At 38.7% G+C, this 144179-nt stretch overlaps 1 protein-coding gene across 1 annotated transcript; it reads right to left on the bottom strand.

The window, feature by feature from the left end:
- Positions 1–54010: 54010 nt before the first annotated feature.
- Positions 54011–131517, bottom strand: LOC149218748 (receptor kinase-like protein Xa21). Its single transcript, XM_089386624.1, has 3 exons — positions 131336–131517; positions 54540–54832; positions 54011–54438 (listed from the first exon to the last, which is right to left on the bottom strand). The coding sequence occupies exons 1-3, from the start codon at positions 131515–131517 to the stop codon at positions 54011–54013; spliced, it is 903 nt and encodes a 300-aa protein (XP_089242750.1).
- Positions 131518–144179: the final 12662 nt, after the last annotated feature.

The raw sequence follows: 144179 nt of genomic DNA, 5'->3' as shown, positions 1-144179 counted from the left end.
ATTCAAGAGGAAGAGGAAGATATTTCAGAGATAGGGGGGCAGACACCCTAAAAAAAAAGGCAGATTTTCACTGCAAGCTACCATGGGACAAAATTGAGCAGTAAAGAAACCAACAGAAAGGCAAAACTGATGATACAGACAAAGGTAAAGCACCTGAATCCGCTCACTATATTGTGGCACAATGTAATATTGGAGTAAATGAAGAATTATTTAATGCTTCACTTGCTTCCTAGAAAAATGATTGGTTGCTTGATTCAGGAGCAACCTGCCACATGACTCATAGAAAATATTTTTTTGAAGATTTCACTGACAATGTTGATGGAGCAGTATACTTTGTAGATCAATCAAAAATCAAGCCATCAGGGCTTGGCACAATCAGGCTTAAACTGCCTAGTCTTCCAGACTTTCTTCTTAATCATGTTCTGTATCTCCCACAGCTCAAGAGAAACTTGTTGTCCTTGGTCCACATCCGCCAGCAAGGTCACTCCATTCATATGTTTGATGGCAAGCTTGAGGTAAGAAAAGCATCTGATCACTCACTTGTCATGAGGGAAATAGAAGAAGAAAGGCTTCTCAAACTACAAGGAACATCTGCTCATGCACAAAATTTCTCATACAATTCTCATCATGAAGAAGGTACACTTCCATCAAGTTTATTATGGCATGCTAGAATTGTACATTTGAACTATGACAGTCTCCGCTTATTGAAGAAAAATGGTGTTGCTGGTTTGCATACAATTCCTAGAAAACTTAAGCAATGTGATGCTTGCATTCTAGGAAAGCATAGCAAACAGTCTTTTCATGATTCACATTCAAGAGCACATAGGAAACTTGAACTCGTTCATTCAGATTTATGTGGCCCAATGCTTGTTCCTTCTGCAAATGGAAATAAATATATCATGATGTTTATTAATGACTACACCAGAATGTGCTGGGTTTATTTATTGAAGAACAAATCTGATGCTTTTCAAACATTCAAGAATTTTCATAAATGGATTGAAAATGATGCACAATCTCATATTGGGTCTATTCGCACTGATAATGGAAAAGAATACACATCAAATGAATTTGAAAATTGTCTTCGCCAACATGGGATCCAACATCAAACAACTGTGCCTTATAATCCCCAACAGAATGGTGTAGCTGAAAGAATGAATAGGACAATCTTAAATATGGTACGATCCATGCTCTTCTTCAAGAATGTAAAGATAATGTTTTGGGCTGATGTTGTTCTATGTGTTGCACATATAAAGAATAGATGTCCATCTAATTCTATTAAAAACAAGACTCCTTATGAAATGTGGTATGGACATGTTCCTTCGGTAAAGCATCTCAGGGTCTTTGGTTCCACCTATTATGCTTTGATACAAAAGGTACATAGAAACAAACTTGGTGCTAGAAGTCATAAATGTATCTTCCTGGGGTACTCAAACACCTCCAAAGCATACCGCCTCTATGATGAAGTAAATAAGAAGTTTGTTGTATCTAGAGATGTAATTTTTCTTAAATCATCCAAAACTAACAATGTTGTTGAGCGACAACTTGATCACTTGGATAGATTCGCAAAAGCAAAATCATTTCAAGAATTTGATAATCAGATTCCACATCTTGAAGGGGGGATTCCTATACTAGATCAACATGTGGAATCTTCTTCTGAAGAACACTCTCCCCCGCATGAAACTCCAACAACGGATGATGCTTTAAGTGATGTAAATGATAGAATTGGGAGACTCAATCTTGATTCAGTCCCAACTCAATCAATGGAGCAGCCTAGACCATCTCAGAAAGGTCCCCCAAAGTGGCTGACAAAGACACTTGAAAGCGTTCATCTTGATGAAGTTGGAAAGACAGGAACCAGAAATTCAAACCGGCGAAATGGAGGTGATGTAGATGACTCTAATTCACCTGTTGATATGGATGTTTCTTATGATTGTGAATTGAACTTGTCTACAGATTTTGAACCAACTTCCTTCAAAGAAGTTGCTTCTCATGATGAATGGAAAGAAGCGATGCAAAAGGAGTATGATGCCCTCATAAAGAACGACACTTGGAAGCTGGTTGATCCTCCATTTGGAACCAAACCAATTGGCTGCAAGTGGGTCTACAATAACAAGTATAAAGCTGATGGCTCACTTGACAAGCACAGAGCTAGGCTTGTGGCAAAAGGTTTTGCACAGAAGGAAGGGGTCGATTATGAGGAGACTTTTTCCCCCACAGCAAAATGGGCTACCATCCAGACACTCTTTGCACTAGCATCTCAGAACGGTTGGAAAGTCTATCAAATGGATGTAAAAACTTCCTTCTTGAATGGAGATCTAAAAGAGAATGTTTTTATGTCCCAGCCTGAAGGATTTGCTGTGAAAGGACATGAAAATAAAGTATGCAAACTTGTGAAGTCCTTGTATGGCCTCAAACAAGCACCGCGAGCCTAGTATGAAAAACTAACTGAGCATCTTCTGAAACTCAATTTCAATCATTTTGATCTTGATGATGCAACTTTATTTGTCAAGAAAGTTGGCAAAACAGTTGTATATCTTGTGGTATATGTAGATGATCTTTTAATGATAGGGAAAAATGAAAGCTACATTGCATCCATAAATAAGGAATTGGGGAAAAGTTTTGAAATGACTGATTTGGGCTATGTTCATTACTATCATGGCATTGAAGTAACCCAACATCCAAAGTCCATATTTCTTTCTCAAAAGAAATACATTGGAGATTTGTTGAACAGGTTTGGCATGACAGAGTGCAATCCTCTTACTACTCCAATGGAACAAAACTTAAAGCTCACATCTATTGAAGGAAAGGAATTTGAGGATGCAACAAAGTATAGACAGCTTGTAGGAAGTCTCAACTACCTAACTACTACCAGACCAGACATTTCATTTGCTGTTGGAATCCTCTCCAGGTTTATGCAAAAGCCTTGTGAGGGACATTGGTCTGCTGCAAAAAGAGTTCTAAAGTACTTGAAGGGAACTCAAGACTTTGGAATCAAGTACACACAGGTGGATGACTTCAGCTTGATCGGATACTCTGATTTAGACTTCGATGGAGACAAAGAAACTGTGGTATCTACTTCAGGATATGATATGAGTCTTGGATCAGGAGCTGTCTCCTGGAGATCACGCAAACAATCAGTTCTAGAAGATTCCACAACAGAAGCAGAATACGTGGCAGTAGCTGAAGCAACAAAAGAAATTGTGTGGCTCAGGAAAATTCCTGAAGATTTGCAGGTAAAACAAGTACAATCAACTCCACTCATGATTGACAATACCTCTGCAATAAAGTTGGCCAAGAACCCAAAGTTCCATGATCGAATGAAGCACATCAATACTAAATATCATCTGATTCGACATCATGTTGAGGTCAAAACAATCCATCTCCGTCATTGTTCCACAAATGAGCAAATTGCAGACATCTTCACCAAAGCGCTTGGAAGGGAAAAGCTTGAATGATTCAGAATGATGCTTGGACTCACCAACATCCCTTCAGATTAAGGGGGGGAATGTTGACACCTAATCTTCATGATTGGGTGAATTTATGTAAATAATTAAATTAGGAATGTGAATAGTCATCGGGAGATGAACTGAACAGTCACTCCCTATTGTATATAACAAAGACCTACCTAATGGAATAATACATGAATCAGTTTTTTGTTTTGTGGAGTTACTACCTGGCCTGACAGAATCTCTCACCCAAACTTAGTCAATTTTTTTCTGTAATTGAGCCCCTATTTCCTTGCGCAATTCCTCAGAAATTAGGCCCGTATTATTTATAAATTTCTCCAAGCTGGATTCGCAATTCCCAAGGTTGATCATCTCACTGCATGCAACATTTGTACACTCAAGACTAGTATACAAATGATGTTATACTGGCTTGGAATCTCCACCACAACTAGGCAACTCAAATTATCTACATGCACTAGCTATTTTGGGTTGATTAATCAGTTAACTAGATGATCATTGAGTTTGACTAATGTCCTAATGCAAAACTAACCTTCCACTAGTTATTGAAACAGTTGGAACTAGTTTAACTGAAGACAAATTGATATAAATAACTTTGATTGCTACAAATTAGCAATCACACATTCTTCATTGAACTCTAAATCCTCTAACTCAAATTTACTGAGAGAAATAGGTGACACAAGCCATGTCACATAAGTTAACTACATCCAATTTATCTATTGATGTGGAAATTCGAATTTTCTCAATTTTATCAATGCAAAATCAAAATGATAATTTCTCGCTATTTTTTTAACACCCCTCTTAGCAATAAAGGGGTTATTAACCACCCCTATCCTACACCTTGGGAAATCGAACTTCTCTCTTGACAAGGCCTTTATCAAAATGTTATCATCTTGTTCTTCTATTAGAATGTACTAAATCAACATTATTCGCCTTTGCACATACTTTCGTAAATGGTGATACCAAAGATCTATATGCTTAGATTGATCGTGAAAAATAGGATTCTTAGAGAGCTTGATGCAAATCTGATTATCACAGTAGATCATAGTTGGTGTTGAAATGTGGCAACAAGAATATTCCAATTTAATTTGTCCTTGAATTAAATTGTGAATTAAAATCAAATTTAGTCTTAACAGCTACTTGGAAATAACTAATTAAGTTATTTCGACTTAATTAGTTGGAGAAATTCAAGTTAGAAGTCTTTCTGAAGTCATGCAAGAGTTATCCCTTAAATTAAGGAGATAAGATTGAGTTATATTTGAGTTGTAATTAGTTAGCTCGGTTTACTGAGTTAAGTCCAGTTAAATTAGTTCCAAACTGTTTGAGGAACTAATGCTGAGTTAACAGTTAGTTGATGCATGAATGAACTCAACTACTGTACTCCAGTTAACTGAATATTCCCTCATCAGAAACTCATGCATGTCTATTCTGAGAAAGACCAAGTTAAGTTAAATGTCAAGGACAATGTACTCTTAGTTGCATTTTTTTTCTTATAAAGAAAACTCATGCATGCAGAAGGAATCATTCCTTGAGAATTGAGCAGTTTTGACAGTGTGTGAGATCAGGTGATCATCCATTGGGTAGAAGAGGTTTTCCACTTGATTGAAGGAGAATCATCCCAGAGGAACAATGCAAGGAAATACGAGCTTGGAGGGCAGAGAGGAAGGCTTGTGAGAAGCTTTGATTGCCTGTGAGAATCTGTGAGGATTGTACTGAGAGCTGGCTAGTTGTGAGATCTAAGGCTTTGTATAATCTCTATGTATTTCCACCTTGTATGATAATACAAATAGTGGGGTTTTTATCTGAGGTTTTCCCCAAAGTATTTTCATGTGTATTGTGTGATTCATTCTTCTTCTTCCGGTTATATTGTTCATCTCGATCTTTAAGCTTCCACAAAAATATAGTAGAAGTAGGTTATAGTATTCTGCTTTGATTTATATTGCATTATCTGGTTAACCTACATAGAAGAATTTTCTACATGTTATTAGAGACAAGTTTATCAGAGTTGTGAACAATATATTGAGAAGAGAATTTTAAGTTTGAAGTTTGGGGTTGCAGGCGCAAATTGAATTCATATCATACTTCAAGGTTGGCCAATGGCGTTCTATGGTTTGAGACTTGAGTATGCCTTGGAAGGTAGCTCGAATTACATAGCATGGAAAGATCCAATTGAGGCTATATTAGAAGACAATGGCTTGAAGGATTTCATTGATCAAGAAATCCTAAAGCCAGCGTCAAATAATGCACAAGAGTTGGCTAAGTGGAAGAAGTGTGTCACGAAGGTGAGACAGATCATCCTTGAGGGAGTTCGAGACCATATTGTCTCGAGTCTCCATGGGAAGGATACTCCATATTCAATGTGGAAGACATTGAAGGACCTCTACCAGAACAGTAGCGACCAGAGGAAATTGGCGCTCAAGGATAAACTTCGAAGAATCGAGATGGAGAAGGGCGATACTATTTCCACATATCTGAACAAGCTCACTACCTGCAGAGATGAGCTTAGAAGTGTGGGAATAACTATTGTCGATGATGATATGGTTAGCCTCACTCTCCTTGGCCTTCCAAAGAGTTGGAATAGCTACCAAGACTCTGTGAATGGAAGGGAGAAATTGCCAAATTGGGAACGACTATGGTCGGATCTCATGTAGGAGGAGATCAGGAGGAACACACGAGATGGTTCTTCATCCAAGAATGATGATGAAGAAAATCTGGCCTTAGCGAGTAAGGAAAGGAAAGGGAAGGGGAAGGCTTCCCATTCCAAATTGAATTCTTCTTAAGGAGGGAAGAAGGGTGACAGGTCTAAAGTGAGATGCTTTAATTGTCACGAGATGGGACATTATGCGACTAATTGCCCATCGAAGAAGTCCAAGAAGGGATCCTTGAAAGGATCGGAAGGTAAGGCATTAGCCTCTCAGTTTGAAATGGACTTTACCTTCATCACATGCGTGGTGTTATCGACGATGTGTTGTGTCTGGTATCTTGACAGTGGAGCCTCATTCCACATGACCGGTTATAAAAAGTTATCCAGTGCCTTGGAGGAGAAAGACCTTAAGATGCGCATAGAGATGGGTGACGACGGAAGGTATAGTGTTTCAGGAATGGGCCAGTTTCTTATCAGAGGGAGCATGGAGCTCATATCACCTTGACAGATGTGATGTATGTGCTTGGACTGAAGAAGAACTTGGTATCGGTTGCGATGTTGGAGGACAAAGGCTACAATGTTGTCTTCAGTAAAGGAAAGGTGTTCCTAAGACACATAGCCATGGGTCGGACCAAGAGGATAGGGATTCGGGTGAAGAATCTCTATAAACTAGAGGTAGATGATTGTGCAGCATTGAGTATGAAAGCAGAATTGGTGCAAAACCAAGACATTGGCAAGTTGTGGCACAGGCGGTTAGGCCATTTTCATCATGGGGCTTTGAAGATAATGCAACATATATCTACAGGACTTCCCAAAGGTAAACTTGAGAAATTTGACACATGCAAAGGTTGCACCTTGGGAAAGTACACCAAGTCTTCCTTTCATGATCGAGGCAATCAAGCAAAGGCTATCTTAGAGCAAGTTCATACTGATGTGTGTGGACTATTCTCGATGACATCCACAGTGAAGCAAAGGTATTATGTGATTTTCATTAATGATTTTTCTTGTAAATGTTGGATTTATTTCATGCACAAGAAGGTCCAAACCTTCACAAAATTTTGTGAGTTCAAAGCTTTGGTCGAGAAAGATTAAAGGAAGAAGATCAAGGCCTTGAGAAGTGACAACGGTGGATAATATGTCTCTCAAGAGTTTAATTACTTCTATGCAACGGAAGGAATTAAACGAGAGTTGAGGGCACCTCATAACTCACAGAAAAATGGGTTGGTCGAGAGGAAGAATAGAATTATTCTAGGGGCAACATGGGCAATGCTACATGACCAATGCCTACCACCTCACTTGTGGGTTGAGGCATGCAACACAGTGGTCTATTTGCAGAATAGAAGCCCGCATCGCATACTTGGGATGAAGACACCAGAGGAAGCTTTCTCCAGTAAGAGACCAGACGTGGGTCACTTCAGGATATTTGGCTCATCGGTATATTGTCTTGGGACAAAGGATTCATGGAAGAAGCTTGAGCCGAAAATAGAGTTGGGGATACTTGTGGGGTACACTGATAAACCTCACAACTATCGGGTGTACTTGCCTACCAGTTGGAGGACAGTGGTTCGTAGAGATCTCAAGTTTGATGAGCAGAAGGACATGCGAGTTTCCCTTGAGAGGGAGCTCCAACTACAAGTTGTGGAGGAATTGATGGTTCCTAAGGAGGAGGAGCCTCAGACTGATGTGGAGCAGCCACATGCAGAGGTTCTAGGAGTGGAGACATCCACTCAAGCAGAGTCTTCCAAAGATGGAAGGAAGTGCACAAGAGAAGCTGACAGATTGTTGAAGGATGCGAGAGAGAATGTGGGAGAACCATCTTCTCAACACAGACAGAGGAGGTCACTTGAGAGGTACACTGGATACATGGCCCTTGCTGGGGAATGTGTTGATACCGAGCCATCTTCCTTTGAGGAAGCAGTGAAGCAGCCAATTTGGGTTGATGCTATGGTGGAGGAGTATGACTCCATAGTTCATAACACTGTTTTGGACGTGGTTCCGAGACCGGAGAACAAGTCAGTTGTGAGTTTCCATTGGCTTTACAAGGTAAAGCAAGCTACTAATGATGGGAAGGTCATGTTGCTGCAGTATATTTCAACAGAGGAGCAAGATGTTGACATTTTGACAAAGGCATTGTCAAAATGTAAATTTGAGTTCCATAGAGATAGGATTAGGGTGGTAGATAATCCATTTCTTGTTGAGATGGAGTGTTGAAATGTGGCAACAAGAATATTCCAATTTAATTTTTCCTTGAAATAAATTGTGAATTAAAATCGAATTTAGTCTTAACAGCTACTTGGAAATAATTAATTAAGTTATTTTGACTTAATTAGTTGGAGAAATTCAAGTTAGAAGTCTTTCTGAAGTCATGTAAGAGTTATCCCTTAAATTAAGGAGATAAGATTCAGTTATATTTGAGTTGTAATTAGTTAACTTAGTTTACTGAGTTAAGTCTACCTAAATTAGTTCCAAACTATTTGAGGAACTAATGCTGAGCTAACAGTTAGTTGATGCATGCATGCACTCAACTAGTGTACTCCAGTTAACTGAAGATTCCCTCATTAGAAACTCATACATGTCTATTCTGAGAAAGACCCAGTTAAGCTAAATGTTAGGGACATTGTACTACCAGTTGCATGTGTTTTCTTATAAAGAAAACTCATGCATGTGGAAGGAAACATTCCTTGAGGATTGAGCAGTGCTGACAGTGTGTGAGATCAGGTGATCATCCACTTGGTAGAAGAGGTTTTCCACTTGGTTGAAGGAGAATCATCCCAGAGGAACAATGCAAGGAAATAAGAGCTTGGAGAGAAGAGAGGAAGGCTTATGAGAATCTTTGATTGCATGTGAGCATCTGTGAGGATTGTACTGAGAGCTAGCTAGTTGTGAGAGCTAAGGCTTTGAATAATCTCTAAGTATTTTCACCTTCTATGATAATACAGATAGTTGGGTTTTTAGCTAAGGCTTTCCCCAAACTATTTTCATGTGTATTGTGTGATTGATTCTTCTTCTTCTGGTTATATTGTTCTGCTCAATCTTTAAGCTTCCACAAATTGATACTAGAAGTAGGTTATAGTATTCTGCTTTGATTTATATTGCATTATCGGGTTAATCTACATAACATATTTTTCTACAGTTGGATCCATCATCTGACCAAACAATCCAACAAGTATCTTTCTCATCTAGATCACCTCACATGTTTCTTGACTTGCAGCCATGCATTCAGATTTTGCTGAGCTGAGCACCACAGATATTTGCTTCATGTTGTACTAGGAAACTACTATGGACGCAACACTGAAAATTCCACCTAATGTACTCTTTCGATTTGATGGACTTCCCACCCAATCTGCATCTGTGAAACAACACAACTACACTCCATTTGTCCATCTGTACCATAGTCCAAACTGGGTAGTGCCTCTAAGGTACAATAAAACATGCTTAAGTTCCCTCCAAAATAATTTGGTTGGCCTAACCATATCTTGGCTCTTTTGGTTGACTGCATAACACATATTTGGTAGTGTGTTCACAAGGTACATCTGTGAACCCACTAGCCACCAATAAATGGTAGCAACGTTGAACTGAATCTGGGTTCCCAATCCTACGAAGAGAGCCTTCCAAAATGTAGACGTGAATTTTATATCTTTATCTAATATAACTACTTTACGACTACCATGCAATTGGAACACTACTTTCATAAAGATATCAACAATTTGAAGAGTCTTGTAGGTAGATTGTACCAGTATAAAATGAGTTGTTTTGCTGAGTTTGTCTACAACCACCATGATTTAATCATTGTGCCTCTTGGATCTAGGTATTCCTATTATAAAATCAAGTGTAATGACTACCCATTTCCACTTAGATATAGGTAATGGATGGAAAAGGACAATGAGGTCTTGGCATTCAACTTTGACTTGCTGACACTCTAAACATCTCGTTAAATATTCTGCAATATCTCTTCACATTCTTGGCTATAAATAATATTTTTTTATTGCTAAAAATAGTTTTCAGTATACGGGATAGGAAATATAAGGACTCTTATGAAATTCATCTAGAATCAGTTGTCTAACTAAAATCTAGTTGGAGACATATATTTTCCCCTTAAAATTCAACAAATGATCCTTATTTGTGTTATATTCAGTTTGTTTTCCTGGGTTGTTGGTCTAATAGGCTTCCTGCCATAAAAAAATATATTCTGGATCTTTTTGGGTAGCTTATTTAATTTTCTCCTGAAATTTAAACTCTATTTTATTATAATGAAGTTCATATACACAATGTAATCTCCTGCTTAGTGCATCTGCAACACAATTTTCCTTTCCCTTCAGTTGTTTAATGTCAAATTTAAATTCACTAAGAAAGGCATTCCACCTCACTTGATGGGCATTCAAATTAGGTTGTTTGAAATAACTCATTAGGCTATTATGGTCTGTCATTAGTAAAAATATTTTTCCTTAAAGGTAGTGTCTCCAAACATTCAATGCATGGACCACAACAGTGAATTCCAAGTCATATGCAAAATATATCTTCTCATGTTCCTTCAAATTTCATGACTCGTACGCTATCACTTTCCCATCCTATGTTAGTGTTGCCCCTTCCACTTCTTGACAAGCATCTGTGTAGACCAAAAATTCCTTGTTTCGGTTAGAAATCTTTAACACAGGGGCAGTGGCTAATAATTATTTTAATTTCTCGAAACTTTACTGACACTCGTTGGTCCACTTAAAATCTCTCCCTCTCTTTTGCAAGGATCTTATGGGGTAAGGAATTCAAGAGAATCCCTCAATGAAATGATGGTACTACCTCACCAAACACATGAAAGATTGTATATCTGCTACATTTCTAGGTACAGGCCGTTCCATAATAGTTCTGACCTTTTTAAAATAAAAAACTATACCTTAAACTGAGATGACATGTCCCAGATATTGGATTTTATTTTTATAAAAATCAAATTTTCTAAACTTAGCATAAAATTGACGCTCCCATAATACTTGCAGTGCTATACGCGAGTTCTCCTTCTGTTCCTCTAAAGTTATGGAATAAATTAGAAGGTCATCTATAAATATCAAGAAAATTTTATCCAGAAAAGAATGGAAAATAATGTGCATTAAACTCATGAATGTCATTTTTGTGTTGTTCATTCTAAAAGGTAGGACCACAAACTCGTAATGACCATAATGGGTTCTAAATGTTGTCCTACAAATGTCCTCCTCCTTTACCCAAAATTGATGGTATCTCGACCATAAATCGATCTTATTGAAAATCGTCGCACCTTTGACCTGATAAAATAGATCATCAATTCGAGGCAACTGGTAGTTATTTTTTACAGTTATCTTGTTAAGCTACTTATAATCAATTCAAAGTCTCGGGGTGCCATCCTTTTTCCTTACAAATAGCATCGGAGCTCCCCAGGGTGACACACTTGGATAAATGTATCCTTTGTTGAGCAGTTCCTCTAATTGCATCTTGAGATCAGTTAACTCGAGTACACTCATGCAGTATGGAGCCTTGGACATTGGTGTTTCTCTAGGAACTAGCTCAATTGTAAAGTCAGCATCCCATTTTGGGGGTAGTCTTGGTATATCCTCTGGGAACACATCAACAAATTCTTGGATTATTGGTATTTTCTCTAAGGTGGCGGTCTTATCCTTAGTATTGAATACCGAACCTGAACAACATATATCATAAAACCTTTCCTAATACATTTACCTAATTGAGAGGCAGTAATGGGATGCAACCTTACTCGATTTTTAACCCCTTGGATTTCTTGCATGGAACCATTTTCAACATGGTAACTAATGGAATTTTCCTTACAATTCACTAAAGACCAATGCCCTTCTAACTAGTTCATTCCAATTAACATGTCATAAGATTCTAATGGCAATATATTCAAACTGGCCTTAATTTTTTGACTCCCTATCTCAATAGAGAAATTTATTACCTTAGCATTCACTCTTCTCTTGTCTCCAGTAGATAATTTTACCAACTAGGGGTTCTTAAATTTATGAACTTGCAAATGAATTTTTTCCACTACAATGGGGCCAACATAACTTAAACTTGCTACCAAATCTACTAAAATAGACATCGTCGGATAAAAAACTTACCTTCCATCTCTATTATGGTAGGCTGATAATCTGCTTGATGATCCTCTAACGCGGCATTGATCCTTGGCATACTTCTCGCCACTTCATCAACTGTAGAATCTTCTTGTACATTAGCAGTTTTCTCAGGCCTAGCATGATGGAGTAATTTTTATAATAATGAGGCTCACCACAACCCTAACACTACAAAGGGGGTTTCTGTGATTGACTAGGTTCCATCTTGCTTGATACTTCTATTTCTTTGGATTCATTATGCCATTTAGTTATAGGTTGGTTCCTCCTAAACTATTTATTTGGCTGACTTTTTTGTGCATTCTTAAAATTTGCAATTTTTTTGTTTCTGGTATTTTGGTAATTCTTCTGCCCTTTTTTCTGCGACCATACTTTACCCCCATCCCCTTTTTGTCTCATCTATTGATAGAAAATTTAAGCCTTCCAAATTGCTTCGTCCATGGTCTTGGGGTTATCAAATTCTATCCTCTTATTCATGTATGTAGACAAGCTACTAATAAAGCGTTCAACTTTGGCTCTTTCCTCCCAAATATATGGAACGTATCTCAACAGGGACATAAATTTGGTCACAAATTCGTCCATAGTTAGTTGTCCCAATTTCAAGTTGTGAAACTCCTTTCTGTTTTCGTCATAAAATCTTTTTGTCAAATATTTGTTTTTCAAATGCTTATAAAACTATTCCCACGTCACCTCTTGCTCCTCTATCCCTTGCCCTATCTTTACCTCCTCCCACCATAGGGTAGCTTTCCCTTGAAGCTGGTAAATGGCCAACTTGGATTTAATATTATTATCATACTCATATATTTTGAAATATTTATTTATGTTAATAATCCAAGATTCTGTAACTTCCTCCACTTCACCATCGAATGTTGGGGGTTTGATTTTATTAAATTCACCTTGCAATTCATTTTTGTGCTTCTTCTCCTAGCTGCACCCACATTTCAGGGTTTGCTTCTGTAATGAGTATGGGACCATATTCCACAGATGGCCTTATCAGAGGTAAGCCCCCAATTTCCCTCATATTTATTTCTCACTACTTCAAAACAATACACTTGTTATCACTACCACTGCCCATATAGGCCACAGTGTTGAAATCAGGCTCTGATACTACCTGCAACACTCTCTTGTTCTATATCTAAAAAAAATGACTTTCTTACAAAGATAAACTTACTAGAACATTCAAAAGAGGGACTCCTTGAGACATAACACATACAAACATATTCTATTCAAACACAAACATATAACTCAACAATCAACTATAGGTTTTTTAAATGATTTGAACAAACATATCACATAATTTCTACCTAGTATTCCATTAAATGGTTTGATATTTTGTCTGTCGAGGCACGAGCTCTTTATGAAATTACATTACTTGTTGTTAAGTCGATCTATTTGAAATTCAATAATATGTATGGTTAACCATGTCCCTTGGTGTCGGGTGGGCACCAACTGTCTAGATGTGCATTCACCAAAGATGACTATCCTGAGAATTCCATGGGACACACCTCGAATAGGCCACACCGTTGATCAAGGTAGGGTTTCAATCTACAACCATGCTTCAATGGGGAAGGATAAGGAAAACTAATGAAATTACTCTTGGTTTATGTTAGCCATTTGCATGGATGGTGAGTTGAGGGCTCTGCCGTAACCTTAGCAGGTTCACCCTCATCCTCCAGTAGAGGCCACAACACTTCCAGACTTTTACCATACTTTTATGAAGTGTCCAATTTTGTAGGATTGCAAGGGACTATAATGTTATCTTCTTCAGAATTTTCCTATATTATTTCTATCTTGTAAACATGGAACCCCAATTCATTCACTTTCTTCATGACAATTTAAGGGTGTTGAGAAGGGATTTGAAGTCTCACTGCTCACAAGTACGTAAGAACTATTTTTTATAAGCTTTTTATTTCAATTCTATGGTAGCCAACCAATGTTTTTGTAGTTCCTTTGCAGTTATCTTTGTTTGCAGGCTTTGGCATATGTAATATACCTTATGCGCCGATAGGTGTCTCTTCCAGGGTTTGCAAATGTAAAAGGGTTTTGGGCTTAACATCCCGACAGAGGAGTTTTTCTTATAGGTGCCTAAATCATCTTCGCTCCTTCTAGAATGTGTTTACTAAAGTTGTACTGGTGGCTTGTTATTTGAACCCTCTATTGAATATGGCAATTAATTTTATAGTTATTGACCCAATTTCTTGGGGTTATTCATACAATTTAACTAGGGTTTTACTGTGTAAATGTTATTCTTATTTCATACGAGATTGTTTGACTCCTGCTACACTCAGAATCCCAAAGAACTTTGGTTCAATTGTGGTTGCGTTTTCCCTGTTTCCCAGGGTTGTGATCTAAACAATCCTTTATGCTTCATTTGTTATGCGCACTTTGATCCTTAAGATTATAAGAGAATTTCAAGTTTTATACTTTGGAGCTCAGTTCTCGATATGTCTCACCATTGGTAAACCGTATTCTTAATTCTAGTTTTCTTTCAATTTTGCTACAGATATTAGTCACGATTATTGTGTATATTATATGTAATAGTTCTAAGCTTTGTTTTAATTTTTTCAATGAAATTTAGTTCTTGTTGTGCATAGCGTAAATGTGGATTTTATCTTGGCAATGAAATTGAGGGTTTTTTTATTTATCTTGGCTGTCGACCCCACTTCAGGATTGTTCTCGGGTGGTCGGTTGAGTCTAGCCTAGCCTGTGACTAACCTGAATGGCAACCCTTAGCCTCTGTTCTGATACTATTCTACTTTCATACTGATCTAGGTGGCTCCAGAAAGACTCAGTGATCAAAGAAGGCTCAAGAAAGGCTAAAAAATCAAAGTTCTTGGATTGCCATAAAACTAGGGTGAGATCAAATATTTCATCAAAATATTTCCAACGATGCAAACAAGACCTCAATCTGACAACATATGTGAAAGTTATGGCCAATCAAAGTTTTGGTCAACTAGGTCTCTTGGCTAAAGCTACCAGAGCACCAACTAAATTTGGAGCCTGATGAAATCTAGCGGAGCCACTAAATTTGGTGGAAATTAATGAGGAAACAATTTGGAACTTTATAGTGATGGTTTCTGGTAGCCGAAACTAGTGAAATTGTCACCTACTTCAAAAAACCAGTGACCCCAAAAATCTAGTCGGAATTTTTTAACTAATTTGTTTTTATTAAAATGAAAAAATATTAAAAGAAGGGGCGTGGCAGGCCAGCACCCCCGCCACCCCACAACGCATATCTATATGCCCAATGACCTACAACCATACCAAAATGGCAGTGACATATGTGATGGAACCAACAGGCACCGAACCCGCCCAGCCAACTTGGCCAGCTACTGAATGGGTGACCCCTAAAATTAACCATGCCACCATATAAAATAGAAACCAAAAATTAAATTAGTGTGGATAGGTATTGAACCCAAAACCCACGAAACCAATCTTAAACCACAAACCAACGAGCCAGTTGGACCAGTTGTTGTAAAGTTTTCCATAGTTTTTATATACATCAATTTTTTTCATTCGAGTGGAGTGCCAAATAGAACAAAACTAGGAGCACAAAGGTCAAATAGAACCCCACCCGGAGGCAGAATATTTTGGATAATATTCTTTCATGTAGGGTGTTTAGTCAATTTAGTATCCTAAATCGTTTGCATTAATTATCAATCTGAGGTTTGTGGACTTATGAAGTGTGATGATATGTGCTTAGTTAACTTTTCTCTTACTTTGTTGTTTTGTATTTTTATGTTTGTTTTGGGGGTTTCTGTTCTCTAGTGTCTAATGATATACAGTATATGAGAAATTTACAAGGATCTAATGAGTTTTCAAGGAAAGGATAGGTTCCTAAGTTAGTCTAAACTCCTAAAGAAATGGACCAAGAATCATTTTTGACTAGTTAAGGCCTAATAAAAAAAACAGAGTATCTAGCTTATCTATCATTTAGTCTTAATCTACCTTTTAGTCCTAATCTACCAATTAGTCCTAATCTACCATTTAGTTCTAATCTACCAATTAGTCCTAATCTACCATTTAGTTCTAATCCATGGGTCTAATTCTTAAAACCAAAAGTAATACTAATGTAGAGGGAAATTCAATAATTGCATTCATTAGCCATTCAACCATTCAATTTTGGAACATGATAGAATCAATCTCCTTGAAATGATCTTTTGGAATGTCAAGTGATTCAACTAAGTAATGACCTAAAAACATAAAGGAAAAGATGACAGTTTGTAAAACTAACAATATGCTAAGTAAACTCAATCACTGCATGCATTAGATATTCAATCAATTAAGTTAGAATTGTCATAATTTCAAAATGGTTATAAGAACATCTATTAATACAACTCATTGACAGTGCTATGCTAAAATGAGTAATAAAAAACAGTAAGAAGCTAAAACAATTGTGTATTCTCGTGTATTCATTGTTCATTCAGTTATTTCTCATATAATATCTCAGAAGAATAAGACTTTCACAACTTGATTTTTACCCTTACACTATTGGTTACGAAACTGAAATGAAACAAAACTAGAGAAAATGGACTTGCAGAAAACAGAGTAGTAGAAATTAAAATGAAAACAACAAGTAAAAACCTCCTTCAGTGCAGGGGCCCTCTGCAACTGATGTGGTTGGATAACAGCTAACTAAAGATGCACTTTTAAACCACCATTGACAAAACAGAGTTTGTATTATCAACAAAATGAATTTTGAACAGAGTCTTGTAACAAAAAGCTTGTAATCCTTCCTTAACTTCTAACTGCTTCTCGATCTCATTTAACTGATATTTATAGAAAAACAACATAATTGTTTAAGAGAAAATCTTGTTACAGGTGGCTTAATCTGAATCTTATCATGACTGTTTATAGAAATACATGCTACAAATGGCTTAGTTTGAATTGTAATGAGACTGTTTAGTATTTTGAATAGCTACAAGTGGCCTGATATGCACTAACTCTTCAACTCCTTATTAACTACAAGTGGATTACTCCGCATTAACTTCTTCAATAGAACCGTTAGACTCTGATCAACTAAAAAATATCAAGAGTCCTACTGCTACTAGATAATGTTTTTGAGTCCATCTTTGACCAAGACTTTAGGCATGCTTTCTGTCGATCTGGATCGAGGGAGTAGGATAGAATCCATGTAGAGATGATTCTGGAGATGCCCATGTGGCCCAATTCTTCATTTGACACATGTAACTTTCCAAACCATGAGAGTAGCTACGGAACTCACAGCTAGCTGTAGAATAGGTTGCGTTCTATAGCTAGTTTGCAAAAATCTATTAAAATAGCTAGAACATGAAATTATAATATGGTGATCATTTTAATGCTTTCCTATGACAAAATCTAGCATTTATCATTGATTGGATCTGTAATTTTGTGAGAAATTGAGAGAAAAAGGTGAGAAAAAATGTCAAGGGGAAGGTAATTCTAAGGTTCCACATACCCCCACTGCAAAATCATTGCATGTCGTGATGCAATTTTCCAAAAATATTAATTTTCTTCTCTAATGCATTTTCTCAGACACTTCTGTTATTACATCCAATTTTCTTCTTTTGCTCTTCTTTGAAGTGAATTCCATTCTGGGATTCCTCATAAGAAGCCTGTATCTAAGGTTGATGATTGTTCTGTTCATACTTATATTCTTCCTCTTCAACTTCCTATTTTTCTTATACCACAGTCCTAGATGCAGAATGGTATTATCACGAATAGCCTTGTCCAATTTACTTTTTTCCCTCAAGGTTTCATTTTATTTCTTGATATGTCTGTTCAATATCTCTAACTCATAGATTTCCTGTTTGAGAGAGTCAATTAGAGGTCCTTATGTATTGACAGAGGGTTCTGGATTGATAGAGGATTCTGGATTCATTGCATCACTTTTCTTCTCCATTGATTCTATATAATCATATATTTGTTGTTGTACTAGGTCTACGCCTAGAGATCCTCTACTTGGGCTACCTTCAAAATGATGGTCCAGATATTTTTGAGGACTATGTGCAGAAGAGATGTTAACATGAGAAATTTTTGGGGTTTCCTCTTCTAATTTTATGAACTCTGTCCCTTTTGATGGTGTTTTCTTTACTAACCCTCAGAGTCTAGAGCTTATTCTAGGTTGTGGATGACTTACACTCTTTTTTTCTGTGATCTTTTTCTCTTTTCTTGCCTTTCCTCTTTCTTTGATTTGTTTCCTAATTCCTGTCAGTTCTTCAGATATTAATTTTTCATCATCTTTTTCTGATGAACACTCAGGTTTGTCTTCAATGACTATACCAATCTTCTTTCTTCTGCTTTTTCTAACATTATCTTCTTTGGGTGACTCTGGTGCTTCTTGAAAATGATTTCTAATGAGGAAATCCTCCCAGGTATCTCCTATGCCTTTTAAATGAAACTCAATCAGTATCTTTATCAACCCATGATGGTACATGGTTGTGTCTATGAATTCTATTTTCTTCTGCACATTGGAGGCCATCCTTCTTAAACTATTTAGTAGGAAGAAAGGAAAATTGATTTCTCCATTTTCTAGGAAATTCATTAATAAACATATATGATAGACATACATGCACCCAAATCTCTCCTCACAGATGATAAATTTCTGTAATATCGAAAGCATGCTTCTCTATTTACTTTTAAGAGCTAAAATAGGAATCTGTTTTGTAAAAACAGAGACATCCATACCCAAGTTCTTGAGGATTACTTTCCATGATTCACTGTGGAATTCCTTGTTTTTGAACCATCCTTCACCATGTCTTGGAAGTTCTATAGCCTTTGTTATGAAGGATTTTGTTACTGCAAACTTAATGTCTCCAATTTCTACTTTTGTACCATCAAAAGATGTAGCAAAAGATTTTGTGATCTCTTTATGAAAACCATCAAATTTTTCAATGAAGTTGAGCCATCGAGCCTTCTGCAACATTTCCTTGAGTTGTGGGTATCCTTCCATATATTTTTCTCCTACTGGCTCTGACCTGAAAATGAGTCCCATGTCTTCTGTTTCGCAAAATTTATTAACCTTCAAAATTACTCTCTTGGTCTATGAAATGGATTGACTGCGGGCATGGTAAAAAAGAACTATGGGTTTGCATGGAATAAGTAGATGGTGAGGGTTTGGAGAGACGTGGACAAATATGTCACGTCATGGTAATGACCGTTAAAAACAATGAGGGATTTTAATTATGGACCGTTACGTGATGGAGAACGGATGGTGTGGCGGATATGTAGTATGATAGAGATGGGAATCAAATCAAATGATGATTTGTCATGGAGGCATATGAATTCCCATATTATACATATTCTATGTTCTAACCTTGCTATTTTAAAATAATTTTTTGCACTTTTACCTCTTGGAACTTAACCTTCTTGTTTGTTGTTTTTTTTTTTTTATGTTGATCTGCAGATCCCCTTCTTAGCATATCAGTCTTCAAACAAAAATATTCTTCAATTCCCTGCAATCAACATTTATTTGGAACAGAGCTGCGAAATGGAGTTATGGCTGCAGAATCAAACTGGCTGTGGAATGGAGTTAGCTACAGAACATAACAAAGATAAAATATGGCTATGGAACATGGATGTGAAATAAAATGAAAATGGAGTGTAATGAAAGGAAAATGGAATATAACAGTGAAATGGAATGAAATTGAAGTGAGATGAAATGAATTTGCAGATTAGGCACTGCAAATGAATGTAGCTTTATGTCACTACTTATTATAGAAAGAGAAATAGGAAATATAGGATGTCAGAAATCTCTGATTTTCACCCTGTATTTCCTGTATAAGTAAGCCAATGAACAATTGGTTTTCAAACTTATATATATATATATATATATATATATATATATATTATATATATATATATATATATATATATATAGATATATATATATATATATATATATATATACAAGAAAACTAAGTTAGTGGAGAAGAATTCTTCTTCTTCACCAACTTCACCTCAGTGTTATCTTGGAAAATTCTGACAAAAATCCTCCCTTGTAATTGGCTTATGATATATCTTTAATAGATGACCATTTACAAGAAGAGGTACCTTATTCTTATCTATTGTCCTCATTCTCACTACTCCATTGTTAAAGACTTCTTCAATCTCATATGGCCCAAGGCAATGAGTCTGAAACTTCCCTTGAAAATATTTGAATTTTGAATAGAATAAAAGTACCCAATCTCCTACCTGAAACTTCTTCTCCTTGATATACTTATCATGCCATTTATGTAGAAATTTAACCTGTAGAACAAACTGATATATGCAATGTCCTAAAGCATAATACTTGTTCTACTTCTACAAAACATTAAGCGGAAGCATAATCGAATTCATGAGCAACATCAAGTAGAAACATGCATAACTGATGAAGAGAAATAATCACACATAACACAATATATATCCAGGGGAAAGCACCAGCATAAAACCCCAACCATGTATTATCAATCAAGTGGAAATCCTCTTCACAATACAAAAAGAATTAGCTCTCAAGCTATTCAGTTCTCAATGAACTATGAAGATATGAAGATATGTCTCATGAACCAACCAAGCCCTGTATATAAAGACTTTACCTATGGTCCAATCCCCATTTCCTTGTGTAGTTTGCTTAGGCGATAATAGCAAAAGCATATGCAATTAATTCCAAACATACCAAGTTAACCTATGGTCCAATTACGCAATCTTTGAGGACACTAGTTCCTCAATCATGCAAAAACTGCTTACTAGAAATAGTCAAGCATCTGATAGTACACTGTCCCACATCTGATCTCAATTGGGTCTTTGACAGAACTGACATGCAACAGTTATCCATGAGTGAATTCTTAGTTATCTAAAATAATAGTTGTCACATGCATGCAAGCATTAACAAACTATATTTTATTATTTTAACAACTTGTTAAAATAATCTAACTGGACTTGACTAGTTAGAACTAAGTCGACTGATTCTCTCATTATAGAACTCATACTTATTCCCTCAATCAGTGGAGGAAATTAAGGATAAATTCCTCAATCAGTGGGACAACTCATGTGCATGCTCACAAAGACTTCAAAATCGAATTTCCTTAACTAATTAACTCAACTGAATTAATTAATTGATATTTCCAGCTGCTGTTAAGACCAAAATTAATTTTACTTCCTATTGATAGACTAGGGACTGCTATAAATAGGAAGGGACCTAGAAATACTATTTTTAGAACTTTCTATTTTTAGCAGTTTCACATCTCACCCAATGTGGCCAATGACCTCACTGGCCAAACTGTTATTTTTAGGCATGCTATTTTTAGCACATTCTAAATTTAACATTTCTTGTTGCACACTTTTCAACACTCCCTCTCAACAAGAAAGGCTTTCTCTCGAACCCGATCCTGTAACTCTAGAATGTTCTGCATGCAACACAACTACCCGGTCCACTTGCTCCAACAACACTTGGAACAAAAACACTCCCAACTGACCACTCTGTTGGGCTAGGAACATACTCTGATGTTGAAGCTCTACCTGTTGCTGACAAGTGCTCCCTCTCTGACATTTGCGCTACTGCAACATCTCCATGCATCTCGCACCATTGCACACCTCTCTGTGCCACCTAACACTGTGCAAAACACTTGTGCCTCTCACATTGCTGCAGCCTGCATGCTCTGCACTACCCTAGGATTCCCTGCACTGTAGCTCTCTCTGTCGCTCCATCCACATCTGTCTCTATCCAATCAGTCAGTTCCTGCTACTCCACATCAGGGCTCCCGTAGCAAGGTCTCATCCAAGAGGTTGGGTACCTCAAGGATCCTACCCCTCATCCTTGGGACGATCACTCTATATTGCCACACCTCCTACCTATATGTATGGCTACATGTGATCCCTCTGCCCACCTGTCTTGAAGTTTCCCCCTACTCGAGGTCTCTGCATGAGTAGATGTCTCTACTCGATCTACACTCAGCTTCCTCTATTGTGGCTACTCCACAACCTCATGAAGTTGTTGCACCAATCGTGGCTCCTCCACAATCGTTTGAGACTCCTTCTGGCACTGCATGTTGAGAGGTAATATACCCTCCCTCTCAACCACCAAGTCTCCATCAGTTTCCTTGCTGCTCAAGGCTTTGGATGCATCTTGAACCTCAAGAGCATATAGGTTCTTGACCTGTGAACCAATCTGCTTCACATGTCTGGTGATGATGTGTCTAAGGAAAACCTTTCCCTTACTGAAGACTACATCATAGCCTCTGCCTTCTAGCATCGCGATCGACACCAAGTTTCTCTTTAGTCTTGGTACATACTTGACATCAGTCAAGGTAAGGCGAGATCCATTCTCCCTCTAAAAAATAAATATGCCTACACTTGAGACACTAGAATTATCATCATTACCCATCGCTATGAGTATCTGGAGATCTTTCTCCTCCAAAGTACTACACAAACTCTTGTCGTCGATCATGTGGAAAGAAGCTTCACTGTCAAGAAACCAACCACTTCCCACCATGGATGAAACCATGCATGCGAAGAGTGTGAAATCCAACTCAAACTGTGAAGCAAGTGCCTCACCTTCAGATCCTTCCCCGGATCCCTTCCTGGTTTTCCTCCGTGGACAATTTGCAGCATAATTTCCCACCTCATGACAACAAAAGCATTACACTTTCTATTTTTCAACCTTCTTCCCATCATTGGTAGAACTGGATTTGGAAAGAGAAACCTTCTCCTTCCCCTTCTTCGCCTTACTCGCTAAATCACAGTTCTCTCATCATGCATGGATGAAGAACTGTCTCTGGTGCTCCGTCTGATCTCCTCCTACATCAAATCTAACCATAGTTGTTCCCAATCTGGCAGTTTCTCCCTTCCATTCACCGAGTCCTAGTAGCTATGCCAGCTCTTAGGAAGGCCAAGGAGTGCTAGACTCACCATATCCTCATCCAGTGTCACGAGCCCTACACTTGCAAGCTCATCCCTGCATGTGATGAGATTGGTCAGATACATAGAGATCGTCTCATCCCTTTCACACTTGATCTTTCGAAGTTTGTCCTTCAGTGCCAGCTTCCTCTGATCACTACTATTCTGATATAAATCTTTCAATGTTTTCCACATTGCATGTGGAGTCTCCTTCCCATGGAGGCTCGAGATAATGTGATCTCACACTCCCTCCAAGAGAATTCTCCTAGCTCTAGCCACACACTTCCTCCATTCCACCTGCCCAGTCTTGTCAGTAGGCTTATGTTATGAAACCAGCTCAAGAAAAGATAGAAAATATAGATCAACGCCTTAGAATTCAGCCTCTTCGAGGGGGAAACCTCCTTTACATTACATAAATGAACAATTCTTGGATGATTCAAATGACAAAACCTCCTTTCTATATATAGGAGTCTAAGGAGTCACAATATAATCCAGCCGACCTAAAAATAATAATATAAAGCCACAAAAATAACAATAGAGGGATTCTATGGGGCACAGTGATAACAATATGGGGGCAATAGGGGCACAACAATATTAATAAGGGTTATAACTACAATAGTAATGGGGTAATCACTAGTATTATAGGGACCCAACATGCCCCTCTCCTTCAAAAAAGTGTTGTCCTCAATGCTTGAGTAGTTCTGGATACTTCTGCATAAAATTCTCATCCTCCCATGTGGAATCTTCAGCGGATAAGTTCTTCCACTTGATAAGATACTCTGAAATTGATCGATTTCGTAGCTGTCGAGTTCTTGTTTCTGTGACTGCTTTCGGTTCCAATATAATTTTTCCTTCCTCGTCAAGTTCTGGCAATATTGTTTGAACTGGGAGCTTGTCGCCTATAACCTTCTTTAAACATGAAACATGGAAAACTGGGTGCAATCGAGAAGCTGCAGGAAGCTCCAATTTGTATGCCATAGTACCAATCTTTTGCAACACCTTGTACGGACCATAATACTTTGGTGATAATTTATTATCCTTCTTAGCTTGCTTGAGGGACATTTGCTTATATGGTTGTAGCCGTAGGAATACCCAATCACCTACATCAAAACTTCTTTCACTGCGATGTTGATCTGCCTGTTGTTTCATTCTATTCTGTGCCAACACGAGGTTATCCTTTAAGAGTTGGAGGACTTGTTGTTGATGTTCGATGTGATGTTCCACTGCCTGAACCTTAGAATTTTCTCTTAAATATGATGTGATGGATGGTGGTTGATACCCATAAAGTGCCATAAATGGGGTCATTTTTGTTGTGTATGGAAGGAAGTGTTATACCACCATTCAGCCAGAGGCAACCATTTGACCCATTGTGTCTGTTTATCAGATACAAAGCAACGAATATATCCTTCCAAACATTTGTTTACTATCTCAGTTTGCCCATCAGATTGAGGATGATAAGATGAGCTATGAGCTAACTGAGTACCAAGACAAGAAAATAATTCTGTCCAAAAATTTCCAGTGAAAATGGGATCTCTGTCACTTACAATAATCTTTGGGTTTCCATGTAGCTTTTGAATTGTTTCCATAAATGCAGTAGAAACTGTACTGGCTTTAAATGGATGTGATAATGCACAAAAGTGTGCATACTTGGTAAGTCTGTCAACTACCACCATGATGACACTCTTTCCCTCAGACTTGGGTAAACCTGTGATAAAATCCATTGAAACCTCCTCCCAACGTTGGCTTGGAATGGATAAAGGTTGTAATAGACCCGGTGTCTTAATTGTTTCAACTTTATTTTGTTGGCAAACCAAACATTCCGCCACAAACTTTTGAATATCTGATTTAAGGCCATCCCAAAAAAATTCCTTCTTAACCCTGTGGTAAGTTTTTAAAAATCCTGAGTGCCCTCCTAAGGGAGAAGTGTGCAATTCCATAAGAATCTTTTGTTTTAGCTGGGAATTCTTACAGAGGTATAAGCGATCTTTGTACCATAACGAATCATTTTGCCAGCTAAATGTATCAGACGTACTGGAATCTTGTTGTAACTTTCGAATAAGTGCCCACACTTCTTCGTCATTCTTCCATTCCTCCCTTGCTTCGTTTATCCAATCTGGTTGGATAATAGAAATGGCGCACAACAATGCTTCCACATCCTCATCCTTTCTTGAGAGTGCATCTGCCACCACATTTTGCTTCCCTTTTTTGTAGATGATTTCAAAGTCATAACCCAACATCTTTGTGACCCACTTTTGTTGCTCTTCAGAGGATAATCTTTGTTCTAAAAAGTATTTAAGGCTATCATGATCCGTTTTTACCTTGAAGTGTCTTCCCATTAGGTAGGGTCGCCATTTCTTAAGTGCATGGAGTATTGCCAACATTTCCTTCTCATAAATAGCTTTGCTTAAAAACTTTCCCTTGATTGGACGACTTTCAAAAGCAATGGGTCTTTCATCTTGCATTAGAACAACACCAATTCCATTTCCTGAAGCATCACATTCCACAATAAAGGTTTTTGTGAAGTCCGGTGTAGCTAAGACCGGTGCTTGGCACATTGCCTCTTTAAGATGTTCAAAGGCCTTTGTTGCTTCCGGAGTCCATGAAAATGCATCTTTCTTCAATAATGTTGTTAGAGGTGCTGCTATTCTCCCATAATTCTTAACAAACTTGCGATAATACCCTGTCAACCCGAGAAATCCTCGCAGATGCTTTATGGATGTGGGGATTTTCCATTCCTTAATGGCTTTAATTTTGCTAGGGTCTACCTTAACTCCTTCATGAGATACAATATGACCCAGATATTCCACCTCCTGGACTCCAAAGAAACATTTGGATCTTTTTGCATATAATTGTTTCTCCTCCAATAGTTGTAGCACCCTGTCAACATGTTCAACATGATCCTTCCAAGACTTGTTGTAGATTAGTATATCATCAAAAAATACTAACACAAATTTTCTAAGGAATGGTTTGAAAATTGAATTCATCAAACCTTGAAATGTTGAAGGTGCATTGGTAAGGCCAAAAGGCATGACCAAAAATTCATAATGACCCTCATGAGTTCTAAATGTTGTTTTCGAAATGTCTTCAATCTTCATTCTGATTTGATGATATCCTGAACGAAGATCCAACTTGGTGAAGTAAATTGATCCATGCAATTCATCCAGTAATTCATCAATGACAGGAATGGGGAACTTATCTTTAATAGTGAGCTTGTTGAGCTCCCTATAATCTGGACACATGCGCCATGATCCATCCTTCTTGTGCACCAATACTACTGGAGCAGAGAAAGAACTTTGACTCGGTTGAATTATACCAGCCTCTAGCATTTCTGCAACCATACGTTCAATTTCACTTTTTTGGACATAGGGATATCTGTACGGCCTGATGTTTGGAGGAACACTTCCTGGAATCAGATGAATAGCATGATCATGATCACGAATAGGTGGGAGACCTTTGGGAGTCTCAAATACCTTGGAATGATTGTCCAAGACTTTTTGGAGATCTGGAGAAATAGATGATTCCAATGTGGAAACATCTAGCGAACATAATTGTGCAATTACACCTCTTTGTTCCTTTTTTAGAAGCTTTGTCATACCATTAGAGCTGATTATCTTTCCTGGTTTCCCTGCAATACCCCTTAATTCAACTTCCTTTCCTTCCACAGAAAATTTCATGAAAAGTTCTTGAAAATTAAAAGCTATTGTACCCAAGGATTGTAGCCATTGGACTCCTAGTACAACATCAGCACCTCCCATTGGAATGGAAAGCATTGGGCTAGTCAATACATATTCTCCCATGGATAGCTTGATATTATGGCACTTTCCGAGCAATTTATTGTTCCTCCATTTGCAATCATCACTTGACACTCTGGTGCTGGATATAGGAAGCAATTCAATTCTTTTGCTACCTTACAATGAATAAAATTGTGGGTACTTCCTGAATCAATCAACACTATTACCTTTTTCTTCTTGATTTGTCCTTCTATCTTGATGGTTTGAGGAGTGGTAATTCCCGCCAATGCATTACAAGATATGGTCGGATTTATTTGTTCTTCATCTAGGCTTTGTTCCTGGAGTATATCCTCTTCTTTTGACCTTTCTTGCTCCTTTTCTTCTTCCTCTTCACAATCTATGTAGAATAATTTCTTCTCAGCACACTTATGACCTTTAGTGTATTTGCTATCACAACTGTAACAAAGCCCTTTTGCTCTTTTTTCTTCCAATTGTTGTGGTGTCAACCTTATAGGTTGTGGAAGACTAGGGGCAACAACACTTCCATCTTTATAGTTGTGAGTGGTATGCTTCCTGGTTGCCATAATTTTGCTTTCCATTTTTCTTGCTAACCTGAATGCCTTCTCTAATGAATCAGGTTCCCAAAGGCGAACATCATGTTGGATATTATCCTTTAAAGACCCTATGAACACATCAATCCTATGCTCCTCTGGAATATCTTTTACCCTTATGTTCAATTTTTGGAACTCCTCAATGTGCTCCATTATTGAACCCTTTTGTTTGAGACTTATCAATTGGCTAAAAAAAGTGTTGCTTTTTGTATCCTCATAATGTGCTATCAATTCTTCCGTAAAAATTGCCCAAGTGATAAATTGTTTACGAGAGCAAAGCCATTGATACCATACAAACTGATTTGGTTCCAAATATAAAGTTGCCATACGTACCTTTTGTGTGTTTTGCACATTATTGAGATCGAAAAATTGCTCCATCTGTAATATCCATGTTGCGGGATCCTTGCCATCAAACTTCCTCATATCGATTTTTGGAATATGGTGGGTCTTTGATCCAACATTAGAGTCTATGGAATCATGATTAACATTTCTTTTGTTCTCATCATGAGTTTCCTTTACTACCCTTTCACCATTAGTGACCCTTTCTTGTAGCAACTTATTCATATTTATCTTCAATTCTTCCATGTCTGTCTTCAAATCTATCTTCAAATCATCCATCTTAGCTTGCACGTCATTCATCTTAGATTCCACGCCATTTATCTTAGATTCCATGCCATTTATCTTAGCTTCTGTTATCTTTTGTGAGCGTGACATTTGTTGCACTTGTTCTTGTAATTTTGATATATCATGTAGCATTTCTTCCTCTTCTTCATGAGTCATGCTAGAGCTTTCAGGTTCCTTACTAGGTGTTTGCATTTTCTTTCCTCGGGGCATCAATTACCGATAATAATGCTTTACTATGCCCTTTGAATTCCTTCAAAACAAGCTTACACAAAAATTTAAAAAAAACCTACACACCTTTTTTCACTTTGTAGAAGCCTGATATTGAATCTGATGTATCTCTGTAAATTCAGATCCTTCAGTTCTAAAATTTCGACCTGTAGTAGCCTTCTGTGTCCTCTTTCCAATGCCACAAGTCTGACCCAAATTGGATTCTCCAAGGAAGAGTTATACGAAATCTCCCACAGTGACTTGATTATAGACTAGTTCAGTAGAGCGAACTTGTACGACGTGCCACGAGTCACTGTTTCGAGATTTGGACCTGAAAAATGCATAAAAGAAACTACAGTCTGTCCTCTTTTTGTACCTTCTTACAAAATTTCAATCCGATCCCCAGAGCGAAAGTTATGACGATTTTCCCTAGGTCACCGTTTCGAATGTAATTCAGGAGTCCGCAAAAAGACCAACTTCCTCAGATCATATCTCCGCAAATATAGCGCGAAAAGCTCTGAAATTTGGAAACGAGGTTCAGCACGATTTCTTCTCAAGTGGGTTGTTTTTTAAACTTCTAAAACGTCACAGAAATAAAGTTATAGCGAAAATGCCATGATGACCTGTTTGGAGCAGCGAAACCCTAGAATCCAAAGCTCTGATACCAAATGTTATGAAACCAGCTCAAGAAAAGATAGAAAAGATAGATCAACGCCTTAGAATTCAGCCTCTTCGAGGGGGCAACCTCCTTTACATTACATAAATGAACAATTCTTGGATGATTCAAATGACAAAACCTCCTTTCTATATATAGGAGTCTAAGGAGTCACTATATAATCCAGCCGACCTAGCAATAATAATATAAAGCCACAAAAATAACAATAGAGGGATTCTATGGGGCACAGTGATAACAATATGGGGGCAATAGGGGCACAACAATATTAATAAGGGGTATAACTACAATAGTAATGGGGTAATCACTAGTATTATAGGGACCCAACAGCTTAGGAATTTCATGATCAATGAAATCCTTAAGGCCATTATCTTCCAAAACTGCCTCCATGCGATCCTTCCAAGCTATATAGTTTGAGCTGCCATCAAGGGCATACTCAAGCCTCAAACCATAGAACGCCATCGATGAAATAGATGTGGTAAGAACTTGAGATCTATATCCCGAATAATAAACTTCGAATTTCTCCTGCTAGTATATTGCTCTTGCTTAATCACCTGTGCTCCGATACCATGTAGGAATTCACTTGTAGAACAAACCGATATATGCAATGTCCTAAAGCATATTACTTGTTCTACTTCTACAAAACATTAAGCGGAAGCATAATCGAATTCATGAGAAACATCAAGTAGAAACATGCATAACTGATCAAGAGAAATAATCACACATCACAAGATATATCCAAGGGAAAGCACCAGCATAAAACCCCAATCATGTATTATCAATCAAGTGGAAACCCACTTCACAATACAAAAAGAATTAGCTCTCAAGCTATTCAGTTCTCAATGAACTATGAAGATATGTCTCATGAACCAACCAAGCCCTGTATATAAAGGCTTTACCTATGGTCCAATCTCTATTTCCTTACGCAGTTTTCTTAGGAAATAATAGCAAAAGCATATGCAATTAATTCCAAACTTACCAAGTTAACCTATGGTCCAACTATGCAATCTTTGAGGACACTAGTTCCTCAATCATGCAAAAACTACTTACTAGAAATAGTCAAGCATCTAATAATACACTGTGCCACATCTAATCTCAACTGGGTCTCTCATAGAACTGACATGCAACAATTATCCATGAGTGAATTCTTAGTTATCTAAAATAATAGTTGTCACATGCATGCAAGCATTAATAAACTATATTTTATTATTTTAACAACTTGTTAAAATAATCTAACTGGACTTGACTAGTTAGAACTAAGTCAACTAATTCTCTCATTATAGAACTCATACTTATTCCCTCAATTAGTGGAGGAAATTAAGGATAAATTCCTCAATTAGTGGGACAACTCATGTGCATGCTCACAAAGACTTCAAATTCGAATTTCCTTAACTAATTAACTCAACTGAATTAATTAATTAATATTTCCAACTGTTGTTAAGACCAAAATTAATTTTACTTCCTATAGATAGACTAGGGACTGCTATAAATAGGAAGGGACCCAGAAATGCTATTTTTAGAACTTTCTATTTTTAGCAGTTTCACCTCTCACCCAATGTGGCCAATGACCTCACTAGCCAAACTACTATTTTTAGACATGCTATTTTTAGCAGGTCTATTTTTAGCACATTCTAAATTTAACATTTCTTTTTGCACATTTTTCAACAATTTAGCCCTTTGTTGTTGGACCAAATTGGTTCTTTGAACTACATCTTGCCTAATTTCATCAAGCTCATTGAGTTGCTCCAATCTATGTTTCTGTGCTTTTGATAAATCTAGTCCCAATTGGATTGCCATCTTGAAGGTTCTAATTTGAAACTCTATAGGGAACAGGACTTGCTTCCCATAAATAAGCTCATAGGGAGTATGTCCTGTTGTGTTCCTCCATGTAGTTTTCTAGGCCCATAAGGCTTCAGGGAGCTTTTCTACCCAATCTCTTCTATGTAGATGTACAATCTTAGTGAGAATTCCTTCTATCACTTTATTGGTAGATTGAACTTGACCGTTTTCTTTTGGATGATAAGGAGTATAATTCCTATGTTTTATCTTGTATTCTTCTACAAGCCTTTCCACTATTTTAGATTTAAATTGAGATCCTTGATCTGTCACTATTTCTCTTGGAACACCAAAACGAGTGAAGATGTCCTCAAGGAGAAAATTAACTACAGATTTCTCATTAGCGAAAGGTAATGCTTTAGCTTCTACCCATTTAGTGACATAATCAGTGCGTACCACAATATACTTCTTTTTTTTAGATGGAGGATTAATTGGTCCAATGAAATCCAAGGCCCATTTTTCAAAAGGTTCAATGAGTACCTGAGTTTGTAGTGGCATTTCATCTGAAGGAGCAGGTTTCCCTACCCTTTGACAGTTGTCACACCTTTTGACATACTCTTTGGCATCTTTGAAGATGGAGGGCCAATAATATCCTAAATGAAGGATTTTGTAGGCTGTCCTTTTGTCAACAAAGTGTCCACCACAAGGTTCATCATGGCATGCCTTAAGAATTTCAGGCATTTCATCTTCTCGAACACATCTTCTTATCATGAGATCTAGACCTGTTTTATACAATTCATTAGTAATCCATGAGTAATTTTCACTTGCTTGAATGATTTTTCTTTTCTCCTTAGGAAACAGATGTGAAGGTAATTTTCCTGTGACTAAATAATTAACAATATCTACAAACCAAGGAGTTTTAGTAGTTACTGCATAAAGATATTCATCAGGAAATTTATCTTCAACTAGAGTGTTATACTTGATATTTTGAATTCTTGACAAGAAATCAGCAACTGTATTTTATTTTCCGGGTCTATCTAACACAGTGATGTTAAACTCTTACAGGAGTAATAACCATCTTGTAACTCTACCATTAGTAATCGGTTTATTCATTAAGTATCTAATTCCAGCATGGTCTGTATGAACAAAGGTTTCATAGCCTGTTATATAATGTATGAACGTGTTGATAGCATGAACAACAACTAAGAATTCATTTTTAGTTACAGTGTAATTTAACTCAATGGGAGTCAAATTCTTGCTTGTGTAGTAGATGGCATAAGGGATCAAATATTTTTGTCCTAATACAGCTCCCAGAGCTGTATCTGAAGCATTTGTTGAAATATGAAAAGGTAGTTTCCAATTTGGACCTCTTAAGATGGGTGCCTTATAAATTTTTTCTTTCAAGGTCTCAAATGCCAACTGGCAATCAGGATTCCAATTGAATTCACAATCGTTGGTGAGAAATTTGAAGAGTGGTGATGCTAGTTTAGTGAAATTTTCTATAAATATTCTATAATACCCTGTGAATCCTAGAAAAATTCTAACATCCTTTTGACAACTTGGAATTGATAATTTAGAGATGACTTCAACTTTATATTTATCAACTTTAATTCCATCTCCTGAAATGTGATGTCCTAAAACAATCCCTTCTGTAAACATCATAAAACATTTTTCATGGCTTAATGAAATGTTTGATTCCTTACATCTTTTAAGAACTTTTTCCAAATTTTCTAATGCTTCCTCAAATGTATTCCCATAAACTGTAAAGTCATCCATATATACCTCTACACAATCATGTATTAGATCAAAAAAAATTCCTAGTACTGCTCTTTGAAATGTTGCAGGTGCATTGCATAATCCAAAAGGGAGTACTTGGTAGGCATAAGTTCCCCATGGGTAGGTGAATGTGGTTTTATCTTGATCTTCATGTGCTACCTGAATCTAATTGTAACCACTAAAACCATCCAAGAATGAGAAGTACTTTTTACCTGCTAATGTATCTAACACTTGATCTATAAAGGGCAAAGGAAAATTATATTTCACGGTAGCTTTATTCAATTCTTGATAATCAATACCTACCCTCCATTTACTATTCTTTTTAGGCATAATCACTAGAGGAGAAACCCACTGGCTATTTGAAATTGGGTAGATGAAATTTACATTCAGCAATTTTTGCAACTCTTCTTTCACAATTTCCCTAAGATTTGGATTCATCCTTCTATGAGGTTGTCTAATAGGTTTACAATTTTCCTCAGTGTAGATGTGATATATACAAGTCTTAGGACTAATTCCTTTTATGTCAGTGTATTCCCATGCATATGCAGAAGAATGTTGTTGTAAAGTTTTGATTAGCTTTTCCTGTTGTAATTTTTCCAAGTTATTGTTTATGTTCAATGTTTTCCTTAGAAAATTTCAATTGTAGAGCTATCAAATTCTTCCATAGAATAAAGAGATATATTCTTAGATGACAAATATTCAATATTAGATCTTTCTTGGAACTGATCATGTTCATATTCTTGAGATGATTCAAAATTTTCCATTGTATTCAAGATTTGACTATCTTCACTAATGGTTGAAATAGTAAAGAGAGGCTGAATATCATTTTCATCATCAATCCATTCTTTGTCATCTATCTCTGTGATTGTTTTTGCTGGAGGATATAAAGTGAATTTCTTAGTTGAATTACCATCAGAGATATACATATCACTAGATCTACAGCTAATGAATGCATCAGTTGTGGCCAGCCAAGGTCTTCCTAGTATAAGTGGATGTCCTCCTAGATTTCTCTTTGGGGTTAGGATCATAAAATCAACAAGGTACTCCCAAGAGTCTAAGGACACTGAAATATCTTCTAACACACCATCTGGTTTGATTACAGATCTATCTGCCAATTGCAGTAATGTAGGTGTACAAAGAAGAATGGGAAGTTTGAGTTGTTCCATGGTTTGTTTGCTCATGACGTTTATTGATGCTCCTAATTCAATCAGTGTATTTGGAATTTCAACTCCATTGATATGTGTTTTTATAATTGGACTTCCTGGATCTACATATTTTTGTATGGCAATTTTTCCCATCATTATGTCTGCTATTTTTCCTGCTAGGTGGATTCTTTTTACTTCTTTTGTTTTTCTTCTTGGTTTCTTCATGCTCAACTCTTTTATTGTTTTAGCTAGAATTGGAATCTCCTTAATGGCTTGTAATAAAGGGATTTTGATACAGACATTTTTCAATTCATCTAGAAAATCATAATTAGGAAACATAATATGCTTTTCTACCCCTCTATCAACTTGTAATCTTTCTAGAAAAGGAGGTGTAGAAGTAGATATTGGTTGTTGCTCTATGATAGGAGTTGAGTTTATTGGTTCTTTCTGTTTTTCATTTTCAGTGTTTTGGTTTTGAGGAGATGTTCCTCCAAAACTTTTATTTTGCTGTAGAGAATCTTCCTTAGAATTGTCTTGTTCTTGAATAACCATACAAGGTTTTTTCTTTTCTAATACCCTACCAGATCTCAATTGAACATCATTGAGATCTAATGGAGTGATCGTGTAAGTTGGAAATTGTTGTCCTTCTACCATGTAGGTACTTTAGGATTTTTATTGTTGGGGTTAGGTAAAGGTTGGGCAAGTAACTGATTTGGTCTTTGTGGAAATGGCAGTGAAAGTTGATGATTTTTGTTTTGAAGTTGGGGTTGTTGACTTTGTTGAGGAATTTGTTGGGGAGGATAGTTTGGATATGATGGAGGATATTGATAGTATGGAGAGAATCTTCCATAAGGATTCTGCATTCCTTGAGCCCAAGGTTGAGTTTGAGACTGAGATTGAGGCCAAGGTTGTTGCCAAGAATTCCAATTTGGAGGGGGCTGCATATACATTTGGTTGTTAAAACCCTGATTTTGCTGCCCTTGCCAAGGTCTTCTAGAGATAAAGCAAAGAGACTCTGTTGGATTTGAAATTGTTTCTTCTTGAAAAATAGCCTTAATACCAGGGATTGTAGGACAATTTTTAGTCTCATGATTCTCTGAAAAATTCACACAAGTCTCTATTACTTTTTCATCCAAAAGGGAATTCTCTTAAAGTGTGCTTCTTTCCGCATTTAGGACAGAAAATAGCCAGAGCACCAGTTTCGGTTTTCTAATTGTTTTGTAACTTAAGGGTGTCTATATATTCACTAAGGCTCCCTAGAATATCTATTTTAAATTCATCAAGCATGTTTCCAATGTCTGCCCTACTTATTGATCCAGTTGCAGATTTATTCATCCTAACAAGAGAAGGATCTCTTGGACCTTTCCCAATTTCGGAATTTCCTCTTGAGAGATGAACACATAATTCTTCTATGTCACCTAATGGGAGTTGAGAGATATCTCCCTTCCCATCATGTTAAGGATATCTATCCACTCATCTCTAATGGATTTTAATAGAAGAGCTTTTAAGGTATATTCATCTAAGTTATCCATCTTTTCTCTTTTTAAGTTATAGTTGAATCTCTCAATTAAATCCTCTGAATTTTCATCCTCTCTTTGCATCATTTTGAACACTTCATCCTTGTGATTGATAGGCATGCAATAATCCAAATACCTATCCAAAAAAACTTTCTTCATGTCATTCCATGTTCTAATGGACTGAGTGACCAACCCCATGAACCACTTTAAAGTAGCTCCTTTCAATGTTGAAGGGAACAATTTGAGTTTTTGAGAGTCTTGTAAATAATCATAAGTTCTGCACAAGACTTCAAATTCAAATAAGGAGGTTGCAGGGTCTTCACTTGTTAATCCATGAAATTTTGGGAGGACAGAAGGTGAGATATTTTTCATTGTGGCATTTGTTTGTTCATCAACTATAGGGAATCCAAAGGAATTATCAACTTCCCTATTTCCTCTACCTTCTCCATTATTTCCTCTACCTCCTCCTCCTCCAAACAATGTAAATTCTCCATCCCCTCCTTCTTCTGCCATTATAGTTTCTTCAAAGTCAGTATAAGATTCAACCTGCAAGGTTAATTGCTCTTCCTCTGGTTCCTCTATTAATGGTATGTGGGAGAGAGGTTCTACTTCTTCTTCCTCACTAGGTATTGTTAATTCTTCAACTAAAATATGTACCTATGTGAAGGTGAAAAAGCCTACTCCTTCTGTTGGAGATCCAAGATTTTCCTCCTCTAGGACCGCCATAGTAGATGAAGTAGGAGATCCTCTTTATTGAATTTCTAACCTTAGAACTTTAGGAGGTCTATGGCTAGGAATATGAGCTTGAGATGGAGGTGTATCTCTTCTTATTCTTGGTGGAGTAGGTGGCGTTGTAGGAATTGAACTCCTGCCTCTAGCTATAAATCTACCCCTAGAGTCTCTTTCTCTACGCATATCATATTTTTTTTTGAATGTAAGAGATAAGGTTACCTAATTACACTTCCCCGGCAATGGTGCCAAAATGTTTAGTCAATTTAGTATCCTAAATTGCTTGCATTAATTATCAACTGAGGTTTGTAGACTTATGAAGTGTGATGCACTATATGTGCTTAGTTAACTTTTCTCTTACTTCGTTGTTTTGTATTTTTATGTTTGTTTTGGGGGTTTTTGTTCTCTGGTGTCTAAGAATATACAGTCTATGAGAAATTTACAAGGATCTAATGAGTTTTCAAGGAAAGGATAGGTTCCTAAGTTAGTCTAAACTCCTAAAGAAATGGACCAAGAATCATTTTTGACTAGTTAAGGCCTAATCAGAAAAACAGAGTATCTAGCTTATCTATCATTTAGTTTTAATCTACCTTTTAGTCCTAATCTACCATTTAGTTCTAATCCATGGGTCTAATTCTTAAAACCAAAAGTAATACTGATGCAGAGGGAAATTCAATAATTGCATTCATTAGCCATTCAACCATTCAATTTTGGAACATGATAGAATCAATCTCCTTGAAATGATCTTTTGGAATGTCAAGTGATGCAACTAAGTAATGACCTAAAAACATAAAGGAAAAGATGCCAGTTTGTAAAACTAAAAATATGCTAAGTAAACTCAATCATTGCATGCATTAGATATTCAACCAATTAAGTTAGAATTGTCATCATTTCGAAATGGTTTTGAGAACATCTATTAATACAGCTCATTGACAGTTCTATGCTAAAATGAGTAATCAAAAACAGTAAGAAGCTAAAACAACTGTGTATTCTCATGTCTTCATTGTTCATTCAGTCATTTCTCATATAATATCTCAGAAGAATAAGACTTGCACAACTGTGATTTTTACCCTTACACTATTGGTTATGAAACTGAAATGAAACAAAACTAGAGAAAATGGACTTGCAGAAAATAGAGTAGTAGAAATTAAAATGAAAACAACAAGTAAAAACCTCCTTCAGTGCAGGGGCCCTTTGCAACTGATGTGGCTGGATAACAACTAACTAAAGATGCACTTTTAAACCACCATTGACAAAACAAAGTTTGTATTATCAACAAAACGAAGTCTGAACAGAGTCTTGTAACAAAAAGCTTGTAATCCTTCCTTAACTTCTAACTACTTCTCAGTCTCATTTAACCAATATTTATAGAAAAAAAACATAACTGTTTAAGAGAAAATCTTGTTACAGGTGGCTTAATCTGAATCTTATCATGACTGTTTATAGAAAGACATGCTACAAATGGCTTAGTTTGAATTGTAATGAGACTATTTAGACTTTTGAACAGCTACAGGTGGCCCGATATGCATTAACTCTTCAACTCTTGATCAGCTACAAGTGGCTTACTCCACATTAACTTCTTCAACAGAACTGTTAGACTCCTGATCAACTACGAAATATCAAGAGTCCTACTGCTACTAGGTAACGTGTTTGACTCCATCTTTGACCAAGACTTTAGGCATACTTTTCTGTCGACCTGGATCGAGGGAGTAGGATAGAATCAATGTAGAGATCATTCTGGAGATGCCCATGTGGCCCAGTTCTTCATTTGACACTTGTAACCTGCCAAACCATGAGAGTAGCTACAGAACTCATAGTTAGCTGCAGAATAGGCTACGTTTTGTAGCTAATTTTCCAAAATCTATTAAAATAGCAAGAACATGAAAATATAATATGGTGATTATTTTAATGCTTTCCTATGACAAAATCTAGCATTTATCATTGATTAGAACTGTAGTTTTGTGAGAATTGAGGGAAAAAGATGAGAACAAATGTCAAGGGGAAGGTAATTCTGAGGTTCAACATAGGGGAATCACAAGGAATCTAAAAGATTCCCTCAAAGCTGACTTTTGACAGTGGCAGAATCATGCCAAATTTATACTAAAATTTCTTAGTTTTTCACAAGGAGTGTGATGGTGTAATCCATTCACTCATTTGGGCATCATAATTTCTATCAACCCATACAGAAGAATCTTTATGGAATCTTAAGGAATCTGAAAGATTCCTTGATGGCCGAAAATGACAGTTTCAGAACAAGGCCAACTTTATACTCATTCTTCTCAATTTTTTGCATGTAACATGATGGTGTGATTTGTTTCCTCATATAAGCAGCCAAATTCTAGTCAACCCGTGAGAATAAATATTTGGGGAATCTTTGAGATTCCTGGAGGTCTAGATTTTGACTGAAGCAGTGAGGGGTTAATTTTACAGTCATGTTCACGCATTTTCGCCAGGAATTCAATGATGCAATACAATTCTTCAGCAGAGGTGTGCATTTCAAGGTCATCGACAGAAGTGGAGGTATAAGGTATTTTTTGCATGTGCATGCAATTTGATTTTTGGTGAAGATTAATGAACAGGCCTCCCTACATTGAGTAGAGCCCGGAAACATAGCCCACACTGGGTGACCTTCGTTATCAACTTGTTTGTGTCTTTTCTTCCCACGGTTTCCTTTCATTTCTGCTTATTTTATGTGTATGCATCTTATGGTTATATGCCCTTTTAAATGAAATTTTGTATGCATCTTTGAAGTGAAAAGATATGGATCAAGTTTGGTATGAGGGTCAGTCTTCTGTTGATGTGAATTTCAGGTGTATGATAACCATGGAAAATCTGCCAAGAAGTGAAGATCCACAAATGGGATGTGCAACAGGAAGAAAGAAAATGGTAGATGGAGATTCTCGGTTGGAGGAAGAGTGAAATTATCGCAAGGCCTTCTATGCCATGGCAGAAATAGTGGACAAATTGTTTGCAGAGTATGAGAAGACAATAGCAAAACTAGAGAAAGGAAGGAACAAATGATCATGGCTTAGTGAATGATGAAGGAGGAGGAAAAGAGCCTCCTAAACCTCCCTCTCCATCTTCCAATGAAATTTCTTTTTCTTCCTCTTCTCATCATTCTAGAGGTAGAAGAACTCATAAAAATCTGTTTTTCAAGTTGGATGTCGAGTTTGATTTGCATGTCTTTAGTGGAGAATCTAATGCATAAAAGATAGATAATTGGATCAGACAGGTTGAAGTATACTACTGCATACAATGAATCAAAGAGAATGAAGCCAAGATCCAACTAGCATCCCTTCGATTGAGTGGCACTGCTCTCTTGTGGTGGGAAGGCAAGATGGAGAAAGGTGGTGAGAGTAGTCGTAAACTTCTTTCATCTTGGTCTGAGTTCATTTTTTGCTTTAAGAGGGCAGTTTTACCAATTGGGTTATAGACAGGAGGCCATGATGGAATGGCAAAATTTAAAGAAATTAAAGCTTAAAATTTTTAGAATTTTACAGAAGATTCCAAGAAACAAGCATTAACATTGACTGTTACACTAGACACTCCTGAGACATTGATGAAATACATTGGCTCTTTCCATAGTTATTTGCGTCATTCATTTTATTATTTCAACCTAAAACTCTTTATGAATAAAGTGTGAAGGTTGTACACCTTGAAAACAGGGGGAAGCATTATCAGAATGATTGCCCAAAGAGGGTAGCAACAACCAAGAGAAAAGAAGAAAATCTCTCTTGTACTCATTGTGAGAAAGAAGGGCATGGTGAGGAGCATTGTTGGAAATTACATCCATAATTGAGGCCAAAGAGGAATGGTAGAAAAAAGAAGCAGAAGACAGTTGCAACTGTGCAAGAAGACCAATAATCTAAATCAGAGGATGATAAGAAGATCACAACTGCAGGATTTGCAAGTGTTGGAAAAATTGACCTGGGATCAAACTCAGGTAATGAAATGAATATTACAACACTTGGGATTCCAGAAGATGGACCTATCGACTTGGGTTCTGATTTAGGCGATGAGGAAAATATTTCATCGGATGTTGTGCCGAAAATGAGGAGGGCACAAAATATTGCATGGCTCCAATAACTTAAAGAGATCAACCAAAGCCTTCGGGCGAAAAATTGCTACAAGAAGTAGAGGAGAAGAAACAAAGGTTTCAACATCAGTTACAAGCTAAGGAGGAGGCCTTGGAAAAGTTGTAGCATAACAAGCCTGAGCTAAAATGTGATTCTTTAATGTCATTTTCTTTTTATGATGATGATTTCATTGCTTTTGAGAAACATACTACAGGAATTGGATCAAAATTATTGAAGAATATGGGGTATCAAGAGAAGGGCCTCGACAATAATGGCCAGGGAATTTTGAATCCCATCAAAGTGGAGGAATTTCCTCATTATGCAGGACTCGAGTATGTCATAAAAGAGGTTGGAGAATGCTCCACGGAAAACGGTAACAAACTGATGATGAGGGATTGTAGCCCCTCATCACCTTCGAGTGACAATGAGGATTCCACGGGCACTTATCAGAGGCACACCTATAATAATCGTTCCAAGACGGTGTAAGAAATTTGGAGGAGAAAGAATCATTCCAGTCACTGCAACAAGGATACGCATAAGAGGACCATATGTTAGATACTTAATGACCAAAATGCACCTATGAAGGAACCAGTTGGTAATGATGTTCAACAAGAAAATTAGTCGCAAAGAGATGACTCATTCACTTTGTGTGTGAGAGATGATTTTATTAGATATAGTAGCTTGTCATCACCATATTATTGTAAATCATATGTTGCGAAATGATTGTAAAAGTGATGATGTGTTTTCCATCACTTATGAAAGTTGCATGATGATGTTTTGGCCCTTTTGTTGATAATTGAGGTGAGGTTTCTATTTTGATGTAAACTTGACCAAAGAGTATGTGTTATAAACTTCTGGCAAGTATGGGGATGCTTCGGTCATTATTGGTGATGGAATTGAACATGTAGTTTGCGAAGATTGTATTATAGGTTTGTAGAGGATGCAGGTGTGTTATAGACATTTTTGGGCACTGCAACCCCAATCATAAATGTCCATAAACCAAGGGCTCTTAAGTCCCTAAAAGTGTTGTTCTAACCTCTAAAAGAACAAGGTCAACTGATTACATCTTCTCCCAGAAGTTCTCCATGAAAAATTGCTCAGAACTGGTCAAAACTGGACCATCTCACCTGCTCCATGGTCAAAGTGCGCTGCATCCCACCTAAATACACACAGGAGGTGTGATGCATCTTGGAAAGCCCTTCTATGGGGTGTGATGGGCGAGAGTGGACAAATGGTAGGGTCAATCTGCAAGGTGGAGGATCATGGAATATTCTAGAAACTTCTCCTGGGACACTTGCCTCTCTGCATTCGCCCAGGGATGAGTAAGAGATCATCAATCTCCAAGCGGAATCAAGAACTATCAGAGAGAGGACACTAATCAAATCTCAAAATCTGACTCACCCCCCTTGCAAACATCTATATATGGATCCCTCATCCCAGACATCCAGAGGCTGGAATTTTGTATCTTGTAAGGAAGTGCTGCTGGTTTCTTGGTGCAATATCATAGTGTTGGGTGATCTAAGATTTTATGAGGTGAAGAAGGGCTTTCTTGCTGAGAGGATGATGCTGGGTCAGAACAATTGGTTGTAATCCTCTTTGTTATTCTTGATAATCAATAAAGTTATTCAAGTTTTCCTCCATATTCTTGTATGATTGATTATATATGCATTTGTGTGGTCAATATATATCTGGTCCTATATTTCTTATGATAATAGATCTATGTTCTTGGATAGTGTTATGCCGCTTTGATTCTACAGGTGCTCTTTGAAGCTAGGTAGACAGGAAGCGAGTGGTAAAGATCTATCAGAAGGGAGAGGAATCAAGCAAGGAACCAAGCGCAATACAGAGGTTGGTCTCCTTTATTCCCCTCTTATCTATTTCTCATAAAGGAAAACGAAAGTAGTTTTAGTTTGTTTGTTTCTAAGGTAGCTACCAGCCTTAATGGGACTAGCAGCTCTTCATAGACACTAGATTTCCCAATAAAAAAATGGCGACTCCACTGGGGACCAAATAGATTGTTTGTTTGTCTACATTTGTTTACTTTATAAACTTACAGATGGAGCCTGAAGTTAAGCCAGCTAGCCTTCAAACTGCATTTGCTATGCAAGTGCAAAGTAGATCAATGTTGCTTCAGTCTATCTCTGGGTTTTGTTTATGAACTGAACAATTGATTTACAAGCTCTCTAATTTCCCTTGTGGTGGCTCTAGTAACCTCTTTAGATCTACCCCTGTGATTGGTTTACTGATTACCACTTGCTCGGCCTAAATCCCTGAACTAAGCTACAAACTGTGACTCGGAACCCAGTTAAAGTCTCGTCCCTGGTCCATCGCACTGTCTCTTCTGTGAATTCTGGATGCATCGCACTTCCCGAGTGTAGTAGGTGCACTGCATCTCTTTTTCACTGTGTTATAGGTGCGCTGATCAGACAAGGCCTTTCCTGCTCCTAGATTTTGGTTTCTGTGTTCACTCTTTTCAGCTCTATTCAAGGGTTTTGCTGCCTGTAGTCAGTACACCTCTGTTGAAACCCCCTTCCTTGTCATTATTCCACCTCCATTGTGTAAAGAACTGTAAATGTTTTTATGTATTTTGAGCCATTTTCAATTCTCTTTTACAAAGAAGTAGCATAATTGTACTATCGTTTCTTGATTTGAAAGTGTCGCAAGTGTCGTTTTCAGTCATAGAAGAGAATCTGGTTGTTCTTGATAGTCGATTACACTGTTACTCTTGTATTTTATTTGAATTAGTAGTTTTTCAAGTGTCGAAAGCAAGTTTTCAATTCCAAATCACAAAGTGTCGTCATTGTCCTCATTTTGTCTTGAAAAGAAACTTGCTAGTAATGTCGCTTTGAAAAATAATTCAGATTTGCGCTTGGCTTTCTTTTTATCATTCACACATTAAGAAGGTTGAAAACAAATACATGCACGTGCATTTTCATTTAGACTGTTTGTTGGTTTGATTTAGGACAGTGCATATAGTGTGTGCTCTCTGCTCTATGTTGAAAGAATATCATCTCTCTTGCCTTAGTAGCTAGGATTTTCATTGCAAAAAGAATATTAAACGACTGTTTATGATCTTAGATTGCATTTTAGGAATTGTACATCTACATCACGCGGTGAACCTGAAAGGAAAATTTCTTAAGCAAGATCAACTGTAAAATAAATTTAATGAATCTAAAAATGCTTTGGAACCTAACGCACAACATTTAGAAGTCTAAGCTAGAGACGTATTCCGGTGTCGTAAAGCCTGGTAACTGTTGTTTTCATTGTTGGTTGTGTGATTCCTCCACTTTGAGACGATAAGTGCCAGTACGGACTTGTGCTCCCACGTACCGTCGAGTATATATTGGGAGACCACAATAGGCTTTATCCTTTATCCATAGGAAGCAGTGTGTGCCGCCCTATCGATTACAATGCACTGAACACAGCATTCGGGAATATTGACTACCGTACCATAAAAAGTATTCTGCAGTTTTTCGATTAGTTTGGTAATCCCTCTGTCTAGATTTCCAGAGTAGTCTCTTTCGTTCCTTTTCAGACTCCTTAAAGGAAAAGGTCCATCTGAGCACTTGTCACTTCAGGCTCATTAAAAATCGAAGGCGACTAGAGTCATCTTTTGTTTTTTCTCAACTCTTAAAAATTGAAAAAGCAAGTTGTGTCAAAGCGTCTAAAATTTATTTTAATCGGAATAAATATCACCTTTCCTACGTTGGTCTTAGGTTGAGAAAAATGGAGTCCACCAACCAAGGAGTTCCCCTTGGGGGAAATCCTAGTCCTTTCTCCTCTTGGGGAGATGTTGGTGCACCCCATATGGCCACATTGTCACTTCCAGGATTGACAATCGGCTTGCCCGTATGGCTCTTCTCAACTTCTGTCGTTCAGAACACTGTGATTCCTGAACAATCAAGTCAGCAACTAAACGATACCAAAGTTACCCCCCAACCCTCTACTTCGTCCAATTCTTCCTCTCCTCCTTCCTCTTCGCTTGATGAAGCTGGTAAAGCCAAAAATCAAGTAACTGAGAAGAAGAAGGAGCCAAAGGTGAAAAGGGGCGACCAGGCATCGTCTAGCGAAAATCCACACACTGCACCATCCAGGCCTAAATTGCCATGTGTCATTTGCAAAGGAGACCACTATCATCGAGATTGTCCTTGCATCCCTCGGATATTAAGGGACTGGTATCCTCGTTTGCACAATCCGGTGTCATCTACCTCTGATGGTCATGTTGAAAGTACACCGTCAACTAGTGAAAGTGAAGCCCCTGGACAAAAAGGAAGATGTAGATTTCCTTGTAAAATGTGTGAAGGCGATCATGCCGTCCACCGTTGTCCCTTCTTAGACGAGGCCAAAAGAGTTTTGGACGACCGTCCGGTTTCACCGTTACGGCTTCCTCCTAGATATAAGAAGCTCTTGCCGAGTCCGTCACTAGTTGAAAATCTGGCTGACATGCCCTTGTGGTCAGCCGAAGCGTCTATCATTGAAGATAAACCATCTGAATCCACACCAGACGAAAGTCAAAAGGTCGAGGCAGCAGTTGACCCGGTCTTGCCTTCAGAGGATCCATCTTTAGATGATACAGTCACCGAAGAGAACAAGAATGACACCATCCAAATTGTCTTCGTAAGCATAGACTCCGATGAACATGGAGGCAGTCTACCCGTTCCTTTACTGCAGGAAGGAAGTTCGTCAGAGTCGTATCCAGCCGTCTATTCGGTCCCACCTCCAAGCAACCTAGTTGTTTCCTTCGATTGGAATCTACTAGGCAGACCCCGCTTACCGGCTAGTGTACCATTTCGAATCATTGCTCAAATATACAGAATGGTCATGGCCGGTACCATCATAGATGAAGGGGCTTCTGTGAGTATCCTTTCCTCAACTGCTTGGAAAGTGCTTGGTTCGCCATCGCTTTTGCCTGAGATGAGAAATCTAACAGGCTTTGACAAAGGAACCAGTCGACCGTTAGAGAGCCTTCCCAATGTGCCGATAACATTGAGAAGGAATACCGTTCACATGAACGTAATGGAAGTCCAAGGACCCCTGGATTATAATCTACTCCTTGGACGAGACTATATTTATTGCATGGGAGCCATTGTCTCCTCACTCTTTAGAGTAATGTGTTTTCCGCATGAAGGGAGAGTGGTCAAGCTCATAGACCAGCTTTCATTCCCCGGTTCACACATAGCAAATAGTCATACACCAACCCTGAATGGTCTTTTCACGCAAGGAATGTCTCATCAATCACCAGTCCATCCATCTGATGAGCGCGAGTGACTCGGAGGATATGACTAAAACCTAGGGGGCATGCACCCTGGCCTGTTTCGACAGGAAAACCTTGGGTATAGGGTAGGTTTCCACGGAGGATATATGACTGGCTGACACACCCGTCCATTTTGGAAAATGGGATTAGACCGGAATAAGATACCTCTATTAGAAGGTAGGCCTTTCTCGATAGAACAAATGTTTTGTCTGCAAATTGAAGGGTAACCTGGAAAAGGTAGACCTTTCTCGATAAAACAAATGTTTTGTCTACAAATTGAGGGGTAACCTCGAATCTCTGCTTCACTATACCTGGGGGCATGCAAAACTTTTGGCATGCAAGCGCAGAGCGACCATTTATTTTTTAAATTTATAGGTCCTCTAACCCTTTAAACTCGTAGGATTAGTCGTTTCCTAACTTGCATAAAGAAAGGATGTGGGGCAAAGCTTTGAAAAATGTCGTTTTTATATGAGACATCCTTATTATACGACTGGATCGAGCAGTTTTAACGCGGAATTCAAGCTCGTTAAAAAATAAACATAAGCAATGAGCAAATGTTGCCGCAGAGTTTAAGCTCATTAAAAAATGAACCAATTTCCGGTAAATAACCTTCGTGAATGTATTATCACCAGCCTTTGAAGCCTTGGTTGTGTTCTCATCATCACCTCCACTCTGTATTGGCTAATCATTCACCTCCATTTGATTGTTTACCCTTTTTGAGGAACAGTTGCGAAGAGTGATCCTGTTAGCCATCCTTATGACACTGCCATGATTGGAAATTTCCAAACCTTACCTGGAATCAGCTGGTACCCGAATTTATCACTCGTTCCTCAAAAAATGAGTCTCCTTTAAGCTCTTTTCAACTGACTCGTAAAATATTAAAATATTGCCGAGCCATTGGCCTCTCCAGCTCATTAAAGGGACCGGAAGTGCTATCCCTCCTTTAGATTTTAATCTTTTTGGACTTGAAGGATTATTACACAAAAAGATTGAGCGCTTGTTTTGTTCGGCTCATTAAAAGTACCGAAAATTCATCCCTTTTGTATTGTTTTATACTTTTTCGGACTCAAGGGATTATATGATGAAAAAGGATTATTGGAGTTTTCTTTACGTCCCTTTTTGAGACTCTCTAAAATTGAAAAGGACCGAGTTATCCTTGTCGTTAAACTCGTTAAAACCGAATAGCGACAAACTTGTCCATACAAAAAAGAACGAGTTTCACTATCGCTAGGCTCATTAAAACATAGCGATGGGTTTGCCTGAAGGGAAAATTATAGAACAAGCATATGTTATCCTCCTCAAGCTTGAAAAAAATAAATAGGTACTGGTCAGCAATGGTTGGGGAAAAAATAGGGAAGAAAACTTGAAGAAACTTTATTGGTAGCAAGTCGCTCTTGAACATGACACTTTCACTCCGCATCCGAGTCGGATTGGGTTGTTCCATTCACTGGTCACATCACCATGGTTCCGTCACACCATCCATATTTGGGGTTAATGTTACCGATTCATCATGTCAGTGTCGCCGATATGCTCAAGAGAAGTCGCTCAGAGAATTCACCTGTGTCTCACCCACTGCAATACATTTACGCTCCATTCTTTCATGACCGCCACCCTGAACCTTATATCACCAGATCGTTTTCACCTCCATTAAAATCATTTGCTCTGTTCCATGTCATTGATGTGGGATTCACTAAGGCCCTCCTATGACGGATCGCTTCTTGTTGACATCAGCTCATTGTCCAAGAAGTGGATCTAGGAACAACCCTTTCAGTACTTTGAAGCTTGCATGCCTCAATGGCAAGTTTCTCACTTCCGGCGACAGGTTTACATCAATGGCCTTCGACCGAAAGATTTTTCGTGGTGTTCGACACCAAGTCCCTTATTCACACCACGTGAATTGTACTGTAGTACCTTGAGGGTCATCATCATTATCAGTGATTCCTCTCGCGCCTGTTAACAGCTTACATCATTGGCTGGTAATTAGGCGATGTCTTTCCATGTTCGACTCCAGAACATCTCTCACATGGATCGACTTGTACTTTGAGTGAAGATCGAACGAGATTGAAGACCCCGGATCTAGTTTCATCCATCTGGGCTGCGATATATATTCAGGAAAATAAAGACATCAAATGTACATCATTACTGCACAGATAATCATCCAACCTAAGGGATGATGGCTCTACCAGAATCATCAGTCTACACTCAGACGATTGTCTGTCTTATGTACATGAAAATGAATTTATAAAGCTGAGCATGGGAATGCCCGCCTCAACTAGATCATGAAAATATTATGAAGATAATGTATTGTATTATATCTTATTACAGGTCGCCTTCCAGCTTGAAAGAACTTCAGATCCTCATGATAAAGCATTTCACCCGACATCAATAGATTAACGACCTCATGCTTTAGGGGGCAACTGTTATAGACATTTTTGGGCACTGCAACCCCAATCATAAATGTCCATAAACCAAGGGCTCTTAAGTCCCTAAAAGTGTTGTTCCAACCTCTAAAAGAACAAGGTCAACTGATTACATCTTCTCCCAGAAGTTCTCCATGAAAAACTGCTCAGAACTGGTCAAAACTGGACCATCTCACCTGCTCCATGGTCAAAGTGCGATGCATCCCACCTAAATACACACAGGAGGTGTGATGCATCTTGAAAATCCCTTCTATGGGGTGCAATGGGCGAGAGTGGACAAATGGCAGGGTCAATCTGCAAGGTGGAGAATCATGGAATCTTCTAGAAACTTCTCCTGTGACACTTGCCTCTCTGCATTCGCCCAGTGATGAGTAAGAGATCATCAATCTCCAAGTGGAATCAAGAACTATCAGAGAGAGGACACTAATCAAATCTCAAAAGCTGACTCACCCTCCTTGCAAACATCTATATATGGATCCCTCATCCCAGAGATCTAGAGGCTGGAATTTTGTATCTTGTAAGGAAGTGTCGTTGGTTTCTTGGTGCAATATCATAGTGTTGGGTGATCTAAGCTTTTATGAGGTGAAGAAGGGCTTTCTTGCTGAGAGGATGATGCTAGGTCAAAACAATTGGTTGTAATCCTCTTTTCTATTCTTGATTATCAATAAATCTATTCAAGTTTTCCTCCATATTCTTGTATGATTGATGATATATGCATTTGTGTGGTCAATATATATATGGTCCTATATTGCTTATGATAATAGATCTATGTTCTTGGATAGTGTTATGCCGCTTTGATTCTACAGGTGCTCTTTGAAGCTGGGTAGACGAGGAAGCAAGTGGTAAAGATCTATCAGAAGGGAGAGGAATCAAGCAAGGAACCAAGTGCAAGAAAGAGGTTGGTCTCCTTTATTCCCCTCTTATCTATTTCTCATAAAGGAAAACGAAAGTAGTTTTAGTTTGTTTGTTTCTAAGGTAGCTACCAGCCTTAGTGGGACTAGCAGCTCTGCATAGACACTAGATTTCCCGATAACAAGGTGTCAGTTCATCACTTATGGCTTCGAAGAACAAAGGTGAGAGAGAAGGAAGTGTGGCTTGGCAAGGAACTTGTTGTGAAAACAAGGGAGTATAGAAGATTGTATATTATGTCCATGATTTTGGGGACCAAAAGCTCCTTAGTAGGGAGAAATGATCCAGGTGGCTCCAGAAACACTCAATGATCAAAAAAGGCTTAGGAAAAGCTCAAAAATCAAGGTTCTTGTATTTCTATGAAATTAGGATGAGATCGAAGAGCTTGTCACAATATTTCCAGCAACGCAAATGATACCTCAATTTGACATCGTATGTGAAAGTTATAGCTAGTCAAAAGTTTGGTCAACTAGGTCCCTTGGCTAAAGTTAGCAGAGTGCCAACTAGATTTGGAGCTCGAAAAAATCTGTAAGAACCACTAAATTTGGCGGAAATTAACAAGGAAACAGTTTAGCACTTTACAGCAACGGTTTCCAGCAACGGGAATTGGAGAAATTGTCCCCTACTTAAAAAATGGTGACCCCAAAAATTTGGTCAGAAATTTAGAACTAATTTATTTTTATAAAATGAAACAATATTAAAAAAGGGGGATGGCAGGCCACCACCCCTCCCCTACCCCACACACACACATATACATATAATTGGGGGGAGGGGGAAGGGGGCAATGGTGGACCCGTCACCCAACAACCCATGGCCATACCAAAATGGAAACGACATATGTGATGGGGCCTGTGGGGATCGAACCCTCCTTGCCAACTCGGTTGGCCCGCAAACGGGTAGCCCCCAAACTTAGCTATGCCACCTTATAAAATATAAACCACCAATTAAATTAGCTTGAGCGGGTATTGAACCCGGGACCCATGGAACTAATCCTCACCTTCCAACCAACAAGTCAGGTACATCAATGGTTGTAAAGTTCGCTACATTTTGTATATAAATCAATTTTTTCCATTTGAGTGGGGGAAGGAGAGTGCCAAACTAAATGGAATCAGGATCAAAGAGGCTGAATGGAACCCCGCCCAGGCATAGTTCCTGAGGAGGAATATTATGGAGAATATTCTTTCATGCAGGGGATTCATAAGGAATCTAAAAGATTCCCTTGGAGCTAATTTTTAATAGTGGCAGAATCATGCTAAATTTTTACTAAAATTTATTAGTTTTTTGCAAGGAGTTTGATGGTGTAATTAGTGTCTTCATATGAGCATCATAAGTTTTGTCAACCCGCAGAGAAAAATCTTTATGGAATCTTGAGGAATCTAAAAGACTCCTTAGAGGGCCGAAAATGACAGTTTCAAAACCAAGCTGACTTTATACTCATTCTTCTCTTTTTTTCACAAGGAAAATGATGTTGTGATCTGTTTCCTCATCTAAGGAGCCCAATTCTATTCAATCCGTAAGAAGGAATATTTGAGATTCCCCGGGGTCTAGATTTTGACAAAACCATAAAAGGGTCGAGTTTGTAGTCATTCTTCACGATTTTTCGCCAAGAATTCAACGACGCAATCCATTTCTTTAGCAAAGGTGTGCATTTTAAAGACATCCCCAGAATTGGAGGTATAAGGTGTCCTTTTCACATGCATGTAATTTTATTTTTGTTGAAGATTAATGAAAGAGACCTCCCCACTTTGAGCAGATCCTAGAGACATAGTCAAAACTGGGTGAACTCCATTATCAACTTGTTTATGTCTCTTCTTCACATGGTTGCTTTTCATTTCCATTTATTTTGTGTGTATGCATGCTATTGTTATATGCCCTTTTAAATGAAATTTTGTATGCATATTTCAAGTGAAAATATCTGGATCACATATAGGTACTATCAATATAAAATTGTTGTAAGTTACTGTTTTCTGTTAGTATATAAGGGATTCGGTATTTATGTATTGTTATCACAATAGAATATTTGCACTTATAATTTATATTGGTTACCGTAGCCAAGTATTTGTATGGACTTCTGTTTATTCTTAGAAACCTACCTCACATACCAATAGCCATAACATATTCAAGTTAAAATTTCACCCATCTTGGTAACCCTCCAGTTACAGACATGTACTTATTTACATTTAACGTAATACATTGTATTTTCAATCATATTCACATTCCAAGAAAAATAATGGTATTTTACATAGAACTTATGTATTTAATCACTCTCATTTGCTATAAATACTTATCCATTATACCGGGTTGTCCAAAAATTCACTACGTAACCACACCAACCAATCGCGAGAAAGACAATACGTCCTTTTCTCTCCCTCTAGCAATATTTATACCAGAACAATTATTTTCATCACTGCCCCAATAAGATTCATCCTAAGGCCTCAAAACCCCCTAAGTTCAATCCCGATTCAAACATCAATCTTGAGGTTCCCACTTGCTCTCTCTCGAGCTCAAGAATGTCTCACGGTAGTGTCGTGCCCCATCCTCACAATGTCCTGTGTAGATTTATGAATCCAATTTCCCTTCCCCTTGTTTCCTCCAACTTCCTCCTTGGTAGCCTTCCTTCGCCCCCTTCATTTGAGTTTTTCTTTTAAATCTCAAATGAAGCAAAGGTAACTGATTATTTTTAACTATGTGGTTAAAAGCGTGTTTTCTTTTTTTTAAGTTTCCCCAAGTGAATTCCAAGATTCTCTTAACCATTTGTTTAAAAAATAACATAATCATAAACTTTAACCATCCAAATTTTTGTTAGGCTTCCAATTAGCCTACAGGTTTTTAGCCTCAAACAGTAAAATAACTGCAAATAACTCACAAATCACAATGTTTGGAGGGGTGTTATATATATATATATATATATATATATATATATATATATATATATATATATATATATATATATATTTATTTATTTATTTATTTATATATATATCTATATAATATATATATATATATATATATATATATATATTGAAATGAGAGTTTACTTTTCGTATTGATGGGCCATAGTATGGTATGATTAATAATATCCATGGTAAAGTAAGGTGAGTATCCATGATTTAAAGTTTTGTTATATTGTAAGTATTATTTTGGTTGTGAAATGAGAGATGGTTTTTGGGCATGTGGTATTCATGAGCCATCATATAGGCATATGGTATGGTATGGTTAATAATATCCATGGTTAAAATCTTGTTATATTTTGTGTATTAAGTTTTTATGTGCTTATTAATGAAATTTAAATATGGTTACAAAATTATTATTCTAATTTATATGGTAAAATGGATCTTAATTTATACCTACTATTTATATCTTATATATTTTAATGTGATAAAGGTTTAAATATATCTCAAAAGTATTATATTTTTTTTGTTTTAGATTAATAAAAAAATGTTATAAAAATTAAATTCAAATAAAATATTTATAAAATATTTTGATTGTGAAATGAGAGATGATTTTTGGGCATGTTATATTGATGAGGCATTGTATTGGCCCATGTTATTGTGTAGAGTATATACAAGTTAATAATATTTATGGCAAGTGGACGAATATCAGTGGTTAAACATATTATCATAATGTAAGTTTATTGTAAGTATTAAAGTGTTGATGTGCTTATTAATTAAATTTAAATATGGTTACATAATCATTATTCTATTTTATAAGGTAAAATATATCTTAACTTATTGTTGGTACTTATAAGTTATATATTTTAATGTAATAGGTATATTATGATTTTCTTTTACTCCATATTACATATAAATATTTATCAACTAGAAATTAGACATATTAATATAAATTCAACATATTAAACCGATATGTAAAAATATTTGAGAACTTTCATATATTACATCTATATATCTATAAAATGCCTCTATACACAAAAATAAAAAAAAATTCACCTAAATATTTCATTTTAATTATAATACATTTTCAAATTCATTGCCAAACAAATATATTTTTAAAAATAACAATCTCCAAATATTATTCATAACTTGATTTCCACCCAAAATATAACTATACATCACCACAACTATCTTACATAAACTACTACATATAAAAACAACCATCCTTTATTTATCACAAAAAAATTAATTTTAAAATTAATCATCTCAAAATATCATTCATGACTTGATTTCCATCCTCATTATATTTACATTTATAGCTATCTACTTTATCCATTGGAAAAAATGAAAAGTTTTTTCAAAATCGTAATAATTACAATTCAATTACATATATGAAACAAGTATGGATACTAAAGTAAATGTGACGAAAAGATAGTTGTTGCGGAAGGTTAGACTCTTTCCAGTCTTAATGTATAATATCAAGAAGATTAATCAATATTATGTGCCGTTATCATGTATCGTTCTATGATGATTCTTATCCGTTAAGAGAGTAAAAAGTGATTTTTCAGATTATGGATAAATAAAAATATAATAATTTTATAAATAAATAGAAATTATGAAAAATTTATACTAACAAAGTTTCTATGGTTTATTTAATATGAGTTAAATCTATTAAAAAATGGTTACGTCTTTTATTATAGCTAAATGGATAAAAAATGATGAGGCTCGGGTTTTGAATATTTTTGGGATTCCCAGTTATAATTGGAGAAGATGAACTTTGTAGGATGTGGGCAATAGTTAATCAGTTAACTGAAATTAACAGAACCTAAAACCTCCATCATTTGGTGAAATTTCTAGTAATGAAATGCACAAATGCTTCAATTTGTGAGATTACTCTATATTTGTACATGATAGGAAATGTTCTCTATATTTGTACAAGATAGAAAATGTTCTCTATATTTGTACATGATAGGAAATGTTCTTTATATTTGTACTAGATAGAAAATGTTTTTGGAGTTAGAAAATGTTTTGCATAATGGTCTGCACATGTTCTATCACTGTTAGTTGATGATGTCAAGAGGGTTAAATGGTCAAAATAGTATTATCACTGTTAGTTGACAATGTCAAAAGGGTTAAATGGTTAAAATTCTAATACTATTTATGTTTTCCAATACTCTAATTATATTAACATAATCAAACATGAGAGATATTTAAATCTAAATAGCCATTAAAGTGATGCATTTATTTTTTTTCGAAGTCAGTGGGTTAGGACATCTTCCCATAAAAGAAACTCAGAATGCAAAACGCTCAGAATCCGAAATAGTATAGTGTTGATAACATAATATGGAAATGAAATCTAAGCCAAACATCACCTCAATAAAAAAAACTACACATAATTACGTTTAATAAACATTAGTTCTTATCCTTAGACTATTTGGAGCATTGTTGCACATAGAGCTCCCAAGCAATAGTAAGAATCTGGTTTCATAATAGAATTAGGTGTGATCCTTGAGCTTTGCTTAGGTGTAAAAAAGAATAAAAATAGTCCCACATAGCATTTGCAGCTAGATGAATACAAATCTTTAAAAATTAAAATATAGAGCTTTGATCACTTGATGTCATTGCATTGTATTTCAATTATTATTGGAAAGCATACAGATATGCTTTGTCTCTTTGAATCAGCATTATTTCCCACCAATTCATCTCTAAGACTTTCCAACACAATTGACACATCTCTCATGTTTGGGCGTTCTTTGGGCGAATCTTTTGAGTAGAGAAAACCAACACGTACTAAATAAAGTAGGCATTTATATGTATCACTTTCTTTAATTTCATCTCCATCCATCTCATTCAAGAGATGACTATCAATTATCTCTTTCACTCTATTTGGAAATGCTAAGTTCGCCCACTTATGCAAGTTCAACTCTGCTGCAAACATGTTACTAGTTGGCCTTTTTCTAGTAAGCATTTCCAATAATAGAATTCCATAGCAATAAACATTTCCTTTAGTGGAAACCCTCTCCCCCAATCCATACTCTGCAGTTAAGGAAACTTTGATCAAAACTTATTCAACAAATCCAATATAATTTTTTTGTGAAGAAAGTACAAATCAAAATAATGTTATTGAAGATCTATACCTGGTGCAATGTAACCCATTGATCCTTTCAGAACAACTGTTGAAGTTAGTGAATCACTAGTGGTTCCACCAATTAATTTTGCAATCCCAAAATCTGTTACATGACCAAACACGTTTTCATCCAACAACACATTGCTTGGTTTTATATCATAGTGCAATACTTGCATAGGAGAATCATGATGAAGATACTCCATGGCATTTGCCACATCTATGGCAATGTCCAACCTTTTTTCCAATCCCAACTCACATACATCATTGTTGTCATCTTCATTAGGATACAAATGCTTCTCTAAGCTTCCATTACACATAAAGTTGAACACTAAAGCTTTGAAATGGAGGTTGGAACATGTGGCTATGATTCTCATAATATTTCAGTGTCGCACCTTTTGCAAGGACTTCCACTCTACTTTAAAACTCTTCAGAACTTGTTCATTTTTGGCAAATGGAAAGCCTTCACCGCAAAAAGCGTACCATCACTCAAAAGTCCTTTGTACACTGATCCAAAACTACCCTTCCCCAACAAGTTGGCCTTGCTAAATCCATTAGTTGCTCTAGAAAGCTCTTGATATGATATACTTCCATGCACTAATTTATGGAAAATAACTTGTGGAAAATCAATGTTTTGTATATGTAAATACCTTCTTGAGAGGAATCCCAAAAGTATACAACATGATATAAAACCAATACCGCCAACAATTGGAAATAACACTTTTCTCAAAACATCAAAATGGCTTCTTGATGTTGGAAATGCTGGTAAGGAAAATAATTATGGTCCACAGAGACTTGGATTTCCAATTAAGGATATGGCCATGCCTTGATTTGTAGGAAAATCTCCTTTTGATATTTCTCCTTCGAGATTGTTGAAAGATAAAATCAAATAGTGAAGCTCCTTCAACTTGTTGAGAGTAATTGGTATTGTACCCGATAAGGAGTTATTGGACAAATCCAATTCCTTGAGATTTTGTAGATATCCAAGTGAATCTTGAATGGAACCTTTTAACAAATTGTGATATAGATTCAATGATTCCAATGCAATGCAATTTTTGAGCGTCGGTGGAATGACACTAGTTAATAGATTGGCAGAGACATCTATAGCTAAAGAATTTCCAAGTTTCTCTATCTCTAGAGGTAATGGGCCGTCCAAAAAGTTATGTGACAAATTCAAATAAAAACATAAGTAAGGGAGAGTGGTGACTTCTAGTGGTATGCTTCCACTAAATCTATTGTGATACAACTCAAGTAATCCCAAATTCTCATAGTCTCTTAGGCTAGGAGGTATTTTATCTAATAAATAGTTGCGATGAAGATAAATTTTCCATAGTTGCTTAAGATGGCATAAGGAATTGGGGATTTTTCCAGAAAGCATGTTTTTACTAATATCTAGGAAGCCAAGATGCTTCAATTGTTTAAAATCATCAGGAATTTTTCCTTCTAATTTGTTGTTTCCTAAATCCTAAATTTCTATTTTTTGAAGGCTGCCTAATGGTGGTATACTACCATTTAATAGATTTCCACTTAAATTTAGAAAGATCAAGTTTCTAAGATTCCCAATATGTGTAGGGATGTTACCTTCTATTAAGTTGCTTGATAATAACAAGTAAGACAAATTGGGAGAAAGCATGGTTATCCCAAGGGGAAAAACACCACTTAATTTATTACGATTTAAATCTAGCTCTTTTAGGTGAGAACAATTCGTAAGAGTTGTAAAAAAGGGCATAGTTGTAGTGCTTCCACTATCGAGTTGATTGGACTCTAAGTCTAACTCTTCAAGGAGTGATAACTTACCCAACTCTACTGGCACACTCCCACTCAACATATTGTCTCCAAGACCCACTCTCATCAACTAGGAACAATTTCCAATGGAATTTGGGATGTGTTAGTGTCAGTGTCTTCACACTTCCATCAGTGATCAAATTGCTCTTTTGCACGCATATTAGGTGTCTCATTTGATCAGCTGCATTCCATTAGGTCATGGATCAACTGATGGTAGTGGTTTCATTTTAGATTCCCTCATTTTTTATACCCGTTGGCTTGTTCAAAACCTCTTTTCAGTCATTTATAGTCATTTCAGTTCATTTCATTCAGTTTTAGGGTTTAGTTTCACTAGGTCTTAGGGTTTGTCATCATGGTCATCCAAAATTGAATAAAAAGGTCAGCAGGCACATGAGGAGGATAAATAGGTTCATAAAATCATAAATTTACTTCTGATATGCTCAATAAATCGTTTTTACCTCAAAACTTTGTTTTGAAGTGAAAACAGAGTTTTTCCATTTTTTGTAAAGAATTTCATGTAATTTAAGTATTCCTATATGTAATAAGCTCAGCAGTTGTTCCTAGTCACCTTGCCAACTCCTGCTACTGCAAAAAATAAAAACACCAAGACATCAATCCATCAAAGTGCCAAGAAAAAGTCAAACTTCTAATTGAAAAACAGAGTTTTTGAGAAAAGTGACTAAGACTTTATAAAAGTGGGTTTGTATTGAGGAAAAATTAAAGTGCATCATATATAAAGCAAATTCATGCTAGCTATTCATTTCATTGTGCAAAAAGTCAATTGGAGAGACAAAATCTTGTTTTGAAGGGAAATTGAGCAAAAGAGGAAGAAAACCCAGAGTTTGCAGCAAATTTTCCTGGCGTTGCGCATCAGAGGGTTAGCGTTGCGCATCAGACAACTTTTCTCTGTGTTAAATTACACAAGCGTTGCGCATCAGGCAAGTGTTGTGCATTGGCTAGGGAGGTTCCAAACCCACTCAAATTCATCTCAAACTCTCCCAAATGCTGCATTCACCTCCTACAAGTAAGTGTTCATCTATCTTGAGCTGAAATAAGTCTTCCTCATCTTTTGTACATGAGCTTTGCTTCCTAAAATCAAAACCCTAGCTTGCCTCCATACTTTTTGTCACCTCATTCCAAAAGTTTCACACCATTGAAAAACCAACATCCTTTGTCCCCTTTCCCAAACTTCATTGCACTATAAACTACCCATTGATTCTATTTTCCCTTTCCCTATTCCCCTAAGAAACTAATCCCCTTTATCTAACCCTAAGTCCCTCATACATCAAAACCCTAGCTCCCCAAAATCCATCCCTTCATTCCCCTACTCCACTTCATTACTATTGCTCCATTTGCAAAATCTCTTCACACTCATCTTCTGTGTCCCCACCCATTATCATTGTTCACCATATCATCATCACATTATATCATAGAGGCAAACATGGAAAGAAGCAGTGAATCAGATTTTGAAGAAGACACACTTAGTGATAGCTCAAGGGAAAGAAATGTGCAGTCCAGGAAGCCTCACAAAGGTGGAAAAATCATTAGGGAGGAACCTATCAGCATGAGTGATCTCCTTGCTTGCCCACTAGCTACCACGTGTTTCAGATGTCAGTCTTGTTTTGAGTTTTGTGAAACGGTTGAGACTGTCAAATTTCACCATGAGTTAGCAAGGCAGTTTGTGATAAACATGGATAACAATATGGTACATCTTGTTGGGGTCAATTTCACTCTTTCACCAACTATCATTGCAGAGGCCACAAGAATGCCAGATGTAGGGGAAAAGTGGAACAAAAGGCAAAATATCAGTAAGCAGCATTATGAGCCTTATATCAAGGCCAAGTACCATGGTAAACTTAGCAGGGTGTTTCCTTTCAAATTCTTGGAGGACTGATATGTTCCACTCATGAAACTTATCATCAAATATTTTACATATGAGGGTAGGCTCTCCAGACTTTATGCCTACCACATCAGATTTCTTATGCACTTCACCAGGGTCAAAATGATGAGCATTCCTTATTTCATATGTAAAAACATAGAGAGGATGACAATGATTGCAAAAAGAAAACCATATCCACAACATCTCAATAGTATTTATCATTTTTATGTCATCAAAATTGTTGTTTTACATCAGCTCACTCAGTTGGGAGTGTCATGGGAAAATTTCATTTCCCATGAATGCTTCAAGGGGCCTCAAGTATTTTCAGATCCTCAAGAGGAAGGTGAGCCTTCCGGGCAACAAAAGTAGTCTGAAAGTAAAACAGAGGAGTGTCATGCGGAAAGAGTCAATTTTGCGGACAAAACTGACCTCCCTAGAAGCTAAGGATTTCTAGTGACAAACAAGACAATCAAGCACTATCTTTCCCTAAATATGGATTTAAAATACAAGCAACCAAGTGTTTAAAGCATACCTTTAGTCCAACGCTATTTGTAGCAACCAAGCCTCTCCAATCCAGATGAGCTCCTCCTTCTCTTTGAAACCTGCATTCACTAACAAGCAAACAATTACATAGCACCTGAATAACTAATATAATAAAACATATTCATCATAAAGACCAAGGAGTATATGAAACAAATTATATATAACAACTTGTTGAGAAAAATGAACTTAATTGTATTAATTGGAAACAAAAGAAACCATTACAACCAGTGCCTTGGTGTTGTGCAGGTCCCTCCCAGGGTCCACCAAGAGTTCTCCTTTACTTTGATCAGCTCACTCACTTCCAAATGAAGCTAAGAAAGGATGGGAATCTCTCCTCTCAAGCTCTATAAGGGAGTCCTAATTTTAGCAGCATCTACCCTTAGGAATGTTCAACTTTCAACCTATCCTCCCTCTGGCCCAATGCCTGTATTTATAATGCTTTGGAGGAAGTTAATCAGGTCCACCATGAATGGGATAAGTCCCTCTTTCAATGGGATAGCTCCCCTCTTCATGGGATAAGTTCCTCTTTCATAGGGATGCATGAACCATCTGGAGGCGCTCAATACACGTCAAACCATCTTCTAGAATGCTCTAGATTTGACCACAAGTAACTTTTTTGAAGTAAAACTTGCTCCTTTTGACCTTTACAGGAGTACGCACCCACCCCTTTACAGACAAAGCGTACAAGTACGCAGGTATTGTGAACTTGAGGTGCGTACATGCAGGTAAGGTTAAGAGAAACTGCGTAACCAAAGTTAATTGACTTTTTAAGGACTTTCTCTCTTTCTTGGAGTCTGACATGAGGAGCAGAGGTATAAGACTTGCCAAGGAGGACAGTATGACAGTTTATGGAGCCATACCGACTGCAAATAGTCATGGTGACAAATTTTAGTGTAACAGATTACCCCCTAAAGTGCAAACACTGTAGTAGATTAGGGTTTCATATCATCTAGGAAGGGTGAAGTACTTTATCATTTCAAGGATTATCTTGTGGAGAGCCCAGTCGGAACCTGCAAATATTCAACACAAAATACATATATAAGATCATATCATCGCTGAGGTAGGCATTCCCATACTCACATTGAAAACTTTAACTAACGAACTAACTACTGCTCTGATAAAGGAATGATTTTGCAGTACATCATAATCATAGACTCATGTAGACACAGTATGGACGCAGCCATATGTTTATGATTAGTCTACTATATAATGAATACAATACTCCTCGCAGCCTGGATGGTGGAAACTAGATCCAGGGTCTTCATTTCTACTTCCCGAAATAGTACGATTCTATCCATGCGAATAAATGAGTTGATGTCGAACATGGTAGAAACCACTTGATTACCAGTCGATGATGTAAACTGTTAACAAGTGTGAGAGAGACCACCAGTGATGTCAATGGTTCTCAAAGTACCCAGTACAATCCATGAGATGTGAATGAATGTGTTGATGTCGAACATATCACGGAATCCTTCGATCGAAAGTCAATGATGTAAACCGTCGTCAAAGGCGAGAAACCTGCCATTGATGCATGCGAATTTTAATGTACTGACGATTTCTAGGTCATCTTTCTAGATAATGTGTTGATGTTGATAGAAAGTAACCCGTTGCAGGCAAGCCCACAACACGAAATCATAGATCAAGTTGAAGAAATGTAGTTGTAAGGACTGACTCAGGGATGGTCAAAATGGATGACAGGTATTTTGCAGATGAATGGTTTATTTGTAGTGACCTCTTGAACACATAACGACACAACAGATGGCTTGGTGACAATTGACCCAAAGTTAATGCCCGGAACCGGCTGAAAATTTTTCAATGTGGTTTGATCAACTGTTAGGCAAAGGATTTCCCAACCCAGGTGAATGAAAAAGTGTCGTGTTCAAGAGTGGTGATAAGGTTTTTCTGAGACAAAGGATAACAAATAGGCTCATTTTTCTCTCTTTTCCCCCACCATTTCTGGCAAGTACCTCTTTATTTTTTACAAGCTTAAGGAGGATAACATATGCTTGATTATAAGCTCATCCTTCGGATGAGTCCAACTTAGTTTAGATTTGAACCCTAAGAAGGAGTGTTCTGTTCCTGTTTGTAATCGAACATGTCCTTTACTGTGAAATTTTAACGAGTCCAGTATAGGAGAAACTCGGCGTTTTTCAATTTTAGAGAGTCTGAAAAACTTAAGAAGACTCCAGGGTTGACCTTTTTCGTAAATTTGTGTCTCCCAAGCCCGAAAAAGTATAAAATAATACTTGAGAGAACCGTTTGATCTTTACGACCAAGGAGTACTTTCATGATTAGTGTCTCTGACCTGAAAAGTAAAAAGCGATCAAGGACACGTCGTTTTATTTCCAATATCGAATTTGAAATGACAAAAATCTGGCAATATTTTCATGTTTTTACGGTCAGAAAAGGGCTATAAGAGGACCGTCTTTTAATTATGTTTTAACGAGTGTAAAAGAAACGCTCGGCAATATTTTCATGTTTTAGGAGTCAGAAAAGGGCTTAAAAGATGACTCTAAGGTTTCACTTTTTCGTAAGTTTTAACGAGTTAGAAAAAATGATAAAAATTACTCATGGTTTTCATTTTTTCGTAAGTTTTAATGAGTTCGAAAAAATGATAAAAAAAGTACTCATATGGCCGACTTTCAATTTAATTTACGAGCAGGAAAAGACGGAAAGAACTCGGCATTTTCATTTGTTTTACGAGAATGAAAGATAGCAAAATAATCTCGGGATTTTCATGAGTTTAACGAGTCTTGAAAATAACTGAAATTGACTCGAGATAGGTTTCATTTTTACAAAAGCTTGAAACAGAGAAAAACTATGCTTCAAAGTAGTTTCATTTTTACACAAGCTTGAAACAGAGAGAAAACTGTGCTTGATGCCCCCTAAGCATAACTGCTAGAGCGCATGCCCCCCAGCTTCATTTCATTCAACCAGTTGGATGGAATGAAGGTTTACTTTCAAGATTTAACTTGAAAAGGGAGTTGTTTCATTTTTTAAGGAGGTTGACACAAGAAAAGAACTATCCTCATACCTGATTCATTTTTTAATGAGGTTGACTCAGTAACAGGAACTTGCCTCTAACCAACTGGTTCATTTTTTAATGAGGTTGACACAGTAAAAGGAACTTTCCTCGAAACATCCAATTTCATTTTTTAACGAGGTTGAGAGAGGAACAAACTATCCTCGTGCACACTGATCATGGCTTCCAACTGGAAGAAAGATATGTCAATGGACACACCTTGATCATGGCTTCCAAAAGGTCTTCGTCAGAAGGAAGAATAGTTCTTTGGAAGGAACACATGTCAAGGGACTCAAAAGGGATAAGAACATTGTGTTCAAGTAATCCCATAGAGTTTTCCATGCCAATTACCGGATCTAAATCAAAGGAGGATGAGCAAACGGTGAGAGGCTCACTTACATCGGTAACTGAAAACATGGGACCAGTTGCCACATAATTAACCCGTGGCAGGGTAGATACCACTTTAGAATCAGGAACATTTAGGGGTGTCATATTCTTGGTAGTCGAAACAAGACTAGGGAATGAAAGCTGGTCTACAGTCACAATACTTCCATTGTGAGGGAAAGACATCACACGAAAGAGTGTCAATACAACAGCTTTCATTGTATAAACATAGTCTCGCCCAAGGCGTAAATTGAAATCCAAGGGACCTCGAACTACCATAAGATCAATACAGACAGTTTTACCTTCCAAGGTAATAGAAAACTTAGGAAGGATCCCTAAAGGTTCACTAATGGTTCTGTTAAAAGCTTTCAGATTCTGCGTAATAGGTGCAAGCTGAGGGGAACCCAAAGCTTTCCAAACAGTTGAGGATAAAATACTAACAGAAGCACCTTCATCTACCTGAGTATGATGTATGTCCCTACCACTAGCCTTGACAATGATTTGGAAAGGGATGGAGGAAGGAAGACGAGGTTCTGTCAGTCTATTCCAATGAAAGGAAAAGACCTCAGTACTTGGAGGGGGTTCTGTAGAAACAGGTGAAATGCCCCCCGGCATAGAAGATTCTGATGTAACAAGAAGAACCTGAGTGGTATGAAGTTCACTCTCTAAAGGGAAAGTGGGATTGACCGAATGTGAAATTGAATCGACCACTTGATCAACTAATGGATCATCAACCTGAGTGGCATGAGTTTCACTCTCCAATGGAAGAGTGTGATCAACTGTACTTGAAATTAGATCAATCACTCCGTCAGTTGACAGTAGGTTGGGAGAAAGTTTACGGTAACCAGTTGGAAATTCTTGTTGTGGAACAGTAAGGTTTTCCAACAATTTTGAGGCTTCATCCATGTGAGGGCAAATGTGAGTTTGATGACTCCCTTTGCATAACTTACAAGGAAACCTAACTTTACCCTTTTTCCCAGGAACCTGATTATCACTGGTTGATGGATCAATGGAAAGTTGATGAGATTTTTCTGACCATACTTCCAAGACCTTTGGAATACCAGGACAATTGACAAGGAAGTGGTCACCCTTACAAAGCCTGCAAGGGTATTTGGGTTTACGATGCATGTTGGAGGTTTCCTCAACACAACTAACACTTATAGCCACAGTTGGTTGGTTGACTTCTTTCTTATCTTGCTTCTTCTTCTTCTTCTTCTTCTTCTTCCCTTTCTTATTCTTCTTAGACACCTGGTTACTAGCGTCAAGGCTTTTACCAAGCGAAGAGGAAGAAATGGAGGAAGAAAAATTAGGCGAAGAAGGTAAAGGGTCAACAGAAGGTTGGTGATGTTGAGATGGTGAACTCCGTTGAGGTGAAGCATTCGGTTGAGGTGGAACAATTGGAGTATTTGGGGCCAACGAAGTTGAAAATAACCATATCGGTAATCCTATTGTAAATCTAGGTAATGACAAAGTAGCCATATAAGGAGGACCAACATTTCCAAAGAAAGGAAAAGTACTAGGATCCTCGTTAAGAGGGGTTCCTTGGTTGGTAAATTCCGGAACAGTTGCCATTATATTCAACTTCAGTGAATTTTATTAACAATTTTAAAACTAAAATTAACAATTCACAATTCACACCTAACAATTAAAATTCACAATTCACACCTATGGTCTCTAAAAGTAAAAACAAACAAATTAACACGCGCTATCAAATCTAGGAGTCAAACCACACACAAACAGTAACTTTCCGGACCGAAAACACTAGTTGGTGATGAAATCCAACATCGCAGAATTCAGTACAGAAATGGTGGGTGGAACAGTTACCCCGGCAACCTGCTTAATGAATAGACTGGACGAAGTTCCTCCACTTTAACCGTCTCGAGTGAAGTGAACCCCCCAGAAAATCCAAGTGAGTCTAGCCGACGTCTGCTCCAGGTACAGTGGGATCTTCCCTCCACCGTCACCTTAGGAAGAATCCTAAAGAATATGGTCACTAAGGCTACCAACTGAGACAAATACACCTGGGGGAACAGTCTACGATATGATACGCATGCAAGGGCAGAGTAGCAAGCTCAATCCCCTTGAAGGCTCCTTGACATAATCCAAGGTTTACCAACAAGTGACCCCAGGCTCCTCGACAATGGTTAATCCGAGGTTTACCGTTTTTAATACGTGAATATCTTCTATCGTTCCCAATGAGGAAGGATTGATTCCCACACTGGTTCAGATATGATCTCGTGCTTCTCCTTTAAGAGGAGCTTTCCCAGAGCATAAATGCAACAATTGGATTTCTTCCTACCACAAGATACAACTACTTGTTTGTTTTTACTGTCTTGGAGAGTTAATTACTCTCCTACTCCAAGACACTAGCCTAAGCTATGTTGGTGTATCAGAGCCCTAGAAATGTAAAAATTACTAGATGAATTTTAATTAAGCGATGTGTTATTTAGGCTGTTATTACTCAAAGGGGTAAATGGATACGAAACCAATGGTGTTATGACCCGACTCAAAACTGAATGTGATCGAATATGATAATGTAATCCTTTCAATTCGATGAATCCTAACTAAAGTAAGGAGAGAGTTTCCATTCACTTCCAACAATGCAAAAAATTGATCACTAAGAGAAAATATAACAAGTTATCCAATGCACTAATTTCATCAAGAAAAACTAATGCAAATCAATTCCAAAATAGTTTTTTTATTTTTATTTTTGTGTAAATTCAAATCAAAGAAAACTGATCTAAATCTACGATTGATTTTTCAGAATGTAAACTATGCAATTGTAATCTATGCACAATTCACTTGAAAAGTATGCAAATGTAATCTATGCACATTTTTCATTCATATTCTGAAAATGAGAATTCTAATTATGCAAATGTGATCTATGCAAGAGAATTCTCAAACACAAGATGATTCTAATGTAATCTAAGAACCAATCAAGTGCAAGTCAAGAAAATTGGGTGAGAGTTCCAAAGATCAAAAAATAAAAACACTCAAAGGCGATTATCACTCATACACAATTTAGCCCCCTCCGGCGAATGAGGGGGAATTTTTTTTGCAAAAGCAAAAGCAAAAAGATGCAAAATTGTGAAAATACTGAGACAACCAAGTAATGACCAAAGGAAATCAAATTTAGAATTTCTCAAAAAGAGACTCAAAACAACCAATTGATAAAAGCTTAAAGCAGGAATGCCAATGAAATTAACCAAGGAAAGTTTTTTGACAGGGAACAAGCAGGCCTGGGCAGTGGCTAAAACTTATAAACAAATCCTAAACTAATAAAAAAGAGAAAAATTTAAAATTTCTCAAACTTTTGACAGGGTACGCAGGCAGCCTGTTTACATAGGTGTGTCCACGCTCTGTGCACAAAGAAAAAGTGCGTACAAGTACGCACTGTGCTTAACTGAGAGGGTGCTTACCTCTCTCAAAACTATGAAAAATAAAAACTAATTCAAAATCAAGTAAAGCTACCCAATCCCACAATCATCAAGTCAAAAACAGAAATTAAATCAACGTTTCTCAAATCAAAGTATCAATCAAAAGAGAAATCAATCAAATCCATGGATTCCCCAGTGGAGTCGCCATTTTGTCATGCGGAAAGAGTCAATTTTGCGGACAAAACCGACCTCCCTAGAAGCTAACACTTTCTAGTGACAAACAAGACAATCAAGCACTATCTTTCCCTAAATATGGATTTAAAATACAAGCAACCAGGTGTTTAAAGCATACCTTTAGTCCAACGTTGTTTGTAGCAGCCAAGCCTCTCCGATCCAGATGAGCTCCTCCTTCTCTTTGAAACCTGCATTCACTAACAAGCAAACGATTACATAGCACCTGAATAACTCATATAATAAAACATATTCATCATAAAGACCAAGGAGTATATGAAACAAATTATATATAACAACTTGTTGAGAAAAATGAACTTAATTGTATTAATTGGAAACAAAAGAAACCATTACAACTAGTGCCTTGGTGTTGTGCAGGTCCCTCCCAGGGTCCAGCAAGAGTTCTCCTTTACTTTGATCAGCTCACCCACTTCAAAATGAAGCTAAGAAAGGACGGGAATCTCTCCTCTCAAGCTCTATAAGGGAGTCCTAATTTCAGCAACATCTACCCTTAGGAATGTTCAGCTTTCAACCTCTCCTCCCTCTGGCCCAATGCCTGCATTTATAATGATTTGAAGGAAGTTAATCAGGTCCACCATGAATGGGATAAGCCCCTCTTTCAATGGGATAGCTACCCTCTTCATGGGATAAGTTCCTCTTTCATAGGGATGCATGAACCATTTCGAGGCGCTCAATACACGTCAAACCATCTTCTAGAATGCTCTAGATTCGACCAAAAGTAAATTTTTTGAAGTAAAACTCGCGCCTTTTGACCTTTACAGGAGTACGCACCCACCCCTTTACAGACAGAGCGTACAAGTACGTAGGTATTGTGAACTTGAGGTGCATACACGCAGGTAAGGTTAAGAGAAACTGCGTAACCAGAGTTAATTGACTTTTTAAGGACTTTCTCTCTTTCTTGGAGTCTGACATGAGGAGCAGAGGTATAAGACTTGCCAAGGAGGATAGTATGACAATTGATGGAGCCATACCGACTGCAAATAGTCATGGTGACAAATTTTAGTGTAACAAGGAGGTTCCTGTTCCTGTGTTTGTCACCTATGAGAGAGGCACAAGGAGGCTTTTTGCTGCTGCTAGGCGAGTACTATCTCCACCAAGGGTGGAAGGGGTCTCGTTTTCTTCATCGGACAATAGGAAAATGCTATCTTCATCAGGGGTGAAAGGGGCTTTGCCTTCTTCTCCAGCTATACAGGCTGACCAGCAGTCAAAGGGCAGAGATAAAGGAAAGCAAAAGATACATGAGGAGGGCCCTACTGAAGGGCAAGACAAGGATTTTGTTTTGATTGAGGAGGATGTCACTGATTTGGGCTCTCAAAGATCAAGTCTCAAGGACATGATTATCAAAGATAAGGAGGCTGAAATACAAGCCTTATCACTTAACCTTGAGAGGGCCAAATGGATCATCAACTTTCTTGAGCAGGAAAACAAGCAAGTGACAGATAAGCAAGCTATTATGGAGCTACAAATGATTAGAGAAAATAGGCAGGAGGCAAAGAGAAGAAATATCAAGATGACCTCCCTTGAGAAAGAAATTGAGGATGACCGAGAATCATGGTTAAAGAGGGTGAACACTCACCTTGAGAAAATGCTTGAGAAAGCCAACAAAGAGAAGAAAATGTTGCGCCATATGGCCTATCATTACTTAGCTCAGAACAAGATTTTCAAAACAAGGATAAATAGGCTAAAAGCTAAGTTAAAGAGAGCCTTGAGGGCCACGAAAGAACAATATAAACTCAAGATCTTGGCTGAAGCTTCATTAACTCAACAAAGCAATTAATGAGGTTGCCTCTCGCCGAAATTGAAGAAATTTTGGGAAATTTTTGTCATTTTGCAATTTTGTAAGTAAAAACACAGGAAATTTCAGCGGTGGCACTGCGCATTGAGTTGGCTCACTCTTTTGCCAAATGGCTTGTGGTTTTGGATTTAGCATTAAAAAACAATGAAACCCAGAAAGTTTCATAAATTTTGGAGAAGATCTGGGTCACTTAAAGGGCAAAAAACACCTAAAAAATTCCCTCTCTGCCACTTTTTGGACCCACAGGAAGCAGTCTTGGGAGAAATGATTTTTGAAGGTACAAATAAACTCCAAATCAGGAAATTCAAAATGTTCCAGAAGCTAGACAGGCATATCTTTCCAACAAGCTATCGTGGGCCTGATTTGGTGAAGTACAAGGCCTCCAAAAGCAGCCTTGAAGCAGTGCTGCGCATCAGGGTCAGAGCGCTGCGCATCAGGCAAATTTTTGCCAATTTTGCCTAAAACTCAGAATTTTGCCTAGTTTCTTCAGTGATTGACTTTTCTTCCTTTCTTGGTAAATGTATGCATGGTAAATGATGTGTTTGATGTAAATATTGATGAAAATCACCTCATAGGGTAGATACATCAAGTTCCAAGTGGTTTTGAACTATAATGAATTGGTTTCCTATGTTTTAGAGGCAAGCTGTTCCACTACCTATATTCCTGCTCTTAGTTTAGATATGGTTGAAACCACCCCTTTTCTCATGGATTCAACTTTGATAGCTAGCATGAGTAGTTTCCTTGCCTATATTGTGTATTTTCTTAGTCATTTGTAAAGGTTGGACTTTGGCAGAAGTATTAAACTGACTGAACATTTGTATCAGCAGTTTGGCAAGGAATAAAACTAGGTTTCATAGCTATTTTTGTGGGATTCTTGTGACAGTGAGTTTATGTATTGTTTATTCTTTGTAATGAGTTTTTTTCTAATGTTTTATATGTATCCACATCTCTCTATCTCTTCTAAACTAAAAGATTCAAGGTGAAATAGACAAAATACACTAATTTACAGTGCTTTGTCTTGGGAATGCATTTGGTTTTCAATGTTTTCACTGTTTGAAGAGGATTCACAGTTTCTTATGCCCTCCTCAACTCCTTAGTTATCTACTCTACCATCTCAAATCCATTTCTAGTACATAAACCCTTGTCTACCTTGCCCCACAGGACATGACTGTATCCCTGAGTTGATTTCTCGGACCCAATCTGCCTTCTCCAATTGATCCAGCAAACAAAATCTAAAATCAAACCAAAAACCCTAATCTACTATACCTAGCCTAAAATCAGCATTCATTTCAGTCATCTCAAGCCCTAGTTGCCAATATCCTAATTGAGATTGACAAGGAGAGAGCCCTCTCCCGACTTGGTAGGGCTAGCTACCAGGTTAAGCATGGTTTGATGTTACCCTAGACCTACCTTCCTTCAGCCTGAGGTAGATCAAGGCACTAATAGGATGTTTCCAGTTAATCTATTTCGCCATAAAAGGAGACTCTTCAAATTAAGCATAGTTGACAAACAAGAGGGGATGATGCTTACCAATTCATTGTGATATATAGAAAGTATATGCAAATTGGTGAGCCGACCCAATTCTTGTGGAATGGTGCCAAGGAACTTGTTCATAGAAATATCCAAGTAAATGAAAGTGGATATATTTAATAAAGAAGTGGGAGTGGGACCGGACAATTCATTGTCATGGACAATAATTGTTTGCAGATTGGGCAGTAAGCCCAATTCTAGTGGAATCATGCCACTAAGTTTATTATTATAGATATTTAAATTAGTCAATGTCGAAATATTCGACAAAGAAGCAGGAATGGTGCTAGTGAATTCATTTTCTGATAGTTCAATTTGTTCTAAACTATAGAGAAAACCTAGTTGGGGTGGAATGGAACCATTGAGACTATTTTTTGCTATTCCTAAAGCAATCAAATTTGAAAGGTTTTCTATGGAAAATGGAATGACACCTGTGAGGTTGTTCGCTACCAAGTTGAGAAGCTGTAGATGTGGAAGTGAACCCAACTCGATGGGGATGCTTCCCTCCAATTGATTGAAATTCAGCTTGAGCGTTCTCAAACGAAAGAGGTGTCCTAATTGAGGTGGGATATGACCATAAAACACATTGCAGGAAAGATCGAGGGAGTGAAGAAACGAAAAATTTCCGAGTGAAGGAGAAATGGTGCCTTGCAGATCCATGGCACTGAGGTTGAGCATGATCACTCTATCAAATGGATGGAAGTGGGTGTAGGTAACCACAGTCCAGTTGCACAAGGGAACCTCGGAACTCCAATCGGCCATGGATTGATTAGGATTATGGGTGATAAGCGACTTAAACGCCAACAGTGATTGTCAATCATCATGATTGGGTAGGTTTCTTCTCAACTCTATGGTGTCAAATAGAGTTATAACAATCATTATTAAAGTTTGAATTGAATTCTTAATGTACGCATTTCATCTATGCATTAACATGATTTTAAAGCTTGCCCCATATTAACTCAATTCATTGTTGTCGAAGCTCAAATCACAACCACATTTTTCTGTAAGCTAACTACATTGATTATCAACATGATGACATATCAAGAAGGTGATTGTTAGGCACCTTTGGTCTACCACTAGGGAAACTAGACCAATGGAAATGTAGGAGACTTTTTACATGAGAGTTTTGAAGTAAAAATTATACAAGACATAATAATTGTTTTCTTGGTCCAAACGATCTAATTTCCTACATGAATAACATATCGATATTGATAAGCTATAGAGTATCTATGAAAACTAAAAAAAAAATAGAAATTCATAAGCTTTAGAACTATCATAAAATCTAAGAACACGCAAAGGGTTCCACCTTAATGGGGTATACAACAGATTTATTGGTTGCCCCTAGGCTACATTATAGGGCCAAGCAGGCTTCAATGCACTTCATTCTATTGTCCATATTCTTCATTTGAAGTTGTGTTTCATCAAGCATGAGACTGCCTAGTAATGTTTTCATCTACCAATAGAATTCGATGGCACATATATATTAGTTTAGGCAGGGGGCTTCACTCAATGAACCTCTAACATAGTATGTGCATTCATGGCATACTAAACAATACCCTTAATTTGACTACATATTGGAAAATACCTCTAAAAAACACTTTATTTAACCCCCTACCAATACAAACCCAATACACCTTCCCAATTAAAAAAAAAAAAAAAACCCTACTTTCACTAGATATTGTACGTATCCATTTTTTCATTAACATTTTTTATACCCCTTTATATTTTTTTCATTAACTTTGAGCTCCATTTTTTATACACAACATATAAAAACCATTTACTGCCTACTATATGCTTACTATATTATGTCGTTTTTTCCTCAATATATATCCCCCAATATGAATGCACGTGGTATGGTATTTCTCCCCCAGTGAAGTCCCTGTGGCTTTAGGTTCCTTTTCTGTGCCCTGTATCGCGAACCTATACAATGACCTTAAAATAAACATCACAGTCTCAATAGGAACTCTCTTTCTTGGCCAACCTTCATTTCTACCTCCTAAAGTTCCTGTTAAATTTCTAGAAGAATTTGAGTGGAAAACATCTTAGCAAAAGACTCCACTCGGAACTAAGCACCTGAATCCCAACAATTTCCATGGTTTCCATCGCCTCACCTACTCTAGCCTCAATGCCAGCAAATCATGGCATGCACAGGGAATAGATGTTGGGAACTGGATCCCCCAAGGACAGTTTTGGGGGTAAAAACCCATGTTTTGAGTCAAATTTTGTAATAAAATAGTAAAGTATCCGCATTTTGTGGTCGCGAAGTGCGAAGGTGTCATCAGTCATAAAGGGTTATCTGCCCTTAGTTTTTGTAAATTCAAGTCGGTTGTAAAATATCTACCCATGGTCTGCAGACCATGGGATTGTATAAAAAGAGTTAAATAAGTAAGCTCTAAGTAGTTGAGATAAGTCTAAGAGAGTCATAGCTCTAAAGTAAGAAGTCTAAGTTTGGGGTCATAGCGTAGGTAGAGACTTTGCAGCTGAGTGGGCAGAGGCCTATGGTGGAAGTCCGCAGCTGAGTGCGCAGACCCCTGCAGCTCTATGCATAGGACAGATATAGTCTGTAATCACTTATAGATATTAATGAAGAGAAGTATTTTGCACATTCTGTGTCTTTGTTTCGATTAATGCATCTTGTCATATTATGTATGAATTTCCTTTATAATGCTTATGTGATGCGCGAATGTGTGTAATTATGTTGGTTAATTGAACGCAAATAACGATATCTGTTTACACCGTGCTAACTATCAGTAACTAATAAGATAAGTAAGATTCTTAAGATAACTTGACAATCTATGCACTACGTTGCCTGAGCAGCATGAAAGTGTCTAGATTGAAGTTTAGGGTTGCGCAAAGGCCAGCCGTACCCTTTCGCGGAGGTATTGAAGGGAGAAATAAGGGGTTATGAAGACAGGGCCCTAGAACTTAACGATCTGCGTGAAAGTAGGAATAAAAGGAATAAAAAAACGTCACGACCATCTCAGGGTGTGGAAACTTGGTTCCAGCATCCCCCCATACTGCTTTGGGTTAGACTTCGGTTCGCGCTCCATGGGCTAATGCTAAAAGGACGAGTAGTGTAGGGATTTGTTTGGCTAATTAATGCTGAACCTGGGTCATGGCCCCTCAAGCCAGCAAATGGTTCCGTTGCTGGGACCGGAATCTGCATAAGAGATGTGTGATGTCGTATCACTCAAATCCAACTAAGAAAGAGAATGGGGACTGGTTGGATAGGAAGATCTATGAATTTGCGGCACAGGAGAATAGAAGTCCGCAACTGACATAGGAACAGTGGCTGGATAGGTACCTATATACAGAAATACATGAGATCTTTTTCTATTCCTTTCCGGTTGAGCTATACGAGTGGATCGCAAAGCTAGCAGGGAGATATGGAAGGTGGAAACTTGACGGTACTATTGTTTGGACCCCAAAGCTAGTACATAAATTGGAAGCATCTAAGGATAAGATTGTCCGAGATGTCGATCATTGGCTCAGTCACATCATAGGAGGTTTTGTAACTAAATTTGCAGTCGACACCTCAGTCAGGTACAACGAGACAGAGCGACACTTTTTCAAAGGACCGCGAGGTAAGTACTTGAAATCTTTGAATACTAGGATTAAAATGTTATTGTGCAAAAAGTAGGTTATGCAGCTACCTTGATGTTCAGAGCTACGTGAAGCGGAAAAACTTACAGAAACAAAGGAAAAAAGGGTATTGAATATAGCCCATTGATTTCACCTCCGCGAGGTGACGAAGAAGGGACAGCATAGGCTTCTTCGCGAAGTTCTATTCAGTTAATAAGACAAGGATTCCCGTAACTACCACCTCCACCCACTCCACGTCCAACTTCACCACCATCACCTGTGACTTCACCCGTACCACCTCTGCCTCCACCGTAGTTCAGTATGGCGAATTCAGTGAAGTTGCCTTTGTTCAAAGGCTTGGGAAATGAGAACCCAGACCAGTTATGGTTCGTCATGAAATTCATGTGGGAAGCTTAGGGTGTTACAAAAGTTCACATGAAGAAGGCGACATTGGTTAGTGTTCTGCAAGATCGCGTACTAACCTGGTATATCAAGTACTCTAATGATAACTCGAAGGCTGGAGTGGCAGACATCTAGATAGCACTGAATAGGGAATTCAGTAGGCCTAAATCTGAAGCATAGTCTATAGTGGGGTTCAAAGAAATCACGATACAACCAGGCGAGACACCTTGGGAATTAGATCAGAGATTGAAGTGCAAAATCTGTGAAGCTAACATGAACCTAACAGACAGACAACATCATGAATGGTTTGTGGCTTCGGTACTGCCACACCTAAGGGTTGCGCTATCAGAACAGAAGATAACGACTCAAGCAGAGGCCTTGGAGATTGCAATGAGACTTTATGAAACACCGATGCAAGATCCAAATCTGGGGGTTCAACAGATCCATGCACAGTTGAAAATTCTTTGCCTTGAGATGCAACGTTTGAAGTAGGACAGAATAGTTCGACTAGAGGTGTGCGAGGAAGTATGGTGCCTGAAATACAAGGGTCAGGGGCATGACAAAGACCATTGACCGGTCTTTGTGAATTACCTGGCAAGAGGAGGGCTGATGCCTTTGAGTGTAGAAATTTTGAATAATATGACACATATTCAACAGAGATTAACCTGATCATACAATTTAAGCGGAACATGTATAATACATAATCTCCTCTACGTTGATCATCAAATTACAGAAGCAGAAACATCCACAGGCACACATAGAAGCATCAATCAAACTCATAAACACAGTATGTATCCCGGGGAAAGCATCTCGCTAAAAACCCCACACTATCTGTATATTATATTGATTGAATCATGTAACAATACAAAGCATAATACTTCTCACAAGTATCTCCACCTGTTACACACAATACAGCTCAGATTTGATCTCCAAATCTCTCCCGCTGCTTGCCTGCCTCCACTGCTCAAACCTGCTCAAGAACTGATGAGAATAGCTTCCCAAACTCGATTTTACACTGCAAAATAGTCACCCACACTATGTTGGACGTGAGCAACAGCTATAATATCATGAAGATACGTGAGCAAACTCATTGGCATACTCAATCCCTTGATTGTGCAAGATCTGATGCACAACTATAGTCACAACTGATAGCAATCTGATTCTCTACCACTTGTCCCTGTTGAACTGAACATGCACTGACATGCAACTGAGTTAACTGATGTATTCTATAGTTGCATTATGAGTTAATAACTTGTGAATTAATTAATAATTAATTCACCCAACTCATCTTTAGTCTATTGATCAGTTAGACTAAATACAACCAGTTTAACAAAGCTAAACTGAACACAACTCCATCAACTGTACTTCCAGTCCACTAAACTCAACTCACTTGAGTTCTAACTGAAGTCATGCATGCAACAACTCAACTGACTCATAAGAAAAACGAATTTCCTTCTGACAGCTGCATGTGCCACTTCCGTAGCTCAAACTGAAGTGCTCCAAGAGAATAAGATTAAGTTTATAGTCCAAATATTATTGTGAGATAATAATATTTGACTTTTCTATTTTTGACTTTGATCACTCACACTGTGATCACTCACACTTTCATCAAAAATAGAAGTCCATCTATTTTTCCCAACTTGATCAATCATCCATAGACATGATCCATATGTCTAAAAATAGACATAATCTAAAAATAGACTTGCGCCAAAAATAGCCTGCGGGCCCACTTAGTGAAGGCGACTCTTTTCACTAAGCTCCATCATCTTGTTGCACTCTCAACAAGCATTTCTTGTTGTACACTTTTCAACACTCCCTCTCAACAAGAAAGGCTTCCTCTCAAACCCGATCCTGTAACTCTGGAATGTTCTCCATGCAACACATTTGGCCGGTCCACTTGCTCTGTCATCAAAGTCTCTGACTGCTATTGCCTCTGTCGACTGAAACTCTGCATCTCTGTGCTCTTCAGTATCTGACTGCTCTAGCCTTTGTCACTTTGATCTCTGACTGCATCCGTGCTGCTGCTGGTTCTATCTCCCAGCATTACATCCGCACTGCACCTCCCAACTGACCTCCCTGTTGGGATAGAAACACCCTCTGATGCTGAAGCTCTACCTGCTGCTGACAAGTGCTCCCTCTCTGACATCTGTGCTACTGCAACATCTCCATGCATCTCACACCATTGCACACCTCCCTGTGCCACCTAGCACTATGCAAAACACTTGTGCCTCTCGCATTGCTACAGCCTGCTAGCTATGCGTTGTCCTGGGATTCCCTGCACTGTCGCTCTCTCTGCCGCTCCATCCGCATCTGTCTCTACCCAATCAGTCAGTTCCTGCTACTACACATCGGGGCTCCCGTAGCAAGGTCTCATCCAAGAGGTTGGGTACCTCAAGGATCTTGCCCCTCCTCCTTGGGACAATCAATCCACATCACCCCACCTCCTACCTAGAGGTATGGATGCATGCGATCCCTCAGCCCACCTGGCTTGAAGTTTCCCCCTACTGGAGGTCTCTGGATGAGTAGATGTCTCTACTCGATCTCCTCTCAGCTTCCCTTGTTGTGGCTGCTCCACAACCTCCTGAAGCTGCTGCACCAATCGTGGCTCCTCCACAATCGTCTGAGACTTCTTCTGGCTCTACATGTTGAGAGGTAATATACGCTCCCTCTCAACCACCAAGTCTCCATCAGTTGCCTTGCTGCTCAAGGCTTTGCATGCATCTTGAACCTCAAGAGCATACAGGTTCTTGACCCGTGAACCAATCTGCTTCACCTGTCTAGTGATGATGTGTCTAAGGAAAACCTTTCCCTTAGTAAAGACCACATCATATCCTCTGTCTTCCAACATCGCGATCGACACCAAGTTTCTCTTCAATCCTGGTACATACTTGACATCGGTCAAGGTAAGGCGAGCTCCATGCTCCCTCTGAAAAATAACCGTGCCTACACCTGAGACACTATACTTCTCATCATTACCCATCCCTATGAGTATCTGGAGATCTTTCTCCTCCAAAGTACTGAACAAACTTTTGTCACCGGTCATGTGGAAAGAAGCTCCACTGTCAAGAAACCAACCACTTCCCATCATGGATGAAACCATGCATGCGAAGAGTGTGAAGTCCAACTCAAACTGTGAAGCAAGTGAGGCTGCCTCACCTTCAGATCCTTCCCCGGATCCCTTCTTGGACTTCTTCTTTGGGCAATTAGTAGCATAATGACCCAACTCATGACAACGAAAGCATCTCACCTTCGCCTTGTCAACCTTCTTCCCATCAATGGAAGAACAAGATTCGAAAAGAGAAACCTTCTCCTTCCCCTTCTTCGCCTTACTCGCTAAGGCACAGTTCTCCTCATCCTGCATGGATGAAGAACCGTCTCTGGTGCTCCGTCTAATCTCCTCCTGCATCAAATCCGACCATGGTCGTTCCCAATTTGGCAGTTTCTCCCTTCCATTCACCGAGTCCTGGTAGCTATGCCAACTCTTAGGAAGGTCAAGGAGTCCTAGACTCACCATCCTCATCATCAACAGTAACCCCCACACTTCCCAGCTCATCTCGACACTGAGTGAACCTCGTGAGATACTGGGGCATACTATCTCCATTCTCGAACTGAATTTTTCTGAGTTTTATCTCTTGCTTTGGAATTAAATTCGAATTCCACCAGCACAAAACTCAACTGCTTCCAATCTAGAATTCGTGAGAATAGTAGATCTGATGATCAATCCTCGCTTGATATCCTGTAAAAATCTCTTCTACAAATCAAGTAGCTCCGATACCATGTAGAAACTTTTTCTACAATTATCTAGCTCTGATACCATGTAGAAATTTTGAATAATATGACACATATTCAACAGAGATTATCCTGATCATACAATTTAAGCGGAACATGTATAATACATAATCTCCTCTACGTTGATCATCAAATTACAGAAGCAGAAACATCCACAGGCACACATAGAAGCATCAATCAAACTCATAAACACAGTATGTATCCCGGGGAAAGCATCTCGCTAAAAACCCCACACTATCTGTATATTATATTGATTGAATCATGTAACAATACAAAGCATAATACTTCTCACAAGTATCTCCACCTGTTACACACAATACAGCTCAGATTTGATCTCCAAATCTCTCCCGCTGCTTGCCTGCCTCCACTGCTCAAACCTGCTCAAGAACTGATGAGAATAGCTTCCCAAACTCGATTTTACACTGCAAAATAGTCACCCACACTATGTTGGACGTGAGAAAAAGCTATAATATCATGAAGATACGTGAGCAAACTCATTGGCATACTCAATCCCTTGATTGTGCAAGATCTGATGCACAACTATAGTCACAACTGATAGCAATCTGATTCTCTACCACTTGTCCCTGTTGAACTGAACATGCACTGACATGCAACTGAGTTAACTGATGTATTCTATAGTTGCATTATGAGTTAATAACTTGTGAATTAATTAATAATTAATTCACCCAACTCATGTTTAGTTTATTGATCAGTTAGACTAAATACAACCAGTTTAACAAAGCTAAACTGAACACAACTCCATCAACTGTACTTCCAGTCCACTAAACTCAACTCACTTGAGTTCTAACTGAAGTCATGCATGCAACAACTCAACTGACTCATAAGAAAAACGAATTTCCTTCTGACAGCTGCATGTGCCACTTCCGTAGCTCAAACTGAAGTGCTCCAAGAGAATAAGATTAAGTTTATAGTCCAAATATTATTGTGAGATAATAATATTTGACTTTTCTATTTTTGACTTTGATCACTCACACTTTCATCAAAAATAGAAGTCCATCTATTTTTCCCAACTTGATCAATCATCCATAGACATGATCCATATGTCTAAAAATAGACATAGTCTAAAAATAGACTTGCGCCAAAAATAGCCTGCGGGCCCACTTAGTGAAGGCGACTCTTTTCACTAAGCTCCATCATCTTGTTGCACTCTCAACAAGCATTTCTTGCTGCACACTTTTCAACATTGAGGCTGGAAGCTCAAGCAGGACCAGGTGCAGGGCCTGCATTGTGGTGTGCTATATGTCAGGTTGTAAGAAAACATGCCAGAAATAACTATCATTTGTTGCAAAAGTTTGTACAGACACTGCAACAACTGTTTTGCAACTTCTGTAGGTCAGTACGACATGATGAGCGCAACTACAGAAGCTATGAGTTGATGATGGATAAAACTCCTTCCTATAGGGTACAGGCAGAAACGTGGCCCCCTGACCAAAGCACGGGGTTGGCGCGGACAAGATGAGGCCGAGACAGAGGAGGATCTGGAAGATGTCGGGGATAGTTGATCTACTACAATTGTGGAGGATTAGGACATTATGCCTGCAATTGTACTAACCCAACACGTTCGTCGTGCAAGTATTTCACTCTGTTTTATCATGAAACAGAGGACTGGCATACATTGATAGCAAGGATACGTGACAAAGGGGAACTACCACCTCAGCCGACTCAGAAGCTACAGATGATGAGGTCTGAGCCACGTGAAGAGGATCCAAATGTGAATATAGTGCTCCAAAGTGGAATCACAATAGGAGATGATAAGGGGAAACAACCCAAAGTCAGTACATGGGTTCGTAAAGCTTCAACGAAGGAGCTCGAGTTCAATTTGGAACGTGCACATGAAAAATTCATGGAAGCAAAGAAGAGCTTCGTTGAGGGCTCCACTTCAAGAAGCAAGGATAACCCTGATCAAGAGTTGCAGGAGCTCATAAAAAGATGTGTTGGAAACACTCTAGCTGAGCCGTGTGTAGTATGAAATATTGGTAAGAATAAAACAAGGACGGAACGGGAGATGAGACTGACCATGTAAATAGGAGAGTATGAGATGGATCATATTATCTTGGACCTCGGTCAGACACGAACGTCCTACCAAATCAGACTTGGGAACGAATAGGGAGACCCGTGCTATAATGGTCTTCGATTCAACTAAGGATGGCGAATTAGCAGAAGATCATCCCCATGGGGCGGCTGTAGGGGGTGGCTGTAGATATTGAGGGTGCAAGTGTGCTGGATGAGTTTGAAGTAATAGAAATTATGGATGACAGCAACCCTTATCCTGCGCTCCTTGGAATTGATTGGGCTACTGATATGAATAGGGTAATCAATCTAAAGAAGCAAAAGATGATATTTGAGAAGAAACCACTCCTCGTCATAGTACCCCTAGATCCTTCTAAGGTATTGCGCTATACTGAACCAGTCCGCGATTATGAGAGCGATGACGATTTGGACTGTATCTATAAGATAACATAGCGAGACCAAGATTGGATGAATCCAAAAACAGATTGACGAATTACATGGGATCGCGAGAGTTCATGCACCTCAGACTCTGATGAAGAGTTAGAGCGCTGACAGAATTGGTTACATGAGGTAACTACACTGAGCTGTAACATGATGACCCTGTCACTGCGTTGTGTGTCATCAGAGGTAAGAAATCTGCCTACTTATGATGGCCTAAATGATGTAGATACCTTTTTGGATGCATTTGAGAGGGAGGTACCAGAAAAGCTGAACTTCCAGGCGCTGGACTGGGAACTATGCGCTATGCCCGCAGGATGGTGGGGTACACATACGGGAAGATTTGATGATTGGCGCGAATGTAGGAAGATGATGAGAACTCTCTTTTGGAAGTTGAAGGTGCTAATGACGGACAAGTATGAAGGGCAGGATTATCCGTGCACGGGAGACTTGGACCATCCTATTGCGTTTGCAAGCTGAAGGTTATCTAAGGTAGAGAAGAAATATTCCACCACCGAGCGCGAAGGGTTGACTATGGTATACGTGCTCCAGAAGTTTAGACACTACTTGTTGGGTGGCCATTTTAAGATGTACACAGATCATTCCGCTTTGAAGTACCTGGTCAATAAGCTTGTGTTGCGAGGGAGAATATGCAAATGGTTGTTATTGTTCCAGGAGTATTATTTTGAAGTTATTGTCGCCACTCACAGAAACTATAAATACCGAAGAAGTAGTAGAGGAGTCAGTGCCGGGAGTTGAGATGGAGGCAGAAGTAGCTGCTCCAGAGGTCACCGAAGTGCTAGCCGAAGTCCCTAAATCACCGAGGACACCGAGACCAAAGCCGACCCCAACCAAAGAGACCACCAAGGATAAAAAGGGCAAGCAGCCTGCCATACCGTTGCACGCATTGCCAAGGAGAAACCCACTGCACAAGAGAAAGGCAAGGCCATAAATTTTGAACTGGAGGAGGAAGACGTCGAAGACATCCCGATGGACGATGAGGATGTGGGAGTTGAAGTGGAGGAGGTTGAAGCCCAGGGTGTAGACCCTATTACTCAATTACCTGAGTATGTCCCTCCGCACAAGCCCAAGACCAAGGTATCGAAAGACATCGATGAAAGCAAGACCCCCTTGCAAACCCCTCTGTTGTCGAATGATATTGTTTTCGATGGACCGCGCTTGGTATGGGTGCTACTGCTAAAACTTGAGGACTGGGACTTGGCTGATCACGAAAAGTTCCCACACCTAGTGACCGAGTAGCTAATGCACTGCATCATCGATACAAATACTGGAATGACCACATTGGAGCCGCAGAGTTGGCTTAGAGGAGTAGACAAGGCAGGGTTTCTCAACTTGCTTTGGGTGCTGCATTACAGCCGCACCCTAGTGACAGTATTGGTCATCAAGTAGCTACTGTGATTGGTGCTTGATGGGTGTATGTGGCTGGAGGAGTCAACACCCATCATGGATAGATTGATTCACCAAATAACGTGATTGCCTTACACAAGAGAGAATTCTACCATAATATTTGGCGAAAAAGGTGGTGAATAGGCTCTCGCGGAGTCTATGAAAGAAAAAATTAAACTGGTGAAGAAGCCACATGGATATGCTATATCCAGCATCTGTGACCCTGTTGTAAAGGTAGCCACGCAGATCTTAGCAGGGAAAGTGATGAGAAATTGTCACGTCGATGAGGTGCCAACGCTTGTGGTCGTGCTAGCAGCTCAGTGCACCGAAGGAGTCTAGTTCAACTGGTCAGACTACCTTCACGGAGAGTTCTTGGTGAACTATCGCGAAGTGCAGGAGCTCAGCAAGACATTCCACTATGCATGGATATTGTTGTCAATTGTGTTGGTAGAGTGGGAGCTGCCAGAGGACAATCAATTCCCTTCGGTCGCACCAGACCTCCCAAAAGCAGTGAAGTACGCTTCGCTATGGGCGACCAAGGACGTGCAGCAAGTTAATGACAACAAGATCTTTTGGATCTTGATGGAGATGAACATATGCATGGCTATCAATCGAAAACCATGGTTTTTGCCTACGGTGTACACAACCTGCAGGGCAATGCAAAATTTAAGGTAGACGTCCATCATGTATCCATCAAGGCAGGAAAGGAACCTACACAGAAATGGTACGACTTGCCTTATCTAGCATCGGATGATGCCATTGACACGGTGCTTGATCAATGACCGAAAGAGAGGCACCCTACAACAGAGTTGGCGGTGGGAGAAAGAAATTCCGCCACACAGAAAAGGAAGGAAGAGGCCAAACTAAATATGACCCAGCTGGCCGAAAAGAGAAAGAAGGAGGCCATTGACAAGGCCCAGGTGGAGCACGAGGCCACACAGCAGACAGGTGGGAGAGAGTGAGGCTCTAACAAAGGCGCAAGGTCACCTTCACATGAGATAGAGGAGGAGACAAATGAGCAGCATGACGTGGACCCACACGAGATGTCCTCCTGCATCAAATTCCCAAGGGAGCCGGATAAAGGAGGGTACAGGAAGAAATCAAAGGCGACCAAGACATCACTGGACCCTATCACACTCACAGAGGGTGACTTGCATGATATCGTTGACACAGTGAGGGATGTCACTGCGGAGGCCCTACAACAATTTGAGCAATAGCAGCAGATCATCCTGGGGGCTATCTAGACAGGTTTGCAGGAGTTTCAGACCCGCGCATTGTAGGCTGGCATGGTGTCTACGAGCCTTGCCATCGACACTTCAGAGGCTGCTGAGATGTTATGCACAAAGGCCTCCAGTGTGATAGTGTTGCATGATGGAGCACTGACCACAGAGAATGAGGCTGAAAGGCCTATTGTTAGCACCCTAAAGGGAGTAGGGTTGAATCTGGCAGTGCTCCTGCATGAAGCGCTCCACCTCTTATAGGATGGAGTGATTGAAGAGTTGAGGGTCTGTGAGAACCATGCCCTCCAGGTGATCAGTGAATAGTGGATCAATAACGAGAAGATGGCACTACAACGAGATTCTTCCATCACCATTGAGACTGGGACAACCAATCAAAGCAAACGCATTATTTAGGTCATCGAGGAGGCATGCCGAATGGTCCTAGAATTGGCCATTCCGAAGGAGGAACCAGTCGAGGTATGCATCCGCAAGCTGGCCACAGGGGTTCATGACACTCGTAATGAAATGGCAAGGGTTCAGTTTGAGTTGAACGTGCAAATTATAGAGTTACAGTTGAAGGCCCAGCCTTCAACTCCACCAGAAGTGAAGGAGCAATGGGTGACCGCTGTCATAGAAGCAGTAGAGGTGGTGGATAGTAGAGTAGCAGACTGCACACAATTGTTTGAATAGTCATTTGAGGTCCTGACAAGCTTTCAGGAGGACCCCAATGTACAACAGCTAGAGATAGAAGCGTACGAGCTACAACAACGTTGTGATGAGGTTTAGGGCACAACGCGAACCGTCGCGCTTACACAAAGACTAGAAAAGTCGTAGGAGGCCAAGCAGCTGAAGGAGAAGGTGGCTACAGTGCTGCACAAGGAAGCAGTGTTGAAGGCAACACTAAAGCCCTGGATGGATGAGGCTTACACAGTGATAGGATCTATCAAGGGCAAGTGTGTGACTCTGCAATCGATGCATCAAAAGCTTCAGGCTGACAACGCAGGAGCAGTGACCAAGCAGATGGTCAAAGATGCAAAGAAGGTGGCAGCTCAGTGCATGGTCAAGGTTGCGGTCATACGAGTCGAGTTGGAAGGGCTTCACGCAAAAATCTTTGTGTCTGCTGAGTGACTTGAGGGTGAGTCACAATGTTTGTGTTGGGAGCCTATTGGGAATGGGATCCGCCAGGGATAGTTTTGGGGCTAAAAGCCCATGTTTTGAGTCAAGTTTTGTGATAAAATAGTAAAGTCTCTGCATTTTGTGGTCGTGGAGCGTGAAGGTGTCATGAGTCATAAAGGGTTGTCCACCCTTTTTTTGTAAAGTCAAGTTGGCTGTAAAATATCTACCCATGGTCTGCGAACCCTGGGATTGTATAAGAAAAGCTAGTAAGCTCTAAGTAGTTTAGATAAGTCTAAGAGAGTCATAGATCTGAAGTAAGAAGTCTAGGTTTCAGGTCGTAGCATAGGTAGAGGCTCTGCAGCTGAGTGTGTAGAGGCTTATGGTGGAAGTCCGCAGCCGAGTGCGCGGACCCTTGCCGCTATGTGCATAGGGTGGATAGAGTCTATAATCACTTGAAGATATCAATAAAGAGAAGTATTTTGCACATTCTGTGTCTTTGTTCTGATTAATGCATCTTATCATTTTATGTATGAGTTTCCTTTATAGTGCTTATGTGAAGCGCGAATGTGTGTAGTTATGGGTTAATTGAACACAAATAAGGATATCTTTTTACGCGGTGCTAACTGTGAGTAACTAATAAGATAAGTAATATTCTTAAGATAACTTGAAAATTTGTGTAATACGTTGTCTTAGCAGCACGAAAGTGTCTAGATTGAAGGTTAGGGCTACGCAAAGGCCAGTCGTACCCTTTCGCAGAGGTATTGAAGGGAGGAATAAGGGGTTAGGAAGACAGGACCCTAGAACTTAACGACCTGCATGAAAGTAGGAATAGAAGGAATAAAATGACATCACAACCATCTCAGGGTGTAGAAGCTTGGTTCCAACACCCCCCGATGCTGCTTCGGGTGAGACTTTGGTCCGTGCTCTATGCGCTGATGCCGCAAGGGCTAGTAGTGTGGGGATCTTTTTGGCTAATTAACGTTGAACCTGGGTCAGGCCCCCTCAAACCAGCAATATATTTTTAGAATAAGAAAGATTTGAATAGAGGTGGGAATGACAATAGTGATGTAGGTAGTTCAAGCAAGATTGGTTTGGGGAAGGCAAGCTCAGGAGCCACTCATGGAACTTTAGGAGTGTAAGGCTAAACCACTCAAGGAGAAGGTGAGGCACACTAGCTAAAGATCAAGATTGAAACCTTTCCAAAAGAAATAAGAGAGGAAGGAAACAATTGATGAAGCAGATAATCTCGGGAAGAGAAAAATAGAAGTCTAAATGTCCTCTTTGCATGGAGAAAGAAAATAAAAGAATTATATCATCATTAGGCAATTGCCAATAATGAATAAGGCTACGTTAAGGTATAGTTTGGGTCATGATCTCTACATCAAGCTTGAATGAGAAGGATATTGTTGGAGTTAGTGAATCTCCTCAAACTACTCAGGAGTAAGGAGGTGATTGTCTAGTTGGGGGGCGTTAAATTTCCAATGCCAACCAAAATTTATTTATACCTCAACAATAATTTATTCCCACAAAATTACTTTATGACTGAAATAAAATTTTGAATTGATGTGAAAACAAAATCATTGGTATTTAACTTCTAAAAAATAATTTGTGACAAAAAGATAAAATATAGAGATATCAACCATATCACAATAGTAAGTATACACCCATAATAATTTTCCTTCATTAAAATTTCTCGAGAAAATTGTGGCCTAGACCCACAAAGAAAATACACAAACAAATGTGTTGTTGGAACCTGTAACTTGGCCCCACTAGGAAGATTGGTCTAAGGAATTTGGCCCACTAGAAAATAGTCCTCTTGATAAATTTGGCCATGTAGAAACTCAACCTATGGCACCTAAAAATCAACCCTCTCTTTTCCTCCTCATACAACCCATGTGCACTCAAGGAAATCATCCTGCTGGATAAATAAACCTCTCCACAAATCAACCTCCTCAGTGCTTCAACTACTTGGCTTCTCTATTTCCTAAACTCAGCCTCCTAGAAATACTCCCAAAAATTCCCTACACTCTTCCTCCCTTCTCTTCAGTCTAGTTGAGCCTCTCGCTCTCGAGAAAACTGCTTCCTCCCCTTGAAAAAATCACTCTCTGAATGTTGTGTAGTTGTATTGTGTCTTCACCTCTCCATTGGGCTTCTTTTATAACTTTAGTAATCCAAATCCATAACCCTAATCTCCTAAGTGATTGAAGGTTGATATTGTCTGTCGCATCACTTGAGATAAATGCTTGAGATCATATCAACGTCACTTAAATAATTTTATTATGTATCTTTAGTACTTTGGTGTAATAGTCCACAATAATTAATTGGCTTTAATCATTGTAATTTTCCTAAGTTAGACATAGGAACGAATTAATTTATCACCTACTCCGCGAAGAAAACGCCTGAATAGGAAAATAACCATCTTCTATAGGCTAAGACACCAAGCTCATGTAGAATATCTTTTGAAGCTACCACGAACTTCAACACTCCCTCCTAGTAAGGAAGGGATTCTTCACCTCCTCAATGAACTTCCTTGTCGCTAGAGGATTGGTGAGAATATTTGTTACCTTCTCCTCTATGAAAATGCACTGCAATGTAACAACACCTATTTCGACCAAGTATGTGATGAAATGATATCTAATCTCTATATGTTTAGACCTGTAATGAAACATAAGCATTTTATAGAGCTTAATGTAACTTTGATTATCACAAGGAATCACAATGGGATCCAAATCTAGAAAAAATAGCCATGTGAACATCTTGCAGAGCCATATGGCCTCACAAATTTCCATATCGCTCATTCCTTCTACACCACGAGATCATGGTTGATCCAAGGTTGCAAGAACATCTAGACGTGCATGTTGGCTTAGGGGGTCTTGACCCAGTTTCGAAGCTAGTTGTGCCAACCAAAAAACCCCTACACTACTTGCCCTTTTGGCAAAAACCTGTGTAGTGCAGGCTACAGTCTCACCCAAAGCAGTATGGGGGGATGTTTTCATTCCACAGGAGAGCTTAGTCATTTTTTCAACCTTGAGATTCCCATTGCTTCTCTACACCAAGAGAACTTCTCCGAGCTCACAGATTTTGTCAATGCATCTGCAGTATTCTTCAAAGTGTCCACCATTACTAGCTACACCTTTCTGTCTTCTATCATATCCCTCACAAAGTGATATTGAACATCAATGTACTTTGTCTTTGAATGATAAGCAGGGTTCTTTGCTAAGAAAATTCCACTTTGGCTGTCATAGTCTATTCTTATAGCTCCCTGTACTAACCCCATACTTGAACACAATCTCTGCAACCAAACTGCTTCCATGCTTGCATGAGTAGCTGTCATGTATTCTGAGAACCAAGTTTCTGCATCCAGAGATTAGTGTGATGTCTTTTAGCGCCCGAGATCTGCCTTCACGTAGATCAATAATACCTTAGGGCTCGTTACTTATACTCTTCTAAAAAAAAACCTTCAGACCTTTGCGAAGGCCTACAATCAGTCTTTGTGGACCCTTAACAGTCGATTTAACCACTTACACACATCATAGAACATCCCTAAAATAGCGTTTGCGCAACTCTACTTAAGTTATTAGTAAATGTAACAGAATTGATCAGAGTCTTCATGAAAGTACTTAACATGTACTGCATACATTTATTAAGACTTATTAAAGAGAATGATGCAACATTCCATCAATATTCAATAAAATACATAGTTCATTAACCACATATAATATTAACAACAGTAAACAAAAATATGCAATAATTCTTCAGAAACAATCTTTATTGATCTTTAGTTCAGGATTACAGACTCAAAACTACCCTACACACTGAGCTGCAAGGTCCGTGCACTCAGTTGCAGGCTCCACCTAGGCATCTGCGCACTCAGCTACAGAGCCTTTCTTTTCCTATCTGACCTGCTTCTTCTCGCTATCACTTCTCTTCTATCGATCCATTGCCTCCTCGACATGCCTTATAATCTCTAAGACACACCTATTTATGGCCATTCTCATACAATCCCATGGTCCGTGGACCATGGGTGAATCTCAAAACCGACTCAAACTTTACTTACAACAAGGGGTTAAACCCCTTTGACTCCTAATCATCTACATGCTCCACATCAGCAAAATAGTAGAGACTTTACATTATTTACAAGATGTATCAAAACATTGGTTATCTTATCCCCAAAACTGACCCAAGGGACCCAAAGTGCACTCACGTAAATCATCCTGCTAGATAAATAAACCTCTCTAAAAATCAACCTCCTAAGTGCTTCACTACTTGGATTCTCTATTTCCTAAATTCAACCTCCTAGAAATACTCCCAAAAATTCCCTACACTCTTCCTCCCTTCTCTTCAGTCTAGTTGAGCCTCTCGCTCTAGAGAAAACTGCTTCTTCCCCTTGACAAAATCACTCCCTAAATTTTGTGTAGTTGTATTTTGTCTTCACCTCTCCATTGGGCTTCTTTTATAACTTCATTAATCCAAATCCATAACCCTAATCTCCTAAGTGATTGAAGGTTGATATTAGATGTAGCATTACTTGAGATAAATGGTTGAGATCATATCTAAGTCACTTAAATCATTTTATTATGTATCTTTAGTACTTTGGCGTAATAGTCCACAATAATTAATAACTTTAATTATTGTAATTTTCCTAAGTTAGACATAGGAAAGAATTAATTTATCACCTACTCCAAGAAGAGAGCACCTGAATTGGAAAATAACCATCTTCTATAGGCTAAGCCACCAAGCCCATGTAGAATATCTTTTGAAGCTAACACAAACTTCAACACTCCCTCCTAGTAAGGAAGAGATTCTTCACCTCCCCGATGAACTTCCTTGTCACTGGAGGCCTGGTGAGAATATTTGTTACCTGCTCCTCTATGAAAATGAATTGCAAAGTCACAACACCTCTTTAGACCCGGTATCTGATGAATTGATATCTAATCTCTATATGTTTGGACCTATCATGAAACATAAGAAATTTATAGAGCTTAATGTAACTTTGATTATCACAACGAATCACAATGGGATCCAAATCTAGACCAAATAACCATGTGAGTATCTTGCGAAGCCATATGGCCTCACAAATTGCCATATTGTTCCTTTCTACTACACCACGAGATCATGGTTGATCCAAGGTTGAAAGAACATATAGACGTGGATGTTGGCTTAGGGGGTCCCAATCTAGGTTCAGAGCTAGTTGTGCCAACCAACAAATCCCTACACTACCGGCCCTTTTGGTAACAACCTGCGTAGCACAGGCTACAATCTCACCCGAAGTAGTATGGGGGATGCTGGAACCAAATTTCTTTATCCAGAGATTAGTGTGATGTCTTTTAGCACCCAAGATCTTCCTTTGTGAAGATCGATAACCCCTTAGGGCTCGTTACTGCAACTCTGCTAAAACAACCTTCAGACATTCACGAAGGTCTACGATTAATCTTTGTGGACCCTTAACAGTCGATTTATCCACTTACGCGCACCAGAGAACATCCCTAAATTAGTATTCACGCAACTCTACTTAAGTTATTAGTAAACATAAGAGAATTTATCAGAGTCTTCAGGAAAGTACTTAACATGCATTGCATACATTTATTAAGACTTATTAAAGAGAATTGTGCAACATTCCATCAATATTCCATAAAACACATCATTCATTGATCACATATAATATTAACAACAGTAAACAAAAATATGCAAGAATTCTTCAGAAATAGTCTTTATTGTTCTTCAGTTCAGGATTACATACTCAAAACTACCCTGGGCACCCAGCTGCAGCAGTCAACGCACTTAGCTTTGGACTCTACCTAAGCCTCTATGCACTCAGTTGCAAAGCCTTTCCTTTCCTATCTGACCCACTTCTTCTCGTTATCACTTCTCCTCTATCTACCCATTTTCTGCTAGAAATGCCTTAGACTCTCTAAGAAACACCTATTTATAGCCTTTCTCATACAATCCCATGGTCTACAGACCATGGGTTAATCTCAAAACGGACTTAAACTTTACATAAAACAAGGGGCTAAACCCCTTTGACTCCTAATCATCTACGCGCTCCACAAACTTTACATTATTTACAAGATGTATCAAAACTTGGGTTATATTAACCCCAAAACTATCCCAGGGGACCCCATCCCAACAGGCCTCCAACACAATGATCGTGACTCACCCTCGAGTCACTTCGCTGGCGATGCGATCTTACTGCGACGACCCCCCAGCTCCACCTGAATTACTGCAACTTTGACAGCGCTCTGCGTTGCTTCCTGTTGAACCTCATTGACCATTTTTTTCATGGCTTGTCCTTCTACGACCAGCCTCATTATCTTTTGTATCCACTTTATTGGCTTAGGGGATCCTGACCCAGTTTCAGAGTTAGTTGCGCCAACCAACAAAATGCTACACTACTGGCCTTTTCAGCAACAACCTGCGTACTGCAGGATGCAGTCTCACCCGAAGCAATATGGGGGGATCTTGGAACCAAGTTTCCACATCCAGAGATCAATGTGATGTCTTTTACTGCCAGAGATCTTCCTTCACGCAAATCGATAATCCCTTAGGTTTCGTTACTTCAACTCTACTAAAACTTCCTTCAGACCTTCACAAAGGTCTACGATCAGTCTTTGTGGACCCTTAACAGACGATTTATCCACTTATGCGCATTAGAGAACATCCCTAAACTAGTGTTCACGCAACTCTACTTAAGTTTTTAGTAAACGTAACAGAATTTATCAGAGTCTCCGCGAAAGTACTTAACATGCATTACGTAAATTTATTAAGACTTATTAAAAATAATCGTGCAACATTCAATCAATATTCCATAAAACACATCATTCCTTGACTGCATATAATATTAACAACAAAAAACAAAAATGCACAAGAATTCTTTAGAAATAGTCTTTATTGATCTTCAATTCTGGATTACAGACTCAAAACTACTCTCCACACTCAGTTGCAAGGGTTCACGCACTCAGCTACGGACTCTACCTAGGCCTCTGTGCACTTAGCTGTAGAGCCTTTCTTTTCTTATCTGACCCACTTCTTCTCGCTATCACTTCTCTTCTATCTACACATTTCCTCCTCGACATGCCTTAGACTCTCTAAGACACACCTATTTATAGTCTTTCTCATACAATCCCATGGTCCACGAACCATGGGTGAATCTCAAAAACGACTCAAAATTTACATGAAACAAGGGGCTAAACCCCTTTGACTCCTAATAATCTATGTGCTCCACATCCAAAAAATTGCAGAGAATTTACATTATTTACAAGATGTATAAAAACTTCAGCCATCTTAACCCAAAACTGACCCAGAGGACTTGATCCCAACAGTGGATTTTCTATTCACAACACTCCCCACCTAGTTAGAATATGTGTACCCATGCAACTCAACTCCGCCAACTATGACATATTTTAGCCTAAATTCCATTGTGCCTCGTAGGTATCTCAACACATGCTTTGTTTCCACTTATTGATCATGTCTTAGCTCCACCATAACTGACTGAGTGTGTTCAAAACAAAATAGATATCTAGCCTAGTGTTGACTAGATACATTAAGGAATCGATTATCTACCTATACAATGTAGGATATAGAAACTCGCCCTCATAATCAATCAAATTCTTCAAGTTGGTGTTCGTTAGTGTCTACATTAGTATACAATCCTCCATCCTAAATCCCCTCAAGATCTCAACTACATACTTGCCCTGTCTTAGGAAAATATCTCCTAGTTGTTGCCACACCTCCAATCCAAAAAAGTAATGCATCAATCCAATATCTTTCATCTCTAATTTAGAACCAAGTTCCTCCTTGCACATCCTTATGAGATTCTTCGATCATGTCAAGAAGATATTGTCAACATAGAGGACCAAGTTAAATAATTCACCATCAACATATCACCAAGTTAAGGAATTTGGCCCACTAGAAAATAGTCCTCTTGATGAATTTGGCCATGTAGAAACTCAACCTATGGCACCTAAAATTCAACCCTCTCTTTTCCTCCTCATACAACCCATGTGCACTCAAGTAAATCATCCTGCTAGATAAATAAACCTCTCCATAAATCAACCTCCTCAGTGCTTCAACTACTTCACTTCTTGATTTCCTAAACTCAGCTTGCTATAAATACTCCCAAATTTTCCCTACACTCTTCATCCCTTCTCTTCAGTTTAGTTGAGCTTCTTGCTCTAGAGAATACTACTTCCTCCACTTGAGAAAATAACTATTTCAATGTTTTGTAGTTGTATTGGGTCTTCACCTCTCCATTGGGATTCTTTTATAACTTCATTAATCCAAATCCCTAACCCTAATCTCCTAAGTGATTGAAGTTTGATATTAGATGTCACATCACTTGAGATAAATGGTTGAGATCATATCTAAGTCACTTAAATAATTTTATTATGTATCTTTAGTACCTTGGCGTAATAGTCCACAATAATTAATTGACTTTAATTATTGTAATTTTCCTAAGTTAGACATAGGAAAGAATTCATTTATCACCTACTCCATAAAGCAAGCACCTGAATAGGAAAATAACCATCTTCTATAGGCCAAGACACCAAGATCATGTAGAATATATTTTGAGGCTACCACGAACTTCAACACTCCCTCCTAGTAAGGAAGGGATTCTTCACCTCCCCAATGAACTTCCTTGTCACTGGAAGCTTGGTGAGAATATTTGTTACCTACTCCTCTATGAAAATGCACTGCAAAGTCACAACACCTCTTTGGACACAATTTTTGATGAAGTGATATCTATTCTATATATGTTTGGACCTGTCATGAAACATAATAATTTTATAGAGCTTAATGTAACTTTGATTATCACAAGGAATCACAATAGCATCCAAATCCATACCAAATAGCCATGTGAGCATCTTGCAGACCCATATGGCCTCACAACTTGCCATACTTTTATTTCCTACTACACCACGAGATCATGGTTGATCCAAGGTTGAAAGAAAATCTAGACGTGGATGTTGGCTTAGGGTTCCTGACCCAGGTTCGGACTTAGTTGTGCCAACCAACAAAACCCTATACTACTGGCCCTTTTGGCAACAACTTGCATATTGCAAGTTGCAGTCTCACCCAAAGCAGTATGGGTGGATGCTAGAACCAAGTTTTTGCATCTAGAGATTAGTCTGATGTCTTTTAGCGCCCGAGATCTTCCTTCGTGAAGAACGATAAGCCCTTAGGGCTCATTACTTTAACTTTACTAAAACAACCTTCAGCCTTTCACGAAGGTCTACGATCAGTATTTTCGGACCCTTAACAGTCAATTTATCCACTTACGTGCATCAGAGAACATCCCTAAATTAGTGTTCACACAACTCTACTTAAGTTATTATTAAAAGTAATAGAATTCATCAGAGTCCTCGCAAAAGTACTTAACATGCATTGTGTACTTTTATTAATACTTATTAAAGATAATCGCACAAAATTCCATCAATATTCCATAAAACACATCATTCATTGAACGAATATAATATTAATAGCAGTAAACAGAAATACGTAAGAATTATTCAGAAACAGTCTTTATTGTTCTTTAGTTCAGGATTACAGACTCAAAACTACCCTGTGCACTCAGCTGCAGAGTTCCGTGCACTCAGCTGCGGACTCTACCTAAGCCTCTGCGCACTCAACTGTAGAGCCTTTCTTTTCCTATCTGACCCGCTTCTTCTCGCTATCACTTCTCTTCTATCTACCCATTGCCTCCTAGACATGCCTTAGACTCTCTAAGACACACCTATTTATAGCCTTTCTCATACAATCCCATGGTCCGCAGACCATGGGTGGATCTCAAAACCGACTCAAAATTTACATAAACTAAGGGGCTAAACCCCTTTGACTCCTAATCATCTACGCGCTCCGCATCCATAAAATCGCAAAGACTTTACGTTATTTACAAGATGTATCAAAACTTGGGTTATCTTAACCCCAAAATTGACCCAGGGGTTCCATCCCAATATGCCCCCAACACAAATATCGTCACTCACCCATGCGTCACTCTGCTGGCACTGCAATCTTATTGCGAAGACGCCCCCAACTCCACCTGAATTACTGCAAATTTGGCAGCGCCCTACGTTGCTGCCTGCTGAACCTCATTGGCCAATTTTTCCATGGCTAGTACTTCTACGGCTAGCCTCATCATATGCTGTGTCTACATTTTGGCTTAGGGGGTCCTGAGCCAGGTTCAAAGTTAGTTGCACCAACCAACAAAACCCTACACTACTGGCCCTTTTAGCAATAACCTGCATAGCGTAGGCTGCAGCCTCATTTGAAGCAGTATGGGGGGATGTTGGAACCAAGTTTCTATATCCAGAGATTAGTGTGATGTCTTTTAGATCTCGATATCTAACTTCGCGGAGATCGATAAGTCCTTGCGCCTCATTTCTGCAACTCTACTAGCCTTCAAACCTTCGTGAAGGTCTACGATCAATCTTTGCGGACCCTTAACGGTCGATTTATCCACTTACGCGCATGGGAGAAAATCGCTAAATTAGTGTTCGCACAACTATACTTAAGTTATTAGTAAACGTAATAGAATTCATCAAGGTCTTCACGAAAGTACTTAACATGCATTGTGTACATTTATTAAGACTTATTAAAGAAAATCGTGCAACATTCCATCAATATTCCATAAAACAAATCATTCATTGGCCACATATAATATTAACTAAAGTAAATAGAAATACGCAAGAATTTTTTAGAAACAATCTGTATTGATCTTTAGTTCAAGATTATAGACTCAAAACTACCCTGCGCACTTAGCTACAGACTCTACCTAGTTCTTTGTGTACTCAGGTGCAGAGCCTTTATTTTCCTATATGACCCACTTCTTCTCATTATCACTTCTCTTCTATCTACCCATTGCCTCCTAGACATGCCTTAGACTCTCTAAGACACACCTATTTATATCCTTTCTCATACAATCCCATGGTCCATGACTCATGTCAATCTCAAAACCGACACAAAATAAACATAAAACAAGGGGCCAAACCCCATTGACTCCTAATCATCTACATGCTCCACATCCACAAAATCGTAGAGACTTTACATTATTTATAAGATGTATCAAAACTTAGGTTATCTTAACCCCAAAACTGACCTAGTGGACCCCATCCCAATAGGCCCCCAACACAAAGATTGTGACTCGCCCCCGAGTCACTCTGCTGGCACTGTGATCTTACTGGGAACACCCCCCAACTCCACTTGAATTAGTGCAACTTCGACAATGCTTTGCGTTGCTACCTGCTGAACCTCATCGACCAATTTTTTCGTGGCTGGTCCCTCTACAGCTAGCATCATCGTCTATTGTGTCTACTTGGTTGGCTTAGGGGGTCCTAACCCAGGTTTGGAGTTAGTTGCACCAACCAACAAAACCCTACACTACTGGCCCTTTCGGAAACACCCTGTGTAGCGTAAGTTAGAGTCTCGCCCAAAGTAGTATGGAGGGATGTTGGAGCCAAGTTTCCACATCCAGAGATCAGTGTCATGTCCTTTAGTTCCTGAGATCTGCCATCGCGCAGATCGATAAGCCATTAGGGCTTCTTACTACAACTCTTCTAAAACATCCTTCAAACCTTCACGAAGGTCTACGATCAGTCTTTGTGGACCCTTCATAGTCGATTTATCCACTTATGCGCAGCAGAGAACATCCCTAAATTAGTGTTCACCCAACTCTACTTAAGTTATTAGTAAACGTAACAGAATTCATCAAAGTCTTAGCGAAAGTACTTAACATGAATTTCGTAAATTTACTTTTACTTATTAAATAGAATCATGCAACATTCCATCAATATTCCATAAAAAAAATCGTTCATTGACCGCATATAATATTAACAGCAGTAAATAGAAATACACAAGAATTCTTCATAAACAATCTTTATTGATATTCAGTTCAAGATTATAGACTCAAAACTTCCCTGCGCACTCAGCTGTAGGGGTCCACGCACTCAACTGTGGACTCTACCTAGGCCTCTGTGCACTTAACTGCAGAGCCTTTCTTTTCCTATCTGACCCGCTTCTTCTCGCTATCACTTCTCTTCTATCTATCCATTGCCTTCTAGACATGCCTTAGACTCTCTAAGACACACCTATTTATAACCTTTCTCATACAATCCCATGTTCTGCGGACGATGGGTGAATCTCAAAACCAACTGAAACTTTACATAAAACAAGGGGCTAAACCCCTTTGTCTCCTAACCATCTACGCGCTTCACATCCAAAAAATTGCGGAGACTATACATTATTTACAAGATGTATGAAAACTTGGGTTATCTTAACCCCAAAACTGACCCAGGGAAGCCCATCCCAACTGTGGATTTTCTATTCATAACACTCCTCACCTAATTAGAATATGTGTACCCATGCAACTCAACTTGCCATCTATGACATATTTTAGTCCAAATTCCATTGTGCTTCGTAGGTATCTCAACACATGCTTTTTTCCAGTTATTGATCATGTCTTAGCTCCACCATAACTGACTGAGTGTGTTAAAACAAAAATAGATATCTAGCCTAGTGTTGGCTAGATACTTTAAGGAATTGATTATCCACCTATACAATGTGGGATACACTAACTCGCCCTCATAATAAATCAACTTCTTCAAGTTGGTGTTCATTAGTGTGTACGTTAGTATACAATCCTCCATCCCGAATCCCCTCAGGATCTCAACTACATACTTGCCCTATCCTAGGAAAATCTATCGTGGTTGCTGCCACACCTCCAATCCCAAAAATTAATGCATCAATCCAATACATTTCATCTCTAATTTAGAAGCAAGTTCCTCCTTTCACATCCCTATGAGCTTCTTCAATCATGTAAAGAAGATAATTTCAACATAGAGGACCAAGTTAAGCAATTCACCATCAACAAGTACAAAGTACAAGTTGGAGTACACTTCACAATTGGTGAATTCCAAACCAAGAAGATATCCATCAATCATGGCATAACATGAATGTGAATCCTACTTCATCCCATAAAGGGCCTTCTTCATCCTTCGTATATGAAACTCTCTCCCATACACCTAAAAGCCTTGAGGCTATTGAATATACACCTCTTCCTCAATGACCCTATAGAAGTTATGGTGTAGATTTGCAACTGCTCATGAAGTTTTAATCAAAATCATAAGACACAAACCTACTCTAATGCCCTATGGAAGTTAATTCACAATTTAGAACAAAAATTTCAGACATGCAATAAGAAATAACACACGTGCACACAATATTTTTCTTGGGAAAAGAAATCTGATAAAATCTCCAATGTGTGCTTGCATTAATTAGATGAATGGAGATGTATTACAATTTCTTTGCTCAACTGAGCACAACGTGCAAGTGAATAACCTATCTCTCCACAAACTGAGAATATCTTACCCAAACTTAGTAAATTTTTTCCTCTAATTGAGCCCCTATTTCCTTGCGCAATTCCTAAGAAATTAGGCCTCTCCAAAATGGATTGTGAAATTCCCAAGATTGATCATCTGACTGTATGCAACATTTGTACACTCAAGACTAGTATAAATCTAATGTTATACTTCCTTGGAATCTCCACCACAACTGGGAAACTCAAATTATCTGCATGCAATAGCTATTTTGGATTGATTTATCAGTTAACTAGATGATCATTGAGTTTGACTGATGTCCTAATGAAAAACTAACCTTCCACTAGTTACTGCAATAGTTGGAACTAGTTTAACTAAAGACAAATTGAGATAACTGACTTTGATTGCCACAAATTAGTAATCACACATTCTTAATTGAACTCTAAATCCTCTAACTCAAATTTACTGAGAAAACTAGATGACACAAGCCATGTCACATAAGTTAACTACATCCAAGTTGTCTGCTGATGTGGAAATTCAAATTTTCTCAATTTAATCAATGCAAAATCAAATTGATAATTTCTTGCTTCTTTTTTAAACACCCCCCCAGCAAAGAAAGGGGTTATTAACCTCCCCTATCTTGCACCTTGGGAAATCGAGCTTCCCTCTTGACAAGGCCTTTATCAAAATGTTAGCATCTTGTTCTTCTCTCAGAATGTACTAAAGTGACATTATTCACCTCTGCACATAGTCTCGTAAATGGTGATACCAAATATCTATATGCTTAGATCGATCGTGAAAAATAGGATTCTTAGAGAGCTTGATGCAAATATGATTATCACAATAGATCATAGTTGGAACAATCATCTGACCAGACAATCCAACAAGTATCTTTCTCATCCAGATCACCTCACATGTTGCTTGACTAATAGCCATGCATTCGAATTCTTCTAAAATGAGCACCACAGATGTTTTCTTCATGTTGTACCAGGAAACCGCTATGGGCCCAACACTAAAAATTCCACATAATGTACTCTTTCAATTTGATGGACTTCCCACCTAATCTGCATCTGTGAATCCACACAACTGCACTCCCTTTGTCCATTTGTACCATAGTCTAAAATGGGTAGTGTCTATGAGGTACCATAAAACATGCTTAAGTTCCCTCCAAAATAATTTGGTTGGCCTAACCATACCTTGGCTTAGTTGGTTGACCGCATAACACATATTCGGTAGTGTGTTCGCAAGGTACATCAATGAACCAAGTAGCTGCCTATAAATGGTGGCAGTGCTGAACTGAATCTGGGTTCCCAATCCTATGAAGAGAGCCTTTCAAAATGTAGACGTGAATTTTATATCTCTATCTAATATAACTTCTTTAGGAATGCCATGCAATCACAACACTTCTTTCATAAAGATATCAGCAATTTGAAGAGTCTTGTAGGTAGATTGTACCATAATAAAATGAGTTGTTTTGCTAAGTCTGTCTACAACCACCATGGTTGAATCATTGATCCTCTTGGATCTGGGTAGTTCTATTATAATGTCAAGTGTAATGACTTCCCATTTCCACTCAGGTATAGGTAATGGATGGAGAAGGATAATGAGGTATTGGTGTTCAACTTTGACTTGCTAACACTCTAAACATCTTGCTAAATATTCTGCAATATCTTTTCGCATTCCTCACCATAAATAATATTTTTTTATTTCTGAAAATAGTTTTTAGTATTCGGAATGGGAGATATAAGGACTTTTATGAAATTCATCCAGAATCAGTTGTCTAACTAAAATCTAGTTAGGGACATATATTTTTCCCTTAAAATTCAACAACTGCCCCTTATTTATGTTATATTCAGTCTGTTTTCCTTGGTTGCTGGTCTAATAGGCTTGTTGCCATAAAAAATTATATTCTGGATCTTTTTGGGTAGCTTCTTTAATTTTCTCCTGAAATTTAAACTCTATTTGATTATAATGAAGTTCATATACACAATCCAATCTCCTGCTTAGTGCATCTGCAACACAATTTTCCTTTTCCCTTTAGATGTTTAATGTCAAATTCAAATTCACTAAGAAAGGCATTCCACCTCGCTTGATGGGCATTCAAATTAGGTTGTTTGAAATAAGTCATTAGGCTATTATTTTTCCTAAAAGGTAGTTTCTCCAAACTTTCAATGCATGGACCACAACAGTTAATTCCAAGTCATATGCAAAATATATCTGCTCATGTTCCTTCAAATTTCGTGACTCATACGCTATCACTTTCCCATCCCGAGTTAGCGCTGCCCCTACCACTTCTTGATAGGCATTTGTGCAAACCAAAAATTCCTTGTTTTGGTTAGAAATCTTTAACATAGGGGTAGTGTTTAATAATTATTTTAATTGATCAAAACCTTACTGCCACTCGTTGGTCCACTTAAAATCTCTCCCTTTCTTTTTGAAGGAGGTTATGGGCTAAGGACTCCAAGAGAGTACCTCAATGAAATGATGGTAGTGCCCTACCAAATAAATGAAATATTGTATATCTGCTACATTTCTGGGTACAGGCCATTCCATAATAGTTCTGATATTTTTAGGATAAAAAACTATACCTTCAACTAAGATGACATGTCCCAGATATTGGATTTGATTTTTATAAAAATCACATTTACTAAATTTATCATACAATTGATGCTCTCGTAAGACTTGCAGCACTATATGCGAGTGCTCCTTCTGTTCCTCTAAAGTTTTGGAATAAATTAGAATGTCATCTATAAATATCAAGACAAATTTATCCAGAAAAGAATGGAAAATATTGTGCATTAAACTCATGAATGTCGTTGGCGCGTTGGTCATTCCAAAAGGTAAGACCACAAACTTGTAATGACCATAATCGGTTCTAAATTTTGTCTTAGAAATTTCCTCCTCCTTTATCCAAAATTGATGTTATCCCGACCATAAATCGATCTTAGAGAAAATCATTGCACCTTTGACCTGATAAAATAGACCATCAATTCAAGGTAGCTAGTAGTCATTTTTGACCATTAGCTTGTTAAGATGCTTATAAGCTCAGGGTCCCACTAGGAACTAGCTCAATTAAAAAGTCAATGTCCCATTTTTGGGACAATCCTGGTATATCCTCAGGGAACTCATCAGCGAAATCTTGGCTTATTGGTATTTTCTCTAGGGTGGAGGTCTTATCCTTAGTATTGAATACCAAACCTGAACAACATATATCATAAAACCTTTCCTAATACATTTACTTAATTGAGAATCAGTAATGGGACGTAACCTTACTATATTTTTAAGCTCTTGGATTTCTTGCATGGAACCATTTTCAACAAGCTAACTAATGGAATTTTCCTTACAATTCACTAAAGACCAATGCCCTTCTAACCAGTCCATTCCAATTAACATGTGATAAGATTCTAATGGCAATATATTCAAATTGTCCTTAGTGTATTGACTCCCTATTTAGATAGAGCAATTTAGTACCTTAGCATTCACTCTTCTCTTGGCTCCAGTAGCTAATTGTACCAACTAGGGGTTCTTAAATTTATGAACTTGCAAATGACATTTTTCCACTACTTTGGGGCTGACATAACTTAAACTTGCTCCCAGATCTACTAAAATAGACACAGTCTGGTTAAATAACTTACCTTCCAGCTCTATCATGGTAGGCTGATAATCCGCTTGATGATCCTCCAATGCAACATTGATCCTTTCCATACTTCTCGCCACTTCACTGACTATAGAAGCTTCCTCTACATTAGTAGTTTGTTTAGGCCTAGCATGATGGGGTAATTTATATAATAATGAGGCTCACCACAACCCTAACACTACAAAGGGGGTTTCTTTGATTGATTGAGTTCCATCTTACTTGAAACTTCTATTTCTTTGGATTTAGCATGCCATTTAGTTTTCAGTTGGTTCCTCCTAAACTGTTTATTTGGCTGAATTTTTTGTGCATTCTTAAAATATGCAATTTTTTATTTCTGGTATTTTGGTAATTCTTTTGCCCTTTTTTCTTCGGCCATACTTTACCCCCAATCCCCTTTTTGTCTCATCTACTCATGGAAAATTCAAGCCTTACAAATTTCTTCATCCATGGTCTTGGGGTTATAAAATTCTATCCTCTTATTCATGCATGCAGGAAAGTTAATAATAAAGCATTGAACTTTGGCTCTTTCCTCCCAAATATATGAAACGTATCTCAACAGGGACGTAAATTTCATCACAAATTCGTCCATAGTTAGTTGTCCCAATTTCAAGTCGTGAAACTCCTTTGCCTTTTCGTCATAAACCGTTTTTTCAAATATTTGTTTTTTAAATGCTTCTAAAACTCTTCCCATGTCACCTCTTGCTCCTCTATCCCTTGCACTTTCTTTACATCCTCCCACCATAAGGTAGCTTTCCCTTGAAGCTGATAAATGGCCAACTTGGCTTTAAGATTATTATCATACTCATATATTTGGAAATATTTATTCATGTTAATAATCCAAGCTTTTGCAACTTCCTCCACTTCACCATCAAATGTTAGGGGTTTGATTTTATTAAATTCCCCTTGCAATTCATTTTTCTACTTCTTCCCCTAGCTGCACCCACATTTCAGGGTTTGCTTCTGTAATCAGCATGGGACTAGATTCCACAGATGGCCTTATTGGAGGTAAGCCCCCAATTTCCCTCCTCATATTTATTTCTCACTATTTCAAAACAATACACTTGTTATCACTACCTCTGCCCATATAGGCCACAGTGTTGAAACTAGCCTCTCATAGTACCTGTAACATTCTCTTGTTCTATATCTAAGAAAAATGAATTTCTTACAAAGATAAACTTCCTAGAACATTCAAAAGAGGGAATACTTGAGACATAACACATACAAACATATTCTATTGAAACACAAACATATAACTCAACAATCAACTATAGGTTTTGTAATTGATTTGAACAAACATATCACATAATTTCTACCTAGTCTTCCATTAAATGGTTTGATATTTTGTCTGTCGAGGCACGAGCTCTTTATGTAGTTACATTACTTGTTGTTAAGTTGATCTATTGGCAATTCAATAAGATGTATGGTTAACCATGTCCTTTGGTGTTGGGTGGGCAACAACTGTACAGATGTGCACTCACCAAAGATGACTATCCTAAGAACTCCATGGGACACACCTGGAAGAGGCCACACTGTTGATCAAGGTAGGGTTTCGATCTACAACCATGATTCACTAGGGAAGGATAAGGAAAACTAATGAACTTACTCTTGGTTTATGTCGGTCATTTGCATGGATCGTGAGTCAAGGGCTTTGTAGCAACCTTAGAAGGTTCACCCTCATCCTTCAGTTGCATACTCTTCCTTTTTGTGAGCCCTGTGAGGGTAGCCTGCTAGATGGAGTTGGGTTGATGGTGTGTTATAGACATTTTTGTGCCTTACAGCTCTAAGCATGAAATGTCCATAAACCAAGGGATCCTAAGTCCCTAAAAGTGTTGTTCCGACCCCTAAAGGAACAAGGTCAACAAATTACAGCTTCTCCCTGAAGTTCTCCACCAGAAACTGCTTAGAATCAGTCAAATCAGGATCATTTCAGCTGCTCCACTAGCTAGCTACGTTGCATAGCACCCAAATACACTAGCTAGGTGCGTTTCAACGCACCTAAATGCACTACCAGGGTGCGTTGAGCGGCAAATGACAAATGGCAGTGTCATTCCGCGAGGTGGAAAGACAATGGAAGCTTCCAGAATCTTCCCCAATGACACTTGCCTCATTGAGTTCGACCAAGGATGAGTAAGAGGCTCTCAGTCTCCAAGTGGAAGCAAGAACTGATAGAGAGAAGACACTAGTCAAATCATAAGCTGACTCATCCTCTTTGCATACATCTATATATGGATCCCTCATCCCAGAGATCCAGAGGCTGGAATTTTGTACATTGCAGAGAATTGCTGTTGGTTTTGAGATAGATATCAGAGTATTGGGTGATTTATGCTTTGTTGGAGGTGAAGAGGGGCTTCTTTGCTGGGAGGTTGATGCTGGATCAGGAATCATCGGTTGTAACTCCTCCTGAATCTTCTTGTTATATCAATAAAACTATTTGAGTTTCTCCTACATGCTTGTGTATCATTGATGTTTGTTACATTTGTATGTTTAGCTTAAATCTGATCCTAAGCTATTTATGAATATAAATCCATGTCTTTGTGTAGTTTTCTTCTTCTGTGATCTTACAGGAACTTGGTGAAGCTGGGCAAGTAAGGGAGCAGGTAGCTGGACGCTGTCAAAGAGGAGAGAGATTGGATCAAAGGACTAGCGCAAGACACAGGTTGGTTCATCCTATTCCTCTTCATTTATAGTTCATAAAGAAGAATACGAAAGTAGTTTTCTCTGTTTGTTTCTAAGGTCACTGTCACACCTTAGTGGGATAGGGTCGTTCTGAATAGACACTTTTCCCGTTAACAAAATGGCGACTCCACTGGGGAGCGATTGTCTAATTAATTTGTTTGTGTTTCACTTGTTGTTTGTTTCATAAACCTAGAAATAGCAATCGAACTGCATTTGCCATTAACAAATGCAAAGTAGACATCTGCTACTTCAATCCATTCACTGGATCTGTTTATGATCTGAACAGCTGATTCACAAATGATCTGATTGCCCTTTGTGATAGCTCTTAGACCTCCTTTAAATCTACCCTCTGATTGTGCATTACTGATTGCTTTTACTCGGCCAAAAACCATATATTAAACTGCAAACCGTGACCCAAAACCCGGATAGAATTCTCGTTTCTGCCCCAGCGCAGGCTCTGTGAAGAGGTTATGCATTTCAACGCAGTTCCCGAGAGGGATACCTGCGCTGCAATCCAATTTCTCTATGTAACAGGTGTGCTGATCAGCCTAGCCTTATGCAGCTGAGGTTCTTTGCTTCATTTTTTCAGTTTTGTCTCTGATTTTTGCAGCCTATGATCAGTATATGTGTCTGTTTAAAAACCCCTTTTCTTTGCCTTAATTCTGCCTCCTTTGTACAAAAAGACTGTAGATGTTTTTGTGTGTTTGTTACATCATTTACAGTTTTCCATTGCAAAAGTAGAATAGTCATACTGTCGTCCTTTGATTTAGATCTGTCGTAAGTGTCAATTTTGATCTTAGGAGAAAGTTTATTTGTTGTTGACAGTCGATTATGCTATTACTTTTGCCTTTGGTTTGAATTTGTGACTTTCTAGTGTCGAAACGAGTATTTATTTCAAAGTCATAAAGTGTCGTAATCATCTCTACCTTTTGATTTCGAAAAGAAGCTTGCTTGTGTTTGTCACTTGAAAGCAAATTCATATTTGTACATCAACTTTCTTTTTAGGCATCAATATTAAGAAAGTGAAAAACAAATACATGCACATGTGCATTTGCAAATTGACAGTCTGTTTGGCTTGATTTAGGAAAGTGCATTTACAGTGTGCTCTTTGCTCTTTGTGAAAAGATTGTGTCTTTCTTTTCCCCTTGTAGCTAGGATTTTCATTGCTGAAAAGAGATAAAAGTTTTCTTATCATCTTTAGATTGCATTTTAGGAATTACATCTACATCTCGTTGTTGTCCTCACTGATGGTTGGGTGATTCCTCCACTTTGAGACGATAAGTGCCAGTACGGACTTGTGCTCCCACGTACCATCGAGTATATATTGGGAGACCCCTATAGGCTTAAAACCTTTTATCCATAGGAAGCTGTGTCGGCCGCCCTACTGATCACAATGCACCGAACACAGCATTCGAGAAGATTGACTGCCGTACCGTAAAAAGTATTCTGCAGTTTTGCGATTGGTTTGGTACTTCCTCTACCTAGATCTCCAGAGCAGTCCCTTTCGTTCCTTTTCAAACTCCTTAACGGAAAATTTCCATCTGAGCACTTGTCACTTCAAGCTCATTAAAAATCGAAGGAGACTAGAGTCATCTTTTGTTTTTTCTCGACTCTTAAAAACTGAAAAAACAAGTTGTGTCAAAGCGTCTAAAATTTATTTTAAACGGAATATTCATTACCCTTTTCCTACGTTGATCTTAGGTTGAGAAAATGGGGTCTACCAACCAAGGAATTCCACTTGGTGGAAATCCTAGTCCCTTCTCCTCTTGGGGAGATGTTGGTGCACCCCATATGACCACATTGTCGCTTCCAGGACTGACAATTGGCTTGCCGGTATGGCTCTTCTCAACCAATGTTGTTCAGAACACCACTATTCCTGAATAATCGAATCAGCAATTAGACGAGTCCAGAGTTGCCCACCAACCTTCTACTTCCTCTAATTCTTCCTCTCCTCCTTCCTCTTCGCTTGATGTGGCTGGCAAAGCCAAAAGTCAAGTTCCTAAGGAGAAGAAGGAAAAGAAGAAGAAAGAGAAGAAGAAGAAGGAGCCAAAGGCGAATGGGGGAAAACGAGTGTCGTCTAACGAAAATCCACACACTGCACCGACCAGGCCTAAATCACCATGTGTCATTTGCAAAGGAGACCAATTTCACAAAGATTGTCCTTGCTCGGATACTAAGGGACTGGTCTCCTCGTTTGCACAATCCGGTGTCATCAACCTCTGGTGATCATGTTGAAAGCACACCATCAACTAGTGAAAGTGAAGCCCCAGGACAAAAAGGGAAAGCTAGATTTCCCTATAAACTATGCGAAGGCAATCATGCCGTCCATCGTTGTCCCTTCTTAGACAAAGCTAAAAGAGTTTTGGATGATCGTTCGGTTTCACCATTACGACTTCCTCCTGGATATAAAAAACTCTTGCCAAGTCCGTCACTAGTTGAGAATCCAGCTGGCCCGCTCAGGTGGTCGGCTGAAGCGCCTATCATTGAAGATAAACCAACTGAATCCATACCAGACGAAAGTTAAAAGGTCGAGGCGGCAGTTGACCCGGTCTTGCCTTCGAAGGTTTTATCTTCGGATGATACAGTCACTGAAGAGAACAAGGATGACACCGTCCAAATTCTCTTCATCAACACAGACTCCGACGAACATGGGGGCAATCTACCCATTCCCTTACCGCAGGAGGGAAGTTCGTCAGAGCCGTACTCGGCCGTCTATTCGGTCCCACCTCCAAGCAACTTAGTTGTCTCCTTCGACTGGAATCAACTAGGCAAACCCCATTTACCAGCAAGCATACCATTCCGAATTATCGTTCAAATATATAGAATGGTCATGGCTGGTACCATCATAGATGAGGGGGCTTCTGTGAGTATCCTTTCCTCTACTGCTTGGAAAGCGCTTGGTTCGCCATCGCTTTTGCCTGAGATGAGAAATCTGACAGGCTTTGATAAAGGAACTAGTCGACCTTTAGGGATCCTTCCCGATGTACCCATAACATTGAGAAGGAAGACAGTTCGCATGAATGTAATGGTAGTTCAAGGACCCTTGGATTATAACCTACTCCTTAGACGAGACTATATTTATTGCATGGGAGCCATCGTCTCCTCACTCTTTAGAGTAATGTGTTTTCCGCACGAAGGAAGAGTGGTCAAGCTCGTGGACCAGCTTTCATTTCCTAGATCACGCATAGCAAATAGTCATATACCATCCCTAAATTGTCTTTTCACGCAAGAAATGTCTCAATCCCCGGTCCGTCCTCCTGATGAGCGCGATTAATTCGGAGGGATATGACTGAAACCCAGGGGGCATGCGTCCTGGTCTGCTTCGGTAGGAAAACTTCGGGTATAGGGTAGGTTTCCGCAGGAGAATATGACTAGTCTGTACCCCGTCCGTCAGTGGAAGAGGGGTTATTCTAGAATAAGATTCTCTTGTCAAAGTTATGTGAGTTGGCGGACGTCGTCGCTCACCTTTGTTTATCTCAGTAGACATCGCCAAAGAAGTGTTTTATTTGCACCGCGAATAGAACAATCTTTGGGTAACCTGTAAGAGGTAGGCCTTTCCTGATAGAACAAATGTTTTGTCTGCAAATTGAAGGGTAACCTTGAAACCATATTTTATACCTGGGGGCATGCAAACCTTTTGGAGTGCAAGCGAGGGGCGACTATTTATTTTTTTTAAATTTTTAGGACCTCTAACCCTTTAAACTCGTAGGATTAGTCATCACCTAACTTTCATAAAGAAAGGATGTGGGGCAAAAATCTAAAAATTGCCATTTTTATATGAGACATTCTTATCATATGACTGGATTAATCGAGCAGTTTTAGCACATAGTTCAAGCTCGTTAAAAAATAAACATAAGACATGAGCAAATGTTTCCACCCGCATTTAAGCTCGTTAAAAAATGAACTATTCCCCGGTAAACAACCACCGTGAATGTAGTACTTCAGCCATTAAAGCCTTGGTCGTGTTTGCACCGTCACCTCCACTTTTCCATTGGCCGATCATTCACCTCCATTTGATTGTTTACCCATTTTGAGGAACATCTGCAAAGAGTGATTTCACTAGCCATCCTTGTGACACTGCCGTGATTGGAAAATTCCAAACCTTACCTGGAATCAGCTGCTACCCATTTTATCATTCGTTCCTCAAAAGACGAGTCTTCTTTAAGCTCTTTTCAACTGACTCGTAAAATATGAAAAGATTTCCGAGTTTTGGCCTTCCAGCTCGTTAAAGCGACCGGAAGTTCTATCCCTCCTCTAGATTTTAATCTTTTTGGACCTGAGGGATTATTGCACAAAAAGATCGAGCGCTTGTTTTCTTCGGCTCGTTAAAACTATCAAAAATTCATCCCTTCTGTATTGTTTTATACTTTTTCGGACTTAAGGGATTAGATGACGAAAAAGGAATTTTGGAGTTACCTTTACGTACCTTTTCAGACTCTCTAAAAATGAAAAGGACCGAGTTATCTTTGTCGTTAAACTCGTTAAAAAGATTAATAGCGACAAACTTGTCTTTAGACGAGAACGAGTTTCACTATCGCTAGGCTCGTTAAAACATAGCGATGGGTTTGCCCGAAGGGAAAATTATAGAACAAGCATATGTTATCCTCCTCAAGCTTGACAAAAATAAAGAGGTACTGGTCAACAATGACTGGGGAAAAATTGGGAAGAAAACTCAAAGAATCTTTATTGGTAGTAAGTCGCTCTTGAACATGACACTTCCACTCCGTGTCCGAGTCGGGTTGGGTTGTTTCATTCACCAGTCACATCACCATGGTCACACCATACCATCCACATTTGGGGTAAATGCTACCAATCCATCACATAAGTGTCGCCGACATGTTCAAGAGAAGTCATCCAGAGAAGTCACCTGTGTCCCATCCACTACCATACATTATACTTCATTCTTTCATGACCGCCATCCTAAACTGTATATCATCAGATTGTTCTCACCTCCATCAAAATCATTTGCTCCGTTCCGTTTCATTGATGTGGGATTCATTAAGGCCCTCCTTTGATGGATCGCTTCTTGTCGACACCAGCTCATTATCCAAGAAGTTGATCTAGGAACACCCCATTCAGTACTCTGAAGCTTGCATGCCTCAATGGCAAGTTTCTCACTTCCGGCGACAGGTATACATCAATGACCTTCGACCAAAAGATTTTGCGTGGTGTTCGACACCAAGTCCTTTATTCACACCACGTGAATTGTACTGCAGTACCTTGAGGGTCATCATCATTATCGGTGATTCCTCTCGCGCTTATTAACAGTTTACATCATTGACTGGTAATCAAGCGATGTCTTTCCATGTTCGACTTCAAAACATTTTTCACATGGATCGACTTGCACTTCGAGTGAAGATCGGATGAGATTGAAGACCCCGGATCTAGTTTCATCCATCCGGGTTGCGATATATATTCAGGAAAATAAAGACATTGAAATGTACAGCATTGCAGCACAGATAATCATCCTACCAAAAGGATGATGGCTCTATCAGAATCATCAGTCTACCATCAGACGATTGTCTGTCCTATGTACATGAAAATGAATTTATAAAGCTGAGCATGGGAATGCCCACCTCAGCTAGATCATGAAAACAGTATGAAGATAATGTATTGTATTGTATCTTATTATAGGTCTCCTCCCAGCATTGAAAGAACTTCAGATCCTCCTAATAAAGCATTTCACCCGATAAACGGCCTCATACTTTAGGGGGCAACTGTTATAGACATTTTTGTGCCTTACAGCTCTAAGCATGAAATGTCCATAAACCAAGGGATCCTAAGTCCCTAAAAGTGTTGTTCCGACCCCTAAAGGAACAAGGTCAACAAATTAAATCTTCTCCCAGAAGTTCTCCACTAGAAACTGCTCAGAATTAGTCAAAGCAGGATCATTTCAGCTGCTCCATTGGCTAGCTGCGTTGCATAGCACCCAAATACACTAGCTAGGTGCGTTACAACGCACCTAAATGCACTACCAGGGTGCGTTGAGCGGGAAATGACAAATGGCAGTGTCATTCCGCGAGGTGGAAAGACAATGGAAGCTTCCAGAATCTTCCCCAATGACACTTGCCTCACTGAGTTCGACCAAGGATGAGTAAGAGGCTCTCAGTCTCCAAGTGGAAGCAAGAACTGACACAGAGAAGACACTAGTCAAATCATAAGCTGACTCATCCTCTTTGCATACATCTATATATGGATCCCTCATCCCAGAGATCCAGAGGCTGAAATTTTGTACATTGCAGAGAATTGTTGTTGGTTTTGAGATAGATATCAGAGTATTGGGTGATTTATGCTTTTTTGGAGGTGAAGAGGGGCTTCTTTGCTGGGAGGTTGATGTTGGATCAGGAATCATCGGTTGTAACTCCTCCTGAATCTTCTTGTTATATCAATAAAACTATTTGAGTTTCTCCTACATGCTTGTGTATCATTGATGTTTGTTACATCTGTATGTTTAGCTTAAATCTGATCCTAAGCTATTTATGAATATAAATCCATGTCTTTGTGTAGTTTTCTTCTTCTGTGATCTTACAGGAACTTGGTGAAGCTGGGCAAGTAAGGGAGAAGGTAGCTGGAAGCTGTCAAAGAGGAGAGAGATTGGATCAAAGGACTAGTGCAAGACACAGGTTGGTTCATCCTATTCCTCTTCGTTTATAGTTCATAAAGAAGAATACGAAAGTAGTTTTCTATGTTTGTTTCTAAGGTCACTGTCACACCTTAGTGGGATAGGGTCATTCTGAATACACACTTTTCCCGTTAACATGGTGGCTCTCATATCTTGTAGTCGTTGCTCCAGTAGAGGCCACAACACTTCTAGACTTTTACCATTCTTTTATGAAGTGTTCAATTTTACAGGATTTGTAAGGTACTATAATGTTATCTTCTTCGACATTTTCCTATATTATTCCTATATTGTAAACATGGAACCCAAACTCATTCACTTTCTTCATGAAAATTTTATGGCATCGAAAAGGGCTTTGTTATTTCGAATCTACGGTAGCCAACCAATGTTTTTGTAGTTCCTTTGTGGTTATCTTTGCTTGCAGGCTTTCGCGCAAGTAATATACCTTATGTGCCGAGAGGTGTCTCTTCCAGGGTTTTCGAATGTAGAAGGGTTTTGGTCTTAACATCCTGACAGAGGGTTTTCTCTTACAGGTGCCTAAATCATCTTCGCTTCTTCCAAAATGTGTTTAGTAAAGTTGTACTGGTGGCTTGTTATTCGAACCCTCTGTTGAATATGGAAATTAATTTTATAGTTCTTGACCCAATTCCTTGGTGTTATTCATACAATTTAACTAGGGTTTCTCATTGTAAATGTTATTATTATTTCATACAAGATTGTTCGACTCCTGCTCACTCAAAATCCCAAAGAACTTTGGTTCAATTGTTGTTGCCTTTGCCCTATTTCCTAGGGTTATGATCTAAACAATACTTTTTGATTCTTTTGTTATGCGCGCTTCGATTCTTAAGATTAGAAGAGAATTTCAAGTTTTATACTTTGGAGCTCAGTTCTCTATGTGTCTCATCATTGGTAAACCTTATTCTTAATTCTAGTTTTCTTTCAATTTTGCTATAGATATTAGTCATGATTATTTTGTATATTATATGCAATAGTTCTAAGCTTTTTTTTATTTTCTTCAATGAAATTTAGCTCTTGTTTTGCATAGCGTAAATGTGGATTTTCTCTTCATAATGAAATTGAGGGTTTTTTTATTTCTCTTGGCTGTCGGCCCCACTTCAGGATTGTTCCCAGGTGGTCGGTTGAGTTTGGCCTGGCCCGGGACTAACCTAAATGGAAACACTTAGCCTCTGTTCTGTAACTATTCTACTTTCATACTGATCGAGGTGGCTTCAGAAACACTCAGTGATAAAAAAAGGCTCGAGAAAGGCTAAAAAATCAAAGTTATTGGATTGCCATGAAACTAGGGTGAGATCAAATATTTGATCAAAATATTTCCAACGATGCAAACAAGACCTCAATTTGACATCGTATGTGAAAGTTATGGCCAATCAAAGTTTTGGTCAACTAGGTCCCTTGGCTAAAGTTAATAAAGCACCAACTAAATTTGGAGCCTGACGAAATCTGGTGGAGTCACTAAATTTGGTGGAAATTAACGAGGCAACAATTTGGAACTTTATAGTGACGGTTTCTCACGGCCTAAACTGGTGAAATTGTCACCAACTTATAAGAATTGGTGACCCCAAAAATCTGGTCAGAATTTTTTACCTAATTTGTTTTTAATAAAATGAAAAAATATTAAAAGAAGGGGGGTGGCAGGCCACCACCCTTGCCACCCCACAATGCATATATATATAGATAGATAGATAGATATATCTATCTATATATATATATATATATATATATATATATATATATATATATATATATATATATATATATATATATATATATATATAGATATATATGCCCAATGTCCCACAACCATACCAAAATGGCAGTGACATATGTGATGGGGCGGACAGACATCGAACCCACCCGGCCAACTTGGCTAGCCAGCCAAAAGGCGACCCCTAAAATTAACCATGCCAACACAAAAAATTAAAACCACAAATTAAATTAGTGTGGGTAGGTATTGAACTCAAGACACACAAAACCAATTTTGACCCACAAACCAATGAGCTAGGTGGACCAGTTGTTGTAAACTTTGCCATAGTTTTTATATAAATAATTTTTGTCATTCGAGTGGGAGAAGGAGAGTGTCGAATAAAACAAATTCAAGAGCACAAAGGTTGAATGGAACCCCACCCGGGCATATTTCCTGAGGCAGAATATTTTGGAGAATATTCTTTCATGTAGGGGAATCACAAGGAATCTAAAAGATTCCCTTGGAGCTAACTTTTGACAGTTGCAGAATCATGCCAAATTTATACTAAAATTTCTTATTTTTCGCAAGGCCACTGATGGTGTAATCTATTTACTCATTTGAGCTACAGAATTTCTATCAACCCATACAAAAGAATCTCTATGGAATCTTGAGGAATCTAAAAGATTCCTTGATGGCCGAAAATGATAGTTTCAGAACTAGGCCAACTTTATACTCATTCTTCTCAATTTGGTGCATGTAACATGAGGGTGTGATCTATTTCCTCATATAAGTAGCCAAATTCTAGTCAACTCGTGAGCATGAATCTTTGGGGAATCTTTGAGATTTAAGAAGGTCTGGATTTTTACTAAAGCAGAGAGGGGTTAATTTTACAGTCATTTTTCATGAGTTTTCGCGAGGAATTCAACGATGCAATACAATTCTTTAGCAAAGGTGTGCATTTTTAGGTCGTCCACGGAAGTGGAGGTATAAGGTATCTTTTGCACATGCATGGATTTTGATTTTTGCTGAAGATTAATGAAGTGGCCTCCCTACTTTGAGTAGAGCCCGGAGACATTGCCTACACTAGGTGAACTTTGTTATCAACTTGTTTATGTATTTTCTTCTTGTGGTTTCCTTTCATTTTCGCTTATTTTATGTGTATGCTTCTTATGGTTATATGCCCTTTTAAATGAAATTTTTTATGCATCTTTGAAGTGAAAAGATATGGATCAAGTTTGTTATGAGAGTTGGTCTTTTGTTGATGTGAATTGCAAGTGTATGATAACCAGGGAAAAGATTGCAAAGAGGTGAAAATCTAGAAACAGGGTGTACAACACGAAGAAAGAAAATGATAGATGGAGATGCTCGGTTGGAGGAAGAGTGAAATTATCGCAAGGCCTTCTACACCATGGCAGAAATAGTGGACAAATTGTTTGCAGAGTATGAGAAGACAATAGCGAAACCAAAGAAGAAGGAAGGGCCAGATGAACATGCCTCAGTGAACCATGAAGGAGGAGAAAAAGAGCCTCCTAAACCTCCCTCTCCATCTTCGAGTGAAATTTATTTTTCTTCCTCTTCTCATCATTCTAGATGTAGAAGAACTCATAAAAATCCATTTTTCAAGTTGGATGTTGAGTTTGATTTGCATGTGTTTAGTGGAGAATCTAATGCATAAATGCTAGATAATTGGATCAGACAGGTTGAAGTATAATGTCGCATACAATGAATCAAAGAGAATGAATCCAAGATCCAACTAGCATCCCTTGGATTGAGTGGCACTACTCTCGTCTAGTGGGAAGGAAAGTTGCAGAAAGATAGTAAGAGTAGTTGTAAACTTCTTTCATCTTGGTATGAGTTCATTTCTGCTTTAAGAGGGAAGTTTTACCCATTGGGTTATAGACAAAAGGCCATGATGGAATGGAAACATTTGAAACAAAGTAAAGCTCAAAATTTTTAGAATTTTACAAAAGATTCTCGGAAACGAGCATTAGCATTGAATGTTACACTAGACACTCCTGAGACATTGATGAAATACATTGGCTCTTTCCATGGTTATTTGCATCATTCATTGTTATTATGTGAACCTAAAACTCTTTATGAAGAAAGTGTGAAGGTTGTACATATTGAAATCAGGGGGAAGCATGATCAGAATGATCGCCCAAAGAGGGTAGAAACAACCAAGATAAAAGAAGAAAATCTCTCTTGTACTCGTTGGGAGAAAGAAGGGCATGGTGAGGAGCATTGTTTGAAATTGCATCCATAATTGAGGCCAAAGAGGAATGGTAGAAAAATGAAGCAGAAGAAAGTTTTGATTGTGCTAAAAGACCAATAATCTGAATCAAAGGGTGATTAGAAGGTCACAAGTGCAAGATTTTCAAGTGTTGGACAAATTGACCTGGGATTAGACTCAGATAATGAAATGAATATTGCAGCCCTTGGGATTGCAGAAGATGGACCTATCGACTTGGGTTCCAATTCAGGCGAAGAGGAAAATATTTCATCAGGTGTTTTTCCAAAAATGAGGAGGGCACCAAATACTGCAGATCTCCAATAACTTGAAGAGATCAACCAAAGCCTTTAGGCGAAGAATGCTAAAATGAAAAAACTCCTACAAGAAGTAGAGGAGGAGAAACAAAGGTTGCAACATTAGTTAAAATCTAAGGAAGAGGTCTTGGAAAAGTTGTAGCATAACAAGCCTGAGGTAAAAAGTGATTCTTCAATGTCATTTTCTTTTTATGATCATTATTTCATTGCTTTTGAGAAACATATTACGGGAATTGGATCAAAATTGTTGAAGAATATGGGGTATCAAGAGAAGGGCCTCGACAATAATGGCCAGTGAATTGTGAATCCCATCAAATTAGAGGAATTTCCTCATTATGCAGGACTTGCGTATGTCAGAAAAGAGGTTGGAGAATGCTCCAAGGAAACCAGTAACCAACAAAGGATGGAGGATGGGAGCCCCTCATCACCTTCAAGTGACAATGAGGATTCCAGGGGCACTTATCAAAGACACACCTAGAATAAGCGTTCCAAGACGGTCTAGAATATTTGATGGAGAAAGAATCATTGCAGTCACTACAACAACGATACACATAAGAGGACCACATGTTAGATACTTCATGACCAAAATGCACCTATGAAGGAACCAGTTGGTAAATATGTTCAACAAGTGAATTAGTAACAAAGATATGACTAAATCAGTTTGTATGTGAGAGATGGTTTTATTAGATATAGTAGCTTGTTGTGGCCATATTATTGTAAATCATTGTTGCGAAATGATTGTAAAAGTGATGCTGTGTTTTCCATCACTTATGAAAGCCACATGATAATGTTTTGGCCCTTTTGTTGATAATTGAGGTAAGGTTTCTATTATGACGTAAACTGTTGAAAATAGCAATAAGAAATGCTAAAAATAGCACTGCTATAAATAGAAATTCGGGTACTAGTGTTGGACATAGCAACAAGGAATGAAAAATGGAAGTGCTAAAAATAACATTTCTATAAATAGAATTTCGGGTTAGATTCCTATTTTAGGTAGTCCCTAAACTAAAATAGAGAAGTAATATTCGAATTTGGTCTTAGGAGTTGTTTGTAAAATAATTAATTAATTCATCTTGAATTAATTAGTTGTAGAAAATCAAACATGAAGTCTATGTGGGGACATGCAACCATTTCTTCATTGATTGAGGAATTTATCCATCAATTAAAGAGATAAGGATGAGTTATAATTAGTTGGCTTAGTTAACTAAGTCAAGTCCAGTTAGATTAATTCAATCAGTTTCTTGAATTAATTGTGAGTTCAGTTAGTTAACGCATGCATGCATGTAACTGCTGCACTTCAGATAATTGAATATTCTCTCATAAATAACTCATGCATGTCAATTCAGACAGAGACCCAGTTGAGATCAGATGGAGGGACAGTGTACTATTAGGTTGAGGATTTTTCCTATATAGGAAACTCATCCATGTAGAAGGAATTATCTCCTTCAGGTTTGTGCAGTTATTTCAGAGATCAGAGTAGTGTGTGAGGGATTATTACACACAGGTGGTAGGTTGAGGACGCAGGAGAAACTGCGCAAAGAAATAGGAGGCTTGGGGGACTAAAGGAAGGCATATGTGTTGTCTATTCTGTCTATGAGCAGCAGTGAGGGATTGTACTAAGAGCAGGATAGCTTGTGAGCTAAATCTTTGTGTAATCCTGAGATATTTCCACTTGTATGATAATACAAATAGCGAGGTTTTTAGCTAAGGCTTTCCCCAGAGTATTCTTCTATGTTTCATGTGTATGATTTCTTCTTCTCTATTATATGTGTTCTAGATTGATCTTGCTCAAATTGATTAAGCTTCCACAAAGTTTGATAGTAGAAGTAGATCAAGTATTTTTCTTTAGTTACATTGCATTATCAGGTGATCTACAGTGAGAATTTCTACATGGTATCAGAGCTAGCTGATCCATAGAGAAATTTCTACATGGTATCAGAGCCAAGTTTATCGGAGAAAAGGTGATCAAAGCGAAGAACAATATATAAGAAGTTCGAAGTTTGAAGTTTGAAGTTCCTGGATATAGAAATCGAGTTCTTATCACATCTCAATTTCACCAATGGCGTTCATCGGTTTAAGGCTCGAGTATGCCCTTGATGGCAGCTCGAATTATATAGCTTGGAAGGATTGCATGGAAGTAGTATTAGAGGATAACATTCTAAAGGACTTCATTGATCAAGAAGTCACCAAGCCGATTGATGCTACAGAATTGGCGGAATGAAAGAAATGTGTGGCTATAGCAAGGAGAATCCTTCTGAAGGGAGTTCGAGACCACGTAGTCTCGAGTCTCCATGGGAAGGAGACACCATTTTCGATGTGGAAAACATTGTAAGATCTATATTAGAACAACAATGATCAGAGGAAGTTGGCGCTGAAAGCCAAGCTTCGGAAAATCAAGTGTGAAAAGGGCGACATGATCTCTACATATCTAAACAAGCTCACCACCTACATGGATGAGCTTGGAAGTGTAGGGATCACGACAGTCGATGATGACATGGTGAGTCTTGCACTCCTCGGTCTTCCTAAGAGCTGGCATAGCCACCAAGACTCGGTAAATGGAAGAGAAAAACTGCCAGATTGGGAACAAATTTGGTCGAATCTAATGCACGAGGAGATAAGAAGAAGCACCAGAGATGGTTCTTCATCCAAGGAGGATGAAGAAAATTGTGCCTTAGCAAGTAAGGCGGAGAAAGGGAAGGAGAAGGATTCTCATCCCAAATCCAGTTCTTCCCATGGTGGGAAGAAGTTTGACAAATTGAAAGTGTGATGCTTTCATTGTCATGAGGTGGGCCATTTTGCTACAAATTGTCCACTAAAGAAATCTAAGAAGGGGTCCTTGGAAGGATTAGAAGATGAGGCACTAGCCTCATAGTTCGAGTTGGATTTCACACTCTTCACATGCATGGTTTCATCCATGGTGGGATGTGGTTGGTTTCTTGACAATGGAGCTTCTTTCCACATGACCGGCGACAAGAGTTTGTTCTGTACCTTGGAGGAGAAGGATCTCCAAATGTGTAATGATGAAAAGTATAGTGTCTCAGGTGTAGGCACGGTTGTTTTTCAGAGGGAGCATGGAGCTCGCATTACCTTGACCGATGTCAAGTATGTAGTCTTCAGTAAGGGAAAGGTTTTCCTTCGACACATCACCATGAGACAGGTGAAGTAGATCGGTTCACGAGTCAAGAACCTATATGATCTTGAGGTTCAAGATGCATGCAAAGCCTTGAGGAGCAAGGCAACTGATGGAGACTTGGTGGTTGAGAGGGAGAGTAAATTACCTCTCAACATGCAGGGCTAGAAGAAGTCTCAGACAATTGTGGAGGAGCCTCAATTGTTGAAGCAGCTTCAGGAGGTTGTGGAGTAGCCACATCTAGAGAAGCCGAGAGGAGATCGAGTGGAGGCATCCACTCATGCAGAGACCTCTAGTAGGGGGAAAGTTTGAGCCAAGTGGGCAGAGGGATCACATGCATCCATACCTCTACGTTTGAGGTGGGGCGATGTGGAGTGACAGTCCCAAGAAGGCTGGAATAGGGGCAGGATCATTGAGGTACCCAACCTCTTTGATTAGACCTTGCTACGGGAGCCCCGAAGAGGAGTAGCAAGACTAGCTGAGTGGGTAGAGACAAATGCGGATGGAGCAGCAGAGAGAGCTACAGTGCAAGAATCCCAAGACAATGCAGAGAGAGCAGGCTGCAACAATGCGAGAGGCACAGGATTGTTGCACTAGTGTAGGATGGCACGGAGAGGTGTGCAATGGTGCGATATGCATGGATTGTTGCAGTAACTTAGAGGTCCCAAAGGGAGAACTTATTAGCGGCAGAGGGAGCTGTGGCATCAAAGGATGTTTCTAGCCCAATAGGGAGGTCAGTTGGGAGTTTTTTGTTTCTAGAGTTGTTAGAGCAATAACACTTGGGAGAAGTGTTGCATGTAGAACATTCCAAAGGTTTAGAATCGGGTTCGAGTTGAATACCTTTCTTGTTGAGAGGGAGTGTTGAAAATAGCAACAAGAAATGATAAAAATAGAAGTGCTAAAAATAGCATTGCTAGAAATAGTAGTTTGGGTACCAGTTTTGGACATAGCAATAAGGAATGAAAAATGGAAGTGCTAAACATAGCATTGCTATAAATAGCATTTCAGCTTAGATTCCTATTTTAGTTAGTCCTTGACTAAAATAGAGAAGTAAAATTCGAATTTGATCTTAGCAATTGTTTGCAAAATAATTAATTAATTCATCTTGAGTTAATTAGTTGTAGAAAATCAAACATGACGTCTATGTGGGAACATGCAACAATTTGTCCATTGATTGAGGAATTTATCCATTAGTTAAAGAGATAAGGATGAGTTGTAATTAGTTGGCTTAGTTAACTGAGTCAAGTCCAGTTAGATTAATTCAAACAAATTGTTGAATTAATTGTGAGTTTAGTTAGTTAATGCATGCATGTAACTACTGCACTTCAGATAACTGAATATTCTCTCATAAATAACTCATGCATGTCAGTTTAGATAGAGACCCAGTTGAGATAAAATGGAGGGACAGTGTACTATCAGTTGGAGGATTTTTCCTATATAGGAAACTCATCCATGCAGAAGGAATTATCTCCTTCAGGTTTGTGCAATTATTTCAGAGGTCAGAGCAGTGTGTGAGGGATTATTACACACAGGTGGCAGCATGAGGACCCAGGAGAAACTACGCAAGGAAATAGGAGGCTTGGAGGACTGAAGGAAGGCATATGTGTTGTCTATTCTGTCTATGAGCAGCAGTGAGGGATTGTACTGAGAGCTAGATATCTTGTGAGCTAAAGCTTTGTGTAATCCTAAGATATTTCCACTTGTATGATAATACAGATAGCGGGGTTTTTAGTTGAGGCTTTCCCCATAGTATTATTTTGTGTTTCATTTGTATGATTTCTTCTTCTATGTTATATGTGTTCTAGATTGATCTTGCTTAAATTGATTAAGCTTCCGCAAAGTTTGATAGTAGAAGTAGATCAAGTATTTTTCTTGAGTTACATTGCATTATCAAGTGATCTACAATGAGAATTTCAACATGGTATCAGAGGTAGCTAATCAATAGAGAAATTTCTACCTAAACTTGACCAAAGAGTGTGTGTTATAAACTTTTGGCAAGTATGGGGATGCTTAGGTCATGATTGGTGATGAAATTGAACACGTAGTTTGCAAATATTCTATTATAGGTTTGAAGAGGATGCAGGTGTCATTTCATCACTTATGGCTCTGAAGAACAAAGGTGAGAGAGAAGGAAGTGTGGCTTGGCAAGGCACTTGTTTTGAAAACAAGGGAGTGTTAGCCCTTGAGGCGCAGTGGTGCTATTTTTAGTGGAAATGTCCCCTGTTTCAACTCTGATGGCCACATCTCCTCTTGCTCCACTTTGGCCATAAGCCAGACTTCAAAATATTACTCTCGCATATATAATTGCATCGGGTCCTGATCCAAATACGTCCAAATATGCTCTCTAAGTCTTCAAAATCTAGCAAAATGATGCCAAATATCAAAACCAACGCAGGAGAAGAACCCTTAGAACAGTCGGAAAACACTATCGGGAGGCAAAAACACATAAAATCAATGAAAAACCAAGTATCGGAGGGAAATACACAGCATCCATCTGATTTGGCCGATCAATGGTCCAGATCTGATCGGCAATTGCAATCGGCACAGGAGACAGTGGCAATCGGTGCAGACCAGGTGGAACTTGCGATGGCGATCGACGATTCAACATGTACCGTTGATCAAGCGCGCAGATCGATGACACACGTTACATCTGGGTTTCACTATTGGAGATTACCAGGAGTGCTTATGTGCTCGGGGCATGAGCGACATGCGATTGTGACTAGTCACATCACGATATCACATCAGAGTTTCACAGAGGTGCGATTAACCGGACCCGACAGTTATATACATGATATTGCATAAGATTTGAAATTAGCCAAAAGGCATTTTCCTATGTATTTTGCGTATTTTCATTATTTAACGAAATAGAAAGGGGCATCACCGATGCAATAAACCGGGCCCGAAAGGGTTCCTTAAATCTATTATATAGATTTTGAGATCCGCAGAAAGGCCATTTTTAATGCATTTACGCATATTTCGTTTAATAAATGAAATACAAAGGGAACCTTGGAGCAGCACCGATGCGATAAGACCTAGACTTGAAAGGGTTCGTGAAGGGAAATATATAAAATTTGAAGTCCATCATGAGCCTTTTTTAATGTCTTTCCAGTGTTTAAATGTATTTTGGAAATAAAAAGGAAATCACGAAACAGGCATGATTTCGGCTGGGTTGTGGGTGGTAAATGGTTTTGGCCGGGCTCCGCCTAATCCCATATAATGGCTTCCACCTGTCCAGGCTGAGGAGAGAGAAAACCACCCTCATTGGACTGTTAACTCCTGTACAAAAGAGCCGCTTGAAATGGATCACAAATGTTGGATCTAGAGATCCCAGATCAACGGTGGAGATGTGATATCGCTGCAAAGGCGGACCCAATAGAGGAATAGGCCATATTTGAGGAATTTTGAAGTCCGAAATAAACAGAGATGGGTGGGATTTTATAGTGTTGCAACGTTTTTCTGTATTAAACATAAAACAGTCATCGTTCGCATTTGAAAATATTTCAGAGGCCTGAAGACCCATTCCATCATAGAACAGAGGCCGAGAAACAGTTGCAAGGAGATAGATGACCAGAAAGGGAAAAAAAGGGCCATAGCATGATGCAGTCCGAAATAGAAGCACTCATGGTGCATCAACAATGCAACACAACCAAAACCAGCAGAAGTGATCATTGAGCATCTTTGGCACGAGCGAGCTCCCTGACAACGCAGCAAACTCCCAGAATGCAGTTACTATGTTGTTAGAAGAAGAAACCTCCGAGCCATGTGTGCCTAGTTAGGGCATCAAATTGTTGAAAAGATACAGAGGATAAATTAAGACACTCCGAGCCTTTGAGAGCTCAGGAGAATTGTAAAAGGCCTATAAATGGCTGAAAGTTAAATGTATGAAGGGTTCAACTTTTGGAGACTGTGGAGACTCTACTCCTCTAGGTGTCTCATCTTCATCCTAGCAATCTAAGCTTCTTTTGCTGCTATATGTTCAATTCCCATTTTCTCATCTATTCTAAGCTTGCACTTGAATAGGTTATTCATGTTTTCTTCTGTCTCTAATGCCAGATAAGTGTCATCGTATCTCTGTGTTGATAAATTAGATTTGCAAGCTTCATTTACTTCCCATAGCTAGTCATTCATATGTGTTTATGTATGCATCTGCTGGTACAGTTAGTATTCTCCATTATCCATTGAATCTATAAACTATTGAGCATTAGTGGTCTAAAGCCTTGTAAAGTTGAGGGTGTTCATGCATGTCCTGAGTGAAAACAGAGTTGAAACGGTTGTCTGACTTGATCTAAACCATCATCCATTCCAATAGTTCAGAGAACAATATTGAATATTATATGTTACCAAGCATCTCCAAGCTACAACCTAGGAGAGTTTCCTGGAGTGATAACATAATTGGTGTTGTTGCCGGGGAGAGGAGACTGAAGCTCAGCTTCCCTGGAAAACGACACAGATCCAGCATTGATGATAGACAAAGTCTGGGAACTTTTTCGGTTGTAATAATCTATCTGATGACTCCACTAAAGGATGAACCTCTTAGAGACTCCACTTCATAGTTCTGGCTCAGTTTGTGAGGCATACTCAGAGAAATCCTTAGAAGCCACAAGTTGACCCAGTACCTGATCCTGAAAAATCATCAAAGAAAGAAAGGTATTGTAGAAAGGAGCATCAGGTTCAGTTAAATCTAAAAAATATTCTATATCTCTTCAAGAAAATCCTATATTATAACAAATACATTTTGAGAGTATAGCTTCTAATACTAGTAGTGAAGAAAAAATCTCAAAAATTAATAAAGCTCCTTATTCTTTAGGTTCTCCTTTTGTTGTAAACCCAAAGGAAAGCTCACCTCCTATCCATCATATTCCTTTAGTCCTATCAATCACTCCTTAACCCTATGTCATTTAGAATTCCAGTACCCTTATAGCCACCACAACTATGGTAGGTCCACAAGAACTTACCAAAATGGAAAGAATCATAGGTGCTAGGTATGGGCCTCTAGTACTCCCCACTCCTTTGAATGCCATGCCTACTGGAGAATATCAGAAGTATAGGCCTAAGTTCACTGGGACTGAAGGTGTTATAGCTAAAGAACACCTTGAATCATTCTATAGCTATGCTGATAACCTGGACATTAGTGAATAATCTAATCTAAGGTTGAAGATGAATAATGCCAAGGAAAATCTTGTTCAAAGCGCTGATGTCCCTGTAGTACAACAAGCTAATAAGCAGAAGCAACCAGCAGTTGATCCCATCATCCTCAAATCTCCAGCTCATGAGGTAAGAGGCCTTGACAAGTATCCTTCTCCTTTAAGTTTTCAATCAGAAATTCAGAAGCTAAGAATACCTATACCTTTGATTGAACTAGTGAAGAATGACTCCTTCAAAAGATACATCCTCGAGGCCCTTGAGCCTAAAGCCATCCAAGCCTCCACTGACTATCTAAATCTACAAGATGACAAACCAGTTGTTATTCTCAGCCTAGTGATTGAAAATTGTGAAGACAACTCCCCATCATTCTATGTCTCACTGACTATTCATGACAAAATCCTTCATAACTACCTTTTGGACACACAAGCCAGCCATAATCTAATGCCCAAGGTTGTCATGGATGAATTTGGTCTTGACATTACCAAGCCTTATCATGACATGTTTTCTTTTGACTCTAGAAAAGTGAAATGTCTAGGATTAATCAAGGACCTAGCCATAACTTTGTCTCAGCTACACATGAAGAGCATGATGATGGATATTGTGGTAGCAGATGTACCCCCCAAGTTTGGCATGCTGCTTTCCATAGGTTGGATCAAGAGATTAGGTGGAACATTGCAAAATGATCTGTCCTATGCTACTGTCCCAGTTTTTGGAGGTGAGAGTAAGAGATTATACAGGGAAGCTCAGTTGGCTTATATAATCAGTGATGAAAAGAATCCCACTAATCATCCCATCTATGCTATCAACACTAATTTTGGAGCTTGTATTCTTTAGATTGAAGAATCCCAGTTGGCCTCCACGCAGCTTAAGAAACTAGTTTTCCAGATCGCAGAGGAAGAAGGCCCACAATTTTGGGACATGTTCGTTGATGGATCTAGCTCTAAGGAAGCTACAAGGGCAGGTGTAATCCTTGTGTCCCCTATTATCACAAAATCATGTACTGATGGCTGCTATCAGTTAGACTTTATGTAACTACTTCAGACCAGACTCTTGGCTAAGGATTAGCCTCCCTAACATGAGAGGGCTCTCTCAAAACAAACTACTGATTGTGATTAACATTAAGAGGGCTAACTCTTGAAATGAAAACTTAATAACATGCTAGTTGGACAGACAACATAAGATTTCTTCCATTGGGCTCATGGAGTCAAACACCATTTCAGTAAACCATTCAACTACTCATTCATGGAAGTCAAGGCATATGATGTTTAAACACTCAAAACATTTTGCAAATGAACCTCAACTCATAAATATACACAGGAAATCTGAGCAACTAGGTGAATTCAGAATGATTGTATATCTATAGAGCTGTAAAACACAAAGGATAAGACAAAGCCAGATACTTCTTGAGCATTTGAACAAAGTATGAATCTTGAGAAGAAAAAGTAGTCCATTATATTACTGCAACAAGTATTTTACATAAGCCAATATAAAACTCTGTTTTTTCCAAAAAACATCCAACCCCTATTACATCCCAGTTTGATTCATATATAGGACTACATGCTTAACCACCTCGAGCTTCCTCCTCTAGCATGAGGGGAGCATCGAAGGTTGCTATTCACTATCCTTATCTACTACATAACTAATTCATTAATTACATGATAGCTGAACTGTAATTACAAATGGTCTTCATTTACTCAAAACCCAAAATCTGTCCTCCTCGTAGCATGATGTTTTTCTGAGTCTTGACACATGTCCTCTATCTGCTTTGGTTGAGGTATCTTGGAGGAGAAAACACTGAACAAGCTAGCTTTGGATCCTTGTTGCGCACATGGCTCATTAATTGACCAAAAGATGTGTTGTGTTTTTACGGTCTCTGTCTCCCAACATTCTTCATCTCTTAAAGAACATGTCCCCTGCTCTCTAATTCCTCATAAACAACGCATATCACCTTACTCTCCAATGAGCTGGAAGCTTTGTGAGTTGAACAAGTGTACAAACAAAAATCTCCGATAACCTTAACAGAAACCCTAACAATTCGGTCATAAAGTACCTTTAACGAGACTTGAGCTAAAAACAAAACATTTCACCTTTTCAAAATGCACATCTGTCATTCTCTGGATAGTTAGGAGATTCTTTTATGGTTTCCCTTATGTCTTTGAGGCTTTCTCTTCAAAAATTTGCTGACCTCATCATTAAATTCCTTATTTTTATTATAAAACAGCACCTACAGCAGTTTCGTAGCGCGCTACGAAACTGCTGTTTTTACCAAAACAGAATGCATTTGCACTAAAGCTTCCTTTGCTTGAAATTTTGACTTTTCAAACCTCCTCTACAGGTGCCAAAAACTTAGATGACTTCAAAATAGTGAAACTCAAACAAAATTGACCAAAACTGAAAATATCACCTTTTCCTTAAATCAATGAGCTAGCTGACCTAGCTGCATCTTCAAATTTGAAACCTCCTTCTTTAAAGCTTTGTTTTTAGCTATCAGAGTCAGGTTCATTTGTCTGAGGAATTTAGCTTGTTTTAGAGCTGGGACAGTCCAAGTATATACATCAGCCACAGAGTCTGTCTGACCCATTAAGTTTTTGCTGCCCTTCAACACAGCTCTTTTATAATTGGCATACCTAACTGCACGCTCCTTAGTCACATTTTTGGCTTTGACAATTTCTTCTTTGGCTGCTCCCACCTGATCTTTCATGGCTGTCTTCACTTGACTCTTTATGGCAATCACATTTCCTCCTTGGGTGATGATAACCTTCTTATTCTTGTCTTTATGTTTGACTGCCTCCACTGTTTTTGTCAATACATCAATTACCTCAGTTCTGGGTGACTTTACAGCTTTCTTTGCTTTATGCACTTTCTCCTTTACAGCTTCTTCTTCTTTATTCCCTTTCTCAGCTTCTTTAATTTGTTTCCTCGTAACTGGCCTTCTTGGCTTGAACATAAAGACCTCACTAGGCTCATCAAACCTTAATCTTTTCGAAGCTTTTGACTTCTTAGTGCTCTCAGGAGAAGATTGGGTCAAATCAATATGCATGGGTTCAAGATGCACTGGTTCTCCCTGTTCAAATTCAATAGCCTCAAGTAGGTCACTTAGACTGGCCTTTGAAATTGGACTCTCTTCCACAGCTACTGATTTACCTTTCTCCTTGCTTAGTTGACCCCTAGTTTTAACTCTTGATGCTTTTTTAGATTCAGCTGATCCATGAACCTCCTTCTTTTGCTTGACCTTTTCCTTTGATGATGACTGAGGTGGCTGAGGTGGTTCTTTAATAACCAAGGGTTTGACTGGTTTGTTCAACTGAGATTTAACTTTCTTTTTCTCACTAGCCTCCTTCCTAAGCTCAGCAATAGTGGGTTCCTCCATCAATTCTTCTCTTTCTCTGAGTGGCTGTGGGGTGAGGCTTGTCTTGCTCTGGAACCCGGCCATATAAATAAAAGAATCCCAATCCCTACCAATCTTCTGCAAGCCATCCATCACTAACAATTTAACTAGGCCATGATGAAACAGTGATGACTCACAATCATCCTTCCTCAATTGAATTTTATCACACATCTTACTGAGGCTTCGAAACAAGTAGAATGGGAGATCTATAGGTGCTTTACCCGTGAAATGCAGTAACAACTTGAAATGATATGAATAAACTTTGTTATACCTACCCTCACAAGTTAAATATTTTTGAATACAAGTAAGAAGCATAGCATAACTCTCCTTAACATAACTTCTAGGTACAGCCTTGGTCAAATCTTCATTCACATAGGCTTCCTTCAAGAATATTTTACAGGGACTCATATCAAACTTGAAATTTTTGAACCACTCTGGCCTCCTCTAGGAATCTCAGTTACCCTAGCAATAGCCTCTAGAGATACTGGGAATTCTAACATAGATACTTTGGAACTCAAGCCTGTAAAATTCAATGCAAATTCTTTTGTTACCTGAGTGTGTCCTCCCTTCAGCTTTTCACAAAAACTCCAGCAACCCGCGTCTTTGAAGGTCTTTTTAACACCTTCCTCCCTCAATGTCAAGTCTAATCCTTCGGGTTCTGCCCTTTGACACCTTCCTGACCGATGCTCTTTCTTCTCCATTACGCCTTGAAAACTTTTGCACACAGTAACACCGGCAGCTTCAACTCAACAAGCAACTTGAAACTTTAGAACACGGGCTCGCTTGCAATGCAGCTCTCTTGAAGAAGAAATTCGGGCTCATTACAATTCAAATAGCTTAACATATAAGCTGGCCGCTTCAAGTAATAATAATAGAACATCATGACACAACCATGCATGACAAGGACATTTAAATGAACTTAATGTGCATGACTCTGAACCTATTGGTGGAATGATGCCTCGTAATTGTTTGGAAGGTACATAAATTGACAACAATCCGACCGGACACAATGACTCATCCCTGGACATGACATTTTAAGAATGTGCGCTGCAAAATCCCGAATCCGCGATTTCGTAGCGCAGACAGTTATAATTCAGTGACATGTGCTGCGAAATGGTTGGCGCTACGAAAATGCTAAAACATTACTATGCTGCAAAATCAGCCAATCAAACAGTGCTGCGAAACTGCGAAAAGGTGTTACGAAACTGCGAAAAGGACAAATGACACATACGAGACAAGACATATTTTAATCAATCATGATGAAGGATGACTCGTGGTTTTGAAAATGATTCTCAACAATATCATTGAAGAACATGACCCCTAAGTGGTAAGCATAGGAGAACAACCATATAACATTCATTTTTACTCATGAAATTTTGGACTTAACTTATATACATGCAACTGCAGTTCTCAGTGATAACAGTGGCTCCACTTGGGATAGTGTGCTCCTGTAGTACACTAAGAACTCGTAGAACCAGTGCCTTGTCCATTTTCTAAAAAAAAAAAAACAAAACACACACACAACTGGCAAGCATCTCTTTCAAACTTTGTGGGCCTTCTCCTCGGGCTAAAGCTCTTCTGTTCAGCTTGTCACTTATTCTTAACAAGAAACTTCATAAAACGGATATATACAATGCTCATGAGATTGTTGGCAGACCTTTACTGAGTGTAATGCTTTAAGAACCTGCCATTAACAGGCCCTCCAGCACATGGTGTTCCATCAACTTCCTGCAGAATGTAAGTATTTTTTCCATGGAAGGCAGAAATCTGATATGGCCCTTTCCATAAATTCTCAAATTTGCCATGTTTGCCTTTCTCCTCAATTCTGGCTTCCCATTTTAGGACTTTATCATTAATTTGAAATGTGACCTCTTTAATCTTCTTGTCAAAAACTCGCTTAACTCTATCCTGATTTTGCTGATGGTCTTCAAACACCTCATTCCTCTTCTCCTGCAAAGCTATTAACTGATTAATCCTCCTCTGTATGGCATTTGGTTCTTCTTCTAACCCTTGAATTAGCTTCATAACTGGTACCCCAAGAGATGTTGGGAAAATTGCCTCTGCTCCATACACCAGTTCATAGGGAGAGGTTCCAATGGACCTCTTTGTGCAAATTCGATCAGCCCACAAGGCATACTTTAATTTCAAATGCCATGCCTTTTTATTATCCTGCAGCAGCTTCTTGACAATCCTTACAAGACTCTTGTTTGAGCTTTCAGCTAAGCCATTTCCCTGTGGGTAATAGGCAGTAGAATGACCAAGGGAAATATGATATTGATAACAAAAATTTATCAGCCTTTTAGACTTGAAAGCCTGGGCATTATCTGTGATAATCTTGATTGGACAACCAAACCTTGATAAAATATTATTTTCAAGAAAAGATATTATCACTGAATCATTAGCTTGCCTGGTAGGTATCGCCTCTATCCACTTTGTAAAATAATCAGTGGCTGTGAGTATCCAGCGATGCTGCCCTGATGAAGGAGGATGTATCTCACCTATAAAATCTAACCCCCACTGTTGGAAGGGTTCTTCTACATAGATAGGAACCAATGGTAATGGCATGAGCTTTCTTCTTCCTTCAAATATTTGACATTCATGGCAGGCTGCTATTTTCTTGTAAATGTCTTTGAACATAGTTGGCCAAAAATATCCAGCTCTCAAAATTTTATTTGCAGTGGCCTTCCAATAATGATGGCCTCCGCAATCTCCCTTATGAAATTCATCAATCACCCTATCAACCTCTTCTTCAATGAGACAATTTAATAGAATCCCTCCAGCATCCTTCCAAAATAAATTCTGCTCATACACAAAGTATCTAAGGGATTTTAGCTTGGTGAACCGAGCTTTAGATTTGGAAAGGTTATCAGGGGCTCTATTGTGCTGCAACACAAATGCTACATCCCTATACCATTCTGATGTTAAAAAAATTTCATTGATTTGGACCAACTCTTCTTCATTCTCGGAAATTTCTGATATTTCTGTGCTAAAATTGATACCAATACAGTCCAGATTTGACTGAGTTAGCAACTTTGCCAAGCCTTGACCCTTCACCAACTTGGTGGGCCTAATCTCAATATCATATTCTAACAATTTAGCTATCCACTTTCCTCTTTTTCCATCCGGGTCTGCTTGTGTAAGGATGTCTTTTATCACAGCACTTGGCACGTATGCAACAATATGAGAATGCAGCACATAAATTCTAAAATCCTTAATTGCCTTTACTAATGCATATGCTTGCTTCTCTAAAATGTTGTATTTTAACTCAGCATTAGCCAATGTCTTGCTAAAGAAAGAGATGGGCTGTTCAGTACCTTGACTTCCTTTCTGCAGTAAAACTCCAGCAATTGTATCTTCAGAGGCGAATGTGAAAATTATGAATTCCTTGGTAAAATCCGGGCTGATGAGGACTGGTGCTTGAGTGAGGGCCTTTTTAATTTCTTCAAATGACTTCCTTGCTTCAACTGTCCACTTGAAATCTGATCCTTTCTTTAACATCTTGGTTATATGTTTGACTACTTCAGCAAAGTTAGGAATAAATCTTCTAACAAAATTAACCTTTCCAAGAAAAGATTGAACTTCTTTCTTGCTTCTTGGCAAATCCAGTCTTTGAATAGCACTGACTCTATTAGGATCAATTTGAATACCTCCCTCAGAAATAATATGCCCAAGTAACTTACCAGAGGTTAAAGCAAAGATGCTTTTGGTTGGATTTAAAGAAATACCAAACCTCCTACACTTCAACAAGATCCTTTCTAGGTGCTTTAAATGGTCTTCTTCCCTCTTAGAAAATACTGTGATATCATCAAGATATACCACCACTGATTTATCTTTCTCTTCAGCAAAAGCAATGTCCATAGCCCTCTGGAAAGTCGCTCCTGCATTCATGAGACCAAAAGGCATCTTTGCATACATAAATGTGCCCCAAGGTGTGGTGAAAGCTGTCTTCTCCTGATCCTCTAGATGAACAAGGATCTGATTATAACCTGAGAAACCATCCAGCATAGACATTCTTTGGGAGCCAACAATATTTTGCAAAATAAGATCCATTTTAGGAAGAGGGTAATTATCTTTCAGTGAAGCCTTGTTCAAGTTCCTGAAATCTATGCAAATTCTAATCTCCCCATTCTTTTTCCTGACAGGAACCAAGTTAGCAAGCCAATTTGAGAATCTGATTGGAACAATGATCTTTGCATCAAAAAGCTTCTTCACCTCCTTTTCAATCAGTGGCATCAAAAGGGGATTAATTCTCCTTAATTTCTGCTTAAAAGGCTTCTCATTTGGCTTAATTGGAATAGTGTGTTGTATGATTGAAGAATCATACTGCTTCAGATCAGCATAGCTCCATGCAAAAACATCAATAAACTTCTTCATCATTTCAATATACTTGGCCTTCAGATCAGCTGATAAAAACTTTGAAATCTTGACTAATTTAGGCACAACTGAGTCACCTAAATTACAGCTCTCTATTTCCTCTTCATTAGCTTGCAACCTTGGCGCTTTAAATACATCATTCTGATCAAATAGCTTTTCAAGAGGAATGAGGCCTTTAGGGATTGAGTTATTTTGCAGCTGCAACACTTCAGACTTTCCCTTTGTCTCAGCCAACATATTCTGCTGATCTATTTGATTATTTTCAAACTCCTCTTTCAACTCAAGAAAATTTCTTACCTGTTGATCATCTTCAAACACTTTCCAATTTATGATATTATCTGGGATGACTGGTCTATGGCGAACTTTCACATCATAACTGTCAGAAGAATGTTTGGGAATAACAAAAAGACTAGCTGCTACAGCAAGAGAATCTGCAATAGAATTTTGATTTCTATTCTTAATGCTGAAGGAGTAGGATTGAAACTTTTCTAACAGCTCCAATACTAAGTTTCTGTAGGCTCTCATCCTGACATCCTTGGTTTGATATGTACCCTGTACTTGCTTAATAATTAATTCAGAATCTCCACAAATAACAATGTTCTTTGCCTTCAAATCTATCAAGGTTTCCAAGCCTAACACCAGAGACTCATACTCAGCCATGTTATTGGTACAATCAAAGTTAAGTTTATATGATAAAAACTTACTTTCTTCTGTTGGACTGATAATCCAAATTCCAGCCCCAGCGCCATCTTTTCCTGCTGCTCCATCAAAGTATAAGGACCAACAACCATTGATATCACTTGCATTACCTTGCTGTTCCTCCTGACACTGATTTTCTGCATGCTCAACTTGTGATTCTCCATCAACTGACTCATGAAACAAGATGGCTGACCCCAGGCCTGTATCACATGAGTAAATAGGAAAATTTTGAGGCTTGTCCTTACTGCTTACCATGTATGCCATCCTTGTTTCACGATACAACCTCCTTTGCTCACCAAACACTGGAATAGTAGCATATGTCAGATCCATTTGCATAGTACCCTTGATTTTTGCAGCCCATGATCTTGAAAGGAGCATCCCAAACTTAGGTGGAATGTCTGCAACAACAATGTCCATGACAGTTGTTTTTGCTGGGATTTGTGTTAAAGCCACAACAACATCTTTTATCAACCCAATGCAATGAACTCTTTTTGAATCAAAAGAAAATAAATCTTTGTATGGTCTAGTTACTTCTAATCCCATCCTCTCCATGATTACCTTGGGCATGAGGTTATGTGACGCCCCTGAATCCAGCATGGCATTATGTAGAGTCATATCATGGATATTGATGCTGATATAAAAAGGAGGAAACTCATCACTCTGCTCATCTTCAAGTCTTGGTCCCAAACAGATAATAGGATTATCCTCTTGCACACTTAAAATGTCAGCCCCTCCTGGTGGAGAATTGAGCATTTCCACAATCTTACTTCTATATTTGTCTACTTTGAGGATTTCATTAAATGGGACTGATATTTTAATCTTAGCAATCTCATTTTCTATATTAAAAACAGAAGTAGACCTTTCAATCTCCTTAAGAACTGCAGGGTTCTGAACATCTTTTTTATCAATAGAAGTATCACCTTTACCATCAGTCTGCTTTGACTTTTCCTTTTTGTCTTCCAATGATTTTGAAACATTTTTCTTGGGCTGTACTTTATTTGCTGTAATAGGGACATCTCGGTTTCTGAGATTGTACTGCTTCTGAATTTCAAATATAGCATGCTGATAACCCTTCAAGAAATCAGAGGGTTCCTCATCTGCCTTTACCAAACTAGACTCATCATGTTCCTCTTTTGTTAGGAAAATTTCTGAGTCTTCTTCACCAAAGCAATGAATAGACTCCTCAGGCACCTCAGGATCTTCCTCTTCATCTACCATATTTTGTTGGAAAGGAGGTCTCACTGGAGCATCTGTTGGCTGATTTCTATTTTCCCTTGGCCTTTGCTGATTTTGAGGCCTTCTAAATTGAGGATTCCTAAACCGAGGCTCTTGCTGAGCTTGAGGAGCAGCAGCGTTCCCAAGTGCTAATTGATCCATTAGTTTCTCCATGGTTTTCATCATGACTTCAAACTTGTCTTCTTGAGCAGAGGTAGAAGGCTTGTCTTCTTCTTTTATCTTAGCCTTCGCCATCTTTGACTTCTTAGCAGCTAGTATATTCCCTTCTACTTTAACTGCATCATTTTGCATGTCAGCAAGAGTAGCAGACTCTCTTTCTCTGAGTAAAAGAGAGAAATCTGAATCAAAAGACTCAGCATATCTTAACTGTGCCAAGGCTCCAGGAGGCTTCAAATGTGCTAGAATGGAATTATATACTTTATTAAACCTTTTGGAAAAATTTTGGACAGTCTCATCTGGAGCTCTTCTTAAACTATTATATTCATTGAGAGCTTGAACAGGATTGGTCCTATTTCCCCACTTTCTCAGAAAACTATCTTCAAATTCAAGCCAACTATGAATGCTACCAGCTCCAAGGGCTTTAAACCATTTTCGGACTTCCCCAATGAAGGTTTGAGCAAACAGTCTTAACTTTACATCTTCATCATCTACTTCTTCCCTATCAACAAAGTCATTGAATCTATCCACATGTTCCTCAGCTGAAATTTCATCATCTCCTCCCCATGTTGGAATCCTAGCAGCATACTTACTAGGAAGATCATGCAAAACAGCAGGGAGGGCTAGAGGAGCATACCTAGCAGGCACAGCCATAATGAGAAGAGGAGCAGGGATAACAGATACTGTGTGACTAGGAGGACCAGAACTAGTATGAGATGTTGACTGAGGAGAATTTGGACTAGCAGAGGCAGAAGATAAAGTCTGAGTACGGAAAGGGCTATTGGGACTTTGTAAGCCACTGACAAAAGAACTCCACTTTGGAAGAGGCAAACCAGTTTTGGATTTAAGTAAAACTTCAAAAGGGTCAAGCTCTTTAAGCTGTTCCAAATCTTCTTCCTCTAAGTGACAATTTTCCAAAACTCTTCTTTATCTCTTTGTGACACTAGAGATGAAGTATCAATACCTTTCTTTTGTAAATCTAATATGATACCAATAAGTTCTTCTTCATTTTCAGACCTCAACAACACTTCTTGGATTTTATCATCAACAATTTTATCCTCTGGACTTCTAGCAAACTCCGGAAACAAAGATCTTGAAGTATTTGAAGTACCTGGTATATCAAAGAATCTTTTTTTACTCCTTGAAATGATATTAGGATTCTCCACAGGACTAGGTGGGTTTGGATCAGGATTACTCCTTGTATATCTTCCCTTCGAAGCCACCTTTCAAGCTTTAAAATTCATGGAGTCACCAAGGTAGAATGCAGCCTCGAAAACCTTTTTTGAACACCTGCTACCTTCAGAAATTCAAACTTATCACTACGGGAATGAGTAATCTTCAGACTCCCGGCAGACGCACCAAAATGTTATCACAAAATCATGTACTGATGGCTGCTATCAGTTAGACTTTATGTAACTACTTCAGACCAGACTCTTGGCTAAGGATTAGCCTCCCTAACCTGAGAGGGCTCTCTCAAAACAAACTACTGATTGTGATTAACACTAAGAGGGCTAACTCTTGAAATGAAAACTTAATAACATGTTGGTTGGATAGACAACATAAGATTTCTTCCATTGGGCTCATGGAGTCAAATACCATTTCAGTAAACCATTCAACTACTCATTCATGGAAGTCAAAGCATATAATGTTTAGACACTCAAAACATTTTGCAAATGAACCTCAACTCATAAATATACACAGGAAATCTGAGCAACTAGGTGAATTCAGAGTGATTGTATATCTATAGAGCTGTAAAACACAAAGGATAAGACAAAGCCAGATACATCTTGAGCATTTGAACAAAGTATGAATCTTGAGAAGAAAAAGTAGTCCATTATATTACTGCAACAAGTCTTTTACATAAGCCAATATAAAACTCTGTTTTTTCCAAAAAACATCCAACCCCTATTACATCCCAGTTTGATTCATATATAGGACTACATGCTTAACCACCTCGAGCTTCCTCCTCCAGCATGAGGGGAGCATCGAAGGTTGCTATTCACTATCCTTATCTACTACATAACTAATTCATTAATTACATGATAGCTGAACTGTAATTACAAATGGTCTTCATTTACTCAAAACCCAAAATATGTCCTCCTCGTAGCATGATGTTTTTCTGAGTCTTGACACATGTCCTCTATCTGCTTTGGTTGAGGTATCTTGGAGGAGAAAACACTGAACAAGCTAGCTTTGGATCCTTGTTGCGCACATGGCTCATTAATTGACCAAAAGATGTGCTCTGTTTTTACGGTCTCTGTCTCCCAACATTCTTCATCTCTTAAAGAACATGTCCCCTGCTCTCTAATTCCTCATAAACAACGCATATCACCTTACTCTCCAATGAGCTGGAAGCTTTGTGAGCTGAACAAGTGTACAAACAAAAATCTCCGATAACCTTAACAGAAACCCTAACAATTCGGTCATAAAGTACCTTTAACGAGACTTGAGCTAAAAACAAAACATTTCACCTTTTCAAAATGCACATCTGTCATTCTCTGAATAGTTAGGAGATTCTTTTATGGTTTCCCTTATGTCTTTGAGGCTTTCTCTTCAAAAATTTGCTGACCTCATCATTAAATTCCTTGTTTTTATTATAAAACAGCACCTACAGCAGTTTCGTAGCGCGCTATGAAACTGCTGTTTTTACCAAAACAGAATGCATTTGCACTAAAGCTTCCTTTGCTTGAACTTTTAACTTTTCAAACCTCCTCTACAGGTGCCAAAAACTTAGATGACTTCAAAATAGTGAAACTCAAACAAAATTGACCAAAACTGAAAATATCACCTTTTCCTTAAATCAATGAGCTAGCTGACCTAGCTGCATCTTCAAATTTGAAACCTCCTTCTTTAAAGATTCGTTTTTAGCTATCAGAGTCAGGTTCATTTGTCTGAGGAATTTAGCTTGTTTTAGAGCTGGGACAGTCCAAGCATATACATCAGCCACAGAGTCTGTCTGACCCATTAAGTTTCTGCTGCCCTTCAACACAGCTCTTTTATAATTGGCATACCTCACTGCACGCTCCTTAGTCACATTTTTGGCTTTGACAATTTCTTCTTTGGCTGCTCCCACCTGATCTTTCATGGCTGTCTTCACTTGACTCTTTATGGCAAACACATTTCCTCCTTGGGTGATGATAACCTTCTTATTCTTGTCTTTATGTTTGACTGCCTCCACTGTTTTTGTCAATACAACAATTACTTCAGTAATGGGTGACTTTACAGCTTTCTTTTCTTTATGCACTTTCTCCTTTACAGCTTCTTCTTCTTTATTCCCTTTCTCAGCTTCTTTAATTTGTTTCCTCATAACTGGCCTTCTTGGCTTGAACATAAAGACCTCACTAGGCTCATCAAACCTTAATATTTTCGAAGCTTTTGACTTCTTAGTGCTCTCAGGAGAAGATTGGGTCAAATCAATATGCATGGGTTCAAGATGCACTGGTTCTCCCTGTTCAAATTCAATAGCCTCAAGTAGGTCACTTAGACTGGCCTTTGAAATTGGACTCTCTTCCACAGCTACCGATTTACCTTTCTCCTTGCTTAGTTGACCCCTAGTTTTAACTCTTGCTGCTTTTTTAGATTCAGCTGATCCATGAACCTCCTTCTTTTGCTTGACCTTTTCCTTTGATGATGACTGAGGTGGCTGAGGTGGTTCTTTAATAACCAAGGGTTTGACTGGTTTGTTCAACTGAGATTTAACTTTCTTTTTCTCACTAGCCTCCTTCCTAAGCTCAGCAATAGTGGGTTCCTCCATCAATTCTTCTCTTTCTCTGAGTGGCTGTGGGGTGAGGCCTGTCTTGCTCTGGAACCCGGCCATATAAATAAAAGAATCCCAATCCCTACCAATCTTCTGCAAGCCATCCATCACTAACAATTTAACTAGGCCATGATGAAACAGTGATGACTCACAATCATCCTTCCTCAATTGAATTTTATCACACATCTTACTGAGGCTTCGAAACAAGTAGAATGGGAGATCTATAGGTGCTTTACCCGTGAAATGCAGCAACAACTTGAAATGATATGAATAAACTTTGTTATACCTGCCCTCACAAGTTAAATATTTTTGAATACAAGTAAGAAGCATAGCATAACTCTCCTTAACATAACTTCTAGGTACAGCCTTGGTCAAATCTTCATTCACATAGGCTTCCTTCAAGAATATTTTACAGGGACTCATATCAAACTTGAAATTTTTGAACCACTCCTGGCCTCCTCTAGGAATCTCAGTTACCCTAGCAATAGCCTCTGGAGATACTGGGAATTCTAACATAGATACTTTGGAACTCAAGCCTGTAAAATTCAATGCAAATTCTTTTGTTACCTGAGTGTGTCCTCCCTTCAGCTTTTCACAAAAACTCCAGTAACCCGCGTCTTTGAAGGCCTTTTTGACACCTTCCTCCCTCAATGTCAAGTCTAATCCTTCGGGTTCTGCCCTTTGACACCTTCCTGACCGATGCTCTTTTTTCTCCATTACGCCTTGAAAACTTTTGCACACAGTAACACCGGCAGCTTCAACTCAACAAGCAACTTGAAACTTTAGAACACAGGCTCGCTTGCAATGCAGCTCTCTTGAAGAATAAATTCGGGCTCATTACAATTCAAATAGCTTAACATATAAGTTGGCCGCTTCAAGTAATAATAATAGAACATCATGACACAACCATGCATGACAAGGACATTTAAATGAACTTAATGTGCATGACTCTGAACCTATTGGTGGAATGATGACTCGTAATTGTTTGGAAGGTACATAAACTAACAACAATCCGACCGGACACAATGACTCATCCCTGGACATGACATTTTAAGAATGTGCGCTGCAAAATCCCGAATCCGCGATTTCGTAGCGCAGACAGTTATAATTCAGTGACATGTGCTGCGAAATGGCTGGCGCTACGAAAATGCTAAAACATTACTATGCTGCAAAATCAGCCAATCAAACAGTGCTGCGAAACTACGAAAAGGTGCTGCGAAACTGCGAAAAGGACAAATGACACATACGAGACAAGACATATTTTAATCAATCATGATGAAGGATGACTCGTGGTTTTGAAAATGATTCTCAACAATATCATTGAAGAACATGACCCCTAAGTGGTAAGCATAGGAGAACAACCATATAACATTCATTTTTACTCATGAAATTTTGGACTTAACTTATATACATGCAATTGCAATTCTCAGTGATAACATCCCCCACACACGAATTCATTCATTTATCTTTCAAATTGACTTTTTAGGTCACAAATAACATAGCAGAGTACGAAGCCTTGATATTGGACTTAAACACTGCTAAAGAAATGGGCATAAAAGGTCTGAAAGTGTTTGGAGACACAAACCTTATCATTCAGCAGGTCAATAAAACTTTCCAAGCAAAGCATCCAAGGCTGAAAGCATACAGAGATGAGGTATGGAAGCTTAAGGATTCTTTTAAGGTTTTCAATATTTCTTACATCCCAAGAATGAAGAACGAGCTCGTTGATTCCCTTGTTGTGTCTGCTAGAATGTTTATTCCTCATTTGCCTCCTAAATTGACTTATGAAGTTCAGGTGAAATATATACCATCTTTGCGTGACAATGTAAAAAAATGGAAAGTATTTGAAGATGATGATGAAAGAAATAGGTTCTTACAAGTCATTGATGAATTTTCTGAAATACACATTGACCAAGAAAACGAAGCCAATGAAGAATGCAACCAGTCCAAGCTAAAGGACGAGGTTGGTCAGGACAACATTGTTCAGCTACCTAGCAATCATATACCCAAAGGATTGGTTCCCCTAGAGAAGTTGTTTGATGATAATGATGTACCTTATAAGCCTGCCAAAATAGAAATTGAGTCTGTTGTTCATAAACATAATATAGGGACTCCAGCCCATTCAAAATACATAAATCTGTCCACTCACTTCTTTGCTGCCCAGAATTCTGAGTATTGCACCCTGATGAAGTAATTTGCTGATATTTTTGCTTGGGAATACAGTGATCTCAAAACCTATGACACAAAATTCATTCAGCATAAGATTCCTCTAGAGAAGAACACCATCCCTTTTAAGAGTAAATTAAGACCTATCAGCCCTCTCTTATTGCCTTTGATTGAGAAAGAAATCAAGAAGTTGTTGGACGCCAAGATCATAGTTCCCCTAAGGTATTCAAAGTGGATAGCTAACCTTGTGGTAGTAAGAATGAAGAATGGACAAATCAGGCTTTGTGTTGACTTCAGGAATCTATACAAATGCTCTATAAAAGACAACTACCCCTGCCTAAGATGGAACACTTGCTGCAAAAAGTTTCATGGGCTAGAGTCATGTCTTTCCTAGGTGGATTTTCAGGTTACAATTAGATTGTTGTACACCCAGAAGATCAGGAAAAGACCGCCTTCACTACTCCTTGGGGCACTTTCATGTACTCCAAGATGACTTTTGGACTCATGAATGTTGGGGCTACTTTTCCGAGATCCATGGACATAGCTTTTGTGGGAGAGAAGAACAAATTTGTCCTTATTTACCTTGATGACATAACAGTCTATTCCAGTACTCACAAGGACCATTTGCAGCATTTGAAGAAGGTGTTTTGAAAGTGCAGACAGTTTGGAATTTCTGTGAACCAAAGGAAGTCATAGTTTGCTCTAGAAGAAGGAAAACTTTTGGGACATATTGTTTCTGCTGAAGGTGTGAAGATTGATCCAGTAAGAGTTAAAGAAATTCAGACATTGTCCATCCCAAGGTCAAAAAGGAACATTCAATCCTTCCTAGGTAAGATTAACTTTGTAAGGAGGTTCATTCCAAACTTTGCAGAGCTAGTGAAGCACATCACTTTCATGGTGAAGAAAGGATCAGAAATAAAATAGATAGATGCTGCAAGAAGCTCTTTTGAAGCTATCAAACAAGCTATCATGGAAGCTCCCACTCTAATTAGCCCAGATTACACTAAGGAGCTCTGTATCTTCTCTTTTGCCTCTTACGATACACTTGCAGCAGTTCTGTTGCAGAAAAATGATGAAGGCATAGAACACCCTGTGGCCTTTTTCAGAAAAACTCTGAGGGATGATAAACTAAGGTATGACCTTATTGAAAAACAAACTTATGCTCTCATAAAATCTTTAAATTCGTTTAGAATTTATATCCTGCATTCCAAAGTGATTGCATATGTACCTTCGGCCTCAGTAAAAGATGTTCTAACTTAGCTAGATATCAATGGAAAGAGAGCTAAATGGATTGCAAAATTCATAGAGTTCAACGTAGAGGTGAATACCACCAAGCTTGTCAAAGGCCAGGGCTTGGCTAAACTTATGGCTGAGGAAAATTGTAGCTTGTTAAACATCAATTCCATGGGTTCAAATTCAGGTGATGAGTAATCGATTTCTCTCTCCTTCGATTTATGCCAGCGAAGGTTCCAAAAAAGGGATAAGATTCTTAGAGCTGAGGGACCATGATCATAAAGTGAAAAGCACGTGGTAACCAAATCGAATGAAAAGTACAGCCTATCTCGATTAGCTGATCGAAAGCTAGCGCATCATGTTCTCGAGTCACTAGGTGACAGAGGAAGAAGCAGAAGAGCAAAAGCAGAATCAATCTTTGGCTAAAGATCTAACCACCTGTTAATGGTATTCCAGCATAGTTCATTTTTTGCAGAAGCTAGAAGTCCCTCCAGGGCTTAGCTCAAGTCAAGCCTGGGCCATTAAGCTCAGATCAACCAAATTATGCATTAATGAAAACCTGCTCTATTGGAAAGACCCATCAGGAATCCTCTTGAGATGTCTAGATAAAGGAAAATCTGTGGAAGTCATGCACCAGTTCCATTCTAGCATCTGTGGAGGGCATCATTATTGGAAAACCACAGCCCACAAGATCCTGAGAGCAGGGTATTATTGGCCTACTCTATTCTCTGATGTGTGTTATTTTGTGAGGTCTTGAGACAAATGTCAGAGATTTGCAGGAAGACAACAGCTAAAATATCTGCCTTTGAAGCCAGTGCACACCAATGGTCCCTTCCAGCAATAGGGCTTGGACTTTATAGGTGAGATCAACCCACATTCAAGTGGCCAGCACAAATGTATCTTGGTAGCCACTGATTATTTCACCAAGTGGATTGAGGCTATACCCACTAAGAATGCTAACTATAAAGTTGTCATAAAGTTCTTGAATGAGAACATTTTTAGTAGATTTGGGTGCCCAACCAAACTAGTCACTGATAATGCAACAACTTTCAAGGCAAAAGAGTTGGTGGACATGACTGATTCCATGGGCATTCAATTGGTGCATTCTACCTCACATTATCCTCAAGGAAATGACCTTGTAGAATCATCTAACAAGAGTCTTGTAAGGATAATCAAAAAATTGTTGGAGGGCAACAAAAAGAGCTGGGATTCCAAGTTGAAGTTTTCACTAAGGGCTGACAGAGTTACCAACAAGAAGTCCATAGGAAATTCTCCATTTAAGCTGGTTTATGGCGCTGACACTATTTTTCCTATCCAACTGATTCTCCCTGTGGCCAAATTCCTTCAAGAAGAACATGATGAAACAAATGACATGGTAAGGAGAATGAATAACCTGGTTGAATTACAACAGATCAGAGAGCAGTTGTTTGAGAAGTCAAAAGTTCATCAGAAGAGGATCAAAGAAACCTTTGACAGGAAGGCAAAAGTGGACAATTTCCAAGTTGGTAACTAGGTTCTCAAATGGGATGCATTGCAGGAAAAGAAAGGTAATCATGGTAAGTTTGACTCCTTATGGATAGGTCCATTTGTCTTCGCTCAAAATTAGCAGAACAATACCTTTATTCTGCACAGTCTGGAAGGAGAAGATGTTTTTGGTGGCCCAGTCAATGGGCGGTTCTTGAAACTTCATTTCCTTTAAGGATTTAAAGCCTTGATATTGTAAATATGATTTCCAATTTTTATTTTTCTATGCAAAATAAACTCCATGCCCGATGTAACACTAGGAGATAGATTTGATTGTGGTTTTACAGGAAAGGCATCGGTCTATGGTTCTTGAAACCTCATAGGGAGGCTTTCATCCCCAGAAGGAGCCAGTGTTAGCCGCTGAGGTCTACCACTGCTATTTTTAGCGGAAATGTCCCGTGTTTCAGCTATGACGGCCACATCTCCTCTTGTTCCGCTTTGGCCATAAGCCAGACTTCAAAATATTACTCTCGCATCTATAATTGCATCGGATCCTGATCCAAATAGGTCCAAATATGCTCTCTAAGTCTTCGAAAGCCAGCAAAATCATGCCAAAGATCAAAACTAGTGCAGGAGAAGAACCCTTAGAGTAGCCAGAAAGCACTATCGAGAGGAAAAAACACATAATTTAGTGAAAAACCAAGTATCAGAGGTCTAAATAGGGAAATGCACAGCAGTCGTCCAATCTGGCCGATCAACGGTCCAGATCTGATTGGCAATCGCAATCAGCACAGGCAAATAGTGGCAATCGGCGCAAACTAGGTGGAACTTGCGATGGCGATCGATGATTCAATGTGTGTTGTCGATCAAGCGCGCAGATCAACGGCCCACATTACATCAGGGTTTTGCTATCAGAGATTACGAGGAGCACTTATGGGCCCAGGGCATGAGCGATATGCAATTGCGACTAGTCGCATTGCGATATCGCATCGGAGTTTCACAGAGGCGCGATTAACCGGACCTGATGGTTATATACATGATATTGCATAAGATTTGAAATCTGCCAAAATGCATTTTCCTATGTATTTTGCGTATTTTCATTATTTAACAAAATATAAATGGGCAGCGCCGATTGTGATAAACTGGCCCCGAAAGGGTTCCTTAAAGCTATTATATAGATTTTGATATTCGCAGAAAGGCCATTTTCAATGCATTTTTGCATATTTCGTTTAATAAACGAAATACAAAGGGAACCTTGGAGCAACGCCGATGCGATAAGACCCTGACCCAAAAGGGTTCATGAAGGGAAATATATAAAATTTGAAGTCCATCATGAGCCTTTTTTAATGTTTTTCCAGTGTTTTAATGTATTTTGCAAATACAAAGGAAATCACGAAACAGGCAGGATTTCGGGCGGGCCGTGGGCGGTAAATGGTTTGGGTCGGGCTTCGCCCGATCCCATATAATGGCTACCACGTGTGTAGGTTTTCACCCCGTACAAAAATTACCTACATACAAATTCTAAAACACATAAAATAAACAATGCGAGAGCATAACACATAAAAACACATATACACAAAGATTTTCCCCTAGATCCCAAAACCAGGACTACCAGCTTGGTTTTTCATTATGTTCCTTTCAATGTTATAATACATATTTATACATGTCGAAGCATCCAATACCATGGACCGAAAACCATCACGTCAAAAAAACATGTGCGAAAATCATGCACAAAACCATAGGTGGGTCCGCCCAACCTAACATAGGGTCCAAAACCAAAATTTGTTGAGGCACTGCCCCAAACCCCATAAAGTTGGGTTACAGGTACACCTCAAACACCTTGTGACACCCCACCCTATAACCCCCAGTTAACTACGTGGGCTAGTCGTGGAAAGAATATAACACAACCCAACATTCTCCCACTTGTTGTTTTCTTTCCACAGGGCATCACAAGAGAGCTTACTCATTTATCCAGCCCTGAAACACCCATTGTCTCTCTACACCAAGAGAACTTCTCAGAGCTCACAGATTTTTTCAATGCATCTGCAGTATTCTTCAAATTGTCCACCTTTACCAGCAACACCTTTTTGTCTTCTATCATATCCCTCACAAAGTGATACTGAACATCAATGTGCTTTGTCTTTGAATGATATGCAGGGTTCTTTGCCAAGAAAATTGCACTTTGGCTATCACAGTCTATCCTTATAGCTCCCTATACTAACCCCATACTTGAACACAATCTCTGCAACCAAACTGCTTCCTTGCTTGCATGAGTGGCCGTCATGTATTCTACCTCTGTAGCTGATAGTGCCACTACAGATTGTTTCTTACTCATCCAACTGACTGCACCTCCAAATAGGTTCAACACATACCCACTTGTAGATCTTCTCTGATCCAGATCTCCAGCCCAGTCTGCATCAACAAAGCCATGAATATCCAACACTCTGTCCAATCCTGGTCTTCCTTGGTAGCACAAACCATAATCACTAGTGCCACGCAAATACCTGAAAACCCGCTTCACTGTTTTCCAGTGCTCCTTCCCTGGTTTTGACATAAACCTGCTCAATACTCCCACTACATGTGCAATGTCTGGTCTAGTATAGACCATTGCATACATTAGGCTACCGACTGCACTTGCATATGGAACACGGGACATGTCCTTTTCCTCTTCTTGTGTCTTGGGACACTGTTCAGTAGATAACCTCACACATACAGGAATAGGAACCTTCACCGGTTTACTATCCTGCATATTAAACCTCTGTAGTATTGTCTCGACATACTTCCTCTAGTTTAACCAGAGCTTCCTCTTTGCTCGATCTCTTTTAATTTCCATGCCCAAAATATATTTTGCAGCACCAAGATCGTTTTGGTCGAATTTGGAGGAAAATTGGGTCTTCAAATCCTAGATAATTTCTTTGTCATTTCCAAACAGCAACATATCATCCACATACAATACCAGATAAATAACAAAGTGACCAATTAATTTAAAATATACGCAGTGATCTGCTTTGCTTCTGGTGAAGCCAAGTCCTCGTATAAATGTATCAACTTTCTAATACCACATCCTTGGTGACTGTTTTAACCCATACAGAGACTTCTTTAACTTGCATACTAGTTCTTTCTTACCCTTCACCGCAAAGCCTTCAGGTTGCTTCATGTATATTTCCTCTTCCATATCCCCGTAAAGAAATGTTGTCTTCACATCCATCTGTTCTACCTCATAATCAAAAGTAGCAGCAACAGATAAAAGTAATCTAATAGAAGTTACTTTGGCAACGGGAGAAAAAATATCACCAAAATCAATTCCTGACACCTGGGAATAACCTTTTGCTACCAACCGAGCTTTGTATTTCTCCACCTTTCCTTCTGCATTTGTCTTCTTCTTGAACACCCATTTGCTGCCAATGGGTTTCCTTCCAGCCGGCAACTCCACCAGATCCCAAGCCTCATTTTTGTGCAAAGATGTCATTTCATCAACCATGGCCTCTTTCAAGAGTTTTCCATCCTTTGAGTCTACTGCTTCCTTCACAATGATGGGATCATCGTCAATAATAGATAAAGTAAAATTTGAACAGAAAGCAGATGGACTATACCTTTCTCGCTGCCTTCTTTCTCGAATTGATCTTCTCACACTTGGAGTTTGTGGCTCTTCATCTTCTGATTCATCCTCTGCTATAGAGTCTGATTCTTCCTCCTTAAGCTCAAACTCTATCTTCTCAGGTTCCTTTGGTTGGACTTCATGTTTAATAACATCTTTTACCTCTCTGAACACCACATCTCAGCTATACACAACCTTCCGTGTGACTGGGTTCCAAAGCTTATAACCCTTTAAATCATCCTTATACCCAATAAAGATGCACTTTTCAGA

Source organism: Pinus tabuliformis, chromosome Q (assembly GCF_031772625.1).
Source record: "Pinus tabuliformis cultivar Carrire ecotype Pingquan chromosome Q, CPIR1, whole genome shotgun sequence".
Taxonomy (NCBI): Eukaryota; Viridiplantae; Streptophyta; class Pinopsida; order Pinales; family Pinaceae; genus Pinus; species Pinus tabuliformis.
This window is presented reverse-complemented; position numbering and strand designations above follow the sequence as displayed.

Bases quoted from the DNA above. Each gene is read 5' to 3' on its own strand.
- LOC149218748 (XM_089386624.1), bottom strand. From the start codon at position 131,517: ATGGTAGATGAAGAGGAAGATCCTGAGGTGCCTGAGGAGTCTATTCAT. The intron at 54,833-131,335 runs GTACAATCTCAG...GTGTAATGGAAG, and splicing joins ATATTTGAAATTCAGAAGCA to CTTAGAGAAGCATTTGTATC. The intron at 54,439-54,539 runs GTATAGATCTTC...CCTTAACTGCAG, and splicing joins AATGGGTTACATTGCACCAG to AGTATGGATTGGGGGAGAGG.